We start from the raw sequence: 134784 nt of genomic DNA, 5'->3' as shown, positions 1-134784 counted from the left end.
GAATAGAGGGGTAAGTTACTTGTAATCAAGTGCTGGCTGGCAGGGTCCCAAGCTCTGTTAGGAAGAAATGTTTAACCACGTGCTGTGTAGCTTCTGACTCTGAACATGCTGAAGCTGTCCGCAGCCACGCAGCGAGCCTGGAGCTGGGCAAAATCCCACTGTCTTGTGCCTCTTCCCACTTCTCCCTCTTTGGTCAAGTGCTGAACTATGAAGGCTGTGCTGCTTCTGGCCCAGGGGCCAGAGCCCTGGCTGAGCATTGCTTTTCCCTGGCAGGACCCCACTTTTGAGCAAACCTAGGAATTGCCTATGCTTGGTGCTCCAAAGGTGCAGAACCACCCAGGGAGGGTGTCCATGAGTTATGGGGCAAGAGTTTCATGCTGGGCCCTCTTAGGGAATGGATGGAAATAGGATGGGGAAAGCCCAAGGCAGCAGCATTTTCAGACATTTGATGTTATACTGCTGTTGGAAATGATCTTCTGTGTTATAGCATCAATGAAGTGATTGTGACTGCTGGAGGTCCTCTGCCTGCAACCTTGGTGCTTGTAGTAACTCAGTGTATTGAAGACCACTCATGCCAGCGTAGTTCTTTACTGGGTGTCAGAGTGACTCTTTCTTTCTCTTTCATTTCTAACTCTGACCTATGGCTTTCAGTTTGTCTCGACGAAAGCTCAGTGATTCTTTTTGATTGTGCTGTCTTTACCTACAATCTGTTTCCTAGAAACTACTGTTTCAAATCAGAAGGTCAGCCTGCACAAAAAAAGGAAGGAATTTCTTCAGGACATGTTTCTCTGTGGCCAAACTGATGCATGGAGATATGAAGTGACCCACTTCCTGTCCCTGAAGGAGATCGTAGAAGAGACAGGTCCAGGGGACTCAGGCTTAGTATCTCTGCTGCAAGAGCTCAGGAAAACGCAAGGTTCTCCAGCCTCCCAAGCAAACAGAAGCAGACAACAATGGGTAAAAAGCTGCCTGGGAAATGCTTAAAAATCTCCTTCTGCTCCAAACAATTTGTCATACGGGCTGGGAGGAATCAGTGAGTGACTCAGTGCAGCACAGGGCTGGCTCTGCACGGCCGGATGTGGCTGGAAGGATGCTGATGTTTGTGGCTTGGTGCTGTGAAGGATAAGGCAGAGAGCAGGGCTTGCCCAGTGCCTGCAGGGAGAGCCAGCATCAGGCTCTGGGCAGGCAGTGCTGTCAGCCCCTCTGCCCGGGCACCCGGGACAGCACAGAGTGGCTGGCTCCTATCAGCTGCAGGGAAGGCAGGGAGCAGGGGAAGCCCTTCCTCACCCATGGGTACACGCTCCCATTGTCCCCCCTAACAATGGGGGAGACAAGCGAGTGCTGGAGCTGGTGACACAAACCCAAGTGCGGCGAGCAGCTGGCTGGCTGCTAAAGGGAAGCACTGTGTGTGCTGCAGGGACAGCCCCTGCGCGTCCGGCGCTGCCAGGGTGAAAGCCAGGCCTCCCAACAGCAGAACCGAGCTCTGTTCTGTGCCTGGAAGGGGCAAACCTGCCTGGTTTTATTTAACCTGCCTCTCTCCAGCTTGAGGAGCTTCCCCGCTGGCTGGGAATTATCCACAGGAACCTGGGTGGTGAGAGTTAACCACCCTACCCTGATGGTTTCCTCATAAATAAGGAACACTAATAAAGGGTTTCCATTCCTTAAGGCCCAGCAGGTAGGAGGAGAAAATTCAGGGAAGCTATTTCCATTTTCTGTAGCTTGCATTATTCATGTCTCCTGAGACAGAGAGGAGAAAGCTAGGCTGGTGATGGAGAGCAGAAGCAGGGCTGTGCCCTGTGCCTCTTTCTCTGCCCAGCATCATCCTAGGAGGCCGCTAAGAGCTTCTCCTTTCCCACACGGGTAAATTTCCCCAAAACAGAGGGGTTTAAAGTTGCTCTGCGAACCATCTGTGTGTCTGGGGTTTCTAATGCTGCACAACCTGGCATCAGTGAGGTGCTCCCCTCAATTGCCATCCTAAGGGGGGACAGGGGGTGATGGTGTGTCACAGGGTGAGGTGTTCAGCAGGTGGAGGAGGGGAGTTCCACCATCTCAAGTGGCATCTTTTCCTAGTTCCAGCTCTCTGTTCATGTGAACTCTCAGACGAAGAGCCCATGGGATGTGGCACCCTTGCAAAGAGGTTGAACATGGGCCTTCTAGCCACTCACCCTGCAGGTAAGAGACCCAGATCTCCAGACTCTGAGCTAGGAGCTAAGTTATGTGCCTGGCTCAATTGACAAAGATGTTTCTCCTTCCCCAAGCGACAAGTCTCCCTCTGAGCCCAGCAGAGATCAGGTTTGCAGGGCACGGTGCAGAAAGCAGCTTTCCTGTCCCAGCAGCTTTCCTATCCCACCAGGATGCATTGCTGGTTGCAATGGGAGGCAGCAAGGAGTCTGAGTAGGCAACCAAGCACCATTCCCACTCAGTCTGAGGAGCAGATGGAGCAAGCTGAGAGCCTCAGTCAACCCCTCTTGCAGGCTGAGTTGACTCCTCATGTCCTGGCTGGCTCCCACCAGGATTTCCAGGTCTCTTGCAGGAATATTGTAGTGGCTCTGGGAACAAAGGGCTAGAAGCAGAGATGGTCACCCATCCTCTGGATGGATATCAGACTGCAAGGAATTGCTCTGCTCTGGTTGGGCAGGAAAGCTGCGCTGCTGGGGCCTTGCCTGGGGGCTCCCAGACCCCAATAGCAGTGTCAGGTGAAGCAGGGATTTACTATGGGGGATCCTACACTGCGGTGAATACCCACTGCTGGCAGCTTCCCAGCAGTGCCTGCCTTCAAAACAAGCCACCATGACAAGCAGGAGGGTGCAGCATCCCCACTGGGCTCTCCTGCATGGCTGTGTGCGAGCACAGAGCCAGGACTTTGCTAGCCAGACCCTGCAGGCAAACAGGGAGGAACAGAGGGAAGGGAGGGATGTTCCTGCTGGTGTGTCAGTGCAGGGACTGGAGCTGATCCCTATAATGGCTGATTCCTGTTAGACAGGTCTTCAGTCTCTGGGGCTTCTCTGTACCCAGGATGCAGCCATAAAGCAGGCAGAGGTACCAAGGAGGAGCCCTGCACACTGCAGGCAAGCCACCTTGGCAGAGCTGGGGCATTGTGCCATCCAGCCGTCTCCTTAGCTGGGCTAATGTGGCTGCTTGAAGCACAGCAGAGCCCAGGACAGTGCTGCAGCAGGAGCCCTGCCTGCCCCTGTTTTCCGTGGCTGTGTGCTGCACGCAGGAAGGAGGGGAGCACAGTCTCCTCCACCCCTGCTCTGTGCAGTGGTGCCTCAAAGCCCAAGGGCTTCGTATCTGGGCCGTGCTACATATAGCATCCGTGGGGCCTCGCTGGGCTCCCAAGGGCCTTTCTGTCTCTCCAATCAAGGGCAAAGCTCTTCTGCGGCCTCCCTTTCTTGTCCCCCAAAGATGAGGTGGGAAGGGCTTGGGTTTGGCTTAGTGCAGTGAAAAGCCTGAAGCCTTTGCCACCCTCCTGTTGGCTGGAGCTCTGGGGACAGGCAGAGTGGGGACATACAGGGGCAGGCACTGCACTGTGAGGCTGGCGAGCACGTCCATCAGTCAGGCTTAGAGCTGCAATCTTTGCCAGATCAATAACAGTGATTCTCAGATGCCCTCTCTTACTCCTCCATCCCGTAACTCCCCAGCTCTAATGGCCTTGGAGAGGATGCCAGGGGTTTCTCTCTGGGAGTGCTGCCCCCAGATCCTGTTGGCTGGGACCTCATATCTCTCCTCCCCAGCAATTAGCAGTGGGGGAGCAAATGATTGCTGGTAGGGACCGGCTGCTGCGTGGGCATCCTGCTGTCATGTTTTGAGCAGGACCCAGAGGGTGACGCTGTGCTGTGATTCATGAGAGGGAGGGGGAGACACTCTCTTTCCTCCCGTCTTTGGGGGTAGGCTGAGGGCAGGGGAGAGATGTTCTTCTCGGGAAGGATGTGCACCTCTCTCCTAGAAGGGCACCCCCTGCAGCAGCATGTCCTTGGGACAAGGCCAGCTTTTAATTGCTGCAGCAGCACTAGACACCCGAGTCATGGTCCCCAATCAGTGCCTCGGCTCCTGGCCTGCCTCCTGCAGCTGCTGAGGATGGTCCTTGAGCTGAAAGGAGCAGTGATGCCCCTGACACACTCCAGCAGAGCAGAAGGACTCTCCACATGCCCTGGCTTTCTCTCCAGACAGGAGATAGGGGCAGTTCAGCTGATCTGAGCTCCTAAGAGAGCTGTCTGTGCCTGTTTGACTGTCCTGCCGCATCCACCTGTGCCTGCTGGTACCTGCGCTGTGCCTGGCTCCCTCCTTGCTCCTGTTTATGCCTGGGTGTCTGTCTCTGCCTGTCATCTGCCACTGCAAACACTGCCTGCGCCCTCTCCATTCCTCTGTCATTACTAGATTTTCTCCTCCCCACCCTTTCTTTTCCTTGGACCGCTATCTGGAGGCCTCTGCATTAGGTGTGACTTGGAGACTGATTTTCTCTGGTTTATGGCTAGCAGCCAGCCTGCAATCTGCAGTGAATGGACTATATGTGAGAGAACCTCTGCAAGGAGCCTCTTGCAAGTACCTAGGCAGGACATTTGCTGCCAGCACTGCCCAGAAACTGCACAATCATGCCTGCTTCCAGAGCACCACCAGCCAGAGATCTGAAGGGAGATGAAATCTCTTGCAGTGCAGTGGGGCTTGAGCAACTGCGTGCCTCCAAAAGCCAACCCCTCGAGCTTGAATTCCCTGGTTGCCTGTGCTTGCATAGCTGGGAGTGAGGGTGGGGATGTAGAGAAGACACAGCTTGTGGACATGTGGAGCTAGATATAAAAGGGACTTGTGTGTGCGTGCACGTGTGTATGTGCATGGTTACATGTGCTGCCCCACATCACAGCTGTGTTTGGATGCAGACCTCATGCTTGCATTTCTTTGCACCCTAACAACATGCCTCTTGTGCTTGTCTGCTTGCATTGCATCAATCTGCTTCCAGTCATGTTAGTGGTGGCTTTCTGTGCCGGTTTGCCATGCTGTTAATCCCATCCTTAGCCAGCACCGCCAGTCTTGTATATCCTGGATCACCAGCCTAGCTGTGTTGCTGTGCACGTGTAGCTGTGTATAACTTCACAGCATAGGTCCATTCGGTACCCAGATAGGGTCAGACCTTTGCCCTCCTCATGGGAGCACACTTGGAACCCTGCTGCACACTCCCTGGGAATCACGGGCCTCTGGCTAGCTTGGGTGTCCAGCCCTATTTGGGGCAGCACATCCACAGCCAGAGCCAAGATTCTGTAGAATTAGTAAAACCCCACCGCACAGCCAGCTTGCAAAACCTCTGCACTCGGATGTCACCTGGGATCAGGTTCTGCTGGAGCAGAATATGACTTCTCCTATCAGCTTTCACAGTGCCAGCCTTTTTTTTTGCTGTGGAGGGGGTGAGGACAGGGCAGGCCATCCTGCATGCCTCTGCTCCTTCCTGGGCTGCTTTAAGACAAAGACTCCCAGGGACAGCAGCTCCCTGATGCTGCCATCCTCTTCTGTCATCTCCACTCTGCCCTAGAGCAGAGAAAAGGTCTTTTGCCAGGCTCTTTTCTGGGTCCAAATACATTTTGCCTGTGCAGAAACAGCTATGCTTAGCCCCTTCCCCAACCATGCAGTGGTGGGAGCCAGCCCTTGTTTGCATCCTTGCTGCCACCAGCCCTGTGCCTAAAACTTAAGTCTTGTGGCCATTGGCATCACAGAGCTTCAGGTGTGTCCCCTGTGTTTCCAACCACCATAGTCTGCATGGTGCATGGGTCTTTGGTGACTTGGTGTCTGCTGCCCTCATTGTGCGCCTGAGCTCTACCCGTGTGGGGAGGGGGAATACCTTCCCCCTCCTCAGCACAGCTCAAGCCACGCTTTTCTTCCCGCTTCCAAAGCACCCTCCTTTTCCAGCAAAACAACATCCATATTGCCGGGAAGGACGAGGGCTGGCGGCTCTTCAGCAAAACGTGGTGTTCCCATGGCAATGGGGATGTGCCGCCCTTCCCAGATTGCACAAAGAGGGGAACAGGGAAGGGATGGGTGGGGAAGGGACCGAACGGACCCCCCCTGTGACCCCCTGGGGCCGCCCCGGGGCTTCCTTCCTCCTAGGTCACCCCCGCGTCCCCCGGGGCCGGTTCGGCCGCAGCCCGGGGCGGGGGCTGAGCCGGGGCCGGTCCGCAGAGCAGAGCCCCCCCCTCCCGCACCGCGCCGCAGGGCCGGGGGCCGAGCCTGCGTGACGCCGCCCGGCACTGATTTGCTGGGGCCGCCCGCCCGGCCCGTCCCAAACTGCGGGGAGCGCCGCGCCGCCCATAGCCCCGCCGGGCAGCACCGGACAGCGCCGGCAGCCCCGCGGGCGGCAGCGTGGCCAGCACCGGACAGCGCCGGCAGGTAGGCACCGCTCGGCCCCGCCGCTCCGATGCCCCGCTATGGCAGCCCCGGGGTGGGGAAAGGGGAGCGGCGGCGGCGGCGGGAGGGAGCGGGGAGGGTCGGATCCCCAAAGCGGGAGCCGCTTGCCCCTGCCCGGGTGGCGGCGGGATGCGCTGCCCGACGGGGAGGCTGGATACCGGGATACTGCTGGAGGGCGGCGCTCCCTCTTCCCTTCCCTTCCCTTCTTTTCCCTTCCCTTCTCTTCCTTTCCCTTCCCTCCCTTTCTTTCCTTTCCCTTCCCTTCCCTCCCCTGCAAAGGCTCGGGACTGCGGCATTCCTCCACGGGCACGGCGGCGCGCACGCCCGCTCCCTGCGGGATGAGCAGCTCGCACAGAGCCCTCCTGCCCCTTGCAGGGCCCGGCAGAGGTGTTGACCGCTTCGCTCTTCCTTGAGCATCCACACTGCATAAAGGGAGCCCCCAGGTATCCCCCCTTTTGCTGGCAGCCACCCGCCAGCACAGCCGGGTTCCTGGGGGTTCTCCCAGCCCATCGGTCTGGCTCTCTTCTGCCCCAATGGCTTCACCACTGTCAACACAGCTCGTTTGTCGTGGTGGTGGGCACGGAGGTACCACCATCGTGGCGTGGCCACAAGCGGGTGGTAGACACCACGTTAGAAAGCTTTGCTCTGCAAGAGCTGGAGTCGCTCTTATGCTACCATCCTTGTGGGGTCTGTCCCTGTGCAAAGACCCTGGGATTGTGCAGGAGCGAGAGTTACCTGGCACGACTGTCAGGAGGAGAGGTACAAAGGATCCAAGGGCTCATGAATCCAGAGCCTGGAATAGCTGAGTGCTTTTGCACACAGATGGGAGGAAGCCCCCTTCTCTGGGAGCTTATTTGCACTGATTTTCTGGAAGAAAACCTGGCCGTGACCTAGATAGTGTCCCAGGACATTCAAAGAGGAGTGGGTCAGAGCTGAGAAATAACAAAGGAAAGGACAGGGGCCAGTTTCTAGGAACCCAGAGGAGACTCAGGTAGTCTTCTCCATCATGCCTTTGCCCCCATTTGCATTCTCTTGTTTGTCAAGACCAAAGAGAAGGGAATTTTTCTTCCTGGCCGGGGTTTGGGGTTGCGGATACAGAAATCTTTCACAGCTTCACAGTGAGCAAACGGGTTTGGTATTTCCTCCTAGAATGTTATATGAAAGACTGAAAAAATGCTAAAAAGAAGAATCCAGCTGGCTGCAGTGCAGGCAGTTCCTAGCTCTTCCCTGGATGCTTAGTCAGGCTCAGAGGGAGCAAACTGGTGGCCTGTTGTCCCCTCTGCCAGCCTGGAGTCCTAAAGGGTGGTAATTCACCTCCTCCTCTTGACCTGGCTCCGCATCGCCAGCCTGGAGAAGCGACTGCAGGATGCAGTGTCCTTCAGCCCCAGCGTCTGCTTTGCTGCTCCCCCACCCTCTCCCTCCATTCCGCATGTCTGCGGCTGGATTCCCCATGCGGCTGCTTGGCTGGGCTGCAAACCTTCAATTGATTCCTCTCAGCCAGATTGGATTCTCGGCAGCCCTGCGGTTTTGACAGCACATCCACGGGCCCCTCGCCCGGAAGAGGCACGGTCACCGGGCTGGGCATGCAGAGGGTGGACTCTGCCACCCCAAAACCCTTCCACCCTGTGGCTGGGCGGGCTCAGCTCAGCCCTTGGTGACTTGGTGCCATCCTTTGGCAGCCTTGGCTCCCTGTCCAGCTGCCATGTCCCTCCTTCTCGCTGCTGTTGGCCCCTTTCCCTCGCTGCATCGCAGTGAGTCATCTGTGCTGAGCTCACCCGCTGGAGCCGCAGGAGGGCTGGTGGCCTGGCGCCCGCCGGCACCGAGGGAGGGTCCCTCACCTGGCAGCCCTCTGGACGTGATGTGCAGGCACCGATTCCTCCTGCCTGCTCCCCAGCCTGGGCACGGGGCAGCAGGAGGGGAAGGCAGCGCACATAGGCCATGCTGCAGGTCTGTGCCATGCTTGTTTAATGCCTACTGTGGGGATCCAGACAGGGAAGAGTGTGGCTGGTGTTGCCTGGGGATGTGGGAGGGTGATGCTGGCCAGGCACACAGTGCTTGATTTCCTAGCTCGCTGCAGGGCTGGCCAGTCCCTGTGCAGTGAATCAGCCACCATGATGAGGAGCAGGCTACAGAGCATCACGGAGGAGAGCCAGCCTGCCTGCCTGTGCTGTGTGTGCCCATATCTGTGTGCTGGGTTCAATGGCTAACCTCTTCTCCTTCTCTCTGCCTAGACTTCTCTCTCAGTGACAGCCACTGCTGGGCACCTCAGCAGAGAGATGAACCCCACTGTCGGCATCGCTGTCATCCTGACAGGTACAGCAGGCAGACGCGCATCCCCTCCCTTCTTTCCATTGAGCTCAGCCTCGAGCAGCCAGGCAAGAGCCAGGAGGCTGCGTGAGCATCCCCAGTGCTTGTGCTCCCTGTCCAACCCCTGCTTGCCTCTCCCAGTCCTCCAGGCTGCCCACTGCCAGATGATCAAGGACCTGAGTGCCTGCCTGCTGGGCCAGAGCCTCCGGGTAGACTGCCGCTATGAGAACAAAACCAGCAACCCCCTGACCTACGAGTTCAGCATCACCAAGGACAACAGGAAGCACGTCATCCACAGCACCATCAGCGTCTCTGAGAACATCTACCGGAGCCGAGCCAACGTCACCATGCACAAGAACCTGGTGTGCCTCTACCTGCAGAGCTTCACCACCAGCGATGAGGGTGTCTACATGTGTGAGCTGAAGGCCACCAACGACTACACCGGGAACCAGATAAAGAACATCACTGTCATCAAAGGTGAGACGGGCAGCCTGGCCTCAGTCCCTCTTTCCCACCTGCTCCTTGGCTTGGCAGGGCCAGCAGAGAGAACCACAACCCCTCGTGGTGTCCCCAAACCTTCCTTGAGCCCCATAAATGTTTCCCAGCCCTTATACGCCGGTCATATCGCAGGCAGAGCCTCCGGCCCCACAGATGTCCTGGCTCTGCCTTAGCTGCTTACCCTGCCTCTTTTGGGCCCCATCTTGGGCACATTTCTTGGGTATCCTCCCATAGGTGATGCTTCACAGTCAGTCCCAGCAGAGGGGACAATTCTGCTGGTGAAGGACTGAAGAGGTATGTGGATTTTCCACACTTCGGTTGTGCAGGAGCAGTCCTCCATTTTCAGAGCCCTTCGTCTGACCTGGTGCCCATTCCCTTGTCACCTCATCCAGGCACAAGCAGGGTTATGCTTCCCCAGGTCTCTGTGCCCCCAAAAAGCTTTGAAGGGCGCAAGGTGGGAGGGGAAGCAGGCAAGGGGGCCAGGATGAGGCTTGGTGCATTTCTGTGGCGGAGAAAAGGCGAGAAGCTGAGTCCCAATGCCCTTGTAACACCCGATCCCTGTTCCTGAGGGATTTCATCGTGGCTCTTCTCTCCCTCCCCATCCCCTGTCCTCACAGACAAACTGGAGAAGTGCGCCGGCTTCAGCCTCTTGATCCAGAACACTTCGTGGCTCCTGCTGCTTCTCCTTTCCCTGCCTCTCCTGCAAGCCGTGGACTTCGTGTCCCTGTGAAAGGAAAAGCACATACGCACACACATGCACGCACACACCGAGTACCCCAGCAAACCCGCCTCCCCCGCCAGAACGCAGCCCTTGGAAAGAGAAGCTGAACCATTTGGAACGAGTGAAACCTCTCTCTGTGTTATCTCTGTATAGCCGTATATCTAACGCTAACCACCGTCCGGTGCCAAGACCCACCATCACACGCACACATGCCCTGCTCCGAAGCATGGTGGCTCTGCTAGGCAGCGTTGCTTCTCCCATCGCACCTCCCCGCTCGGTAGGCTGGCTGGTTTGCTCATGCTGGGAGCACTGGAGCCTCAGCCCCACACAGCCCGCTTCTCCCGTCCCTTTGGCTTTTGGGGTTTGCCTGTTCTCAACTGGGGAAAGACAGTTGGATCGGAAGGTAAGAGAGGGAGGTGATGTGAGCATGCAGAGGGGTCCCCGTGCTGGGTGCTGCACCCACAGCCCTGGAGGAAATGGGGTGTCCCCAGCCTGCCCGGGCTGGGAGAAGAGAGGGGAGCAGGTCTAGGAGACACCCATCAACTGACCCTGCCTCCTGAGGGCTCTTTTGGGGCCCTGGGGGAGGGGGCTCACTGCAAACATGCTTTGGCAACAAGCATTTCCTAATCTGTCTTTTACAGCCGAGCTGGAAGCGAGGCCTCCTCCAGACATCATCTGGTACCTTTGGGCTGCCCAAGCCAGAGACACCACTTGCTCTCCCCGGAGACCAGCCCTTAGCTGTGACGAGAGAATTGCTGCCAGCACCAGTGGAGGCAAGCAGAGCCTCTCTGAGCTAGCCACAGCCCCGCATTCACCCCTACTCCCCTCCCTGAGGTACCCAGAGCTGGATCCAGGCAGGCTGGTGGGGAAGCCACATCCCAATGCCTGGCCCTAGCTAGGCTTAGCAGTCTTCCTCCAGCCCCACCATGCCGCTGGGAGGACCCCATGTGCCCTCTCCCTTCTCTCTCGTCCCTTTCAGCGTTTCCCTGTCTCCATTTAAGAACAGAAAAGGGTGTAAGAGCAGCCCAGCTGGCCATGGGAAGAGAGACCGGAGGGCTGGTCCTGCTGTACCCTCACCCAGGACAGGGCACAGGAGCAGGGGAAGATGCAGGCAGGAGCATCTTCATCCATGGGGTGAACCCCAGCCCTGCTGAGCTACCCGTGCAGCCTGCGCTGTGCCACCACAGCTGAGAGCAACCCACAGCACTGCTCCCCACTCCTTGCGAGCTGCCTCCTACCTACCCCCGTGCCCCTTCCCTGCCCATCCCTGCCTGCTTGCTTGCTGTCTAGTGCTGCTGAGGCCGTGCCTAGCTGAGGTCTGGCTGCGCCCGGCTCCCTGGGCTTGCTGGTGAGCGCTGGGGCAGGCGCAGAGCCCAGCCAGCAGAGCGCGGATGCATCTCGAGTCTCATTTTTTTGTGAACATTTGTAGTTGTTTCCACAGCTTGTCGTAAAAGAAATTCTGTCGAGGGGGGGGAAAAAAGAACCCTACGAACAGCAACAACAGAAAAAAAAAACCAAAACCCACCTTATCCTCCAGGAGTGTTCCTCTGTCTGCACAATAAAACCCTAGGTTGTGTGTTGGAGCCGTGGCCACCCGTGTGTGAGGCGATGGGGAGAAGGGCCATGGCAGGGCTGGGCTTCAGCCTGTGCTTTCAGCCTCCCATCTGGGGGGGACACCCTTCCTGGGCAACAACCCGCAACATGCGGGGGAATAGAAGCAGGCAGGGACAAGTCTTGTCTTCCCCGGGGTGACCCTCTCCTATGAACCTGGAGCATGGATCCCTGCACCCAGGCCCTTTGCCCCATCCCATCATCCCACCCCTCTCCCTATGCCCCATCCTTCGTTCCGGAACCCCAGCCCTCCTCACCACACTGTGAGCTCAGGGCCAGGGCATTCCACCGTGCCGGCAGGGAGGCAAAGCAGGGTAGGTACAACTGGGTACCCCGGGATAAGTCCTGGCCCCACCAGCCTCCGGGAAGGGAATTGCCAGGGGCTGGGAATGTGTGTGTGAGCAGGGCTGGGTGTGTATGCATGTCCTAGAGCTCCTGGCCCCGGGGTGCTGTGTCTGTCATGGCAGGGTCCCTCCTGCACATGCTGCCTGTGGGGATGCCAAGGGCCCCCACATCTCCTAGAACAGCCACACACTGCTCCCTGCCCAGGGTCAAGATGCCACCCTGGGACCGTGGGGTGTGTTCACCCTCATGTTTGGGAGCGGGGCCCTGCCACTACCCACTGACACCACTGCTGACCCTGTAGCAGCCTCCCAAAGTGACGCCCAGACGCATCCCTCCCTGTTTAAGGGCTGGAGCCAGGCAGGAGGGACAAAAATGCCGCCTTAATTACACCCCTCCTAATTAGCCTCAGCAGGTGCTCACTGAGTCACAGCCGCTCGGGTGCCGGCACCGTGAGGCCACAGCACCCTGGGTGGGTCAGGCGTCGGGGAGCGGTGCTGGGTGGGTGTCCCGCTGTCCCCATGGAGCTATGAGGAATGGGTGCTCCCATGCATCACCGCCACACCGTCTGCCCCGTGCCTGCCTTTGCTGCGGGCTTAGGGGACTCTTCTCCCTATGGCTTGCCCCAAAAACCCAGACCTCCTTGATGCTCCTTATTGGGAGCCATGGGCACCACCTCTTTCTGCCTTCTTGACCCCCACACCAAGTTGTGTCCCACCCTGCTCCCTCTCTTAACTCTCCATCCACCCTTTCCTGCCCGGACCTCCATCTCCCTCCCTAAATCTCTCCCCTCCCCATACTGTCCCCATCCCCAAGGATGTCCCTCAGACATCCTTCTTCATTCCCACAACAGTCCCCCTTACCTCTGCCGCCTTCCCCCTCCAGCACCCCGTTGCTGTGGGGCACCAGCCCTCTCGGGTTCACGTCCCCTTTAAGCCTCCCCGATGCTGGAATGCAAGAGGAGCATTTCAGCGCCCTGTGAGGTCAGATAAAGACACTATATTTATCTAGCCGGTAACCTGAGCTGTGAATTTCTGCCGTGGTGTTTTTATGTGGCTCCACAGCCCTCTGGCTCGGCCCTCTCCAGCCATTGTGTCCTCTCGGTGCAGGGTGCAGGAGCTGAGCCGCGGGGTGACCGGTCCCCTGCTAAGGGTTGGGGTGCTGCCGGCCCCTCTGCATCACTCACTCTCATCCCGCCCCAAGGGAGATGCCCCGAGGAGGCAGGATCGGGTCCCCTCGCTCAGCCCCATGACCAGCCGCCTGCCTCCCGCCACGCCGGCCTCGTGCCCCTGACCAGCCACCAGCCGCCAGCACCACCGACCCACACGCAGGTGAGTGGAGGGGGTGCCATGGGGACACGGGGGGCACTGGCATCAAAGACTCAGCCTTTTGGCTGTGTAACACCATCTGGGAGAGGTTTGAGGTCTGTACATCTCCATAGAGCCCAGGCGCGAAAACCTGGCAGCTCTCTGCCAGAATGATCCAAAACCATCTCCCCGACACCATCCTTGTCCCTCAGCATGGGCAGAGCCTCCCCGGGGTCCATTCTTTCTTCCCACCCGCAGACCTCAGAGCAAGAACACATGCCCTGGGTCTTTACGTCAAGTTTCCCTGTGAGTTTAGGGTTTTATTGCCTGGGGGATGACCCCGGAGCGGTGAGTAGCAGGTTCCGCAGCCAGGTGGGTATGTGTCAGCAGCACAGAGCGGGTCCAGAGTGATGACTCCTCATCAGCATCGTGGTGCGAGCTTCCAGGGTTCTCAGGCCCGGTGGCCAGGCGGGCTGAAGCTGCACGCGTGACCTTGGGCAGGTCTCGTTGGGTGCTGGTTTTCTATCACCCCTTGGTGCCTTGGGCTCCATGCAGGGAGCAAACACTGCAGCACATTCCCCCCTAGGGCTGCTTGGGGCCACCCTTCCTAGAGGGAAACGCAGATCCCCAGAGGGATCCCTTGCCATATTCCGCTCTGGCTGTCCTACTCTTCCAGCACTCTCAGGTGAACACGGAGCCCCTACATCCCAAACCACAGCCAGGCTGGGGCAGGCAATATGCTTCACACAGGGACCCCCTCTGCCTCCCTTTTGCATAGGGCTGGGAGCTCTCATGTCACCTCCAGGCTGGGACATTGTGTCTCAAGGGATAGGGGACACAGCTCCAAGCCTGCGTAAGCGAGGAGCAGCTGTGCCGTAACACCTTGGATGGAGGCAGTGCTGTGTAAGCTGAGCCTGCCCTGGGGCTCCACGGCCACCGAGGGGGACAGCTACCACCGGGACAGTGGCTGGAGAAGGAGCAGGGTCTCTGCTCCTCTTGCCTCCCGGTTTTGGGCTGAGCTTCCCATTGGAAGCATATCCAGCAGCACAAGGAGCCCCGTGGTACCCTGGGTCCCTGGCGCTGGCCACGTGAAGGCAGACCGGACATTCCTGTGCATCAGCTTCCCCTGACACCCCAGGAGGATGATGAGGGTGCAGGAGGCCTGACTCAGCCATGCCAGCCCCAGGGCTTCACCAAGCAGCAGGAAAGCTCAGCTCTATTATGGGCAGGGAGGGGCCGGGCAGGCCAGGAAGCGATGGGAGGAACCTGTGTGTTCTCACACCCCGTGAGCTCCTCTGGCTCCTGGCATGCTCCTCTGCCCCACAGCCCTGGGGTCTGCTCTGATGTGACGTGGGGACTCCGCAGCGCAGGCAGTCCTAGCAGATGCGGCACTTCTCCATGGTAAGACCTCTCTTCCCTCAATGCCAATGGGTTAGCTGCTGTGTCCGGGGCAGGTTCCCCTTCCCAGGCCCCGCATCCCTCCATCAGCTAGCCCACATCCCCAGGGCACATGCTGCCCTATGGAGACCTGTCCTAATGCCAGAAAGAAGCTGCCTTGATGCCCTCCTGCTCCCAAGCTGGTGGCTCTCCTGGGAGCAGGGAAGAGATGCTGCTGCTGCCAGTGGTGGCATGGGGCAATGGCATGGGGCTGTCCTGGCGCTGATCATCTCTGCTGGCTAGGGGGCAAGGAGCAGGGGCAGCCTAGAGAGGGTCCCTGTGCCAGGCTGCTTTGTGTCCTAGTAAGGAACAGAGCCAAGCGTGTGCTCCCTGGAAGCCGAGGGGCTCTGAAGCTCTGACTCCCATCCATAGGGGGTGCCAGTGCCTTGTCTGGGGTCCCCATTGTGCATCTCAAACCCTGGCTGGCAGAACCACTCCTGGGTCCTCCCAGTGCTGGCGAGGGTGGCCGCAGCCTGGCCTGGAAGAGCTGGGTGTTTGGTGGAGTCCTTGCCTGGAAGGAGATTATTCACCCCTCAGCCTCCATTCCCAAACAGGTCTGTTGGCTCCACCTTGCTCTTGCTCGTAAATAGTTTCCTCTCCGCTGTGGGATGGTTGTTCCCTGGGCAATAACAACAGTAGCCGGGATGCAGCTGACTGGCCAGAAAGCTGGGCTGTTCTCCAGGAGGCGGCTGGATGGTGCTTTTGACACCACCTCCTAAAAGCAGTCCTGGGGCATTTCCACACCAGGGTTTAGATGGGCAAGGGGTGTCTGTGGAGCTGATACCCACCAGCCTAGGGGCTGTGGAGCCAAGGGGGCTCAGGGTGGCTCCCATAGAGGGGTGCTGCTGGCTCCCCTGGGGCAGGGGGTCCCACTGTGGGTGGCATGCCTGGGCTCTGAGCAGGAGCCTGGGTCCCCCCAGGGTCAGGCAGGGAGTGATGCTGCAGTGGCTCCTCTTACTGAGGATCCAGTAAGAGGATCCCACCCCCAAAACTGGATGCGCCCTGTATGCTGCCAGGGCTGTGCGAGGGCTGGGCCAGGCACCGTCTCCATCACCTCCTGGCTTGGAGCCGGGCCAGAGCCCGCCCTTGCTGGGCTGGGAAAAGCCTTTGAATCAGGGTCATCTCCTGGGTGACTGGAGACTCTCGGAGCCACATGAGCCACTGTCCTGCCAGGGAAGGGACGCCAGGCTCCCAGGGAGCTGAGCACCAGCAACACAGGGACCGAGGAGCTCGGCTGGGGTCCTGCGACCCTGGGCAGGTAGGGGACCAGCCATGAACCTGCCAGCATGGGTGCTGAGAGCAAACCTCCCTGCAGATCCAGATAGTGTTTGCAGGCACTGAGGGCTGCTGGCTGCCGCGCTGCCCTGTCCCAGCTCCGGGCTGGCTCCGCGTGTGCTCTGGGTGCTTCTGACTCTGTCCCCTCTATATTCCTGCCCCATGTGGGTGCCATGGGGCAGAAGCCACCAGCTCCCTGTGGGGACTGAGTGCTGGGGTGTCAGCCACCCCTACAAGCTGGCTCTGCCCGGCTGGTGGGGGCACAGTAGCCACCTCATATGGACTTACATCAGCTTGAATTACTGATGGGAGGCCAGCAGGGCAGGGAGACGGGGCAGGCTGCTTGGTTGGCTGGGCACTGCAATGCGGGGATCCCCGGCTGTACCCAAACCATGGTCCATGGGTGGTTGTGGTTGCACCAAGGTCTTCACGCACTGCCTGCGGCTCCTTTCTGTGGTACAAGGTGCCTGAAGGCACATGGGTGGCAGTGCCAGATGGGCCCTGCTGCACCAAGGTCTCTAGAAGTCATGGCCACACTGCACCCCACAGCCCCCCCTGCGCCCTTCATCCGCTGGGATCCCATTGCTGCCTGCCCCATGGTCTCCATGCGAGGCAGGAGCCAGTGAGCTACTGGGTGCTGGGTGCCCCATTGGCTGCCCATGGCCCATGGGAGCTGACCCCTGAGCTCTTCTCTTGCAGTCAATGACACCAGGAGAGCCTGCAGAACGCCAGCCTCCATCATGTCCCAGCTCTCCTCCACCCTGAAGCGGTACGTTGACTCATCCCGCTATGCTGAGACCACCTACAGCAAGGTGCCCAGCGGCTACAGCTCCTACACCTCCTATGGATCCACCTTGTCCACATCCTACGCAGGCAGTGACAAAATCGGCTTCAAAAGCAGCTACCTGCCCTCCCCCCGCTACCACCATATGGGGCTGTCCCCAACCAGCGGCTATGACAGCAACCGGCTGCCCCTGTACCCCGACTCCAGCATCCGTCTGAGCTCCACGTACATCCGCACCCAGCCCCGGCCACCGGGCGCTGGGCTGAACGGGGGTGCCTGCTACGCCTTCACGGGAGCCCCCAGCAGTCCCCCAGGCTACCTGCCCCCCCCAGCATCTCTCAGCCGTCGCAAATCCATCAGCCACTCAGACCTGGCACGGGAGTTCTCTGGGCTGCACGCCTCGGACAGTGCCTATGCAAACACCAGCGCGCAGGGACAGCAAGAACTCAGCGCCCTGCAAGGTCTCTACCAGGCTGCTGCGCGCTCCGACTACGTCCGCAACTACGTGGAGAGCTACGGGAGGAAGAACGGCCCCAGCAGCTTCCCCATGGGCCCCCTCAGCCCCTCACAGACCCTGCCACCCTCAGGCACCCGCGGCACCACTCAGTCCTGCGAGAGGAGTGATGATGGGTACTGCGACGTGTCCCCACGGAACACCGTGGTAAGTGGTTCCTGATGGGGATGTGGTGGGGAATGTCACCCACGCCTGCTTGTGCTGAGACAGGGAGCCCGGGACATCTCATGGGATCTCCCTGGGAGTCTTGGTGCGTTGCTCCGTGCCTCTGTTGCTGCTGCTGCTGCCCCTCAGCGCCGTCCTTGCTGTCACAGCAGTCCTGGGCTAGAGCTGCTGACACAGCCGTGTGCGGGCAGGATGGTGTCCTCTGAGGGGCTGTGCTCATCGCTGCCTGCGCCATGGGTGCCTTGCAGCTAAGGGTGCCCTTGTTAGATATAAGGAAGACGTTCTTCACTGTGAGGGTGCTGAGGCACAGGCACAGGTTGCCCAAAGAAGTGGTGAATGCTCCATCCCTGGCAGTGTTCAAGGCCAGGTTGATGGAGCCTTGGGTGACATGGTCTGGTGTGAGGTGTCCCTGCCCATGGCAGGGGGTTGGAATTGGATGATCTTAAGGTCCCTTCCAGCCCAAACCATCTATGATTCTATGTGCTGTCAGGAGCTGCGCCTTTCTGCATGTGAGTGTGACAGCAGGTGGTGACACATGAAGGCAAAATCACAACCTGTGCATGCAGGGTGTCCCCACAGAGCTGACCTTGCCCACACCCCTTCCTCTTCTCCATCCCAGTCCAAATGGGTTTCGTGCTGCTTCACCCCAGCTAGAGAGGGTGACATGGTGGGGCTGGGCGCTCGCCTTGCTGGAACACCCAGCTGGGAAGGCTGGTTTGGCTGGTGCTTTGGCACAATGACTCGGTGCCCAGCTGCTGGTCAGGTTTTGCACTGATACCCGGTGATGCCTGATCACTGGAATGGCCTCTTGCTGCCATGCTGTGCCTCTGCCCCTAGCATGGGCCGTGGCAGCCAGGGAAGCAGCAGTTTCTCCATGGCAGCGGCTGCTCTGCTCAGCATCACACGCGGTGGCAGGCACTCGGTGCCCCAGGTATCAATTGGTGCTGCACCATCCCCAGGGCCTCAGCCCAGGCCAGGAGCTGGCATCACAGACGCAGCCCGGCTCGGGCGCAGAGGGGAGCAGCCTGGTAATTTTCCACTCAGGTTTGCTTCCAAGATCCTGTCAGGCTCTGCACGCGCTGTCTCCCGCTCTCTTTCCAGTCAGCCTTCATTCACCCATGGAGGAGGCCAGTCTGCCCTGGCGCAGGGTCTGACCTGCAGCTCTGTCCCACCATCACCAGCCAAACCAGGAGGACAAGGGCTGGCAGATTCTATCCTTATTTCATGGGGCTCAGCAGGAAAGGTCTCCCCGCTGTCCCTATGAAGCTGCCTGTCCCTTTCCTGGCAGGGCTGGCCCCTCTCTTCCCTCTCCCTGGCGCTCACCTGGGTTTTAAGCACCCATCTGAGCCCCCAGGGCAGTGGAAGGGGTTCCCCAGTGCCTGCTGCACCACATGCAGGGTGCCATCAGTACCCTGCCCTGCTGCGAGACCCCCCGTGCCCAACCTGCCTGGTCCCTGGTCCCCAACCCCAGGATGCAGGAGCAGGTCGGAGGGATGGGTGAGGGCGGAGGAATGGTGCTGTTGAAGGGAATTCCTGCCTCCCACAACAGGCCCTGGTGGGGGGCACCAAGGGGGGACCCAGAAGCTGCCGCCAGCCATGGCACACACTGAAGCCCTCACCACCACTGCTTGGGCTGGGGCCCCCAGCACCGGGTGCCCACACACTGCTGCAATGTGGGTGCCCCATGGGGCAGCTACTCCCAAACTACACTTTGTGCTCTGTATGCAAACGCAGACAGGGGCTTTCCAGCCAGGGCTGATGGTGGTGAGGGTGAGCAGGGTTCGGCAGCACAGGGCGCTAGGGCAGGCGGGGACGATGGATCAGTGACATTGGCTTAGGTTTCCTTAGTGCTTTGATGGGCTATTTTCCACTCCTGTGGGGTTTTTCCCTCCGTTTCCCAAGCCAGGAAGCAAATGTACCCATCGTAAAACAGAGTTGGGCGCCTGAGGTCGTGCCAGGCGCCGGAAACAAGCGCATGTTGCAGTCCCGGCACTGCCATCGGTTCTGCCCCATTACCCAGCCCTACGGGCAGTGCCAGCAGCACCCGCCAGAGCCAGGGCATGGTGGGGCTGGCTCAGTGCCTCTTCCCATCCCTTCTTCCCCAGCCACCTCCTGCCTCTGCACCACATGAACCACCACCCAGAGCAGGAGGCGAGGGTGCCCACATTGGTCCCTACCCACACCATCGCTCTGTGCCTCAGTTTACCATCCCGCAGGGCAAAGGGAGGTGTGTGCAGCTGCAGTGAGTGGCTGCGCCTGCTGGCTCCATGCCACACTGGCTCCCGGGAAGGGCAGGCTGGTGGGGGGGGGCAGGACCAGAGCTGTGCCGCCCCATTAACCACCCTGGGTGAACATAGGGTCAGAAGGCCAGAGCCACCCACAAAAGTGCCGGCAGCTCTCCGCAGCCCCATCCTGAGCAGCTGACATCTCTGGCCTGCAGCCAGTGCCGGCCCTGCCTGCTTGTGTGGTGCCAACCAGGTCCGTGGCAACCTCTGCCCATGGCAGAAGGTCACCACTGCAGAGGGGACAGATGAGGGCAAGGAGCTGGCTCTGAGGGATGCCAGCCCACCGGGTCCCCCCTTCTCAATCCTGCTCCAGCCTTGCCCTGAGAGCCTGCGTGGAGCTTGGTCTGTGGTCCAGGGTGCCCGATGTCACCAGGGCACAAGGTTCGGTGAGGGATGTGGCTGAAGGCCACCCCTTTAGCCATGGAACCAGCTCTGCCAGCACGGCGCATCCCCAGGGAGAGTGCTGTACCAGCACCCTGCACAGAGCTGGGGGCAGACTGTGCATCAGGACAAATCCTGCGCCCAGGCTACCCACCGGGATGCAGGGCAGGGTGGTGGGATCCCTTGCTGGTGCGGGCAGCCCTGGTACAGCAGTTCACACACTGGGGAGCTGTGCCATGGTCCTGGGGCCCAGGATGTGACATGGAAGGGCAGTGAGAGCCACGCAGCATTCGTGAGGCTGGTGGGGTGCACAGCCCCATATGAACGTCGTGTCCCCGTGTGTGTACGGTGTACACACCGCGGGGTGTATATATATACACATGCGCGCGCACGCAAGCAGGGATTACGACAAGCATCCTGTTGTGATGCAAAAAGCCCTGGCCCTGCAGATGAATAACGCTGCAAGATGCCTCCTCAGATATTTTTGCTGGTGCCAAAAATAGTCCGTCCCCCCCCCCCCACCATCAGCCCCTCCACTGGCTGTGCCGAGCTTGCGCTGCGGACAAGGGGAGGCTGCATCTGCAGCAATTGGGATTCAGGCAGCAGCCACTGGCTCTGGCTGGGGGTGTATTGGGGTGGCATGGGGGGAAAGCAGGTTCTGCTCAGTGCCTCCAGCCCGGACAGTGATGCTGGAGGCTCTGGCTCTGCTGGGAGCAGCAGCAGCGCTCTCCCTGCCTCCGCTGCCCATGGAAATTTCCCTGAGCAGGCGGGTAGGACACCTGGGCACACACAGCGGTCGCAAGCCTCTGTTGCTCACCCTGCTGCGGTCAGAGGGGAGAAGCAGAGGGAGACGCAGGACTGGGACACGGGATAGCTGGGCTCCCTGCCAGCTTCCTCATCTGCTGCAGGAGAAGAGGCTGGGCGCTGCCTGCTCCCTGCCTCAGTTTCCCCAGTGCTCACAGGGGAGGCACCCGATGGGGTCTTTGCTTCACACGGGATCTGGGGGGAGTTTTTCCCCAGCAGAGGAAGCAAGGCTCTGAAATACCCTCTGAGCTCAGTGTCAATGCATCCTCCAAAGAGAGGGGCATGCGCTGCCTGCTGCTGTTCAGCTCCCCCAAAATGGGAGCCCAGCACGGCAGTGCAAGGAAGGCACATGTCTGGGAGCCCCTCTCAGACAGCCCTTAGCCCCTCTGTGGGCACCCCATGCACCCACATGCTGCGCGAGCGTCCCAGTTTGACCGAGTTCTAGCGAGTGACTCCTGGCTAGGGCAGACCCGCTCTGCCAAGTGCCTGCCCAGCTCTCAGGCCAGCACCGTGCCGGCAGCACAGCGTGCCCGGGGCCGGGAAGCCAGCCCCATCAGCGCTGGAAGCACGGGGGAGCCGGAGGCTCTCCTCCCGCTGCCTCCTTGCCCTATTGCCCTTGTGATGCTAGTGTTGGGAGACGGACACTAGTGCGTGGGGAGCAGCGCTGCCGAGAGCTGATTGAGGGGGTACTGGGGATGCAGTGGGGTGCTGACAGCATCCTCCCCAGAGCTTCCCATGGTACCGGGAGCGTGTCCCACGGGCACAGCCGCCCTTCGCGGGCCCCCTTGGCTGTCGGCTCGGCTGTACCACGCGGTGCGGCGGGGGCCGGCCGTCACCGAGCCGCTGCCGCTTCTCCACCCATTTGATGTCAGAGCCGCTCAGGTGCCGTCAGCCCCAGAGCCGGCACCGGCGCCGGCGCTGCACAACCCCAGCACAGCGGCGCTCCGCTGGAGCCGGGCGCCTGACCCTGTGTCCCGGGTGGTAGCTCGGCCACAAGCAAAAGGTGCCCACCCGGCACCCCCCACCCCCGGCATCCCCCTATACCCACCGCTGGCCCTCGCCGTCTTGCCGTGCCCGAGAGGGCCATCATGAGGGACTCGTACACGGTGACGCTGCCCGAGGAGCCCCCCGCGCTCCCCGACCTTCACAAGGACCTGCGGCCCCGCACCTCCATGCCAGGGTCCCTGCTGGTCTCTACCTTCGTCGGGCTCGTCCTCAACAAGACCAAGGTACGAGCTCTGCGGCTGCCTGCCCTCCGGCTTGCGGGGGGGACAGGAGGGGGTATGGGGAGGGGGTGGCCCCTGCCCTCACTGGGGAGCGTGGGGTACCCCATAGCATCCCCTTCGCTGGAGGATGGGGTGCCTGGGGGTGGGTGCCCATCCTGGCTCGCCATGGGGTCAGGGTGCCCCGGTGTCCTGCTGGAGGGGCAAGGAGCAGGGGAACGCACGTGTCAGGACGCCTGGGTCACCCTCCCAGCCCTGCCCTTGTGGTGACCTTGGCCAGGTTCCCGTGCCCCAGCCTGCCCATTGCAAGGAAGGGGCTGCTGGCCACGCTAGCCCCTTGGCAGTGCCACCGTGCTGAGCTTGGCTGTCCCCAGAGCAGCAGCGCCAGGGCAGATCTCCTGCTGCAGGGATGGCAGAGGCAAGGGGCAGGGAGGGCAGATCTGGGCACTTATGTAAGTCTGCCTGCTCTAGCTCTCCTGCTGCCCCAAACAGGCCCTTGGCATGTGGACCCGGCTGGGACAGCACAGTCCAGGTCTTATCCCTTGTCCCCATCCCCTGTCCCTTGTCCCCCTCCTGCAGTGCAGCCTCAGGGACTCCCCAGCCGCCACCGCGTGAGCCAGCTCTCCTTCGCCGCCTCTGAGCACTGCCGTGTCCTAGATAAAGCCCTGGACGGGCGAGGGGGATTAGCTGGAGTTGAGTCACCAGGGGAGGGAAAACCGGGGGGGGAGATAAGACCTCGGTGCACACAGGCTTGTGCCATGGGATGGGGGCACCTGGGCCTGCGGTGCTCCAGGCTCTGGGAGGGCATCCTAGCTCTTGGCCTGGCCAGGCAGTGGGTGAAGGCCATGTCTATGGGGAGGTTTGCACCCGCATTGGTGGGACACTCTGATCCCTTTGGGCACCTGCAGGGAGATGCCCAACCAGGGCAACTGGATGAGCAGTCCTGTTTGGGATGGCCGGTGCACACTGGGGCAGCTCCCAGGAGATGCAGCTACCCCCCTGGCACAGTGACCTTGCCTCCCATAGGCACGGGGATGTGAGCAGCAAGGGTCAGCCCCTTAGAGGGATGCAGGCTGTTAGGACACAGACCCACGTCTCCTGCTGCCTGCAGCTCTGGTGTGACCCACCACAGCCCACTGAGCCTGCCCCATGGCCTGTGGCTCCCTGCACAGGGATAAGCGATGGGTTTGCCTGGCACTTCTGCACAGCCACCCGCCAGCACTGAGCTCTGTATCTGGGGACACCCCCATACACTGGGCACTGGGGGGCACCCGCATGGCACTCGGGGTACCCGGTCGGTCCGGCCATGCCATGTGCACCCACACAGGGTGGCCGAGTCGCCGCTGGTGCTGTGGTGGGTGATGCCTGCGCCGTCGCTAAGGAGCACGTGTAAGTGGATCTGGGTTATTTTGGGCTGCTGTCAGGGCTGGGTGCTCAGCACCTCCCACACACACACCAGATGCTGCTATTTCGGAGCTGCTGGGCCCCCTCCCCTCCTCTCCTCCCGCTCCTCACGCTGGGGGGGTGGTGCCTGAGGATCCTTAAAACCTGGTCATCTGAGGGAGCAGGATCAGCAGTGTGACCCCGCAAGCCTCATTGTCCCATCACCCTGCTCTGGGCACAGTGCCGGGGAGCTCATCCCACCGCTACCCTTTGTGCAGGGCCGGGAGCAGGATCCCTGCTCCATCCCACCAACCCCATGCTAGGACACAGGCAACCCTGTGGCCCCTCTGTGCTCTCGGTCTCTCCAGCAAAGAGTGGTCTTCCTCCCGGCCCCATCACCCAGCTGCCTGTGTCTGTGCCTGTGTGGGCCTCCCCGGCTTAGGGAATACCTGTGGACCTGGAATTGTCCCATAGCACTGGCCAGCGGGTGGTTGGGAGGGCAGTGCTGGGCACACAGCCCCATTCCTGGGCTCACTGCTGCAGGGCTGGGCTTGCACTTTCCCAAGTGGACTTTATCCCATGCCACGGTCTGGGTGTGCTTGTGCAGGGGGGGGGACACCCAGCGTGGACAAGGCAGCAGCAGTGGGGCACTGTGCACCTCTTGCAGCCGTGGTGCTTCCACCCCGCAGCTTCCCAGGGCACAGGGCTGGCAAGGGGAGGCAGGAGCCGTGGTTGGTCTGGCCTGTAGCCCAGGGCATGGGGCAGCAGTGTCACCAGGCAGGGAGAACTTTGAACACTGCACATTGTCCTGGGCCAGGGAGCCAAGCAGCAGCAGCCGGGCAAGCAGGATGGGGCAGGCCAGCCACAGCTTCCCACTGCGTCCTTGGCTATGGTCCTGTGTGCATCCAGAGCAGAGAGCAGCTGTGGTGCTGCTGTGATGCCCATAGGGAGATAGGGCTCTGCTTGCACTCGAGGGTCTGCCCCATGGCACCGTGGCCCCGCTGTGCTGCCCACAGGCATGGGCAGCCTGTGTTGGACACTGTCTCAGCCCCATTCCTTCTCTCTGCAGAGCTCCAAGGTGGTGCAGGGGCTGACTGGCCTGCGAAACCTGGGCAATACGGTGAGTGCTCACCCAGGCATCCAGCCGGGGCCCCCAGCTCATACCATGCTGGCACATCTGTGGGGCAGTGGGGAGCCCTGTCCCTTCACCCTGCCCCCCAGCACCCCCACTCTCGCCCCAGTGGCTCCCTGCGCCCCAGTCCCGATGGAGCTATCTGAGGAAGAGGTTCCCGTGCTCTGCACTGCTTCGTCCCTATCCTCTGCCCACCCGCCCCGCGTGTCCCCCTTCCACCGCCTGCCTCCCTCTGCCTCCCGTTGCCATGGTTTTCTCTTCTGCCTCCCCCAGTGCTTCATGAACTCCATCCTGCAGTGCCTGAGCAACACCAAGGAGCTGCGGGATTACTGCCTGCAGAACCAGTACCTGCGGGACCTCAACAACAACAGCCGCATGCGCACCGCGCTCATGTCAGGTAACCACCAGCCCCTGGTTCCGCACCCTGCACCATGTCCTTGCTCCCCGTGTCCTGGGGAGCCCCCCAGCCAGAGGTTGGTGGGGCCAACCTCTTCTTCTCAGCCTCGCTGGGGCTGGCGCTGAGCTGTGGGTGCCCAGCCAGCGGGAGGATCGGGTCCCATCAGCAAAGCGGGGTGCTGAGCTCCCCCCTGGAGGGCACGGCAATGCCGTGCCACCAGAGCGGGCTGCGCTGAAGACCTGCCTCTCTGCACACAGAGTTTGCAAAGCTGCTTCAGCTGCTCTGGACCTCGTCCCCCAACGAGAGCGTGAGCCCCTCCGAGTTCAAGATCCAGATCCAGAGATATGCCCCCCGCTTTGTCGGCTACAAGTAAGGGGTGTCGGGGTGGCAGCGGCAGGGGGGAGCTGAGCTCCTGCCACTGCTCACTGGCTGTGCCCTGTGTCTTGCAGCCAGCAGGACGCACAGGAGTTCCTGCGGTTCCTCCTTGATGGACTGCACAGCGAGGTGAACCGTGTGCTGGTGCGGCCACGGGCAAGCACGGACACCCTGGACCACCTCCCGTAAGTGCTGGCTGGGGCAGAGGCAGGGTCGACCCGCGGAGGGTGACCACATGGGTCCCTCTGGGCTTGTCACGGGGGCTGGCATCCCCCAGGCTACGCTCAGTACCGCTGTGTCTCCCCATCTCCTGCAGTGATGATGAGAAGAGCCGCCAGATGTGGAGGAGGTACCAGGAGAGGGAGGACAGCCGCATCAGCGGTGAGCAGGGCTGTGGGGAAAGGAGGGCAGGGCTGGGAGAAGGGCTGGAAACGTGGGGTCTCACCCGGCTTTGTCCCATCTTTGTCCCACCAGACCTCTTCGTTGGGCAGCTGAAGAGTTCACTGACGTGCAGCGAGTGCGGCTACTGCTCCACAGCCTTCGATCCCTTCTGGGACCTATCCCTGCCCATCCCCAAGGTCAGGGCTCCTCTCAATCCCTAACCCCCAGCGCCCTGCCCTGCACACCCTATCCCTAACCCACACTATTCTCCCACAGAAAAGCTACGGGGAGGTGACCCTCATGGACTGCCTACGGCTCTTCACCAAAGAGGATGTGCTGGATGGGGATGAGAAACCGGTATGGGGCAGATGGGCTTGCCTTGGTGCAGGCTGGACCCCTTTCTCTCCATGCCTGCGTTGCCAGAGCCCCATGGGGCTGGCCTCTGCCTTCACCCTCCTTCTCATGCTCTTTGTCTCCCACAGACGTGTTGTCGCTGCAAAGCCAGGACAAGGTGCACAAAGAAATTCAGCATCCAGAAGTTCCCCAAGATCCTGGTGCTCCGTATCCTTTAGGCAAAGGGATGGGGCCAGGGGTGCTGGGTGGGGGGCAGGCACTTCCTCACAGGCTCCCCTTTATCTCTTGCCTCCTTGACCTGATCCCCAGACCTGAAGCGCTTCTCAGAGGCCAGAATACGAACCAGCAAGCTCACAACCTTCATCAACTTCCAGCTGAAGGACCTGGACCTCCGGGAGTTCGCCTCGCAGAGCTGCAGTGAGTGCCTCTGTGGCAGAGCTGGGGGGCAGACCCATGGATGCCGGTCCCTCCTGGCCCCAGCTCTGTACTGGCATGCCGGGGGGCAGCAGGGCAGCAGCCGGCACGGCTGAGCATCCCCTTTGCTCCCCACAGACCACGCCGTTTACAACCTCTATGCCGTCTCCAACCACTCGGGCACCACCATGGGGGGACACTACACTGCCTATTGCAAGAGCCCCATCTCCAGCGAGTGGCACAGTTTCAATGACTCACGGTGAGGCTGAGCATGGGACAAGGGGTGGCTGTGGGGTCAGGGCACGCAGGGACCCCCTGCCCAGGGCATCCCGGTGCGTTGTCCCCATCGCTCACAGCGCATCTCCCCGTATCCGCAGTGTTACCCCGATGTCATCCAGCCACATCCGCAGCAGCGATGCCTACCTGCTCTTCTACGAACTGGCCAGCCCGTCCTCCCGCATGTAGCCAGCCCTGCCTCCCTGGGGACCCCCTGCGACACCCCTCACAACCGGCCCCACAAGTGCAGGAGGAGGTGAAGAGGAGGGACCCCGAGGTGGCTGCAGTGGGAGGCTGAAGGCAGGCAAGGAGCAGACCCCGAGCAAGGAACACCCCAGCTCCAACCTGAGGAAGGCAGCGGCGGCAGGGCAGGGCCCAGGCAGCTCAGGCACCTTCTGGTCGCTGGCATTTGTTTTTTACCTTGGGGTACGTTTTAGTTTCTTTCTTCTTTTCTTTTTGGTTGGTGTGTAATAAAGATACTGAGCAAGGGACATTGCGGGCATGGGGCTGCCGGCCCCATTGACTCAGCCAGGACCTCTGCTCCCCTTGGGGGAGCACCCACAGCTGGGGACTCAGGAGAGCCTCCCGCATCCCTCCTGGCCTCTTCGGCACTCCCATTCTGCTTGGCCATCCCAGAGGATTTGTGAACTGCTCCCGGCCTCCTCCCAGCACTTCCGAACCTCTTGGCAAAGGACCCAAGCCCTTCAGTGGCCTCCGTCCCATCTCAGGCAGCATGTCCCCACCAGCTGCCCCATGCACACTCCTCAAAAGCAAGACTCACGGACAGGAAGGAGGAAAACGTTTTGTGGAATTTCTATGTATTTATAGTGGACTTCGCTCAACCTGGAGCACCCCGCTGCTTCCTGGCTCTCCAGGGACTTGTGCCGGGGGATGCTTCAGGTAGGTTTTTACCTGCATCCTCATACGACGGTGCCTTAAACCCTTTGGGGGAGCGGGAGGCCATTGGGGTTGCACAGGAACATCCGTCCTGTGGAGGAGAGGGAGGGAAGGACAGTGGCTTTCCGGGACCATCTGCAATTGGGGCTTTCTTGTCCCTGCAATCAGGAGCCCCCCTGGGTGCCCGGGGATGCGCGTCCCCTCCTGCCCTGCTGCTCTGTCCTCCAGCTAGCAAACGCCAGTGGCCTTTTAAGCCTTTAATTTATTCTCCTCCCCATCCTGCCTTGCCTGAGGTGCAGCTGGAGGAGAGACGGGCCTGACCCAGCACAATCCCAGCCCCAGCCCGCAAGGCAGCTACATCCAACCCAGCAACCCATTCTACTTTGCCCTCACTGGCGCTGCGGGCACACACTGAGCACTCTGGTGCCATGAGCATCCCACCCAGCCCGGGGCATCCCAGTGGGGCTGGGATGGAGGGGAGGGCAGGCAGGATGGAGGGGCTGCCCGCGGCAGGTACCGGACTGGGGCAGCGTTGCTGCTTGGCAGGTGGCTTGTTTACTGTGTAAGCAAGATGGGAGGGAAGTGTCTCATACAAGGGAGACTCGTGCAGGAATAAATTTTAGCTTGAACAGTGCTGTGTACCCGTGCTTGTCTCTGGGCGGGCAGATGAAGGGCTGTGGCTCCAGCAGCCGGAGGGAAACCACCGCCAGAGCCTGCCAGTGCACAGCTCCAAAGGCATCCGTGCCCCACGGCGTGCCTGGAGCAATGGATGCAGGCAGCAGTCCCTCTCCTCCAGCCACCCGCAGGGGCAGAGGGAGCCTTTCCTCCTGCTCCAGCCCTGGGGAGCTCCCCAGTGCCCATGCTTTTCCCCCAAAGCCCCTGAACAATGGTCCCTTTCTCCCCTGCTTAGGGATGGAGACGGGCACCAGGGCATTAAGGGGCAGTGGGAATGCAGGTGGCAGGGATCAGGCATCCAGTGCTGGGGAGGCACAAGGGAAGGAGGGATAAATGGCCCCAACACAGCCCCTTCAGCGCCACCCTGCACTGATGCCCAAACCAACGCTGCCTCCGTGCACCCAAAAGCAGCGTCCCCAGCCGGATGGGCTCCCAGCAGAGTGGGTGCTAGCACACATTCCCCTTTAAGACGCTGGTTCTCTGTGCCAGAGCCTGACCTCGGCATCCTCAGCTGAGCTGGATTAACAGGGCAAGGGGCCTGCCGAGGGGACTGGGGCTGTGCTTCCCACACTCGCTGCACAGTGGGAATGGCTTTTGGGGTTCCAAGGGGTGCGGTGCTGGGGCAGCACATGTAGGCACAGCTGGCACTGCCACCGCCTCTACCTCAGTGGAACGGGGGTCCCACACCACCCCAGGGCCAATGGGGGCAGCTGGGGAGGAGCAGGGGGCTGTGCTGTGGGGCAGAGTGTGCTGGGGAGGCTTTTAGCCAAGCTGCGCTGGGAATCACCTGCTGCCATGAAGGACTTCACCGAAATCGTGCTTTTCCCAGAGGCTCTGGACCACTGCAAGGTAGGGCTGGGGGGGTGGGTGCCATTGGGCGGTCCCTGCAGCGTGCTCCACACGGTGCCATCCGTGCTCACTCTCCTGCAGACCGAGTTCTGCAACCCTGTCTTTGAGGGCGAGGAGCCCCGGCCAGCACCAAGGGCTGAGTGCCCACTGGATGAGGATGGGACCAGCCCCACATCACCGCGGGACGGCCTCGGTACCAGCCTGGGGGTTTGTACACAGGAATAAGTTGGGGAGCAGGGTGGTGGGCAAGCACCAGGGCTTTGGGGATGCTTAGGGACCCATTATCACCCTGGGGATGTGCCCAGCCGTGCAGGAAGGTGGCAGCTTGGGGCTGCTGGCAGCGCTGCTGCTCTGCCCTCCTTCCTTGCCTTCCCACAGGCCAGCAGCTCTGGGGGCAGGCAGGCTGGCGGTTCCGTGCCGACTTCAAGTTCACCTGGCTCTGCGTGGCTCTGATGAGCGCAGTCCTCATCTTCCTCATCGCCCTCCTGCTGGGCATCGTTATCCACCGTGAGTGCCCGAGCCGGGAGGGCTGTGACCGTGGGGTGGGGGGCACCGAACCAGCTCAGAGGGGAAAAGGAGCACGGAGAGGGCATCCATTCTATACAGCCCTCCCATGGGGAGAGTGCCACCACGCAAGCGGGATCTCCACCTCCCTGGGGTGTAGCAAGGTCGCTGTGTGGGACCTGCACACGTGTGGGACCGCAGGACACGGGGTGGGCTTCCTAAACCCCTTCCCTGCACTGCAGCCGCTTCTCCCTGCTGGGGCTGAGCTGTGCCTGCTCTTCCCCGGTCACAGAGCTGACATCCCCGCAGCCACCCAGCGCCACAGCCCTGCCCGCCCATGGAGCCGCCGCCACCACCGCAGCACCCACCCGAAGGGACCCCCAGGCCCCCCAAACTGCTGCCACCCCAACCCAGAGCTGGCTGCGCACCGCCGGCACCGCAGCACCGGGTAAGAGCCATGTGGGGCGGTGTGCCGGGACAGCGGTGCCCCGCAGCGCTGTTTCATACCCACACTGTTGCCCCATGCAGCCTGCGGTGGGACCCTGCGGGGCCCCGAGGGCTCCTTCAGCTCTCCCAACTACCCCAGCCCGTACCCCCCTGATGCACTCTGCATCTGGCGCATCGAGGTGAGCCCCGGCCTCGCCATCCAGCTGAAGATGGAGACATTCAGTGTGGAGGGCACTGCCTCCTGCCTCTTTGACCGTGTGGAGCTCTATGAAGAGCAGGGTGCCGGCAGCACGGACCCTGCCCCAGCTCGGGGGGGTCCGAGCAGGTAGGGCACCTGGCAGCCGGGGAGCACGGCAGCGCAGTGGGGAGGGGGTGAGCAGTGTCACCCCTTGTTGTGCCCCCAGGTTTTGTGGCAACGTGGCGCCCCCGACCTTCAACACCAACTCCAACCAGCTGCGTGTCACCTTCGTCTCCGACAGCAGTGTGGGTGCCCCAGGCTTCAGTGCCCGTTACCGTGCTGTGGCCCCCAATGAGAGTGAGTACCCCCTCCCTGGGCATCACTAGGACTCCTCACTGCAGGCAGTGGGTAGCACTGGGGGGTCTCTCGTGATGCCCATGGCACTGGGGCATGGGAGGGTGCCCAGTGGGACGCCACCACCAGCCTGGCTGTCTCTGCCAGAGACCTGTGCCTGGGATGAGCACTTGTGTGACGAGGGGCTGTGCCTTCACTTGGGGTTCATCTGCGATGGCTTCCACGACTGCACAGACAAGAGCGATGAGGCCAACTGCAGCCTCAGACACAACGGTCAGCGTTTACCCCTGCCCACAGCCCCTGCAGCACCCAGCCAGAGGGCACGGTGATGGGCGGCGGGAGGCAGGGCAGTGAGGACATAGAGTGAAGGGAGACGGGCAGGGGGTAAAGATGCATGTGTGTGTGTCCCTCCAGAGTGCGGGGGGCCACTAACTGCCTTGGAGGGGCACTTCTCCACCCCAAGCCATCCCCAGCCATACCCGCACCAGCAGGTGAGAGAAGGGATGCCGATGGGATGGAGGTGGGAGCAGGGTGAGGGTGGGCAGGGAGGAAGGCAACCTCCCACTGGGGAGAGCTTGGGGTGCCCCTGCCTGGCTTCATGGGTGTCACGGCTGCCCCCTGCCCTGCAGCTGTGCCTCTGGCAGATCTCGGTGCCCGTGGGGCACGTCATCGACCTGCACTTCCACAACTTCAGCCTGGAGACGCATGAGGACTGCAGCTTCGACTTCGTGGAGGTGCACGACAGCGCCGGCACAGGGGCTGCCAGCCTCATGGGCAGGTACAGACCATGGTATCTCCGCCCTGCTGCACCAGCCTGGGTGCACTGGGCTCCTGGGGCTTAGATGGGGCGACTGAAGCACTGGCGAGGAGAAGCAACTGGAGGACACGGTTTGGGAGGTGCTGCCCACCCTGACCCCATCTCTCACCCCACCACCTTGGCAGGTTCTGTGGCCACCAGCTGCCACCCATCCTGACCTCCTCACGCCATGTCATGACCGTCCTCTTTGTGGCAGACGAGGGAGTAGCAGACGATGGGTTCTTCGCCACCTACCAAGCCCGCAATGCCACAGAGAGTAGGTAGCCAAGCAGGGGCACAGGATGCTCAGAGGGGCTATGCAGTCACTGTTCTTTGGGGTCTTCAAACCCAGACTGGCTAAAGCCCTGGAAAAAAGCTGTTCTCATGCCATAGCTGACCCTGCTTGGAGCAGGAATTTGGGCTACAGAACCCTGGGGGTCACTTCACCTGAATTACCTTATTGATCCTAGCCATTGGAATGGGGAAGGGCTCGCCTGCACACATCACGATCCATCACCTGAGGGCTGCCCCCAGATAATGCAGGGAATTTGGGATCCCCCTAAGCTGGGCCAGCAATGATCACCTATTGTCTAGTGATGAAGAAGGGTGAAGGCAGGGGTGGTCAGCATGGGAACAGGTTGAGTCCTAGCCATGGCCAGCCTGCTCTATGCCCATGCTGCTCTTACAGAGACCTGCAGCCCCACAGAGTTCTCCTGTGGGAATGGCGAGTGCCGGGCACTGGAATCTGTATGTGATGGTTGGCACGACTGCCCCGATGGCACCGATGAGCTGAACTGCACTGGGGTCTCCTACCCGGCCTTTGGTGAGTGCCACCCCTAGTCCTATTGCCCCTAGGAGATGTGCTGGCAGCACCATGATGCTTGGTGGGCATCACTGCTGCTCTAAGAAGCGCCCTGTGGCAGGGTCTGTCTGTGAGCCTGTGGAAGTGGAGATGTGCCTGGGGCTGGGTTACAACGCCACCTCCTTTCCCAACATCTGGCTGGCCATCCCAGACCAGCAGGGAGCCGCCGAGGTGCTCCAGGACTATCAGGTGAGCTTCCCAGGGTGTGTGCCCGCACCACGCCGTGGCATGCCGCGCTGACCACTGCTCTCTTGCAGACACTGATGGAGCTCGCCTGCTACCAGCACCTCCGGCTCCTCATCTGCAGCCTCTTCGTGCCCAAGTGCACCCCGGATGGGGGTGTCCTGCAGCCCTGCCGAGCCGTGTGCCTGGCTGCCGAGCTGCGGTGCCAGCAGTCCCTCGGCCTCCTCGGCATCCTCTGGCCCATCAACTGCAACATCCTGCCCGACTCCAATGACCCCATAGAGTGCTTCCAGCCCTGACCCGGCAAGAGAAGGCAAGCAGGGGCTGAAGCAGCCTGCCCAGAGCCGCTGCCCTGCCCCAAATGTCCCTCTCATTCTCCTCCTCCTGCAAATACAATGGGGTGTACTCCATCGCCTGGCTTCTCGCCTGGCCTGGGGTCAGCGCCTTTGCTCAGAGCCAGCTCAGTTCAATGATGCCATAGAGAGCAAGTACCCCTTCCCAGCCTTGCTACAGGGAAAGGCTTGTGCTGGAGGGGCTGTGCCCACAGGCTGGAGCATGGGGGCACCATGCAAAGTTCCCCAGCCGAGCAGCAGGACGGTGGCAAGAGAGTTGGGTGCTGCCTCCCCATCCTCAGCCAACCCCATGTTGGGGTTGTGCACGGTTCCCAGCCCACTTCTCTCTTTCAGCCTCTCCAGGCTATGCACGGCCTCTTTCCCACAGCCTTCAGGCAGCTGCTAGCCTAGCAGGGGAAGGGTTTAATGCTCCCCAAATGGGCTGCAGGCAGAAGAAGAGCCCAGCACTGCCCGCGTCCCGCAGCCCCAAAGCTAGCAGAATAAACAGCGTGAGCAGCTGACAAACCCAATGGAAGAGGTGCCTCATTTGGGAAGGGTCTGCGTGTGGATCCTGCCAGATTCTAGGGGAACCTGAGGCACGGGCCAAGGGAGGGAAGCCAGGGCTGGTGTGGGGGGTCTAAGCCGGAATGGAGTGGCACAGGGGAGACTGCCTGCTTCCTGGCTGTGCCCTCTGATGAATGGGTCTCAGAGGGGGTCAGGCTGGTGGCCCCATGGAGCAGGGAGGGCATCCTGCCCCAGCAAGGGCTGTGTCCCTGCTTGTCTGAGCTGGTTGTACTGGCTTCAGGCCACCCTGATGGCCACAAGCCTGGCAACACCCCGTGGCCACAAACCAGCGCCACGCTGGCCAAAAACAACAGTCCCTTCACACCTCGGGAGGGAGGAGCCATGCGGCTCCCTGCCAGCACCAGCCTGGCGCTGGGCATGCAGGCAGGAAGGCTCTGCCGGCCGCGGCTGCAGGGCATGGGGACTCCCCCCTGCCATAGGACTTCCCCACCGCTGGAGCCGGATGGTGTCCCTTGGACGCACTCAGTGCTGGAACGAGTTAAAGGCAGGCTGGGAATGCCTTCGAAAGCTTCGCCTCGTGCTCCGCGGTCCCCTAGGGCTACTCCTGCTTCCTGGCATGGCCGCGGTGCTGCTGCTGCCTGGCACATCCCTGCCTGCTCAGCCCCACTCACTGCCCCCTTGCTTTATACTGGCACCCCCCGGCTGGCTCCTGCAGCTCCCATAGGTGCTCCCAGTGCTGGCACTGCAGCCTGTGTGCATCCTGACATCCCCCTGCTAAGAGGGACAGCCTGGGGGACCTGCATGCCCCGAAAACTCAGTCTTTCTTCTGCTGCTTCATCCCTGCCTGCCTTTGCTGGGTTTCCCTCCCTTGGCCTTTCTCCTGCTCCACCATCACTCTGCTGCCTGTTTTCTCTCATTTCCCTTCCCTCCGTCCTGCTGCTCGGACGCGTTCAGCTGAGGTGGTTTGCAGCCCATGCCTCCTCTCCCTTTGCCAGGCTGTTTGTCCCACTCTCCCTTCCCCCTGCTTCCAGCACTCCTGACACCATGGGATTATTTTTCTTTTCCCCTTGTCTTGTAGCTTTTGGCTCCCAAGGCCCTTGATTTCCTTTGGAGTTTGGGAGGAGAGACGTGAGGAGGAGGAGGAGGAGGGGGGGTGGAGAGGCTGCCTTTCCTAGGGCCTTCGTCAGAGCGAAGTGGTCAGGAAGAGCCGCAGCCCTTCCACGCCGGAGAGCAGCGAGGCACCGGGGCAGGAGCCGTGGGATCGCAGTGAGTGGGGCTACGCAGCTCTGCCCGCTCCGCGCCAGGGAAGGCCGGGACTCGCCGGGGTCCTGGCTCCAGCGCCGGGGCGGAGGAAAGACACTTTTCTCCTCCTTTTCCTCTTTGTTGCAGCCGTCGCGTCCAGGAGGGGGAAGAGAGCAGCTTTCCCCGGGGAAGGCCACGGGGAGAGGGCCAGCGCCGGCCGTAGGGCTCCGCTCTCGCTGCGCCGCTGTGGGAAGGGCTGGGGGCAGCAGGGTGGTCCCGGCAGCGGGGTGGTCCGGGGATGCTGCAGCCCGAGTCGTGCCCCAGGGAGCCGGGCAGGCGTGCAGCGAGCCGCCGGCAGCAGGGATGCTGCCAAGGGCTGGGCCGGGCGGCAGCCCCGAGCTCCCGGTGGAGAGCTGCCGCCCCACAACACACCGCCCGGATGGAACAACCGCACCCCAGGCACGGCGGCTCACCCGCTGTGCTGCGGATGACACCCCAACAGTGCCCTGCCGGCACCCCCACGTACACCCATAGCTGGGCATGGGGCAGCTCCCACCCCATGGAGCCCCCGGCCACACGCAAGGAGCTGCTGCCTCTTGCACGTGCCTCCTGGCTCAGGCACTCCGATGGTGGGATACACCAGTGTATGGTGCAGGATGATGCGGTGGTGCTGCTGATGGATGGGGATGCTGTGGCAGGTGCAGGCAGCTGTGGAGAGCAGTCAAAAAGGCAAAAGGGAAAGAAGGGAGGAATAAACCCCCATCGATCCCCTGCACCCACTCCCTGCGAGCCTGTTTCGCAGGTCCCCAGAGCCATTACCCTCCTCTGCCCCCTTCCACAGCAGACAAGATGAAGCCGCTCTTCCTCCCCTTCCTCCTGGGGCTCATCTCCAGCTCCTTGCAGATTGAAGACAACAAGATCCCTGGGCTGTGCTCAGGGCAGCCAGGCATCCCGGGGACCCCGGGCCTGCACGGGGGCCAGGGTCTGCCAGGCAGAGACGGACGAGATGGCCGGGACGGGGCGATGGGGATGCCAGGGGAGAAGGGCGAGATGGGCCCTCCTGGTAAGAAAGGAGACTTGATGGCTGCTATGGGGACCTGCTCTGCACTGCCTATGGGGAATGCCTTCATGCCAGGGGTGAGGTGATGCGGGCACAGCCCCGCTTTATCAAACTGAGAGCAAATCCTGCCACCACTGCCCCTCTGGTCCTGCCTGTGGTGCCTGCAACAGGCAGCAGGTCCGTGTCGCTAACAAAGCTGCATTCCTCCCCATCCCTACTGCCATCCCTCTCTTCCACCCTCCACCGTAGGAGGGCCAGCCAAGCTGTCCCCAGAATACAGCTGCATCATCCCTGCCCTGGGCTTTCTCCCATCCCTGGGGTTTCTTCCGGCCTGTGGGGGTTTCTCCAACTCTGTTGTCACTGTGCTAGCTTATCACACACACCTATCCCTCCCCGCTTGTGCTGCTTCCCCAGGCAGAGCCCATGGCGGGTATTCACCACCCGCATCCTATGGGATGCTTGGAACTGTGGTGGGGCTGGGATTGAGCAGAGGGCTGGTGGCTTAGAGGTAACCCTGTCCCCCTCCTGCCCACCCCAGGAGTGCCTGGTCCCCGCGGGGACGTGGGCAGCCCCGGCATGGATGGGATGCACGGCGAGAAGGGGGCGCAGGGCGAATGCGCAGTGGCCCCTCGCTCAGCCTTCAGCGCCAAGCGCTCTGAGTCACGCAGCCCTCCGCTGGCGGACCAGCCCATCCGCTTCGACGTGGTGCTCATCAACGAGCAGGGCCACTACGACCCCGCCACGGGCAAGTTCACCTGCGAGGTGCCCGGACTCTACTACTTCGCCGTCCATGCCACTGTCTACCGCGCCAGCCTCCAGTTTGATATCATGAAGAACGGCCAGTCCATCGCCTCCTTCTTCCAGTACTACGGGAACTGGCCCAAGCCCACCTCACTCTCTGGGGGTGCCTTAGTCCGCCTGGAGCCTGAGGATGAGGTGTGGGTGCAGGTTGGTGTTGGGGACTACATCGGCTTCTACGCCAGCGTCAAGACGGACAGCACCTTCACCGGCTTCCTCGTCTACTCCTATTGGCAAAACTCCGCTGTTTTTGCCTGAGCCTGCCCTCGACTGCGGCCAGGACCTGGGTACCTGCCCCTTCCCAGCCACCGGTGCCCTGGGGAGGGCAATGCCGGGGTCCGGCCGCATGGGAACCGGGACCGCGGGACCCCTGCCCTGCTCCGCTGCAGCTGCCCAGCACAGGGCAGGGATACAGCCCCTCTGCCACCGCGGGTGTTGCGGGGAGCATCCCTTTAGCAGCGCTGTGTAAGAGCTAAGTATTACCGCAGGCACCCGGCTCTGGGGCAGGACACCCGCGCCGGAGAGCCGCAGTAACCTGGCTGTTGTATGTAACTCGCCATAGCCGCCTCGACATGCAGCGCAGCCGTGTCGGCACGGGCACGATGCCCTGGTGCTGCCAGCTTCTCCCCACACGCAGAGCCAGCCCGGGCTGCCCGGGTCCTGGCGTACCCAGGGCTGAAAGCTACCCTGCCCATCACCCCGGCTCCCTGCCCTCCGCCTCCTCTTCCTCCTCCACCTCCAATAAAGGGCTCCTCGATAAAGGGCTCCTTGTCCACGCGTGTGCCGGGTCCTGCCAGCGGGATGCCGCGACGGGAGACCGGAGGGGACGGTGCTGGGCTGCCGCCCGCAGCGGCAGAGCCAGCGGGAGCCGCTAGATGGAGGTACCGGCGCCCCTAAGCGGGGACATGCCGCGGGGACCGGCCGCCCCAGCGCCGCGGGAGGTGCCTGGGACGGGGCCCCCCTTCCTGCCTGCCCCCCTGCCCGCGCCGCGCTCCAGTGTGAACGCGGTGACCCGCCGCTGAGAAAGGTCCCTATTTTTAGCAAGGGAATGAAGAGCTTCCTCATTCCTGCCCAAAATGGGTCCCTGTGGATTCCAGCCAGGGAGGGGGCTTTTGGACAGCGGCCCAAGCCCTTCATGGGCCGTGCTGCCGGAGCAGGCTGGGGACGGCTGCTCTGCCCCGCCGTCGGGTGGCAGCTGGGCTGGGCTCTTCTCCTGCCGTGCCAGCAGGATCCACACAACGGGACAGCCACCTCTCCTCCGGCCCGGCTCCCCTCCTGCCCCCCGAGCTGCACAGAGCCCCCAGGACCATGGCCATGCCCATCCGGGATGAACAAATCTGGCTGGGAGCTGGGGCTCCTGTGCCCCTGTGTGAGAGCCAGCACCACCCCAAAAGGGGCTGCCTATAGCTCCCCTTCCTTGGACTAGGGATCATGCAGGGACCTGGGGCCAAGGGAAGTCACTGCAGTCTGTCAGGCTGTGTGGAACAAAGTGGGGACGCATAGTCCAGCATCCCAAGGGCCACCCCTAACCCATAGGGCCCTGTGGGGGCAGTGGTACCAAGGGTGAAGCTAGCAGAGGGAGTCTCTAGCTACCTTGCAGGCTCCTTTTCCCAGCGCCAGGGTTGGGTTGCAGCGGAAGCGTCTGTTTGGGTTGAGGCTGGCCTGTTCTGTAAGCAGAGCCGCCCAGGGGCACTCAGCGCCGCAGAGCAGATCGATGGCAGGCGCTGTCTATTCTGGGAGGAGGAAAATGACTTTTCTTGAGACCGGGCCAGGGGAAGGTGTGCAGGGGGCTGGGAGCATCCTCTGGTCCCTATGGCAATGTGGGGGAGCAAAGCTAACAGAGGCAGCCATAGGCGCAGCACTTGGCACGGCAGCTTCTGGGCTCTGCTTTCTTTGAGATGCTCCTGTCTTCTGGACACTTTGGGATCATTGGGGGGCTGCTGGGAACCTCTGAGGAACACTGGGGTGCCTGCTGCTGCCTGGGGAGGAAGAGGATAAGGAAAGGATAACAGTAAGGGAAGGAGAGCCACAGGAGACCTTGACTTTTGGCAGTTTCTAGTATGGTTTAGCTGCTTCTGATGAGCTCTAGGAGCTGCACCTGAGGAAGGAGTGCTTGAAGCCCCTGTTCCAGCTGAGCCCAGGTTAGGGAGGGGTCAGCATCCCTCAGCCAGTGCAGGGCTGAAGCCTATATAAGAGCAGGCTCAGCTCCTAAGTGCTGTAATGCAGCTGATGGAGGCAGCAGATCGTGTGGAAAGGTGGGTTGTTTTGTGGTTATTTTTTCCCCTTTTTTGTTTGCTTTGGTTTTGGGGGGGCTTTTAAGTGCCAGCATCTCTTCTTAGAGCAGCACACCGAGATCCTAGTCCCCAGCAGCTATGGGAGCAACTCTTCCTGCAGTGCTGGAGGACACTGAGCTGCTGAGGGTGCTGGGGCTGGTGTGTCCTGCAAGAGGTGCGCAGTTTGCACATCTTGGAGCTGTGCTGATAAGTGGAGAAGCTGCTGAAGAAGACCAGAAGGCTGCCTGGCATCGGAGAGGGCATGAAGGAGATCAGCTGGATCACCTCTCAGACTCTGCAGCTATAAGAGCCCAATCCTTTGAATATGGTGGTGGAGCATCCACCTCTCAGGTTTGAAAGAGGAAATGCCCTCAGTGGTGAAGGTTGACCTGGTGACTCCCGGCAGCAGCAGGATGGATCCTGCTCCACTCAAAAGCTTGCGGTTATGGCATAGATTCAGTGCCCTCATCACTGAGGAGGGGCAGGGACCACTCTCAGTCATCTTTAGGTGACCTCGGCCAGCAGACCTGGTAAGGAGAGCTTTAAGCTGGGACGGCCTCTGTGTTTGGGGTGCTGGGGAGGCTCCCTGTGCTGAGCTGCTAATGAAGGAGCAAAGCTGGTGCCCGGGAGCAGCCCAAAGGCCCCCCATGGTTCGGCTGCTGATCGTCACCTGCTCCCTCCCTGTAGGCCCGGTATCATTAGCTGCGCATCTGCAGCGAGCGCCTGCGGAGCCCGCTCCCTGCTGTCAGCAGGCGATGGCTCTCGTCCCCAGGCTGAGAATAGCGGCTCATTAGAGACGGGCTGCTGCAGCTGGGCTAACAAAGGGATCCCAGGGATCTTCCCAGAGCCTGGGGGGCCCCGCTTTCAGCAAGCTGTCAGCCCCCAGTGCTCCTAAACTGCAGTAACACAGCAGCATCACACTCCTCCCTCCTTGGGGAAGGGTCTTGGCATTGCGATGGGCTGAGGCCAGCCCGCTCAGCTCATGTGTGAGGTTGTCAAGCAAGCTCTGGAGGAGGGAGTACCTCCAGACCTCATGCCCTGGGCTGCTCTGTGAGCTGGATACCCTCCCCGGGCAGCGCAGCTCTACACCAAAAGCCACAGAGCTGGACAAGGCACGGCTGACCATCAGTCTCAGGGACCCTATGCACTGCCCATTAGCCGGGAGGTGATTGCATTTCCTCCTGTAATTGCTTGCTGCTTGGCCAGCGAGTGAGCCAAGTGCACGCAGCACGGCTCCCGGGGGAAAACACTGTCCTTCACATCCTGTTCTTGCTTGGCTGCAGCGGCCGGAGGTGGCTGAATACCCGCTCTGGCCCCCACTGCGGCTGGCTGGGGGGCGGTGATGGGCTGGGGTCACCCTGTTGATGCAGGGGATGGCAGATACTGCCCTGCTGCCTCCATCCTCCTGCCCTGGGGCAGCTCTGCAGCCTCAGCTCACGCAGCCTGGGAGCGGGACAGGGAGGATGAGCAGTGCCTCGGTTTCCCCAGTTAGCAGCTAGACCCTCAGTGGGCTCTTCCCTGTGCCTGGCAGAGCTGTGTTCCTACAGCAGATGTCCATCTCTTTGCGGCCTCTCAGCATCCTCCCTCTCCCCGCTGTGGTTCCCATCCAGGTTAAAATTAGCTGCCTTGTTGGCTTGGCCCTGCCAAGGCAGGTGAGTTCAGGCAGGGCGAGCCAGAGCTCCTGGTGTCTGCCCATCAGGGTCCTCAAATGCTTTTCCAAACAATTTACAAGGATGCTGGAGAAGCAGAGAGCGCTTAAAAGCACGCAGCGACCTGCCAAGAGCTCACATCGTGGCCAAGGAGTAACTCACGCAGCAACTGCATCTGCTCACTGGCAGCACAGTGGCTGAGCCCAAAACAGCCTTTCTGCAAGGCCAGACCGAGCCCTTTGCTGCCTGCACCCCTGGGACAGTCAGGCTTGCATCGCCCTCCATCACAAGCAGCAGGACATCAAGGTGCTGAGGCCATGCAGAAGCAGGGATTATATGTCTATTTTATGTTCCTGCCTGCCTGGGAAATAACAGTCCCTCTGCATTGGGCTGCTCAGGAGCTCCATCCAGCTCTGCCTTTCTGGGTGCAAGCACCCCCAGACAAGTACTGAGCTTGCTGGTGGTGTGATCCCTCCAGCTCTGACCCCTGGGGAGTGATGAGCTTGCTGTGGGGCCCAGGGGCGAGCAGAGAGGAGGTCCCATCCCTTCCCAAGGTTCCCTTCCCAAGAACAAGGCAGCAGGCAGCTTTTGGTAAAGGAGACTTTAATCTGCTCGGTATCTAGTCCATAGTGCAAAGAGTTAAACTTAAGGCAAAGCTTTCTCTTGTCTCTTTATAAACAGCAAACAAACAGGCCCTAAAACAATAAGCGTAAGTCATAGAAAAAGGGGTTGAGGGGGGAGAAACTGCAGTCCCGGGGAGGTGGGTGTCCTTTCCTCCCTCTAGTTCACATAGAAAACATTGCACCATGAGGTGGTCCCTGCCCAAACACCACAGCCTGCAGCAGCCAGAAGCGTGGCCACATTCCTGCTCCTGGGTGTCTCCACGGGCACACCTGAAGGGTGCAGCTCCCTTGGGGTGACCTCTGCCATTGCTGGGGACAAGCTGGACCCTGTGGAACGCAGCCCGTGGGGTTGTACTCGCTGCTCTGGCAAAGCCTTGGCTAACTCAACTGCAAGTGTCGCTGCCTGCAGACACGGGAGGTGGCTGGAGCAAACATTAACATGGGTGCTGTGTGTCTGGGGAGGCGCAGGGCCAAGAGGACAAGCAATAGGGGTTGGGCAGGGAGCTCTTTATCTCCGTCAAGTGAGGTGGAAGCAGCTGATAGCCCTGGGACCAGGCCCTTCTGATACTCTGGAGCCCAGGGGGTGCCTCCAGACCCCATCAGAGTGGGGGCAACCAGCCCCTGAAGTGCCTCCCAGAGCAAAGCTGCTCTCCAACAAGATTAGGATCTTGCTGCAGCTCAGGTTTACAGCCCAGAGGTATCTCCCAGCATGGCCCGGCCTCCCTGCTGCATGTTTTGGCTCCAATCACTAACCAAGAAGAGAGAAGGAAGACCCTGCCAGCCACCCTCAGGCTCTTGGCTTGCAGTCCAGGAGTCAAGACTCTTTCCAGCCTGGCTCCAGCCAAAATTGGCTGCGGTGCGTGGCTGACCTCAGGCAAGCTGCTGGAAAAGGAAAAGCTTTTGAGTGCAAAGCCCTCCTGCAGCCCAGTAATTTCTTGGAATTGACCAAGCTGGGATGAGCCACCTTCGGCTCCCCAGCTGGGATCTGATGCCCTCTTAGACTTCAGGAGACACTTAAATAAAACTAGCTACGTTTTGGACAGACAGGAAGACAGAACAGCAGTATAACAGTGGAACCCTCGTCAAAGGTAGCCATGGTCCTGGTACTGCTCCATGCACACAACTGCACATCCCAGCATGGATATGCAGAACTTCTGCCTGGAGCGGGAATGTCTCAATGGGCTCCTGGGAGCTTTGGGGTGTCCCTTCTCCTCCCAGAACATTACCCCCTCTAACCAGCCCAGCCTGGGAAGCAGTAAGCAAGCACTGGTGTGTACTACCCAGTTCCGTGGCGCTCTGAGCACAAAGAAAACATGTATTATATAGAGAAGATTCTCCAGCATGGGCTCAGACACGTGCTGTCGGGGTCCTGAGGTTTCCCAAGCAGCAGCACCACCCCCCCTGCAGCACAAATACCTCCCTCTGGCCTCCCCACAGAGTAACCTGATGTGTGCTCGCTAGTCTTGCATAGGTGATGCGTGGAAGCAGCAGCAACACTGAGCTGTGCAGCCAGCTGTGGCCTGCGGGGAGCCTGTGTTGGTCACAGCTCCTCGTTGTCCTGGCTGGGGGAATGGGAAGCTCAAAACCCAAAGCCGTGGTGGCTGGGATACTAAACTACCCCAGCAACCCTGCTCCTCTCTAGCTGAAAGCCAGGCTTAGCCCCCTGGTAGCAAAGCTTAAACTTGAGTGTGCTCGTTGCTCTCTTGGGGCTTTGCAAAGGGAGCGCACTTCTCCCTTCTAAGCTCCTGTTAAGTTAGATGGTGGGAGGAGGTAACAGAGACCTGAATGCACTCTGCTGGGTACTTTCCTGGTCAGACCTTTGGAAAGATCCTCCCTTGCCTTGCACCAGCTCCTCTGACTCCCAGGAGGGCACAGCATTTAAACTTGCCATCAGCTTTGGCTAGAAGGAACCAGAGCATCTTTCTGCGCTCTGCTTTGAATCCCAGACTGCTGCAGGCTGGAGGCAACAGGCCCTGGAACAGCAGAAGTTGTCAACGAAAATAAAGATAACTCTCGGGCTGCTGCAGGTATCAGCTACTGTGCTTGCTAGCAAGAGCTACAGTCTAGTTATGTAGCAGACGTGGCTAGCAGACACCCCTAAAAGCCTTTTGCCCTTTCAGCACCATCCTCAGTTCTTTGGAAGAAGCTGCTCAAGGCAGCCCTGGGAAGTTCTGCTTCCTGGCAAGAGGCAGGCAGGGGTGGGGGTGCCCTTGACCGCAAAGTGACCCGAGCCACCCCCCCTCTGGGCTCACAAGTACACATTGAGCGTCTGGAGGATCATCTGGCGGCACAGGGGGCAGTTGCGCTGGTAGATGGCCTGCTGCAGGAGGACCTCGGTGCACTCCTGGCACAGGCAGAGGTGCCTGCAGGGCAGGAGCAGGACTGTCTTAGTTTGGTCTTGGCAGATGACGCATTTCTTGCGTTCCTCTTGTTCTTTCAGGAGCATCCAGGGGTCGTTATCTGCGGTGCCCTCGGCGTCCCTAGCTCCGGCGTTCAGCTGCTGCCTCCTCTGAGCCTTCCCCCAGGAGGGACCCGGTTCCTCCCTGCGCGGCTGCAGGCGCTGTCCCGCCACGCTTCGACCCAGAGCAGGACGTGCTTGTGGTACCTGCTCAGCATCCTCATCGTCCTCACGCTCTGCTGGCAGCTGACTGACCCTCGCCGGCATCGGCCTGCCAGGAGCTCGGGGGAAGGCAGGCACAGCCGCCTCTCGCTGGTTGCTTTCCCGGTTCATCATTCCGCCTCCTTGGCTCCAGTTGGTTACCTGCAGGCTCCAGTCCACCAACCTGCGCCAGGTCTGGGAGGTCATGGCCATACCCAGCGTCAGGACTGCCACCTGATAGAGCCGCCACACGTCCCGCTGCAGGCGGTGGTAGGAAGGCAGCATGTTGAAGTAACCCAGCACGCAGTCAGTCAGCGTCCACAGCAGCCCCGGGTTGAAGACGAAGGCGCCGACAACGATGATGAGGAGCAGCAAGCCCAGGCCGTATATATTCACAAAGAAGACGTTGACGAAGAGCTGGGCGATGGAAGCCAGCAGCTCCAAGGCCATTTGGCAGGGCGACCACAGCAGGATGGACACGGCGATGGCTCCGCTGGAGACGTGCGCAAGGAAAGCAGCCAGCAGGTCGGTGACCCTGAGGAAGGGGCTGGCGAGGGAATCCCACATGGCCACGGCCAAGGTGAAGAGGTTCTGGGTGCCGATGAGGCACACGTTGACCAGGCTGTTAACCAGGTAAGCCAGCAGGCTGGTGCCGATGGCCAGCCCCTCGCACACCTGCCTGGCCAGCGCCTGCCCGCAGCCCAGCAGCCCGCACAGCTCACGGTGCAGCAGCTCCTTGCCCCGCAGCGCCAAGTGCGACACGAGGTGCCCCAGCACCTTCAGCCCCTCCAGGCCGCAGCAGCAGCCCCGCAGCACGCCGGATAGCGCGCCCAGCGCCGCCCGCTCCACCGAAGCCAGCGAGGCCAGCAGCCCGTCCCAGCACGCCGCGGCGGCCGCGGGCAGGCTGGTGACGGCGCCCAGCAGCCAGAGCAGCGCGGACACCAGCGAGGACACCAGGAGGAAGTTCAGGTCCAGCACCAGCAGCAGCAGGTCCAGCGCCAGCCGCAGCCCGCGGAGCAGCGCGAACAGCAGGTCCATGGCGGCGGCCGGGAGCGGGGCCCCCGGGGGCCCCCCGTACGGCGCCGTTACCCGAGCTCCGACCGCGGACCCCCGCCGCTGGGCGCCGCCATCTTCGCTCGCCCTGCCGCACGGCGCCGGGCCAATCGGAGGCGAGGGCTGCGCCTCTCCCCGCTGCTCATTGGTCGGTTTGGAGGACGCGGCGGGGGCGGGGCCGCTTGGCTCCGCCCACCGGCGAGCATTTAAAGGGACAGCGGCCCTCGTTTAAGCGAGCGGTCGCGGCGGAGTTTCGGGCAGTCCGGTCCCGCTGCCGGTCCCGGTCCCAGCGGAGCGGGGAGCTCCAGAGCAGGGGTGTCCGAGCTGCGCGGTGCCCGGGACACGATTGAGGCCGCTGGTTCCAAGCAGCGCGGGTGGGTACCACCACCCATAGGATGCTTGGGGCCACACATGTGATGAGTTTGTGACGGCCTCAGCCCTGGTACGGGGAAGGTTTGAGCTCGCTATCGCGGCCCCAGGGGGCAGGCTCAGCGCTGTTCTCACACCACCAAGCAGTTTCCTGCAGGAGCTCTAAGAATAAACTCACGGCCCTGACCCGGCCCAAGGTTACGGCCTCCGAGCAGCTCCTGCCCTCCCCGCCCGCTCCCGGACTGCCAGCGCTCCGCCGCGCCTCAGGAGACGGTCGAGCCCCGAGGGCGATGACAAGCTCTGGGAAACCCAGCCCTGGAGCCCAAGGCTTTTTAAGGAAGGGGAGAGCGAGCAGAGCGGATGACCCATGGCAAAGATATCCGCAGCCCGGGGAGGCACCGGCAAGCGTTGCCGCGGGCACCAAAGCAGGAGCTCCGAGGGAGCAGGACGCTGGGGTCCCCTTCCTGCAGCCTCCCCCCCCGTAGCACCCAGAGCAGGGGCACCCTGATGCTGCGTGGTGCCATCCATCTCCCCCCGAGCCGCAGCACCGGCTGAGCTGCCGGGAGGGCAGATCCGTGTCCTGCTGGCTGGCTCCCCTCCAGCTCCATCCCCTCCCCGCCTGACCCCCCGCCCCGTCCCGGTCCCCCGGCGGTGTGCGCGCCCGCGTCACCGAGCCAGGATGCTTTCGGCATTTATGGTAATGTTTGGATTTCTCAGCGCTTCACCGAACGGGAGAAGGAAAGCGAAGAGCCGAGGGCTGGGCGCCGGCCGCTCTTTCCCTGCCGCCGGCCGCGCACCTGCCTCCCCCGGGGCACGGAGCCCCGACGGGGTCCCCATTGCGGGGCCGGGGAGGCGCAGGGGCTGCAGGGTTTAGAGGTGGTGGCTCCGTAGCACGGGCTTCTCCGTCATTGCTCCGGGGGGCATTGCTCCCCGGTTGTAGGGTGTGCGGCTCCGCAGCGCCCAGCCCTGCTGGGCAGAGGGACAGGGCTCAGGCACCCCGGCATGGGGCGAGCAGGGGTGCAGAGGGCTGGGATCACCCGGGGGATCGGTTCGGGTTGGAACGCTGGAGCAGAGCAGGGCTCCCCGTGGAGGGGTTGGGGTGCAAGGGATGGAAAACACCTTCCTAGGGCCCTGCTTTGGGCACAGAGGGGCCCTGGAAGGGTGCGTGGATGAGGAGGGTCCCCTCAGCTGTCCCTGCACTTGCTGGAGGTCCGGGCACGATGCCACCAGCTCCCAGTTGTGCCCGTGGCAGCTGCCAGCAGCAGGACAGGCTTGTGAGCCCCCTCTCCTCATCAGCCTCTCGGTGCTCCTACAGTACGAAGGGCTCTACCATAAACTGGGCTGCACTGGTGCGAAGCGGGGCCACCACAGCCCACCCTGAGGATGCAGGGACCCAGGATGTGTGTGTGCACCCCTGCCTGCCCTGCAGGTACCCTGCCTGAGGAACCTGCTGCTGGCTCTGCTGGCACCGAGCCCGGCCACAGAGCTACTGCTGCATCATGCCTCTGAGCTGCCTTCCCGGTGTTGAGCTCACTGCAAGCGGGCAGCTGACCTGCATTTCGGGAAAACAGAGCACCCGGAGGAAGCCAGCTACAGGGCTTTTAGCTGGAAGCATGGGAAGCAGGGAGCAGCCCCAGGGATGGGTGTCACAGTGCTTGAGGAGCTCTCTGGAGCCTCAGGGACATGCTGGAGTGGGGATCAGGACCCTGTGCTCTGGTGTCCAGGCTGTGTGGAGCCTGGGACCGTGCTAGCAGTGCTGGGGCTGCCTTGCCTCCTGGGAACAGGCTGCGGGTGGCAGAGGAATGGGAAAAATGAGGCAGACAAAGGGCCTGCAGCCACAGCGTTGGGAGACGGTGCTGGGGACCACAGTGGCTCCCTCCAGGCCTGCCTCCATAGTGGGATGTGCAGCTTCCCCAGCATCTTAACCCTGCCTTCCTAGGCCCTTGGTGCATGGGCACTTGCTGCCCTGAGGCAGGAAGGGTGTTTCTGGGATGTGGGTCCTGTTGGCATCACACCAGTGCTCCCAGCATGCTCATGGCTGAGCAGGCAGCTGGGATCGTCCGCAGGGTGCCCTCACTTGCCGTCCCCTGGCCACGCAGCAGCCCCAGTGCCTGGGAGAAAGCAGCCAGCATGGTCCTCCTGCCAGCATCCTTACCTCAGGTCCCCTCAAGATGCCCTTGCCAAGGGCTGGGCAGATGCCTCAGCAGGCGCCTGCAGCCCCATGCTCGCAGGCCAGGCTGGAACAATAGCTCATTCCGGCGCATCCGCTCCAGGAAAGTCCCCGTCCCCACTCTGGCTCAGCTCCAGGATTGCGTGGCTCACTCTTCCTCTAGCCTTCGCCTAGCCTTGGAGGCGCAGGTGATGGTATCCCACACCGCACGCATCCCTGCTGGCAGGGAACGGCAGCCAGGATCCATCCTGCGTGCTGCATGGATGAGGCTGCCAGGGAGAGCCCATAGGAAGGCTTGGGAGCTGCAGGGTGCCCATCTCCCCCCGTGTTCCCAGCAGCAGACACCTTCCCCGCCTTTGTTTGCCCTGCAGAGTGGAAGAAGAGTGGTAGCACGAGGGCTGCCCGCCGTGTTCCTGGAGGGCTGTGTGGATCCCCACAGAGGGAGCTGGGATATCTCTCTCCTCCTGGAGCCCGGCCAGACAGCCCTGGGAAAAGCAAGTCGTGTTCCATGGGAAAGTCCTGCAAGGAGAAGTCCCTCCTCGGCCCGGCCAGCCACACAGTTCCCCAGGGCCCTGGTGCTCTGGCATGTCCCCAGTGCTGTGGGGCTGAGCAGGGCGCAACGCCGGTGGCACAGGGAGGTGGCATGGGGACTGCGCCCAGCTTGCTGCCTTCTCCCATCTGCTCTTGCCTCTATACTCCATGTGTCCTCAGCAGCAGGGAGCCTTCCCCAAAGCCCTCCACAGGGATCCTCCACAGCCCACGGGTATGAAAGGGGCTCCCCAAAGCTGGGGTTGGCCTCGCCACCTGCCTGGGGCTAATTTCGCATTATGCTTTCTTGTAGTGACTCCTAATGAGCTGTCCTGGGGGAGCGCCAAACCTTGCAGACAAAGCCAGGATGAAGACGTCAGTGCCCGGGAGCTGCAGGGTAAGCACAGGGGCTGATGCTGGTCCCTCATGCTGGCTTCTCCTCCCTTCCTTGGTAGCGGGAAGCACACCACTCACTGACTAACACTGCAGTGAGCCTGGAAAGCTGGGTGACATGGGTGCTTCTTCTCCCTGTTCCTTCAAGGAGCTGTGGCGCAGGAGCTGTGGCATTAGCAGGGTGAGGAATGACGTGGCCGGGACCCCTGCCTGCCCAGCAGCCCATGCCATGGGGTTCCTGCACGGGTGTTGATGGCAGCTGCTCCGCCCGGGCATCCCGCTGCCGGACTCCCACCATCCGGGTGCATAATCCGCCCCATTGTGCGGGCGAGTGCCCGGCCCCGGCCCATCTGGCGCCAAGACAATGGGGCCTTTTTCCGGCCAGGGCTGGGGGGAGATGAACTCGGAAGTCTTCCGAAGGAAAAAGCCGGTTTATAAATAGCTGTCCCTGCGCTCCCAGCTTCCCCCTGCTGCCCCGGCAGCCCCCATCCCACCTAGCCCCAGCCCCAAAGCCTGCCCAGCAATGCACAGGGGCTGGGAGAGGAGCCTGGGGCACATACGTGACACACGTGCGAGCGAGAGGGCAGTGTGTGGATGTTTGCGTGCTGTCCCAGGGCTGCACCTGCTCCAGGCCATGGGGAGCCTGTACCCCTGGGATGTCGAGTGAAAGGGCAGCCCTGGGTGGAGGGCTCCTTCCCCCTGTGCCTTGGCAGTGGCCATCAGCTAAGGTTTCCCTAGGAGTGCACGTTCCCCAGCTGTCTTTGTCCATCCACAGCGAGGTTCGGCTCCCCAAGGCAGGGCATGAGAGGCTGTACAGCTCCACACCCTTCCTCACACCCCTGTGATATGGCCAAGCCCATGTCACTTGCATGCCACAAGCCAGCCTTTGCAGGGGAGATGGAGCAGTGGGGCTTATGGGTCCATCCTCTGACCGCAGCACCATCACCAGGGGGCTGCGCTTGGGATGGTGTGGGGGGCAGCCTGGCTCTTCTTTGGGGCTTTGCAAAGAAGCCTGTACCCACCAAGATACAGCTCTGTATCCACCAAGCCCCCAGCTGTGCCTGCACAGCTGCCCTGGGAGATTGTGCTCCTCCGGCACAGAAATCCAGATGTCACCTTCCTTCCCCCCTTCCGCTCACGTCCTTCCTTCCTCTGCCCGCCCAGCCCCTCGCCCGGCTCCTGCTCCTGGCCCCTCCTAAACAAAGGCCCCGTATCCATGGTTAATAATCCCCACATAAAGGCCCTGCAGAAGAGGAGAGGAAGGAGAGGGGAGACACAAAGAAGCTGCTGGGAGCGCAGCCGAGGAAGGGGGGTGGAAGAAGGCGTTTTCCTGAGCTGTAGGACAGGGGCGTCAAACACGGCGCCCAGAGGTGGACGGAGACAAGGGTGGAAGCACCCTAAGGCAGCTTCGCCCTCATGGCACATCTCATACCCTATCCTTCGTGGTTTTCCAGGGAATGCAGAGCCGAATGGGGCACTAGGGGCTGGAGGAAAGGTGCCCCAATGTAATGAGCCTCAGCACTGCCATGCCCCGTCAGCGAGGCTGTTCCCGGGTGGTGTGGGAAAGCACAGCGCTGGCCCATATCCCATCCCTTCCCTAGGGAATGGGGCCCCTCTCGGCCCTGCCGGTGTTGTGTGAAGAGGTGCAGGCCTGGGCGGACACGGCAGCCGGCTTCCGCCCGGCACATCTGCCCTTCATCCAGCCCGGAGCAGCGCAGGGAGCCAGCGCCAGTCAGCACCTCACTGGCACTGGCAGGAGCTTGCTGGCACACGGAGCACCCACAGACCTCTCCGGAGACACCCAGGCTGCTCTGGGCACCATGGGCATGATCAGAGGCTGTAGAGGCTGGGGAAGGCATGGGGCCCCCTATATCCCTACCTGATGAGCAGCATGTAAGGACATGCAGAAGGGGAAGCGCAGTGTGGTGTCTGCCAGCACAGCCTGCACTGGGGCCAGCTCCCTTTGGCAGCATGGGCAGGATGCAGCCGAGCCCCAGGGATCTCGCAGGGAAAGGCAGAAGGGGCTGAGGTGTGTGCTGGGACACAGCCTATGCTCAGACCCTGCCTCTCACCCGAGGCACGAGGGTTGGAGGAGAGAGCCAAGGGGCCTGGGCACCTGTATTCCCTTGTATTCCCTATGCTGCCGGAGAGCTCAGCTGGGGATGGACCCATGCGCCCTGACCTTCCCACCCAGGCTGCGTGCGTGGGACTGCGACACGGGAGCCTAATCCACACTGTTTATTTGCACAACAGCGAACGGGAGCCGAAGCCAAATCCATTCGGCAAGCAAACAAATAAGAAGGCATGCGGCAAGGCGACAGGGAGGGAAGCTGAAGGTGGCCAGCCTGCTGCGCGCCCCACGCAGAGACCCTGAGCCCACCGCGTGCCACACACAGCGTGGTGGGGAGATTTCACACCCGATGTGAGGGTGGCAGGGCCTTGCTTTCAAATCCTGCCCTTCTGCCCCAGAACCATTACTCCGGTAGGGATAAAACAAGTTTTCTTCAAAGTGAAACAGTCTGAAAGGCAGAAGCCCAACCAACTGGAGGCACGGCCATTGCAGTAACAGCGGGAGGCTGTTTTAGGGTGGCACGCTTCCTGCCGCAGCGGTTGGCCAGCCTGTTTTCCCCAGAGAGGGGCATTGTCCTTTCCAAATGCTGGGAATTTTCTGCAGAGGTTTTATTAGCAACATTTCACTTTATTTTTAACGCAGAAGCACCAGAACGAAATGAACCGAACCAAACCAATGCATTCTCCCACTTGTTTGTTTGACTTGGTGGATGCTTTCCCGCAGGAAAGTGGGACCCCTCAGGTTCTCTTCCCTTGCAGGGTGGCATCTGAGGGGCTTAAAGTGTGGTATTTTGTGCCAAATGGAACATCTGTTTCCCTCCTCCAAGGGGAGCAGAGCCTGAGGCTCCTCTGGTGCTGCATCCTGCCCTTTGGAGCGACAGGAAAGTGTGAGCACGTTGTCAGGTGGTCCCCAAGGCCTGGGCATCCTCTCGGGGGGTGGCTGTACCCACTGCAGACAGGGAGCATCCCCACACCACAGTCATGGGGCTGGCGAGCATCTCGTGAGGAGCTCGCACATGATGGCACAGCTCCGTTGCACTTGTTCCTTCCAGAGAAGGCACTGCCTGAGAGGAAGCATCCCCTTTGCGCTGGCAACACGAGGGCTCGCAGCCTTATCGCTGCCCAGCGTTGCCATTTTAAGCGACTTAATCTCGTAGGGAAAAATGTAATCATTTCTGATGAATCATCTATTTGGCTGGCACAGCGTGTGGGGGGCTGGCCAGGCATGCAGAGGAGGGCATGGGAAGGGCCGCTGCATAGCACCGGTGGGGAGCGGGGCTGGGGGCCAGCACAGGGTATGGAGGTAGGAGAGGTGCTTGGGCATGCCTGGGAGGAATGCTGTAGCCCAGGGGAACCTGCAGCCTGGCCCCAGCGTGGCTCAGGGTGGTCAGAGAGATGCAGCCCATGCTGCCCAGGGTCTGGAGCACAGATCAGGCAGCAAGTGGAGGAGAGAAGAGGATATGCTAAGGTTCAGAGACCCTGGGCTGAAAGCTGGAGGGAGAACGCTCTTGCTGCTCCCGGGAGGTGCTGGGGCAGCCCTTGGCCTGTCCTTAGGGTGTGAACACAAGTCAGGGAGCTTCAGGAGTCCTTTGTGAATGGGGAGCAAGAGTGGGGGAGGCAGAAGGAGGGTGTCGAAGGAGAAGAAACCCCCAGTGCTTTGTCTTCCAGTACATCTCCTCTGGCTGTGATTGAGCCAGGCTGTGATGGGGCAGAGCACTGGCCCGGGGTGCCCTGCATGGTTGGCTGCAGACAACTCGCAGCAGTACCTGGGGAGGTTTGTTGTGTTCCTGCAGGCCTGCCTCGGGGCTGTGTTTGGGCTGGGTGACTACCCCTGGATAATAGCGGCCTTGTGCAGCGCTGAGCGCCCCCGGGCTGGCCCCCGTCCAGGCGTGCTGCCCCACAACCAACAGCTTCTGCACAGCCGCCCAGTTCAACAGCTGCGTGGGGCTTGTGCCATGGCTGTGTGCTCCATGGAGTGGGGCCCTGGGCCCTGCTGCAGGGAGACCGAGGAGGAGCAGGGAATGGGGCACAAATCCTGCAGACCTCGTAGCATGGCACCATCCTTGTGTCCCTGCTGGCTGCTGCACAAGGACCCTGCCGTCCTCAGGTGTCTCTTAGAGGCCGGGCAAATGATGAAGAGTGGTTTGGTCCCCCTGTTTTTGAGGTTTCTGTTGGTTTGAAGGCAACCCTGGAGCTGTGGCTTTGGGGCAGAGCAGGGGAGCAGGTAGGGACGGACTCTCCGGGACTGCCCCCCTTTGCAGCATTCCCCAAAAACTGCAAAGGGAAAACAACCCGACCCTACACCTCTGCCCCCGCCGCAGGGTCTGCCAGTGATTTACACCCCCAGCGCCCGGCAGTCTGCTGCGATCAGCCTCTGCAAGCCTGGACAGGCAGGACCTGGCAGACGGCGTGTCTGCAAGCAAAGCTGGAACGAGCCCCTCCAGCCGAGCTAGGAATGCCTGAAAACGGCCCGCACCGACACCAGGGACGGGGTGGATTTGCTCAGGGCTCCGAATTAGAGCCCGCCTGGGGCCGGGGGTCCGCCGTACCGGGCGGTGCAGGGCTCGGTGTGGCGGCGCCCGGGCGGCTGCCGCTGGGGGGTGGTAAGCGGCCGCGGGCGGTGGGCAGGCTCCGCGCCTTCCACCTCCTCCTCCTCCTCCTCCTCCTCCTCCTCTGCCTGACGTCAGGCCGTGGTCCCGCTCAGTCGCGGGCGGCCGGCGGTGGCGGCGGGCATGGCTGGGGGGCGACGGGCGGCCGGGCTCGCCCTGCGATGGGGCTGCTGCCTCCTGCTCTGCTGCGGTGAGTGGTACCGGGCGCGAACGGAACGGAACGGGACGGGACGGGCGGACGCACCTGCGGGGCGGGCGGCGGCTGCGCTGCGGGGCCGTCGGTCGGTGCAGCCGCTTGCGGGGCGCGGCCGCTTCGCTCCGTGCTGCCGCCGGCCCCGCTGCCCCGGGGGGCTCCGGGCTGCAGTGGGGCAGCGGTGTTGGGGTCTGCCCGCGGACCGGCCCCAGGGGCGGCAGGCGGCGGGGTCTCCCCGCAGATCCCGCTCCGGGGCCAGCCCAAGCAGCCAGCAGAGCTGACGCCCTTCGGAAGCAGCCTGGCTTGGGGCCAGGAATGCTGAAACTGTGGTGCCGGGAGAGCCCAGGTGGGAGCAGCTCCTTCGGGCGCATGTCCTCGCCTGCACGGCCCCGGGGCGGGTTCGGGAGCGCTCATTCTGCTCTCGGGACCCCTTTGCAGCACCTCTCTAATGCAGGGCAGGCTGCTCTGCCTTCCCGGGGGGGGCTGGCCCGGTGGAAAGGTGGCCGGAGCAAGGCAGGCTCCAGGGTCCGTGCTTCGTGGGGCAGAGGAGAGGACTTAAGGGACAAGGTGCCCCCACGTGTGTTCGGTGGCTTGAATTAGTCGAGTTACTAGGAAACATCCACCCCATTCCTTCTAAGGAGTTTTTCCCCGAGCTCTCTGTTTCTCTTGGCCTTTTTTACGCTTGCTTTTTTTATCCTCTTTCCAGTCCATTTTCACCCTCGGGGGGGGGGAGGGGGAAGGTTGCGTTTCCTGCCCTGCCCTGCTCCCTGCAGCATGCCCTCTCCTCCAACGGGGGCCAGGGAGCGGTCCCGGTGCGCTGGCTACTCCCTGCCGCCTTCTCGCCTTGTCCCTGCCCAGCCGTGCAGCGGAGGTGGCCCCAGGCGCTGGGGAAGCTGCTGTGGCCAAGGCGTTGGCTCCGCAGGAGCGCAGAACCCCCAGGCCGAAGCAGGCTGCTTCCACCCCCGGCCCGTGCTCGCAGCCAGCGATCCCCTTCCTCACAGCACATGTGCCGAGAGAGGAGGTTATTGGTTGGCGGCATTAGTGTGTTTGCAAGCCCAGCCGCTGCGAAAGGCTTGATGCTTCCCAGAAGCTTTGAGGGGCCGCAGCCAAGCCGTTCCCAGGCAGGCTGGGGGTCTCGCTGTGCTGCCGGAGCAGGGGGCTGAACCCACACTGGGGCTGCCGCTGGCACCCCGGCCCCTTTTGCGCTGTAATCCCTGGCTGTCAGATCTCTGTGCGTGTTGTCACCTCGCTGTTATGAGCCTTTCCTCTCCTGGTGCACATGGCAGGTCCTGGTGGGGTGCTGGGGTTGGTTTGGGGGTGCGTAGTGCTGATCCCCGCTGCAGCAGAGCCTGGGCTCCATCGCCAGCACCCAGAGGGCTGGGCTGGGTGGAGGCTGTTGGGTGCTGGTGGGGGTGCTGCTTGCTCTACACCCTCCTCTCTATGAGGAGAAGAAGGGGTGCAGGTGATGCTGCTCCGTGTGAGCTGGGCACCAGGATGTGTGCAGGGAGGGCAGCCTTGCCAAGGCACAGAGGGGAGCAGCATGTGTGCATGTGCCGGGAGCAGGCAGGATCTGGCCGCAGCTGGTTTCCTTGAGCAGGGAACAGAATCCCGCGGAAACCTCAAGCATCCCATGTGCTGCTCCAGACCCCTGTGGCGCCCCTCCTCTTGTGCTCATGCCGGGGGCTCTGCGCTGGGGGCTCTGCTCCTCGCCGGCTCCCCACACACCTCGTTCCGCAGGAGGCTGTGCTATCCCCACCCCCTTCCCCGGCTCTAAAAGCAAATCTTTGTTCTTGCGGAGCTCTGGCTGCTGGCCGGCTGTCCGCCAGCCAGATGGAAAGGCACGGGGGCTCTCCTCCCTTCCCTGCTTGCTTGCTTGCTTGCTTGCTGCAGACGGTCCTCTCCACATCTCTAGGTCTCCCGCTGGAGCTGTGCCAGGCGCTTGGGGTGAACGGTGAAGGATGGAGCTCAGCTCTACAAGCGTGGCCCGTGGGGCTCCAGCCCTGCCCATGTCCCTGCACCAAAACTGAGCCTGCAGCCACGCTGGGCGCAAGGGAGGTTTGCCGTGTCCTCAGAGCCTGTGCTCTCTAGCCTGCCCCATGCATATAGCCAGCTGTGGGGCCTTGGAGCTGCAGGAGGAAGCCTTGTGTCCCCCCAGCTAGCCACACTTGTGTTGCTGGGCAAGGTTGGTATCCAGCCTGCCCTGGAGGAGGTGGGGAGCAATGAGCCCTTGTTCCAGGCAGGCGGGGGCTGCAGTGGCCATGTCCACCTCCTCAAGGGCAGCGGGTGGCTGGGAGGGCTGTGTGCCTCATGCCAGCCCTGGATGCCAGTCATTCTCCAGTTCTGAGCTCATGTTTCGGCTGCCTCGCTGCCTGGGTGAGGGCTCTCATGCTGAGCAGGTCAGTGGGGCGGGACACCAGCTCTCCCCTTCCCAGGGGCTGGCTCTGCTTTGGGCCCATGGAGAAGGTCTAGAGATGCTGGGGGGGCAAAGCCTGCCTCCACCTCAGAAGTGTCCAGGCTCATTGGAGGGCGCAGGGGGGGCACTGGGCGGCCAAATCTGGCCATAGAGGTGCAGGTGCTTCCAGTGCAAAGTTATCTTTTCCTATCTATGCTTCCTGACCCCACTGCACGCTTATCTCTGGGGTTTTCACCTGTTTTTCTAGCACCTCCTTTCCTGTTTAGTGCTTCTCCCTCTTTGCTTAGCGCCAGTGGGATGGGTCAGGGATAAAAGCTGGCTGTTGGGATGCCCTGAGGTGGTTAATCCTGTGAGCCGGGGCCTTTGCTGTGGCAGAAGGGCTCCTGGCTGCGTATTGGCATTGAGCCACCGCATACCCTCTCCAGACAAAGAGTGTTTTGTGAGCACGGCATCGCCCCTTTGAAGTCGCCTGGCTCGCAGGGCCCTGTGGCTGTCACCGAGCGGCACTATCAAGGGAAGCTGTTGACACAGCTGCCTTCCTTCAGTACTCTTGTCCCAGGTTCCCATACCTGCGCTGGGCTGCGGGTGCTGAGCCAGCTGGCTCTTTGTGCTGGGGGAGAGACCCTCTGCAGGGCTGTGTGCCAGCCAGGGGCGTGCAGACCCCCCCTTGTTCTGGCACCCGCAGTGCCAGTGGCAGCTCCCAGCCTTGTGACGCAGCCCTTTCCTCTGCCCCCAGCCCCTTGGGAAGCTGCTCCGTTCCCTGTCCTGGATCGATAGCCATTACCTTCCCTGCTGCTCTGGAGCGTGGCCAGCAGCTCCATTACTGGTGCGGGCAAGCAGGGAATGCAGGGATGGGCAGGCTCTGCTTGCCAGGGTTTGGGTCTCGGGTGCCACCCCTGTGCTATGGACGGGCAGGCTCTGGGTTTGCTGTATGGGCAGGGAGCAGAGGAGCAGCAAGGGACTCACCTTTGGTTGCAGCTTCCTGGAACACCCCTCCGGAGCTGCTGCCCTGTGCGCCCCATCGCGCTGCAGAGGAACACAGCACCTCATTGATGCCCCAGCTCTGGGGTTGCTATGGGGGCCGTGCAGGCTGACGTCAGGGCTGTGATCCCAGGCCATGGGAAGGTGCAGCCTTTGTGCTGCCAGCTTCAGCCTCCAGCTCCCAGCCCCTTCCCCTGCCCTGCTCACCTCCTCGTGCTTTCTTGCCTGGGAACAGGGTTGGTGGCCTGAGCCCGGGTCTCTCTGTGGGCACAGAAGGCAGCGTGGCAGCAGGAGTGGTGCCGTGCTCCTGGCTGGCACTGCCGCTGTGCTGGGACATGGTGCCTGGGGAACGCTGGCACAGGACACAGCTCTGCCCCATGCCCTTTGTGGGATGGAGATGGGGATAGGCTCGGCTTCCTCGCTGGCTCAGACACGAGGGTTTCCATGGGCTTCCCTGATGGACTCTGTCCCACAGCCGCAGCCAGCAGCCTGGAGGTCTCCATGCCGGCGGTGGTTGAAGCGGAGATTGGGGGCACAGCCAGGATCGAGTGCAACTTCTACACCCCTGGGAATGGTTCCTACACCTCTATCAGCTGGTTCTATGTGAGTGCTGGCCTGGAAGAGGAGCGCTGGGCTGGGGCGGCAGCTAGCCGCGGGTTCCCATCAGCAAAGCCTTGGTCGCTCGCCTTGCAGATGGACCGCAACAACCGGGTGAGGCTGTGCCGCATCGCGGGCAGCGAGATCCTGGAGGAGAACGTGGATTACAAGGGGCGGCTGTCCCTGGGGGAGGACCAAGCCCTGTCCATCAGCAAGGTGACGGTGCAGGACGCCAGGACCTTCGTGTGCCAGGTTGGGGAAGGCAGCCACATCATGGGCGAGAACCAGACCAGGCTCCATGTCTACAGTGAGTGATGGGGCAGCGTGGCCGTGCTGGTGGGGGATCCCATTCTGCGCATTCTAACACACACGGGGTGGGTTCTCTTTCCAGAGGTTCCTGAGGCCCCTGAGATCGTGCCCAGCTCAGGAGGTGCCTCCGTGCAGAGCAGTGAAATCCCAGAGGTGAGGAGATGCCCTGCACAGGGAAGGGGGAGGCTCCAAGCTGTGCCAGGCTCCCTGCTCCCCATGGGGGCACTCCGTGTGCTCAGGGCTGTCTGTGCCGCTGCAGATTGCCCGCTGTGTGAGCAGGAACAGCTTCCCACCCCCCAATATTACATGGCACAAGAACGGGGAGCAGCTGCAGCCGGAGGACAACAGTGAGTTGGATGGGGATGAGGGAACACGTCTGCCTGCCCAGGAGAAGGGCTGGGGCTCTGGTGCTGTCCAGGCCATCCAAAGGAGCCTTGTGCTCCCAAGGGAACCCTCCTTTCTCCTGTGGCCTGGGCCTCTTTCCGCACAGCATCTGTGTCCCCCGTAGTGGTGAAGATGCCGTTCACGCTGACGCGCGAGTCGAGCGGGCTGTACACGGTGAGCAGCACCCTCTTCGCCCACGTCACCCGCGAGGACCGCAACTCCCTGTTCCACTGCTCCGTGCACTACTGGCTGCGGGGCCAGCGGCGCACCGCGGACTCGCGGCGGGTCAACATCACCGTGTTCTGTGAGTCGGGGGCTGCGGCCGTGCCCGCGGGCGCTGCGGTGGCCGGGGTGCGCAGCGAGCCTGCCCGCTCCCTCCTCCCGCAGACCCTGCGGAGCACGTGAAGCTGCAGGTGGTGCCGTCCTCGGCGCTGGTGAAGGAAGGGGATGACGTGCAGCTGGTCTGTGAGGCAGACGGGAACCCAGCGCCTGTCTTCAGTTTCTTTAAGAGAGGGGTAAGGCCAGAGAGGATCTGGACACCTCTTTGTGTTCTGGCTTCTTGTCCCCTTGCGGAGGGCCCTGGGGAGTGGGATGCGGTGATTGGGATGGAGGATGCCTTCATGGTGCTAAGGGCTCTGCTTGCTTCCCGCTGCCTGCAGCTGGATGACATCTGGCACGACCTATCATCGCTGGCAGACACCAACAGTGGGGTGCTGAACCTACACGATGTGAATAAGAGCAGCAGTGGCCTGTACAGATGCCAGACCCTGGACTTGGACGATATGAGACAGCTAGAGAAGGATGTGGAGCTTGTGGTGAACTGTAAGGCGGGGGGACGGGACCCGGTGGACCTCCTGCTGGGTGTCTCATCCCTCCTGCTCACCCTCCCCTGGTCTCCATCCCTCTCTTAGACATTGAAGGGGTCCGTGTGAAGATGGAGCCACCCTCACCCCTTCAGGAAGGGGATAGCGTGAGGCTGAGCTGCAATGCCCACAGCCCTTTGTCCCTGGACTACCAGTGGAGGGATGAGAAGGTGAGCAGGCATTCAGGTACTGCTACCGAGCTCGGGCTTGGCAAGCCTGGGCTATTCAGAGCCAGCAGCTTGTTCCTGAAGCTGTAAAGGTCTGGTGCTCGGGCTCATCATCAGGGACATCCCTTCCCAACAGGGCAGGAAGGTCGCGGAGGGGAACCAGCTCTTCCTGAGCAACCTCACCTTCGAAACCTCCAGCAACTTCAGCTGCAAGGTGATGGCACCAAGCGTGCCGGGGCTGGAGCAGAGCAAGCAGGTGGCTGTGGCTGTTCAGGGTAAGAACCAGCACGTGTGCGGGCATGGCACTGCCAGAGCGAGCCCCGTCCTGCCCCACATCAGCCCTGTTCCCCCAAAGCCGCTGGTGCTCATGTGCCCTCCCCACAGGGAAGCCGCGGATCGTCGCCATCAGCTCCCCGCTGTACGTGCGGCAGGACGAGGTGGTGAACCTGACGTGCAAGGCCATCGCTTTCCCCAGGCCCTCTGTGCACTGGAACGTCAATGGGACGGTGAGAGCTGGGTCTCTCAAACCGTGGTCTCTCGCAGGGGTTATGCATTGCCCTGGGCGCTGAATCCTTTGCTGTTCCCCCCTCACAGGCTCATGAGTATGTGGAAAACCAGCACATCGCCAGCAACCTGACAGTGCGTGTGAACCACGACCTGCTGCGGGCAGGAGCCATGTGCAGGGTGTCCAACGCGCTGGGTGTCAGCGAGAAGCACATCCAGCTGCTGGGTGAGTCTCAGGTGCTGCTCTCTAAGGGAACCCAAAGCAGCGTTAGTCCCTCTCGCGTAGGCACCGCGTGTGCTGCGCTGCCGTGGCGCGGCTGAGCTCTGTCTCTTTCCCTTTCTGCTCTGCCAGTGGAGTCCATCAGAAAAGGTGAGTCTCTGGGCGGCGCTGGGTGCATGTGTCCGTCAGCGCAGGCTCTGGTGGGAGCGTGCCATCCATGGGAGTCGTGCTCCCCTCGGGGCTGAGGAGGGGACCTTGGCTGCTGGCTCTTGCACTGCATCTCGCTGCTCCTCTCTCCCTGCCAAGCCAAGAGGGAAGCGGAGGCTCTGTCTCCATCTCTTTCTGCAGTGGTGTGAAAGCCGCCTGCTTGTCCTCAGCTTGTAGCCTGGCGAGGCCATCGAGTGCTGCTTCCTGCAGCCCAGGCCTGCTGGAAGCAAAGGGATGGCTTGATGGTTCACAGGGAACCCTGTAAGCCATCCTCTCATGGCATAGAGACGCATGGCAGCCAGCAGCAGAATGCGAAGTGTGTTTATACAGAAACTGCCCTGTTTCTGTATAAATACAGAATATAATAATAGAACAGAATATAATAGAATAACAAAACCTGCGTTTTGGTACTGACATCTGCATCCTGCAGGGAGCTGGAGAAGCACCAGGACCTGGGCTCCCCATGATGCTTTCTTAGGGGAAGAGGTCCTCTCCTTGCCCCCAAGGGAGTGCAGTAATGCAGAAGGTGGAGAGCTTCAGGCTGGGACAGGCATTAACTTCTTCCTCTCCCATTGTGTTTAGATCAAAAGATACCACAGAGCAAAGGGGTGATCATTGTGGCGATCATCGTCTGCATCCTCGTGGTGGCTGTGCTGGGGGCCGTCATCTACTTCCTGCACAAGAAAGGCAAGATCCCGTGTGGCCGCGCTGGGAAACAGGACATGTAAGCACTGCCGCCTGCCCAACCAGGGAGCCCTTGGGGACAGAGGTGCTTGCCATCACTCATGCTTCCCATCTCATTGCACCAGCCGCTCCCTGCCCAACGCAGAGAGGGGCAATAAGTGCAGCCTCGGGGGGCACCGTGCTGGGGTCTCAGCAGCGCTTCCAGCTTCCCACAGCCTGGGGACCGCACTGCTTGCCCCATCCTTGCAGGCAGGCAATGAGGAGGACAGCAGAGTGGTAGAGCAGCCAAGGGACCCCTCTTGAGGGAGGGGATGGGCAGCCCAAAGCTTTCTGTGAGCCGGAGCCTCTTTCACCCCTGTGCCCCGGCCCTGCTCCAGAGCATCCCCTGAGATGGAGCCCCATCTCAGCCACGTGAGAGCCACGTGCCCTCTTTGGTATCGCAAACCTGTCTCAGAGTTGTCACCTCCCTCCCGTAGCACAAGGCCAGAGGCACATAAAGACAAGATTGTAGTAGAAGTTAAGTCAGATAAACTATCCGAAGAGGCGGGGCTCCTGCAGGGCGCCAACGGCGAGAAGAGATCTGCCGCTGACCAGGTAGGACAGAGCGTCGTGCGCTGCCCTTCCCCAGGGCCAGGGCTGCTCCCAGGGCTGGGCGCAGAGGTGAGGAGTGTATGGGGAGGGCATCGAGGTCGTGCTTCTCTCCTCTCTGTCCCGGCACTCCCCACCCTGCATGGGCCTCCATCATCCATCATCCGCGCTCCAGAGGGGCTGTGGGAGGGAGGGGAGGTGATTGATAACCCCGTGGCTTTCTGCTCTGAGGATGTACCATCAACCCTTCCCCGCGCACGTGCAGCTCTGCTCTGTGCCAGCCCCTGGCCCAGCCTGCTTGGCTCTGCCTCCTCCTGTGCTCCCTGGAGCAGGGCTCCCTAAGGAGCTCTGGGAGAAGGAACTACTTAAACATCCCTGGCCAAGAGTCAGAGGCTGCAGGAATGGGCTGTGCTCTGGCATCTTCAAGCCAAAGCTCTCAGTGCAGGATGAGATGAGTCTCCTGGGGCTGCGTGCTTGACTCTCACCGGGGCTGGCCTCAACCCCATCACGTTGCTGTCTGTCACACAGACGCCTGCAGTAAAGGACCTGGTTTTGTGTTTACCCCTAATTGCGGTTTTTTTCCTCCCCCCTCTTCTTTCTGGTTTGGCGGACTGAAGAGCGAGAAATACATCGATCTGAGAAACTAGAGAGGGATTGAATCTACTAAGTGCTTTCTTCCTTCAAACCTTTCCTGCTCTTGGATTGCCTTGTCCCACCCCTGCTCCAGTACCTGGGGAGCACGGCCAGAGACAATGACTGCGTCACGGTGCTGAGCCCTGGTGCGCAGGGGACACCTCCCTGCCTTACCCGTCTTGTTACCTCAACTGTGGGCTTGCAGGTTGTCGACTTAGCAGCAGCAAAGCTGCACTTGCTTACTACTACAGAGAAGCCAACAGCAATATTAGAAAGAAATACCCCATTTAAGCTACCTGATGGAAGGATTTGAGGCGTTTCCAGGAAATCTCTCCCGTGGGAAGGTTTTGATGTGTTTTACCCCAAACTTTGCTCAGCAAAGCTGGTGGAATTGTGCTTTTACTTGTGGGATGTCCCAGGCACCTTAGATGTAGCGGTGTGCAGGTTAGACGAGCGAGGGCTGGAAGTGGTGCGTTAGAGCGGTGTTTGTGAGCGGCTGGGGAGGTGTTAGTGCTTTGCTTTTCCTTTGACCTGTTCTTGGCTCGGTTTAGCTCGGTGTCCTGGTGGTGCTGTGCGGGGAGGGAGCTCCACGACGGGTAGCTGTGATCCTGTGGGAGACGAGTGCCGGGTGGACATGGGTGCCCATCTCTCAGGCACATGCCAGACCAAGGGCTTAGGTTCTCTGGTTTGTAGTGTGGCCTCTCCCCGTTCCCCGGGAATTGGATTGCTTTCAGAGGGGCTGCACAGCTGCTGGCAACAGCGGGTCCCAGAGTGCCCCCCCCCCCCAAATTTAAAGCTTAAGGAATATTAGGCCAGAGCCAGTTGGCGACGTCTCAGGGTTTGTGTTTTTCGTGCTGAACAGTTACCAGCCCCAGGTTAAACTGGTTTATTTCTGTGCTTTGGGGGCACCTCTGGCCCCAGCAGCCAGGCGGGTGCTACAGCAGCTTGAGTGGTGGAGAGGGGAGATGGGCAAGCAGCCTGCCTTTAGTTTCTGCTGCTGTGGCCCTTCCCGGCCCTCTGCCTGCAGACACGACTCTCATCCTGCCGCCTTCTTCTAGAGAGCTCAGCCCCCTGCAGCCCCCTTCCTCTAAGCAGTGTACTCTCAGTGCTATGCTGTCTGCCCCCAGCCCTTGGGCAAGGGGCTGGGGCTAACCCTGGGCGACAGGAGCGATGTCCCCTCGTGCACCCCTCGCGTCCTGGGCAGGTAGTGGGGAGCCGTGCAGCAGCCCGGCAGCCAGCACCCTAACAAAGCGGTGAGCTATACTCGTGAGCTACAAGTGTTGTCGAAGCAAAAGCTTTGGTTTATATATATTTTTGTTGGACCGTGTGTACATTTCCAGAAGTTTTGTCTTGATACTTGCAAGGGTTTTTTTTATATATGTGAAAATAAAGTACCAAGTTCAAAGCCAGGTTCTGAGTTTGTTCCTGCTAGCAGCGGCGCCACGGGAAGGGTAAGGACTGCATGTCTGCCCCGTCCCTGCTCGGTTTGAAGGCTCCCTACCCCAGGAGCGGGCTACCAAGGGTGGGTGGCACTGTGCACACGAGTGACAGAACACTCTTGGCTTAACCTGCCTTTGCACCGTGGCAGGAAAATGGGTTGTGGTCACTGGCAATGGGTGATGCTATTTACAGGTGGTGACGAGTCTGACACCAGCAGCAGAATAGGGCTCATGAGATACAGAGAGCACATGACGTGTAGATCCCCTGTACCTGGTAACAGATACAGATTCTAATAGGTAATTGCTTTGACATCTAATAGAGGCACTACTAACTACCAATACTAATACTTCTATAGCTATTCTAATAGATAATCTTGGTATTCTAATACATAATTGTAGTACTAGATTGTAATACTTAATAAGTAGTGATGGGAGATACTGAAAGATAATACTGTCAATAGAACTTAATAGAATCTGTTAGTTGCATTTATGGATAATAGAGATATTGATAACTATTCCTAAGTCTAGCACTAGATTCTAACAGATAAGATTGTAGTAGAGAATTGGTTTGATACCTACTATAGGTACTAGTTGATAGTAATGCATTTTTTCCCTTAAGGAACTCTAATAAAGTATAGTTTATTCACATACCAGCTACTCTAGATCCTAATAGATAATTCTTTTTTATGTATTCTAATACATTTTAATTTGTAATTGTATTACTAGCTATTATAGAGGCTAAATACAACTAGGTAGTTAGTTTGTTAGATGGCAAAAGTAATAGCTTTTAACAGATAGTTGCAATAATACTAATACAGGTAAGAACAGGTAATTCTGTTAAAGGATTCTCATAGTTTATGAGACAAAATTGTAAGGGTAGCTATTACAATTCCATTCAGGAATTAAAGTAATTCTGATAGGTAATTGCATTAATAACTACTATAGCTATGTGCAAGTTGATTCTGTTATAGATTCTAGTAGACTATTGTATTTGTAGCTATTAGAGATGCTAATAACTCTAATATGAATAACAGTATTAGTAGATACTGGTACATCATACCAGAAAATCTTATTACCAGCTATTGTAGGCACTAATAAAGCCACAAATACATTCGTATAAATTCTGATGAGTAATTTTGGGATAAGCCAGATATGATTTAGGACCAACTCCTAGTAATAGATAACTGTTGGTATATTCTAGTAGATACTTTATAGGTTGAAATAGTTACTCCCTACTGCAGGTACTAATACGTAGCTCTGTGATTAGTATCTATAAAAGAACCTTCGCTACTCGCTGCTGTAGATGTTAATAACTACAACTAGAGCATGGGCTTTAACAGAATGAATTCAAAACTGGAATTAGTGTTACTAATGGGCAGTATCTACAGTAGCTCTCAGCTGATAGCTGGAATGTTCTGGCCTAATACAATGCACAGAGAGAGGACTTAGTGTTCAAACCCTGCTCTCCTCCTTTCACCCCCATGTCCTCGTCTGAGCCCACTTGGCCCTGTATGACCCGAGTTAACCTCTAGAGAGGTGAATTTGGCCTAAGGTGACCCCTCTGTGTCCTCGTTTGACCCATTTGACCTGTAGTAACCCCTCTGTGACCTCGTTTGACCTCAGATGACCCCAAGTTGACCTTTCAAGAGGTGAATTTGACCTAAGGTAACCTTTTCTGTGACCCAAAGTAACCCCAGGAGAAGTTGTGTGGTGCCATTCAACCTGAAGTAACCCCTGTGACCTCACTTGACCCCTGTGACCTCATTTGACCCCAAATTAACCTCCCATGACCCCAAGTTGACCTTTCGAGAGGTGAATTTGACCTAAAGTAACCTTTTCTGTGACCCAAAGTAACCCCAGGAGAAGTTGTGTGGTGCCATTCGACCTGAAGTAACCCCTGTGACCTCATTTGACCCCAAATTAACCTCCCATGACCCCAAGTTGACCTTTCGAGAGGTGAATTTGACCTAAGGTAACCTTTTCTGTGACCCAAAGTAACCCCAGGAGAAGTTGTGTGGTGCCATTCGACCTGAAGTAACCCGTGTGACCTCACTTGACCCCTGTGACCTCATTTGACCCCAAATCAACCTCAGATGACCCCAAGTTGACCTTTTGAGAGGTGAATTTGACCTAAGGTAACCTTTTCTGTGACCCAAAGTAACCCCAGGAGAAGTTGTGTGGTGCCATTCGACCTGAAGTAACCCCTGTGACCTCATTTGACCCCTGTGACCTCATTTGACCCCAAATTAACCTCCCACGACCCCAAGTTGACCTTTTGAGAAGCTAGTTTGACCTGGATGACCCCTTTGTGTCCTCATTTAACCCCCCCCACAGTGCAATTTAGGGGTTTCATTTGACCCGAGGTAACCCCCATGGCTTCATTTGACCCCAGTGTGACTTGGCTTGGGGGTTTGTGTGTCCTTATTTGGCCCCAAGTCCTCTCAGATGCCCCCCAAAAATGTCCTGGGGGCCAGTTTGTCCTCATTCGACTCTATTTCCTTACTGGACTCTCAGGGTTTGGGGTGGTTTGGAGCCTCACCAGGCTCCCCCAGCTCCAACGTGTGGGTCAAGGCTGGCAGCGTCCATCAGTGTCCTCTGTACCACACTCACACAGCCCTCCCCAGCCTCTCGGCGGCTCCAGCACCATATGCTGAGCTCCAAAAGTGTCTTAACAGAGTGTGGAGCATCCACTAGTGTTAGAAGTGTGTAATATTACCTACGTATATATCATTTTGGAGTCATTATATCTCCTTTATGCTTCACACATAGTCTAATTGTGTAATATATGGAGTTAGAGAGATGCTATGCAATAATTAGAGTCTATAGTGATGCACTGACCGTGAGGCAAATGGAGCCCAACAGACTCCAGCAGGATGGGACTGAAGCTTTGGGATCTACTAGAGCAGCAGACACTGCATTAGACTCTACCAAATTCCATGGATGCTCTTAGGCTCTCTTCAGGGGAGGTAACAAATCTGTTAATGTCATTCTCAGATTCCCAAGTCCTGATGGATTACAGACTATTAATCGATTTTATTACAATATATTAAGTCTTATCAACAGAATTATTAGGATCAACTTGGTATGAATCTCTCCTGCCCTCTGTTAGCATCCATGACATGGATTTGAATTTAGCAGGTAACTGTGGCAATAGTTGAAATATAGCCACAAAGTGAGTCGTGCTCTGCAAGAGAGGCTCAGTGAACACCCCAGACGTGGGTATCCTGAAGGAGATGACTGGAGGCAGGCTTGGGCAGGATATTCCTCCTCCAGGACTCGGCCTCGAGGACAGAACGCACACAACGCAGCCAGTATGCTACAACAAAGGAAATTTTATTGAAAAATAAAACTTTGTCTTGTTTTCTTTTTCCTGACAACGGGTGAAGGAAACCCCAAACAAAGAAGCTCTTAGTGGGCAGCAGACGAGAATGGACACAATTAATAAATAACATTAGTATAACCTCTAAACATTAACAAGGCATTTGCAAACAAAATGAGGACTTTAAACCGAGTGAACCTTAAAGCTCAGCTACTCTCTGTAAGAATATTTACCTTCTGTTTTTCCTTATTCTTTACAGATCCGAAAGGATTAAATACTGCTATTATAGTTTTATATTAATGACACTATTATACCTTTCTTTAAAATAGTTTGTGAAAATCTCAACATTTTTAACACTGATATTATACAAATTGGTATTTGTCATTCAAGGGGAAGAACAACTGCTCCTCCCCCCCCCCCGAGAATTCCAAAAAAACCCATTTCTAGTAGGAACTTTAAAAACAAGTGTCCTTATTCCCCACTAATTTTCTAAGTGGCACCTTTATGAAAGTGCCCTGGGAGTTGCATTTTTTCTTGCTCAACTGAAAAAACCCACTTACAGTAATGAGCCTGCCTCAGGATTTAGCTCCAGGAATGCCATCAGCCTAGTGCAGGAAGCAACATGCAGTGCTCCCCCGAAGGAAGGGCTCAGGGGAGGGCATGCAGAAAAGCTGTTCCTGGTGAAAGCAAGTCCCACTGGTTCCCAGCAGAGAACCCCCAAAGCCTCAAGCTGCAGCACTCACAGAGCCAGGCACACAGGGGCAGTGCTGCAGGCACGATCTATCACAGCCCTGGTGGGATGTGGCTCGTTTCACATTCCCATTCAGCTACAGTGGCACTGAAACCCTGTTCAGAGCAGATGAGACTTGCCTGCTTTCCACAGCTACCTGCTGCTCGCTCATACTGGTGCCACAGGGTTTGTGCCCAGCTCTTCCTGTACTGTTTCCTGCTTGCTTTGTGTCCATGATAACAGGCAGGGGGAAACCCAGCATCTTCTAGAAGCAGAACTCGTGTTACAAGCAAAACCAATCCTGTCCTAAGATTCTATTGTCTTTACACCAAGCTTAGTACAGCACCAGGCCAGACAAGTCACTGTTAGTAAAAGGTAAAGTAAGAAACCTCCCCAGCTGAAATGCTACAGAGCAGTGTCAGAGTTGAAGTGACAGCTGCCCATCTTCCTCGCCCCTTCTTTTCACCCCTTTCAAAGCAGTCTCATGCTCAAAGGTGTCTTTACAGCTTGTCTACTTTGGGCTCTTCATTTCCACAGAGGGGTGGATACTCCGGTCCAGCCTAGAGATGCAGCATTCCCTTAAGAAAGGCACTAGACATGGGGGGGGGGGGTTATTTCTTTTTAAAGTAGCGTCATAAAGTTGACTTCTGAAGAATAAAGATCAAGAAGGTGAAGGGCAGAAAGAGAAATCAACCTTAGGCTTACCTTTCTGAAAGCACAACAAGAAAAATACACTGTGCAGTGCCTGGACTGACTTCACAGAGCACAGCCATAAGCCATGGGCAGGACTCTGCTGCACTGCAGTGGTACAAGCAAATGCTAACACGTCTAAGGACAAAAAGCCAAGACTTAAGTTTCTTTAATCACTTTGGGACACAAACAGTGCACAGAAAGGACACATGCAGAAAAATTAGTGACACATGCCACAAAGATTGCTCTCTCTAATCTCTAATACCTGCAACAATATCCATAGGAACATCTCTCAGCACATAAACCCCAAAGACAGGCCTGGAAGAGCTCTGCTAAGCATGATTTCATTTAACATTACGACAACAAGCCTGTAAGAAATGGCTTGTACGGGACAGAGCATCACTAGTCTGATCACACACACTGTGCAAGACAAGAATTAAGGCTTTCTAGCTGGCTGGACTTGGCTCTTACGCAGCCTTGGCAGTGGCAAGAGTCACACACCACGCTTGAACACACTTGCGCTGAGTTTACACAGCAAGTTGGGAACAAAGTGGCTCCAAACCTAACAGGGACCTAGTGGCAGCACTGGAGAGGATACAAAAAAGAGGGATATAAAACCGTAGTGCTCCCTCACAAAAGGGTTTTTACCTGGTTCTCCAGTACAAAGCCAGGAAGTAACTCTCATACTAGGATTAAGTTGCTCACAGATGTGACATGCAGATATACAGAGAGAAGACCCAGAGCTGCAGCATGTTCCTTCCTCAGCAGCAGCAGTGCTGGGCTTGTTCCTCTAGAAGCTCCCACTTGCACTGACCAAGGCTGCTGTGCATAACTGGCAGGGCACTTCACACAGAAGGAGCAGGATGGGTTCACAATGCTGCTGTCGCACGTGTGGGCAAAGGAAAAAGAACAGCTCTTCCTCCCCGAGTGCCACCTGCACTGACATCGCCTCTGCAGCTCAGCTCAGCACTTGGGGAAGTGCTCACCACTCAGCCAGGCCAGACCCTGCTCTCGGCTGCGCCTGACCTCTCTCTGCCCCACAGCAAGCACCATGCCCACTGACATGAACCTCACCAGCGTGCTGCGTTTCCAAGCTCCAGCCCTGACCCCGAAATAGCAACGGTGGTGATAGCCTGGAAGTGTTGCAGGAGATCTCCTTACAGTATGGGAGAAAACTGCCTTTACTATGGAATGGAGGGGAGTAAAGAGAGACAGTTCATGTTTGGAACTGCCTGGAACCCACTGCATCAGTTTATAAAGCTGTAGATCTAGAGACAAACCTATACTCTACATAAAACAAGCATTTGATGCTTCGTTCCCTTTGCCAATAGTCGTTCAGTCCTCTCTGCCAAATGCAAGCCATTTCTCTGATATCTGGGCCATGAGGTTCTTTAAAAGGCTAATCTGCACCCCACAATCACCCCAACAGCATTTCAAGTTGCAACGCTTTGCCTAGTGACTACTGCTGCCTTTCCAGAGATGCCAATAACGCTAGCCATGCTTTGAAAGGCTCTCAGCCTCTCGGTGTACACAGAGCACTGGTTCATCTGCCAGGCTGTGATCCGTGTATGCCTTCTTGATTTAAATCTTCTGAGAAGGAACCACACACTCCTCACACGTCAAGCACATATGAACAGAGTTAAGTAGCTGAGTATGCAAGTCAGGTTCTCCCAAAGCAACAGCTGAGTACTGACTCTTAAAGCTGTGTGATCATTTTACAAATACAGAAGATGCCCAGATCTGTTTTACCACAGGCTCTGGCAATACCTTAAGAGTAATGGAAATGGAAAGAAGAGCCCCCACGTGGTTTTGATAGCCATGCAGAGAACTGCTGCGCTGCTTATACCGCAAAGCAGGTAAGATACCAACACATACACCAGCTGCACCTACCAATTCCACAGAAGAGCCAGGCACGAAGACAGCTGGCTCCTGCAAAAGCTCTCTGAAGGAGATGATGGAATGTGCATGAAGGCCACGACTCTGCCACAGTCACCATGCAATTAAGATAAATAAAACATCATATTTACCAGGCGCACCATTCCTAGAGAAAGAGCGTGTGGGAGCGTCCAGTGACGGCTGCTCAGGCCCAGCAGGGCCACAATGAAGTTTGAGCATCGAAGCTCAAAATGCTCAAGGCTAAAGAAGGAGAAGCAGCCAGTTCTTTGCTCTCGCTCAAATCCTGCCCACCCTCTCCCACCCCTCAAAAACATGCAAACCTTTTCAGCACGTCGAGCTGCCTGGGATCTGATAGTGCTGCCGGCAAGAGGACACATAGGAGAGAAATCCAACTCCCAGCCCTGTCGAGATCAAGATGCCTGACAGAAGCTCGTCACGCTGTGTCCAGGCAAAAAGGGAGGAGCTGAATCATGAGCAATAAATGCTATTATTACAGGCAAGAGGGAAACGCCATGGCAAACAGGAAGCAATCTAAAGATTCTTCCGAGGTCTCCTATTTATTCCCAGCAGAAAGTGACCTCCCAGCTGGCCTAAAAAGCCTGAGCCAGACACGCAGCAGCGAACAGATCCAAACCTAGTACCATGAACCACAGGACACACCACGCCGACCTCAAGACTTGGTTTCTCAGAGCATTCACCTAGAATTCACAGCACAAAACACTCCCCCCAGCCTCCAGGGCATCAGCATGGGGATCCCTTGTTGCGATACCTTTCTCTACCAACACCCTGGAAATAAATCTGTTCTCTCAAACAAGAGGTAGGGGTAAAGGACTCCAAAACGTACACTGTATAAAACACCATTCTGCTCCATTTCATTCCACTGCTTTGAAATCTGGAACCACAAAAACCTGATAACTGATTCTCTTAAGAGGCAGGACCGACCTCAGCACGAAGTCTCTAAAGGAACCCCCTTCCCCTTTGGTGCGTAGCTGGGCTACAGCTGCCCAGGCAGTTGGTCCACAGAAGTTGTAGGTGTGGAGGTAATGTGCTATGTGGCCACATGAGCAGGGGAGGAAATGGAAACAAACTCCCGGAGGATATTCTTGGCCATTTCAATATTGTTATGTGCAATGACCAGTGCTTTCTGAATGTCCTGATATGAATAGCCTTGGCTCATTAGGTTCTCGATCTCACTGGAGAGCTGCAGTGACGCACTGGTCCCACTGCTGGCTCCGCCTGGCTGGCAGCTCCCTGCTTTCCGCTCCGAGTTGATTCGCCGTGGCAGAGGCTTTGGAGGCCTTTCTGGAACTTGAGAGCCATCGGAGAAACCTGGAAGGAGAAACAAATGAATCGCTTCGAGAAAGGATACATAATCCTTGTTGGAACAAAGCAGGAATGACATGAGGCTGATGAATGGCACTGCGAAACATGCCACTAAGAGCTACGCTGCTTCCTGCAACCAACCTGTCCTGTAAGAAGATGCAACTTTACCAAACATCCCATTTCCTTCTGGAATCAGACAACAACCCCCAGTTTAACTGCCCAGATGCTGATCTTGCCTCACACTGAAGCATGCTGAGGGAGTGTACATGCAAAATCAGGTCTATCAGCTCCAACTCGTCCACCACAACTGCTCCAGCAACTGACTTATGTTCTCTGAAGGGTCTGCTCCTCTTCCTCTGCAGGCCAGGGCCACCTACAAGAGCTCCTGCTGAAGCTCACCCTACCTAATGGCTGGCAGCTATGACACATCAGTAAGCTCAGCCTGTTCTGCCTTTTCTCTTAGTCATCCAGATGTGTTCCTTGCCAGTAGCCACATCATGCACTACTCCTGGGAAGGAAAAGAGAATAGCCAAGAAACCAAACAAGACACCAAACACTCCAAGGATTTAACTAATGCCTTAGGGAAAAGCCATGTTTCTTACTGTGTTAATCCAACATCTGATACATTTCTGAGTTCTAACCTCATTTAGCATCGCAGAGAGCATTTTTTCCTACTTTGCAAATCACAGGAAACTTCTCTGCGTGAATATTTGACATCACCTTAAAGAAAGATTCATTTGTCTCCTGGAAAATCTCCTGAAGGCAATTGAGACAGAGTTTTCTAGCAGCAGAACTGGTGTGTAAGAGATGAATCTGTAAGACTAAGAATATCCAAACAATCCCTTTTTAAGAGCGGGCACTCGCAGCACTGGTCAGAAAAGGAGGAGTCATTGCAGAGCCTTCCTGCAAAACTTGCCCTCAAAGCACCAAGATAGAGAAGGCTCTTCAGGAAACCAATTCACTGAAGCTTCCTCAGCAACCACAGTGCAGTTCAACTCCCTGATCTTCAAACTCCAAGCTGCTTACGCATAAAAAGCTTTTTGTATAGCTGAGAAAAAGGGCTACCCACTTCTCTCCCCTAAAGTGCCTTTTGAATTAGCTGTTTCTGCTAGAACTGGATCAAATTCCAGAGACCATGGGTCAATCTGAAAGGACAACTACTCGCACAGCTTTTTTGGTAAATGATTAAGAGACTAAACTGTAGGGCACAATGCATGAGAACATAAATCTGCCCAAATGCATCCCAGACTCAGCACGTTTGCTTAACACCAGGCTACAGCAGTAGCCAGTATCCAGGGTTTCAGAAAACCACATATGCTTCCCAGAGCAGTAACAATCAGCATTTCCAGAGCATTCTTCATTAGCAGATCTCCTACCCCTACATATCAGGACAATAGCATTGTTATTTCAGGGCTGTAAAAACAAAGAGGAGTCAATGTTTAAGCTGAGTACTTCGTGTGGGAGGAGGATGTGAGCTCTCTCTGCCCCTTCTTAGCCCTCTCAGCAACATTCTACAGCACAGTGACAGGCTTAAAAACGAGGCAGGGAGGAATGGAAAAAGCTGATAAACTTCTCTGCACTAGTAAAACCTTCTCTGTGCTGAAGAAGGGCAAGCTCAGGGAAGGGGGAATGGTGAAGAAGGTGAATAAAACACTCACTGGGGTAAGTGGTCCTGGCTCTACCTCCATAAGGAAAAAGAAACTCGCTCCTTTAGCTTGGCACATCACCAGGGTGTTCAGACATGCTGAAAGCCCCCCAACGGGACACGTTTCAGAGCTTCCTTTAAAGCTGCTGGGCAGTTGTAGGGAATAAGTCAAGCATTATTCAGAAAGGCTTTTGGAGAGACGAGGCTTTAGTTTTCCCTTCGGAGAATGTGCCTTAGAGCCAAAAGGACAAGATGTCCTCTGCTCCCCAGGGACAAAAAGCTGACCTTGCTGAGCCTCTAGGTCCCTGCTCCGGGGAACTGAGAGCCTCAACCAGTTCACTTGTGCCATCTGCTGGCTGCAGCCGCAGGCGAGACCCAGCCAGACGAGCTGTGCAGGCCCAGCTGCCTCATCTTTTACTTGCAACAGCGATAAGCAGTAATGTTCTGACGTTCTGCTCATGCCATGGAACACCCTGGCACAAAAGGCATGCCATGCCCTGGAGCAAACAGCGGCTGGAAGCTAAGGAAAGGTTTTCCTAACTGTGATTTCAATGTTCTTTGCTAGCTCAGTGATCAAATGACCAAGGCAGTGCATTCAACTGAACACCTATGAAATCAGTGTAATTCTGCCTTATAAACCTTCCCAGCTCACACACAAAACCTCGAGGGAGTGACAGGATGCACACAAACCATCAGCACCCACTACAACACAAAGAATACCCGTGTTCTCTAACCTGTCACAGGGTCATTTTCCAAAGACATTCGGCTGAAGGCAGGTGTGGCATTGGAGATATCAGACAGTGTGCGACGAGCAATGGCCACTGGTAGTGGTGGTTTGGGGATATCATAGCCATCCTCTTCATTTTCTGACTCTTCAGGGCCATTGCTGGCAGTGGCTGCTGCCAGATCCCCTTCATCTGGAATAAGAGGCACATTCTGATGAGCTCTGGGGCTGAACAGAGCCTCTGTCTCTCAAGGCAGCCTGTTCCCCTGTAGTCCACAAACATTGACAGGACACAGAACAAAGGTTTTGCTGCCAAAACTCCACATTCAATGGCAGCTCTTTCCAGAAGGTGATGTTTCCCCATACATCCTAGCTATTTTAACAGCTAAAGCACATAACATTTAGCCTGAAACGCCTTTCCAGCTGGGAGTGGGACCAAGCCATTGTACTCCAGTTTCTCAGGGGTTTTTATTTAGCACATCCACTCACCAGAAGTGTTGACAGTCTCGAAAGCTGAGGATGCTGCTTGGGAGTGAATGTTGTACATTGCTTCATACATGCAGCCATCCGTCTGCTGGTCGCAGTCTAAAACTCTGAGGGAGAGAACAAGTATTTCCCTTAGACAAGTGGCAGCAGTAAACCACCAACACATCGTCTCTGTGACTCTTTGTTCCAGCAAATGCTCTAATAATGACCACTGCAATACAGCGTATCAGGTTAAAAGAGTGTAATACCACCAGAACACCACCTTTTAACAGGATTTTGAATTTCACTTGTTGCTGCTCTCAAAAGGTTACCAGCAGAAAGACAGGGGAGGGGTTATCTGACTCCTTTAATACTGTATAAGGATTCTGCTAAGGAGCAGACTGTATATGCTGTCTTAGTCTAGATCTGGTGAGCATCACCAGGGGAATTCAGCAAACCCAGCAAGCAAAAGCTCCACCCTAGTAAAGCAATAAACAAAAGCCTTCCCAGAGCTGTGAGGACAAAGCACAGAACACACAAGCAGAATCTCACCGTAAACTCTGAGTCATTTCCAAAGGCATTTTGATCTCTGGTTTCTGTACAGCAGGACCTGGAGGCACTACAGGCAGAGAGGATGGTGACATGTATTCAGTGTCCTCATCGCTTTCAGACTGTTCCCCAGGAGGCAGTTTTGGTACAGGCAGTGGTCTGGAGGCAGAAGAAACAAGATGGAAACATCAGAAATACATTTACACCAAATCTAATTCATACCAAAGTGGCCTTTAAAATCCACAGTGGATGGGACAAGCAGCCACAGTGATTCTGTCTACACAAATAATCTGGCCTTCGGTATTCTTAGCAGCCCAGGTCCACGGTCACACTGACACAAGAGCATAATGCAAAAGCAAGCTGACAATATCATACCCATTATCCATCACCTATTTCACATACAGACCAACTCAGAAGTGAATTCATACAAGAGCTAATAGCAGCTGTAGCCTGTTTCCTATTGCCACAGCCAAGGGTAACTACCACCACTATCCACAGATCTTTGGCGTTCGGGTTTAATCTGCTTCCTCTTGATTCTGTATCTTGAATCTGTCAGAGGTTGAAATTAAGGCTGACAGAGTTGTGTCAAATCCTGTCCCTGGCACCAGCATGGAGAGAGCCCTGTAGTTACCATTCTCTAAGTTATAAAAGAGCACTTTTGCTAGAAAACAACAGACCTGGCAGCTAAGGAGTAGATCGCGTTGGCAGATGAGGAGGGTTTAATTTTGGGGTGTTCACACTCTGAGGTTGTTGGCGGACCACTGCTCAAGCTCTGAAAGAGAAAATCCCAAACCAGGAATCAGAAACACCACATACACCCACAATGGAGCTGCAAAGCTGTCAGCCAGTCATTCGAAACATCCTGGGTGGGAATGAAGCACCTTCGTTTATGCCAAAGCATTTACTAATGCCTTAGAAACCTTGGAGTTGGGGGACAGTTTTCCCTCAGGGAGGGTATAAGGGGTATATTTCTTCCTGTATCCCACTGCTTGTTCACACAAAAACTGCAGGAACTTTGTATCTTTTGAGATTCCAATGGCTTTGGCAAATTCAGCTGAAATAGGCTAGAAGGCCAAAACGGGGGACAAGAGGAAAAGGATGCAGACAAGCACACGCATACCAAGACAGAATGACAAATGTCCAAGTGTTATTTTCTTAGACAATCTGGCTAAAAATGTGCTGCCTTTCAATTGTAGAGAGTTGGAAGTTTTAAAAGGAAAAATCTGGGGAATGGAATGAAAAAAAAAGGCAAATCTGCCTCGGATTTCTTTTAGAGAACAATATGTTGGTCTATTAAGCTACACATCATGACATTGGTAATAGTAACAGATCCAAATTTAACTCAGTTTTTACCGTGTTCAACTAACCATAGCTATTGTGTGTCAGTTCTTCAGGACTGAGAACTGAGAAGAGCAAACTACACTTCCCAGCACACACACAAGATTCTCAGGTTTTCCAAACTGAAAGGTGAACCACGATCACGAAATTGTGGCTCGTGATTGTTCAAACCGGGATTTCAGCCTCGCTGCCAAGAGGCACAAAAGCACTTCCCTAAGAAGTCCTCCCATTATTCTCCCTTGCCCAGCATTCACCAGTTCCTTTCCATCTCTCCCTTGGCACAAGATCACCCTATTCGGATGAATATGCTATTCATTACGAGGAGAGGACACCTTGGATGATTTAACTCCTCACAGATTACCTTCAGCTCTAATGAGCCTACTCACCACCGGGTTGTCCAGGCTGAGCGTGCTCCCAAGCCGATGGCTGTCAGCCCTGGATTCCATCTGGGAGGGCAAGGAAAAGGGAAGGGAGTGCCTGTTTGACAGTTCTCTCCCAGTCCAAGGGTCGCCAGGGCCGAGAGCTACAGATGGGGCTTTTGGAATGGGCCTGGCTGGCCACAGCTCTGCCTGGCGGTTGGAGGGCACAGGGGGGGGTTTGTCTCTCGAGGGACAGTCTCCTGGCGTGCAGGGCAGGGGACGTCTCTGAGGTCGGCCTTCATTCCCGATGGAATGTGGCCTGTCCGGAGGCGGTGGCGGCGGGAGATCTCGGAGCGTGGGAGGGATTGGCAAAGGTTTATCCTTGTGAAGAGCACCAGGAGCAGCCTGCGAGGCAGAAGAATGTAAAATATTGCTTAACAAAGGTGGTTTAGCCATAAAACATAAAAAAAGAGGGAGGCAGGGGGCAGAAAGGTGAGTTTTGGCTTTCGTTTTATCTGTATTTTTACAAGGAATTCTCTCAAAGGGTGTGGAGATAACCCTCCACAAGTTAACCCTCCAGAGATACCTTCGCTACAGGCTCCAAGAGATAACACGGTAACTACGTGCAGCTACAGCGAGGCACTAAATACCCCACATTATTTTCCTTGAAGGAAAAAAACCCCCTTACATCAGCACTAGATTGGATTCCAAACAAAGGTCACCCATCGCTTACAAAAATGATTCAATCGTGGGTTATTTATACAAGTTGATATTCATCAGGCAGCCATGAATATTCATAGAAATGGATATTTTCTTCTGCCTGAATTTTCAAGCTTAATTTCATGACTTCATCCAAACTAGCTGAAGAACCACTACTGCATCTCAAGAGCCAGTGATCAGATGCCACCAAGATCAGACCACTGCCTTCTGATAGTCGATCAGAACGCCGGTTAATCTCTCCCGGTCACACACATTTCATTCCTTCCTTTGTTTTCTAGCTGAAAAACTGCTCAATGGAAAAAATAGTGAAGAAAAATTGGGTCAGGAATATGACAGCTTCCCTGCTAGCTGGAACAGAACACAAGCCCACAAATGCAGCTCCAAAGAGCTGAAAACCAGGGAAGATATTGGTAATAACCATAACTTAGTAGTTCAACAGGAGGACACCAGTCGCCCTACGTGAGCAAGTATTTCACCTTAGGACTGCCTTCCTTCTAGCAACTGCATGGGCAAATGTGCAGACAGGCCCTTTAAGCAGCAAAAAGGGATTCTCCCACTAGAAGGAAGCATTTGCTTTCAGGACAGACTGGACTCTCATGGGGAATGGAAGGAAAATGGCCTATGAGGTCTACCGAAAAGCGAGAAGTCTTGTGTGAAAGCACTTGGGGATGTCACAGAGAACGAGCAGGATTCACCAGAATGCTCTTCTTCCTGCCTGCCCCCCCAAAATCCCAGCAGAAAGGGCAAACAGTGTGTTTGACCTTTGAAGTGGTCCCAGGACTGGAAGCCCCAGGCGGATTGGCCACTCGCTGCTGCAGAAGATCCAGCCGCGGCGGCACGGGAGGAAGCGTGGCCTGTGGAGCTACCGAGAACGGAGAAGGAGGACGCTCGACCTGAAAAGGAAAAGAGTGGGCAAATCAACAAATGACAAGCCCCAGCAGAACTCCTTTCCTCTAGAGAGGCTTTCAAGCTCTGTGGCTTGTACTGGCTTCAATATTGCTATGGAATTAACAATAATTACTGTATCAGTAACCACCACACACCGGTAAATGAGGGCAATTTCCCAGCGCAACAGCATTTGACTTTCAGCAAGCCTCGAAGATCACCAATGGCTTTAGCTGTGGCACACAACTGAAAACGCACATGTAGGAGTGGCACAGTAAAAGAAAAGCTGTTTTGCTGGAGCAACAAACCTGCCTTACTGGGCCCTGAGCAGGAGCAAGCTTCTTTTCAACACAAGAGGGCATGATCTGCTGCAAAACCCACTGCAGGCGCCACTGTGCTAACTGCCTCGACTACAGTGTCATAGCTGTTGCAGCAGTCACTAGTGTGCCCCAAAACCCCCATTTTTGTCCCATTTTTGTCCCTGGAAAGCTGGTTTTGCACCTAGCAAATCGGAACAGTGCCTATTCTTCTCTTCTTCAGAAAGTTTATTTTACAAGCAAGGCTGGTGCTTTCTAACTTTGAAAAGCTGCGCACAGGTTTGAACTCACTAATGCCAACAGAGTACTAGCCTGTAAACCATGACAGGATGTCACACTGAGGAAATTGCTTTGCTTTCTCAAGTTATGGATACAAAAACTACCTCCAGGAATAGGTTTTACTGGTTAGTACACTATTTCACATGGTGGAAGCTAAAGAGAACTATGACCACAGTGGAGAGGATTCTTTCTGACCAGGAAAGGCATCTTATTTTAGTGCATTCAACTACTACAAATTAGCCACAATCAAACCCACTTCCCTATGCAATAAAACAATGCAAAGTGCAGGTGTGCAAGAGCAGCAACAAGCTTTTAGAAACAAACCATTCAGGGATCCCTAAAGAATGCCTGTCTTGTGCCCGCCTCCTGGAAGGAAGCAGCAGTAATGGCAGAGAGTTATCACACCTTGATTATACAAATGTATCAGGCACCAGATAAAAAATGATAGTCCAATTGACCTGCTGAGCAATATAACCTGCCCTTTACCCCATTAGTCAGGAGGATCTTGGTAAGACTCTATGTGGTTGCCTGTATTAATCGCTGGGGAAAATGGATGAATTTTTGCTGATATGAGTGAATTATGGCTAATAAATCAAAAGCAGCATAGCTAAGCATACAGAGAAATGTTATAAACCTAGATCTTACATTCCAATAGGTCAAGCCAGTCTTTTTATCCTTCCAAGGGTTCTTTCAAGACAAGCCACAAAAGATCAAAGATTTCCAGGTGTGATCACCATTGCTTAATAGAACTGACAGTGTGAACTGAACCAAAAAAGTGATCCTAAATCCATGTTTTCCATACTGGGTAAAATCTTTCTGTTACAAGGTCTGCCAAGCCTCACATGCACAAATCAGTAAGACCACAGAAAACTGATGGAGAACACGCAGTCTTTGTACATCCTGCCACATCTACAAGGGTGACCTTACTTTGGTACCAGCGAGTTCTTTCATCATGAAGAGGGAATCATCAGCTCTGTCGTCGTCATCATCCTCATAATTGGGCGAGGGAGTTCCTTCTGCCCCTTGTCGTGATAACCCTCCTCCTCCTCGGGGGTCAAACGGGTCTACGACGATTGGCTCCGTGCCTTTGATTTCACAGCGGCAAAAAGGACAACCCTGGCCTTCTGATTCCTTCATGGAAGAGAAGAGACCTGTTACACACCGCTCCTGTAAAACAGCAACCAGCTTCACTCACAGAGATTAACATCGCCTCACCTGCCACGCAGTGAGACAGGACGTGCACATCAGATGGCCGCACGGTTCAATCTTCACATCCTTGTCGTTTTCAGCACATATTTTACACAGCTGGAACGTGGAGCCCATCTCGCAGTACAACTCGTATTGTTCCTTGGGGAAAGACAGACATACACGGTTAATCCTGTAAACCCAAGGCAAGAACACAAGGCAAAGGAGAACAGAGGTCTGCAAAGATTCCACTATAATTTTATGTACTAGATACCTATGTCAAGGTCTGACAAGAATGGACTTCAAGCTAGCCCAGATTTGGTGTCCCAAAAGCAAGGCTCAAGACATGCTGAATGGCACAAAAGCATGGTTCTAAAACCAACTAAATCTTAAACTGTCAGCCCTGCTTAAAGCTTTACCTAACCTCTGCAATCTCCTCTGCTCATCCCCACCATTCAGAGATTCCTGCATCTCCTGTAAAACACCTCCGCCTTAAAAACAAGCCTTGGGGACACCAAGTAAGACAAACAGCTAAGGAGGCTAGAAAACAAGAAGAAAGTTAGCAAGTTTGATGGGACAGAATACTTTGCTCACCTGTGTAACTTTAATGTGGTCCTGAGGTGTGGGCTCACACAAGCCAGTCAAGTCAGGATTCTGATTCCGGCCATCGGGAAATAAATAACTGGGGGAAGAAACAGATCTCTTTCTCTGTGTGTGCATATACACAGGTGCATACACACATACACACACACGCACACACAGGCACATATAAGGTTTCTTTTGGGGATGGTGGGGAAAACCAAGCATGAGGGTGGGAAAGAAGCGAGGGCTGGGAATTCAAGGGATTCTGAATTCAAAAGAAGATTTGGAAGAATTTTACTATGGGACAAACCCCAGATATGTCATTCTTAAAAATAAAAGCTTGTTTTCCTTCCCGACAATACTCTGTCTTTTAAACAGGATGTTATGGTCCCAGACTACTCTTGTTAAATCATCCTGTAGTGAAACTGTAATATCCAGAGTAATAAAACCAACACCATAATATAAGTTGCAGTGGCTCAAATTAGGGACTTGACTGGGAAAGAATCTCTGACAAGGGAAACACTGATGCAACACTTATCATCTGTCACTGCAAAAAGGCAGTACAGCTCTCCAGTGAAAGATACCCACCTGAGTATTCCGAAGTGCCAAAGCAGTTCAGTGTATGAATTACTCCAGTGACACCAGTGGGACTATTCACCATTGAAATGCTTTGCTGAATCAACAACTAAATAAAAAGGAAGAGCGCAGAGATGTCCAAAAGGGGCTCAGAGATTTCAAGAGTGATTGTTTGTTTGACCTCTGCAACGTGCTGCCTCTCCTGTGATAACGTGTGATAAACCCAGGAGGTATATTTTACCATTCAACTGACTTTAAGACCTCACCGGAGGATTTAGATTTATAGAACAAAGAGTGAAAAGAGGCAAAAAACTTCATTTTGATGAAGTTACTCACAAGCCTTCCCTGAAGCCATCGATCAGTGCTTGAAAAAGAGGTTTGTTGTGGGGGATTGTCTGAAGAATGTTCCCATCTGCAGTGACATAGCCAATGGCCCACTGACCGAGCCGTGTACAACTGAGTCGGAAAATGTAACTGAAAACAAAGGAAAAGAAACTTCAGTTTGGACTGGAACAGGCAGGAAAGATTAAATGTCAAGTAGGCAGCCTTTGTCTGCCTATCTCAAGATAGTAAATGAAAAACTAGTAGGAATAACCTACTAGTGATGATTTATACCAGCTTTCCTTAACTGACCCCCAGGCAGACCAAAGGAGGAACTTGCAATCTGATACGAAATGAGAAAAGCATCCAAGCAGTGGCCTCCAGGTGAAATTAAACCCAGAATCCTGAGCAAGAAAAGTCAGCATCCTTAAAATCATTTGTTTCAAATTAACTTTAAAAAAACCCCAACAAACAACAAAACCAACCAACAGACTACACGAGGTTTCCATGTCTAAAACCAGCGCAGAATTAACCACATAGTAACAACCTCCAGAAATTAACACTTGGCTCTTCCTGCATAAAGGAAAAGCTCTTAGCTCTGTTGCGTCGGGCCAAGTTCTATTCAGGACATTGGGTAGCCCAAAACTATTTAGATCCACAGCCACCCCAGAAGCATGTGTTGCCCCTAGAGCCTCTGAAGCGTGCCCAGCCTGCAGCATTACCTTGCAGCCTCCTCTGCCCACCACGCTGCTTTCTACCAGAGCAAATACTGTCTGAAATTGGCTTCAAATGCTGCTCTGAGAGCTGCACTCTGCTCAGCTCCCCTGGTTTTATGCGTATACACCAGAAAGTTACCGGGCCTATAGATACATGCCCTTATTTATGCTCCTAAAGGGCGCATTGTTTAGGCTCACTCCGGCAGTGTCTGCCTCTGTGTCCTGCTCCTGCCTGAGGGAGCTGTGGTGACAAGTTGGGGAGTGAGCAGGAGGTAAGTCACCACGTGGAGGATCAGCTCTGAACACAGGCCAAGCTGGGGTTTGTCACAGCTCAGGTTTCTGAGCAAGGAGGACAAAGACAAACCAACCCCAACCTCCTCAGCCGGCGCAGTAATCGGTGATGCGAGCAAGAACGATCAAAGCAGCCACTGCTGCCAAGCACTAACCTGCCAGGTTTGTGAATGAATTTCTGAAGCCGGGCTTTCACCTCATCATACGTTAGGAATGCCATATAGCCAGGATGAGTCACTGCCAGACTGTTCCAGTTCCTGAGCAAAGAGGACCATGGCTATGGAAACAACAAAGAGGTGTATTAACCACGCACTGCTAAAAGGTATCGACACACACAATATTCCTTAATCAAAGGGATCAGTTCAAGAAGCAGGTTTCTCATGCACCATAAATCCAGTAGAGGAACTAAAACCTACGTTCCCAAGCAGCAGCCTTAGCACTTGAGTTTCTTGTCGGTGATAAAAACGCCACTTAAGATGGACCTTAATCAAAACTCCTTTAGCAAATGCTAAAGGAGAAGCCACTGAGGTCACAAAAAGACAGCTCAATTTGTACTGCTTCTGCAGAGAAAATGACTCATTCCTGAGACAGGGATAAAGATAGGAGTTTAATAAGATTATGCACAGGACCAGAAACCATGACTAGTGCAATCTCTAACAACAACTTCCTATATGGCCTCCGGAAAGTGACCTCCCCTCTCTGTCTCAGTTTCACTGTGTGTAAGATGCTTGTGACTGTTCCTTAACCACCTAACCTCGCTCGGGTGTGGCAAGGATTACTGCCTAGGCTAAGATCTGAATAAATAAACCAGCACATACATGTTAAATATCCCTTAGAATGATGCAGAAAAAGCTGTAACAACCGGCTGAAAGCTTCCAATCCTCAGAAGGGTTTGGGTGTCTAAATCTCCCCCAAGTTTTCCAAATTTCTCATCTAAAAGAAGATATTAGCTCTCCCTAAAAACTTTGCATCTCTGAGAAACTGCAGTAACTCTTAACTTGCTTTTTATGTACTATAGCTGGAAAAAGTACTCAATGAGATCAGCTACATTGCAACACGGAACATGGGAATTTTTCATCTAGACATATCTTAATTACAACCCACCCTATCACATGGGAAAAGGCAAGTCAGAGCCAAAGAAGTAAGTGTTTGTTCTTGTAAATACCCAATTGTGCCATCAGAAGCTGCATTTTTGAGTTTAGCACTACTAAAGACTGTGGGTTAGAATTTTAGCTACTAGTGATAAAAGAGATTTCTCCTGCACAGAACACAGACATGTCCACAACATCCTGGCTGTGTCCGTTCAAAAGCTAGGAAGCTCTAACTACCATGGCTGTGCTCCATCCTGAACAACCCCCCCGGAAAATAAATCCGACAAGAAAGCAAAGGACAAGGAAAGACAAAGTGATAAACTAAGCTTCACATTTCCTGGCGTACAGAAGTTGTGTCAGAACTTGAGTCTAAAAGTGACCTTTGAAAGGGAAAAACTGATTCATGGGAGGATAATGAATGTGCCTTACGGTTGCAGTATATATATTTAGCCAACTTCTTCTGCTCCAACCAAAAGTATCACACGCTTTTACTGCAATACAGGGTCCTAAATATTACTCCAGCTATTTAGGGGATGAAAGAGACGACCAAATCCCTTCCAGCATGTATCATTTTAGTGTGTAAAATAGAGTTTGTCCTGGGAAAAGGGTCTGAAGCACCGAGACACATTTCTTACCTGAAAAAGCCGGGTGAAGATATCAAATTCAAATACTGAAATGTAGTCATTGCACGTCAGGTCGATCGTTGACTTCAGGGCCATGGCTTCCAGCCCGGAACTGATTGGATGCACTTCATGCAAGGCCTGGCGGAAGCTTTTCCAAGGAACAATAGTCCTGGGGAAAACCAAGCCATGTGTAAATGTGATGTATCTGAAGACCACCACCATGTACCTTACACGCTTTAACTGTGAGTATGCACCTCATAATGAAAGAGAGGAAAATCAGAATTAGCCACTAGAGATCCATTCATGTTGTGCAAGCACAGATTTCTTCGTACTGCAGTAAATTAGCAGCCAAATGAACAATATTCTCTGCACATGCAGCATTTCTGAAGCCCAGTTCTGCTTTCTCCTTTCCCTTTTTCTGCACTCCCATCATGTCAATGCCTGTATGTACCCTGGGCTGTGTAACACGCTGTCACTTGATAAGAGTGTCACAATGGTGCAGAAGGGAAGGAGTTCACATTCAGTCTATTAGTAGAGGTCTATGCAGTTGAGAAGGAGAGAAAAAAAGCTGTGAGCAAATCTGTAAAGAGGGATTAACTGGAGACACAAGATAATCAGAAGCCGATACCGAGGCTCCTGTTTAAAGGAGTATTTTCCTTCTTTCAAAATATCAAGTGGAACACAAACATAGAAAGAACATGCCCAGCTTCAGGCATGTTCTTCGTGAGTAAATATATTATTGCTTTTTGTTCTGACAGCTACTAATTAAACTCTTTACGTGAAGTACCTTTAGTTACTTTGGTTAGAAAGCAGTACCCAAACCCATTAATTTTAATCCTCAGACATTGCTTTGGACACGTTTACAGTTAATTCAGTCACCTTTCAATAGATAGAAAAATTAAACCTGAGGTTTCAACCGTTTGCACTTCACTTCCTCCTTCATTCTACCTTAACAAAACCATTAGGCAAACGGAGAGAAGTCCAGAGAAGCCAGAAGAAAGGTGACTAAGTGATTAGCAAAACTAATTGGAGGGAAGATGAAACGAATTTAATATAATGGCTTAGCTAAAGGACAACTAATATTGCGGGACTGGTAACCTTTGGAAGAAGAAAGCAGATTATTTTGCATCGTTCCTGAAGCTTACACACAAGTGAAGAAATTAAATTAAGGAGGGGAAAATTCAAACTGAATAATCGAGGGAAATTCTGTGACAGTACAAGAGTCCCCACAAAGTGGGGAAAGACCCATCACCAGACACATTTAACAAAGAACTAGGAAACAGAACGTAGGAACTATCCTGTACCTCACCCCAGAGAGTGGACCAAATGACTAGTAGGTCTCTCCCATTGGTCATTTTAACCTTACAAAGACTTTTGTGAACAGCTTTTCAAAATACACCCTGCTGTGTGCAATCTGCTCCCACAACTCTCTTGTTAATCACAGTTAGAAACTTACTTTTCGCCAAAAGCCTTTCTCCAAAATTCTGCAGCATCTGCCTTGGTGATCCGGAACGTGTCTCCCTGGAAAAGGCCGCTTGGGAAAATCCCTTTGAGTTCTGCCAGCATATGGCTGAATATGAGGGATAACTTTGTCAGGTTACGCCTACAAAGGAACACAAAAACCCAAATGTTTCTTGCCGAAAAGACAGATGTGGTTTAGCACTCTGAATAAAACAGGAATGGTGCCTACTGTAATGCAAGAAGTATCCCAGCCTAGAAAACTCCTCTTGCTCAGGACCGTGTTTACCCAGCATTCAGAACACATCCACCACAACGTACTTACAGCAAGGTCTGTGATCGTGAAGACATTTCCCACAAAGACTAATTTTGCAGAGTCTCTTTGAGGTGGAGGGGTTATTTCCACAGCAAACCCACCCAAGAAAACACATGCACAGAAAATGTCCAAAACCAGCATTCAGACCTTACCTATTAATGTAACAACAGCATCATCAGAGCCAAAACCTCATCAGCCTCCTTTGCTCTTGGGTCTGAAAATTCCCTATGAGAGCACATAAAACTACTACTGCCTTGGACCATGTAAGCTGAATGTCCTTCCAAAGGGTCCCAACACAGTAGATTTGCTCAGATAACTTCTAAGGGATAATTACAGGTCCAGCGCCCAAGGGAAGATCGAAACACCTGCAGTTTTTATCTAAAATGGTAATAACCTACATACAAAAGCTTGATGGTCCTTCTTCAAAAGCTTGAGAGTCCTTCTCAACTGTATTATACTGAGTAATTATTCAATTTGAATCATGAATTGGTACGGATCCCTTCCCTGCCTCATCACACTCATGTGTCTGAAGTGCTCTAGTCCATCAGGTTATGTCCTTTTCTAAACTGAAGAGGGAAAACTGGAGGAGAAGATATATTCTCTGCTTCAGATTTAGCCAACATGCAAACGATTTCCAGAAGTAGAAGCCAGGAGGACTACTGCCTAGCAGAGAGGTCATAGCAGCATTGGGAGCAACTACATAAGGAGGTAAGCTCTATGCTGTAACTGTGCTATGCAGAAATAGAGCTAGCTTGGGTACCTCAAAGCATCAGTGCCTGTAGCAGTAGAGGAATACCAAACTAACAGTCTTCCTATTTAGGAGTCAAACAATGGCGTTATTACACACTAGAGAGGTAGTCTTCTATTCATAGATGGGGAAAAAAAACAAATAGGCACTAGTGGCATCTATTTGTATCACTCCTTTATCCAAATAAAGGATGATTCTCTTCTTTTCCACTCCATTACATTAGCCAGATGCTAGGAAAATGTAGTTCCTGAAAAGAGACAGGGATATTTCTAGGCCAGAGATTTTTTTTCACCCCCATGTCACATGCCTGAAGGTAAAAGAAGGAACTAGTGTCATGTGGGAAAGGACAACTTCTGAGTTATACCCAACAGACCGGAGCTGGTCAGAAGCACCAAGGCATTGCAGGGGGTCAGCTATGACACCGCACAACAAGTTCTTTTGCAGACTGCAAACTACTGAACCATTCAGAGAGGGGTCAGAAGCATCCCCAGCCGCACAGCATTTTCCTAATGCCTTGTTTTCCAGATGCTCTCACTGCATATGTTACTACTGTAGTGTGCCACCACCCCTAAGACAGCCACGCTCGGCAGCAAACTATGCTCCCCCCAGGTTCCAGCCTTTCACCAACCTCTAGTTGCATTGGTTCCAGTTTACTTCATCTTGGACATTTTTTGGATACCTCTTACTCCAGATATGCTATTCCTACTTGAAGTACTTATTCTGTTAATCCATCTGGCTGCAGAACTGACCCCCAGCTATTGACAGGGAACTGCCTCCAGACTTTCTGCCAGAAGTCTCTGGACATTTGGGCTTTGGTCTTCTAGCTCCATATCACACTTTGATACAGTCTAAACTCAACTGGAAGTGGCCTGCTTTGCTTGACGTATATTCTGCTGTTTACTCAGCTCCACGTGAGTTCTTTCTCCATGCTGTGATAGAGCCTGGGAAGACCAGAAGGTACACATGGCTCAAAATGGTAAGTCTTCTTTGACAGCAGCTCTCGTTCCTTACCCTCATGTATTCAACTGCATTTTGTGTCTCAGCAACGAAGGCTGCTCGAAGTGTTTATAGAAGGTGTCAGCTACACAGCAAGGGGCTCTGCTTTTTGTCATTTCATACATGTGCAATAACAACAGGTGCTCAAGATTAACAAAGTAAAACCATGCAGATGCTCTTCTGTCAGCTGCTCCCTTCAGCACCTCTATGCTGGATGCGTTACACATTCAAACTGCGCGTGTTTTAAAGCAGCTGGATGATTTGGTTGGTTGATTCTGTCAACACAGGCCAAAAGCTGGGCTGTTTACCCCTCTTCCTTAGGTAACTGCCCTGCACAGAGAGAGGCTGGCAGAAAGTCCCCTTGCCCTACCAGTGTATCTCAGTTTCAAGTCATCTGCTTTTGCAGTTTGCTATACCTTTGGAACGCTACACTAATTCCTCACTTTCTGTTTTCAGGAAGGTTTATACAGCATGTCTTAAAACAAACTACACAGGATCTGCGTGTAGGAAAAACTAAGCTGTATCAGAACAGCAAAGTAATGGCTTCCTACGTGATCCCAATTGCATTGATGAAGATCACTGGCTCAGGACCTAGAACAGATACGCAAAGAAGCTACAGCAGTACAAACCCAGGCTGTTACCTGTTCGTGCATCTCCCCAGCCTGGTGTAATGTTAAGTAGTGCAAAGCTGTGCATTCCTCTTCTCAGGAGCAGATAAGCAACTGTGCATTTAGCAGGGAAGGCTGGGATTCCTAGGCACAGCCACCGGCTAATGCTACAGAGAAGGTGACTTACTGCAAACTCAGAGCCCAGCTCCCTCCCTCCCTCTAGAGGGAAGGTTCCTACCATGTCCCTGCAATGCCTCTGGCTGGCAACCACTATTAGAACTGCACATCAGAGGTTCTAGCTGCAGAGCTTGCTCCCCAAGCTGTCTTCTGAAAGTCCTCACTTCCATAAAATAGCAGAAAAGGTGATAGTTTATAGCAGTGCAAAGAAAAAAAAGCAAACACCATGAATCATTTACAACCCAGGCAAAAAAGAGATTTTTTTGTTTCTAAGTCTATACAAATGGAGGCTTGAACAAAACCTGCTGATTATTTTATTGCATTAACATGGAAGTAATCGGTAAGAATTCAGTTCTGAATACTGAACCATTTGGAGAGGGGCAGGTAACGTGGCAGCTCACAGCAATGCATGACTACAAAGCCAGCAATCCTAACGCTGTTTAGTTAATGGCAAGGGCAGCAGTGACTTGCTAGGACTCAACACTTGCAAAAATCACGTCCTATTTGTGAAAGATTTCTAAGCGTGCTTGAAACTAACGGATGCAATATTTGGTAGGCGGAAGTGAAGTCATTTCAGACATAGACTCTTCCTATTGCTGCCCAGAGGACTGTGAAAAACAAGCACCCTCACGCATTTCTGCCCCCCAAACAAGCAGCTAAGTGGACAAGTGCATAGTTTAAAGCAGCAGTTAACACTGTAAGACAACAACAAGGCATCTTCCTGTGTCCTTGCTTATGGCTTCTGTGTTAGAGCCTTCTCCCTTAGCCGAGTTTCAGGAAGTGCTTGCACTCAGCTGAGCGTATCATTTCAGCAAGAGAAGAATGAACTTGCACAGGCTTGAAGGGGATAAACAAATATCTTACACAGACGCACAATGAGGGACTCTGTTTCCAAAAAAAGTTGCTAATAACTGAACATTTTGCAATTCAATTACAAATATTCAGCTGTATCTTCAACCAACAACAAGAAAAACACAGAAGGTGAACATAAAGAGCAGCAAAGTGCAGAGTGTTTAATGTCAGTAACTAGCTTTTACATACAGCAACTAGTTACCAATCCTGTGCTAAAAGGACAAACGTTTTCTTTCAGGAGTGCACTCTTTTATTTTAATAAGTTACACATTTGTAAATTATTACAGATCAAATAAGTGCTTGCAATTGCAGTGAACTTTTTTTTATTGGCATATCGAAGTTTATAGTGATTGTGTTTTATTTTTAGCAACATCAGCAATTGTCCTCGTCTCCATTGCTTCAACTAAACAGAAGGAAGTATTCTCCCAGACAAAAAAGGGTACTATTTTCAATGAACACTTAAGTGACCTAGACCAGAGATTCCCAAACACTTCTGGCCACAGGCCTCCAGCAATCTACCATGTTTCTTATAGCCTGTGATGACCCTCCTTCAAACTTTAGCTGAACCCAGTAATGAACACGGATATTGTTACCAAGAGTTGCATCAGAGGTATGATAATCGCGGTTTGGGAATCACTGACTTAGGCACCTAAATCCCACTGAATTTAAACACGTGTCATACAAGCACGTGTGAAAACATCACCCAGGGACCACAGGCCCTATCAGTTGGCTCTCCTCGCTGTTTGCAGCTGAGCTGAAGGCAACACCTGCACCAGCTTCAAACACAGAACTACAGCACATTTCTGGGCAGTGGTTAATGTCTAACTGCTACAGTTCAGGTAGGATTTCACATTCTTGCAAGTGCTTTCACACATCCACGCAGAGTATTCAGCTCATTATTGTCAGATAGCGAAACGAGGGCGGAAGGAAAAAGTGAAAGCTCACAAAGCCAAATATTTTTTCCACTCCATACAGTAGCCAAATATTTCACTAAGAAACATCTGCAGTTCTAGCATGGAGGCATTATTCCTTCCATATACAGTGTTAACAGAACAGTTTAACAACCCAGAAACATCACCAGAGCCTTTAGAGCTGCAATTACAGTCACCTGTGAAAATGCACTGCCTTGACACTGACAGGACTCTAAAAAGCAACCATTTTGGGGAACCAAAACCAGCATGAAGCAAGACTGTTTCTTTGGTTACCCAGTGGTTATTAAGCTGGCTCCCCAAGGCCAGGTCTGCCGGTGGCTCTGCAGGCTGAGCAGGCATGTTCCTCCATGCTCCCTCCTCAGTGCCCCCTTCGCTGTGGTTGTGCTACTTCCTTCCTGTTTCATGACTGCGTTTGCTCCACGCATCTTAGAGGAAGCCAAAAGGTCGAGCAGGCACTTCCATTTGCACCACAGTTCTTCGGTGCAGCCCCTCCGCAGGCTGGGTGTCCTGGTGCTGCTGCCTCCCTCAGACCCAGAGCACGCTTTGCTTTTCCAGTCTCCTGTTTGCCAGACAAAAGCCTTTTTCCAGCGCACAGGCTCAGCCTTGCAAAGCCATTAACAGCAGAGGACAGCTTTAATCAGAGCGTTGCCTCTTTCAGCTGTGTTGACACGATTAGTTCAATTAATTCATGTTACAAAGTCATACAGCACCTAATGCGCCTCATGACTAAAGCGCCTTCCTTACCTCAAGGCAATGCTAATGTAGTGCTACCAATTCTGTCATTTTCTTCCAATATTTCTCAACTACTTCACAGCTAACGCTGTGACAGTGTAATTTTGTTCCTCACACACATAGGGAGAGTGCTCCACTGGAGGATTCAGTCACAATATTGTGCTCACATGCCAGAATTTGACACGCACATACTGTCATGTCTGTAAAGCTCGTTCTGTGGAAAGCATGCTACAAACACTGTTGTGCAGAGGAATGAAGAGCTGTAACAAAATGCTTCGTTTCTCTGAAGTTATTGTCCATATTTCTTATAGATGACCAGATTTTCGAAGGGATTTTTGTAGCTGCATTACCACTGACTTCAGTTAACACTTGTGAACACTGGATTTACACAAGAGATGTTCAGCTAAGCGTAGGCTGCACAGCCACACCTTCACCGTGGCTCCAAAATAAAATCAAGCAGAACACGACTCGACTGACTTCACTTCAACACACTTTTGAGACAATGCTTTATTTCATAAAATCAGTGCCAAACCAGCTACGATTTCCCTCTTGAATCTTCACTGCTGGTGTGCAAAAAGAATTAAAATCAGAGGACCTAAATTACTGTAAAACCATTATACTCAAAACTCAAGAGAAGCCTCTCTCTACGTGTCAACTTGGCTGTTTAAAGGGCATGACCCGTACGTGCAGCTCACAAATAAGTAATGCAATGTCTGTGCATCCTATGATCCCATGAACTGCAGCTAGGGAATTTCTAATTCCTTATCACATGCTTATGATTGCAGAATATTATCCCCTTACAAAGTACTACTGCAAGAAATCATAACCAAGAGCCACAGGTCCTGCAAACAGCTAAACATTATTTTTTCCTCTAACTACTTTATATCTTACAATTTGATATTTTGAAGATTTAAGAGCTAAAAAACCACAACCAACCCCCCCAGAACTAGCTCTTTTAACAAGTCTCCAACAAGTAAAATGGAGCTTTCGGAAACCACAAAGGTGTGAGGTGATCACATAACACATGCTTTTCAGAAGTTACCAAACATGCACCAGACGTGAGCAGTAAGCCCCAATTTCAGCAGATAAGTGGCTGAGCCTGGTTCCAGAAAGAACTGCACCTTATACCCTACTACCACACCAGCAAGAAGCTTTCTGCTCTTCATGTTAACAGAAAACTCCAGCCTATGCACATAAGCAGCAAGGGGAAATGCTTGAAGTGATCCCAAGATGTCTTTTATAACCCTGAGACAGCTTCAGTCCTCTACACGCAGTAATCAGTTGTAAAAATAGAAACGGCGGAACTACTTTCAACAAAACTTGCAACACAGGAAGTGAATGAAATTCCATTTAACTATTACTAGCTCAAGAGAAGCCACCTTCCAAAGTTATGCTGGGCCACTGCTCTAACACTTCCAGTATTTCCACTGGATAACTAATATAGCAGAGTGACAGCAAACCAGACGGTTTAGAATAGGCAAATGAATTGCTTGTACTGTACAACTTCACAGCTAATGCTGCACTGATTTTGTAGACTAGCTCATCTCAGCACCCTTTGAAAGAAAGGAAACTAATGCATAACACCTCTTGTTAATACAAGGTTCAGCTCCCAAAACACTTTTCCATTTCAAGAACGATGGGCTTCACCGTTTCATTCTTTGTAGAGCTATAAAACCAGTTGCTAATTCTGCAACTTCAAGACTTCACGTACTGAAACAGCAAAATGGGAACACATAAACCACAGGAGTAGATATTTCTGACTTTTCCAGGTCTAATCCCAGTTCCATTACACCGCCTTAACAGCAGGCTTGAATAACCTGAATGCACTATTTATTGCCTCCTGTGCAATGGAGCTGGTCTGCGTTAGGGGATGCTGTGGGTGCCAGTGTGCCTGGCAAAGGATGCCAGCTCATGCACAGAACACACACCTAACTGCACGTGGAAGCTAAACTTCATAAGATGTTGTACCTGAGCTGGCCCCCATGAGTTGCAATAGGTAACTCGTGAAAGGCATTTTCTACATGAAGTATTTCTTTCCATTCTAAGTGTTTTACTGGTACCAGTTGAAGCTTTAAAGAGGCAAGAAATACCACGGGCTAATTCCTTTATCAGTGCTTTAGATACTACAAGACAGAGATATCACACAAAACTATGTTTCCTTACAGTCTTCCGAATCCTGGCACTTTCCAGCTAACATATAGATGTACTTAAATACCTCGAGTCCTGCAAGTAGAGAATATCAACCAGTTTAAAGTGTCACGCAAAATACACCAGAAGAGTTTGGTATACCTGTATCATCATGCAAATGGATTTGACTGACCTGAAGCAGAAAGGACAACAGACCAGTGTGCTGACCAGAAGCACCAAACCCACTGCCCCTTAGAGGATCTGGATTTATTATTCTAGGCACAAATGCTGGTGGTGTATTTTTAACAAGCTAGATCTCTTTCAAAGTTAAGAGGCTAAAAATCCCCTTATTTTTCTGGATTTAAATAGTATAGAAATACAACACATGGCATCTCAGCCCTTAAGACACAAGGCAAGCACCCAAGAAACACGACACAGTTGCCAAGTAGCAGCAACACGTTTTTGCCAGCATCCAGAAACCTAACCACGTTTCAAATGATAATTACTACAAACTAAATAACATGCTTGCACTCCCATCCACATCATCGAGCCCTCAGAGTTAGCCTTCCATAAAACTCTTATGATGTTACAGGCTCTGAGAGCAAAGAATAAACCAATCGTAATTCCTGATTATACAACAGTTTGAAAAGTTTACATTTGTCCCTAATTTGATTTTCAAGACTGTGGTCAATTTTTGGCTGAAAGAAAACTAAACTAAATGCAAGCTTATGCCAGCTATGCTAAGTGTTACTTAAGCTCCACAACTATCACCTAAACTGGCAATTTAAAGCCAAATTAAAAAGAAATAACACTTTTCTCCCTCCAACAACATTTAAATGATAATGAATTTCTTCTCGGGTAATAAGCAGTTAGTTAGTGTTCATATGCTGAAGCCTGGCAAGGAAACCTTTCTTGTGGGCTGCTTTGGAGCCTGTTCTTTTCTTTAAGATGTTCTAATTTAAATGCAGATGTAGGCTTCTTCACACTAGTGGGTTTTGTTAAAAAAAAAGTCTGAGCTGTATTAGAAGGAAGTGACAGAAAGAGGACTCACACACCATGCACCGCTCGAGTTCCACATTTTATACTATCTCTTTTTCACTGCACAGGAATATGTGCAAGCACTCTCAAATGTGAGATTAGAGCACTAATGCCCTCGCCCCAAAGGGCTTTACTGGTTCATGGCTTAGCACAAAGTGTTTTCCAACTTTTTCCTCTTGAAAATCCAACTTCTCCCCTCAAGTCATTCTTCATGCGTTTCCTCTTCCTTTAGAGATCTGCATGCTCATTTCCAGGAGACATTAAATATCGGGAGCTTTTTCCTGTGTAAATTAGTAACTCTTCACTTTGGAGCTAGAGAAGAATATGAAATCCTGCTGAGCCAGCATCCCATAAGGCTCCTGTCACGAAGACAACAGGTAACTATGCACTAGCTTCCCAAAGCTTTTTTTGCAACTTCACGTCCTATGGAGAGGGTTTATGATATTCCCCACCTAATCCCATTCTCCTCTACAGATATCTTAGTTTTGTTGACTGGGTTTGTTAACAGCTTGTTTTCCAAAGCATTCAAGCTGAACTAGTAAAATGACTTGTGCTATTAAACACCCAATCCACATCCTGAGTAATTACTTCTTCTCAGCCTTTCACCTAACCCCTACCCTCCAGCTTCCATAACTGCATTCCGGTGTGGAAACGTCCGTGATGGTCTGATTTTATTTAGAAAATCATTTTCCCTCATAATAGACTGGTTTCACATAATCAGTAAATTTGATTCATTGGAGAAAAATGGACTCTTCAGCCTAATTCATCCTTTTCTACGTGACGGACAATTCCTATCCCTGTTTACTGATCAGCAAGCTATTCTTCTGTCTTGCCATGTGAAGAATATTTACACGACTGCCAAAAAGCTGCTGCAATAAGTAATTTATGAAGTGGGGAAAGCTGACAAATGAAAGCTCCTCTGTGCAACTAAGAGGTCTGGAGGAGTAAAAGCTTTCTGCAATAGAAACAAAAACTATTCCAGCATAACCACTGTGCCTCTAAATTAAACTGCAATCAAGAGCTTCGGCAAGTTCAGCACGCTCAGAGCAGTTGCGGCATTAGCATTAATGGCACTTGATGCTTCAATGGAAGCATCGCATTGAAGGCAAAACAATACCTATGTTTAACCAGGTTTTGTTACCTCCAGTTAAAAAGTAAACTCGAGAAATTTACAATATTTACAGGGTGAGAGAAGTCACACATTTACCACTGTAGCAGCACACCAAGCTACTCAGTGCTAAACAGGTCTTTTTGGCTCTGCATAGAGACCTGCTAAGGATCCTATAGAGAATTTCTTTTATTGCATTATTTCACCTATATAGGCTACAAACTTCAGCTTTGGGTGCTTTTTTGTTGTGTTTTAAACCTTAAGGTGATGAGTCTTGAAATACCTTTTGCATTAGAAAGCACTGGTGATCTGTTAAAGAACAGGAAACAACAGCTTTGGATAAGTGTATAGCCTCAATACCTGCTAATTACTGCAGCAAAGCCAACTAATTATTGAATGACTTACATTTACCTTACTGCAAACATAGGACAATATCCAGAATTATTAACTCGTCAAATATTATTCGATTCCAACATCAAAGCCTAAAGATGTTACCATTGTATTTTACCAGATCCTCAAATATATGATTTGGTTTTATAGACCTACCTACCCATTAGCAAGGACAACCCAAATAAGCTCCTAAGCTGCCAAAACTCAGGAAAGCAATATAGTATCTCCACTAAAAACCCATCTTACGCAGAAGTCACCAAGTCGGAGCTGATGTACTTGCTAAAACTCAGCCTGTAAACAGTAACTAGAAGTTACTGTGTGTACTTATTAGTCAGGAAGTGCACACATAGCTTTGAAAGCACACTCGACAGCATTCATTTTTAAACGGATATGGAAGTGACCTAAAGGAGAATTTAAACAGCATCTCTAAAGCTCTCCTAATAAGATAAGTGAGTTCTCCTGACAAAAATCACAGTATGAGTTTAGGTAAGAGTAACAATTGCAGCTGAAGGACGCTACATCACAACCACAGCGCTACAGAGACAAAACAGCCGTTACAGCCCTAAGAAGAGGAAGCTGTTGAGTGTTTGAGGGCTCATAGCATTGGATATCACCTAACTGTGGAGTTAGCCACAACAGAAGGATGCTCTCAGCACGCTGATGGTTCAGGTATGACGCAGGGGACCTACATTCACTTTTAACAGCTCTATGGCTGCAACTAGTTAAAAACTGAAGGAACAAACACTCACCCACATCCGTAAGCATAGCGAATGCTCGCACAAGCCTTTTCTCACCCTGTTCACAGCACCTAGTTTGAAAGTCAGAGAATAAACTGCCTGCCTTACAGCTAACACCAAACAGCATCCGTATTATACTCCTACACGTTCTACTCTAAACGCACAGCTAACACTAGACCAAAGTGCTCAGCGCTAGATGACACACATCTTGCGGCTATCAGAACTCTCAAAACAGGACAAGCAGCTACAAGACACGGTGCTCTCCACAGCTGTGCTCCAGTTCTGCCCCAGTCCACCCTGGGTAAGCACACTGGAGAACCTCTAAAAAGTTTGAGAGGAAACAGGCAAAGAGCTATTTAGAAGTAACAAATATAGAAGGCTGATGCTCAAGGGATCAAGACAGTTCTGATCCTACACTCTAAAAGAGAGTTCGGTCATTTCTAATTACTGGTCTGTTTGACATTTGCATAGCTAGTGTGAAAGCAGGTGGTTGCTACTAGCAAAGTAATGCATTCGCTCTCCATCAGCAGCCATTTGGGGGAGGAAAAGAAGAGCATACACAACAGGAAACAAAATGAATGCTAAATCTGGAAGACAGGAAGAAAGAAGCTTCAAGGACAAGCAAAAAAAGTCAGGAAAAGTCAAGACAAAACGATTCTTCAGTACACCAGATGAGATTTTTAAAGGCATGTCTTCCAAACACTGCAGGCTAACATTGGCCACACCTTGCATGAGACTAAGAGCAAAGCAGATTTTCTTTTATATATATATATATATATATATATATATATATACACACATACACTCCCATGAGTACATTTTCAGTGAATACCAGATTCAGGTTACATTTGTTTGCTTTACAGGGTCCTGACAATATTCGAGAAAGACTGTCTCCACACTTTGAATATCTGAAGTCATTGATTCTTACAAAAGGAAAAAAAATAGTATTTTTCTTCAGCTCCTAACAAGGTCAGACATTTTCTTAAATGTATTCACCTTAAATTCTTATACACATTTTAAACCTCAAGGTGCCTTTAGAGCAACAATGAATTTCACTAGATTTCAGATGAAACAAATAGCACATAAAGCCATCAGGCTCCAAAAGCCTACACAGCCACAGAGTCTGACCCTGGAAGTGTGGTATCTAACAGAATCCCCAGCTGAATCCAAAGTGCTATTCTTTGTGCAGGTATCTCTTGAACTGGAATTGGAATCATATGCACTGACTACTCCAACTGCTTCCTTTTCTATGACAAATTAGGGAATTGAGAAAGTTAAGATGCTCATTATCAGCGTCAGGAACAGGCTGTCTGGTATTTCCCCTTTATGACAAAACAGTAACTGCTGCTTCCTGGGCTGAGTGGAAAGCAAATGAACATCTAATGAGACTAGCTGGATGTGATTCTGCTTTTACTCTTATGTTTACAAGCCTCACCACAGTTGCTTCCCCGCTAAGCTGTTTATTCATAAATGGTACAATCAGCAAGTCCCCAAAGGCTCCCATCGCTGCGGCGAGAAAGCAAGCCTCTATTGGAATTCTGTTTCTGAAGTTCATATCTATTGATTTGGATTTCACCCACCCCCACTTATCAATTAGTTTGACTACAAAGTGACTAGGATGATTAACTCTTTTGAATTCTTTCTCTTTGCTTCTCTCTGAACAAAAACCAAGGGACTGGAGGCAAGATGCTGGATTTATGATTGACATAGCTATCATTTACCCCTCAGATGCTCATGACACACACACAGTTAATCAGAACAAATATCACAGATAAATTCTAAAGGGTTTTATATACCATTTCAGCCTCCTTCTGGAGGTAACAGTAAGTGTTCTAGAAAGTAACACCAATTCTATTAGTTGGGAGCAACACACAAAACCATTTGCAAGATAAATGTTACTTAAAATATTTTAGGAGCGACGTGCTGCACTACAAAAATCATAAATATTGGAGCATATTTCTCCCCATTACCTAGGCTGAGAGTTCTCCTCATACATCCGCTCTTTCCCTTCCTTGAAAAGGCTGATGGTCTGCTTGGTTTTCTTCATCAAGTTCTCCATGAACACGCGGAAATACTCATTTTCTCCCAGGGTCTCCATCTTGCCCTCGTAGCGCGACAGGATGGTTCGTAGATGCTGGTAGGTGTCGGGCAGCAGATCTAGGATATAGGGTGGGCTGTTCTTCAGCGCCAGTTTTGGGTTCTGGCACAAACGCACCACCTATGGTTAACAAAGAAAATCCCAATTTGAATCTTACAAACAGCAAGTAGTGATGAGTTACTTCAACACAACTCAGTGGTACTTGCAAACACAATACACTGAAAAGCTCACTCTCAACAAACTGTACTTGTTGTGGATAAGAACCACCATCAAGAAAGAACGAATGCAAAGGAATTTTTCCTGTGCAAGAAGGAGAAATAAGCTGTAGCATAATTGATATGGCAAGAAAAGTCTGGGTAAAAGTTTAGCTCGCAAGAACTTGTGTCCCCAGTTATGCACCAACTTCGCTTCTAACTTCTGTTACATGAATTTCAGAGCAAATCCAGATTCTTCCCAGTAATTTCTGTGGGTTTGGTTTTATTCTCTTAATAACACATCCACAGTGATACTAGTAATTAGTTTAAAGGGTTATTAGATGACCTCAACCTGTCTTCCGCTTGGCATACACCTAAACATCTCATTTTTCTTCCTTCCAAGCCACATGTGCTCTATTTATATGTTAGCAGCAAGAACACATATTCTCAAGGCTAAGAGCTTGAATCTATTAACCCAAATTTTTTGCAATCTACAGCGAATTTACGGGATTGTTGACAAAATAACTTTAGGCACTTACTTCTGCATTACTTAGGCCCAAGTAACAAGTAGCATCTTCCTGTTCAGAACTCACAGCAATACCTGTTATACCTCTACGCTACCAAATTCGGATGCAAGCTGAATTTAATATAAGTCTTTAAGATACAGGAATGTAGAGCTTAAATGCCAAAAGCTTTTGATTGATAGTAAATTTCTGTCATAGGGGAGGATAAAGGAAGCCACCATGGGCCATAGCCAAAATTTTCCATTATCTAGACTGAATGATAGAGAGAGATAACAGCAAAGTGGCAACTTGACAAGTTAGTGGTGAACTTTCCATGATAAAAAGGGCTGCAACTCTAGAGCTGCAAGGCCAGTTTCAGCTGGTAAATGAAGTTCACAAGCAGAGAACCAGCAGCTGGTATAGTGTTACTGCTGTCTTCCTGACTAACAGCTTCTATCTCCTGCAATTCACACCAAACTTGAGAGGAAGGCCACTACAAATTGTAGATAGAGTTTCCTAGAGTTCCTCACTACACTGAATGTTATCTGACTGCTTAATACCAAGCACATGAATGAAGTCTACACTAATGACACTGCAAGGTACAAGGGCATTACAGGTATCAAACAACGTGGTGCTGCAGAATGCAAAGCTTAAGGGAAGGGGATAGGAAAAAGGGAAAGAACAATGTAACGTCCTTTTGCAGTAACTCGTTTCCACAACCTCTTGTGAAACCTTCAAGAGGAATTGACTAGTTCCCTACAATGCATACGTAAATATCTACTTCCCTTAAACACTTACATGCTGATGGTAAACGAAGTCATTTATTCTGAAACCCGTGCTTTAGCATTTAACTTTGCCATTTGGGGTGTATGCAAAAAGCAACCTTGCCAAGTTGGGTGACATCTCCAATGCTATCCGGCTCACAGTAGTGCTTCTAAGAAGAGCTCAAGGAGAAAGGTTCAAATTCAGTGAAGAGAAAGTGGATCAAAAGTCAAACAGAAAAATCTGACTGCCATTAAAAGAATGAGATGCCTAAAAAAGCCTCTGCAAGAACACATGGAAAACTACTGCCAAAATTTTCCTTCCATTTTGAAGAGGCTGCCAAGGTCTAGATAAGGAGATGGATGGTCAGAGAACTGACTTATCCAGTTCAATCTGATGCCTGAACTTCTGTGAACGTTGTACAATGAACAACATCAACAAATCGAGTCAACACCCTTGTCCCCTGCATAAAACTTGTTGCACTATGTAGCACGAATAAGTTCTAAATATGCTCCTCAGACACAGCTGAGTTGTGCTGGGGAGAGCAAAATATAGAAGTGTTAAAAATATATACATATTATATAGAAGTTATCCCCAAGGCTAAAACTGCTGTGATTTTATTATCAAATGAGCTGCTTTATTTACCAAATAGACCAAAATTTGCTAAGATAAGCATTTAAATCAAGCTACGTAACTAGAAACGGCTGCTTTGGAAGCAGACTTGGTAAGTTTATACCACAGCAGCACCAAAACCAGTTGCCTTTTGCTTGTTTCTCCAAGTGTGCACTTGCAGCATCGTGACAACGTCCAAAGGAATGTTCCCAGCCCTGGGAAGAGCTGCCCCTCAGCGAGCTACCCTGCCTGACACAGGGCCCAGCAACGGGGAAGGGAATTGGGCAAAAAGCAGCAAGTATTTTCAATGAGGTGTGATGGCAACACACACGAGCAATCCGTGCTTTTAAAACACCATCCAAACTCATCCAAGCCTGCCTGGCTTTTGCTCTATTCTCTCAGGAACAAACCTTTTATGGAGATAGTTTTGGGGTTTTAGAACCACCGATAAAGCAGTTCAAACTCAGCACGAAGATTGTAAGAGGTCGGCCTGTGAAGAACCCTAAAATTGGTGGGTTTTCATTTTCCAACCTCAAGAGAAGAAACTAATAATAACAAACAGTTTCCTCCCTCGGTTTTAAGTAAAGAATCTGTTATCTGCTCATTCGAGGAAAAAAAACCTCATGCAGATTTTCTAGGCCTGGAAACTGAGTCTTTTCCCTCAAGAAAAGACTTTTCCCTCCAGTCTTTTCCCTCTTCAGCTTGCCTGACTGCTCTCTGGAGTTAAAATACTTCTCGTCAGCACTGCTTCACTAGACTTGCACAAATAAAGGAACTGGGTAACCAGTGGAGGAAAGCAGTGACACTAGATAGAAAGTGCTGTCACAGGCACAACAGATACATAACCTGAGAAAACACAGCAAGAACCCCGAGCTTATCTAAACACTGCAGTCTAGTGATGTAGGTGGATTAGGTAAATGTTAGTAGAAGCAAGGAAGAAGCATTCAGGGAAAAACAAGATACCGAAGCAAATGCACTCATTTAACAATACACGGTATTTGTTAGGAAGGGCAGAGAAGGCTGGTTAACAAACCTATACAAACTGGCCCCCCAAGGCATGCTCAGCAGCTCTCACACTAGCAGGTTGTGTCCTCCAACACACCCTGAACCCTCCTCTCTCAGATTCCTGTCTATCCATCCCATCTCTTTCCCCATTTTGCTCATCCCCAGCCTCACACATGAAAAAGCCAGTGCCAGGCTGTTTGCTGCAGCCATTGGTACAGCACCCACTTCTTGTTCTGGTAGAAAGTCCCCAGCACAGACAGCACCTACCTGCTTGCCTCACACAGGGGACAGTGTTTAACAGGCCCCCAAGGTGCTACTGTGCCAGATTACAGCTTTCCCCTTCCGACTCAGACCCCTTCTTCAGCACACTTCTGCAAAGCCATAGTTCTTTCCTTCCTTTAAGAACTAAATAGATAACTTCGTCACTGCAATCACATCCCATTTCACCTTAAGCCAGCAGCAAAAAAGAAAACCTACTCAAACTTCTCTTATCTCCTGCTGAATTTGTGTTTGGCCTCTCCTCCACTTACAATGAAGGTGACCCGCAGTGGCATTTCTTCCTATCAGTTTTAGAAACTGAATGGTATCAGTACACTGTTTAGAGAAGCTTTATCTCAAAGCTTGTCTTCCTCCTCCATGACTTGCTACATGTACTCTTACCACTTTCCTGCTACATCCCTTATACCTCATCCTGAGTGGCTCACAACTACACCGCCAATTCTTCAAACACAATCCTCAGCAATGAACTCAAGAGGTCAGCGTTATCTAAATGATAATCCCATAAACCCAGATCCCATTCATAAGAACTGATTTGTCATCTCATCCTTTGGTGTCAAAAACACAAATTGTTTTCACCAGCCGATACGTTGTACATTTCTTATACTGAGCACTGTTCTGTTTGCTAAACGCAATGAGAAGATGAGTTTATTATGAGCATAAGAAAACCAAACTAACAGCAGTTCCTCCCACCTGAACTCATCTGTACACTTGACTAGGCTCAGGACACCGCAAGGAAATCGCTGCTGTTCGTCACTGCAGGCTCACAAGACATCTGACAGCAATCAGCTTCCAAAGACACATCTAACCCCTATGACATAGATAAAACCATCCCCAAATTCAACTGAAGGTGAACAACGTGCTGCACAGTGATGAAAAGGGCTATTTTATATCCATGCTCTATGTGACCACGTACAACTGTGGGAGGAACAGTCAGGACTGACAAAGATGAGAACTTCAAGCGAAAGAATGTGGAATACATGTCAGGCAGCTTATGGAGAACATTATGGGGAAAATATTTGGACAAGAATCAACTTGCATAGGAAATTCATCCGTCACATCCGAAAACAGGGATGCACGAATGCTTTGACAGCACCAGCTGATTATGCAGACTAACGAATCAGGTCATGAATGTAGTGTACGCACACAGACACAGCTCTGAAAGGCAAACACATCATCTATTAAACATGCTCACAAGTACTTCTTTTATCTGCACCTGTAATTTCAATTATTCGGCCCAGAAAACTAACCCATTTTCAACACTTCCCATTCGTTTAGCCTTTCTCACTCCTGCGTTCACAAGCACTCTGTTTGCCTGGCAACTTGCTACACTACTAAAAGCAGGTTTAATTCAGATGTGTGCACAAGTACAACTGAAGTCTAATTGAAATCTGACAGGCCAAATCTTCCCTGCTGTACAAATCAGACTGAACAACTAACTCTTTAAGCCTTTAAACATTAAGCCTACACATAAGTGTTTTCAGATGGTGCCTACAAGCAAAACTGTGAAGTCAGTGCACGTTTGAAAGAGTTTTCTTTAACTTGTGACAAATACAACAGTCGCCTTGGCTTTTCTGTCAGTGAGATACCACGGTGGAGAGACCATACAGCCACAGACTGGCTATGCACACCTAAAGCTGTCAAAGTATCCTCCCCACACTAAACCATCCCACTGCAATTCAAAATGCCAAGGTAATAAAAGGTAGTTTTCAGGCCAATCTTTTCCTTTGAACAGACCTGGTTAGGAGGTCAAACGCAGGCTGACATTCACTTCTATATCACATGCACAAGAATGAAGATGTGCATTCTTACAAGTTGTACCTGCAAGTTACACTTATTTCATCGAGGATCACGTTTCCATGCTCAAACTACCTCTCCCACATTAGCAGTTATGGTTGTCCTCAATGTTTGCAACAGAGCCACTGGCACTTCTCAAATGACTTTCTTCTTTATCCCAACCTCTCCCTGTAGAAGGTGATCAAAGCTCATCATAAGCACAGCAAGGCACAACTATAAACCATGTCTTTTGTTGAGCCAGCCAGCACAAAGTGATTTCTTGGCATGAAGATAATTTAGGATGTCCTTAAAAACGTCATCTACTCTGCCTGCATTTACTGCAGGAGATTCAGACCCTGCATGGATAAACAACGCAGGGAAAAGAGGAAGAAAAGTTGAAATGCATAAGCCTGCAGGGCAACTGGATGAAGCGTGCCCGTCAGCCCTGCCTGCTCTGCTCCCAGAGGGAAGAAGGCAGCAAGGTGACAGCGCCCAAGGACTGGAGGCAACTTGGCCGATGCTTTTACTCTACACTACTTTTAGGGCCCTGAACCCAGCGTTATAAAATGCACTGCATGTTTTAGCCTCAATTCTCAGGGCTGAACAGTAGCAACATCAGAGGAGCGATCAAAATCCCAGGAAAAACATTAGAGGATTTTTATTTTATGGCCAATTTCGGATGCCTTTGCTCAGTTACTTTGTCTCCTGTAAGTCACACCAGCATTCACTAACATCTCAGCATTGTTGAAACAATGCATTTACCAACACACCCAGCCAGGCTAGCACATCAACTGCCATGCTCCACCACACCATCGGACCAAAAGGTCTGGTGTCCTGCCCCGTCAATAGCCATTTCCTGGCATTTTAAGAGGTGGAGAAGGGGAGGGTCTTAATGACCCCAGAATGTTGTGCCCTGCATAAAGGTGTCGGACTGTAAATGGCCTTTCCAATTCCTGCACCACAGGTTCTCACTGTTTAATGTGAGATTTCATACTCATTCATCTTTGTGTAACTACAAGCATTTACTGCAAAGGGTTTTATTCAGGCTTTCATGGGGCTTTTTACCAGGACCCCAGTTTTAAGGAAAAGGTTCTGTGCTGAGCTCGGTAACACGTCCCCATCGATTCACAAAAGAATAATCTGAACCGCCCCAAAGCAGATGTTCAGCCTTACCATCCAGTCCCCACACAGCAGGCTCTATCACAGGCCAAAGCTCACCTTCAGACAAACAAATCCTAGATTCCTCCCTCGTGTGGTTATACACAGGTGGGACCTACCGCTGACACCGCTGCTGCACCTGCAGCTCCCCACCATACCCCACCAGCGCCCACCCCAGCATCCACAAGAACACAGTGGCACAATTCCTTGATCCTCTTGCGCAGGTCTGCATCCTCCATCCCAAATCTTCCCCTCTTTTTCCAACCTGTTCCCTCCACAGCCCCGCACGCAGCTCACCCCTTGCAGAGCTGCTATTCCCTCTCCACACCTCCCCATCTCCACATCCCGCTCCCATCCTGCTTCCGGCCTCTCTTCCACCGCATACCTGTCCACCGGCTCCCACATCCTCCCCTCCCCAAAGCACTGCGCCCATACACCTCTCACCCCACACAAACGTTGCACCCCAGCCCTACAGCTCTCTACCCCACACTCAACCCTGCACTTCCAGCCTTATCTTAGCCCCCTCTGCCCCCAGAGCCAGCCCAAACCTCTCCGGGACAGCCCTGCCCCCATCCCCACCCCGCCTGCCCGCCCGCTTCAGCCCAGCCCCAGCCCAAAGCCCTTCGGCCCAACCGACGGTCCCACTTCCGCCCCAGCCCGACCCCCCGGGAGCCGCCCCACCGCCCTCCCCTCCTGCCCGGGGCTGCCCCACACCCCCCGCCGGGCCCACCTTGTCCATGAGCTTCCAACACTTCTCCACCATCTTCTTATCCACGGCGCCGGGCTGGTGCGGGCCGAGGTGGTGGTGGTGCGGCTGGAAGGCGTCCTTCATGAGCCCGATCAGCCCCCCGGGGCCCTTCTTCAGCGGCGCCGACATGAGGACGGCGCGGGGGCGGCCGCGACCGTACCCGGCCCGTCGCCCCCGTCCGGCCACCGGGCCGCGGCCCTGCAGGACAACCGGGCGTGGGGGCGCTCCCGCGGGCCGGGGCCGGGCAAGGCGGCGGCAGCGGGAGCCGCGGGCGGTGGCGGCGGCGGCGGCGGCGGCGGCAGCAGCAGCAGCGGGGGCGCCCGGCTCCAGCGTAGCTCCGCCCCTCCGCCCCGGACACGCTGCGCGCTGATTGGTTAGCCGCACCCCCGCGAGCCCGGGACCGCCCCCTCCGCTGGGGAGGAACCGGCGCTGATTGGTTGGTACCCGAAAGGGAGGGGGTGAGCGGCGGCCCGTCGGGGAGGCGCAGGCGCATGTCTGCGGCGAGGGCGGTGCGGCCGCCATGTTTGATGAGGGCGGGCGGGGTCGCCATGGGAACGGCGGGGCCCGGCCGAGGGGGCTCGGTCCCGGTGCCCGGCCGGGGGGTGCGGAGCGGGATCGGTTCCGCTTTCCGGCAGCGGCTTCCCTTTAGTTCGAAAGGTCGGCGCCCAGCTCGAAAAGGGGAAGGGCAAACCGGTGTGCGGTTACGGCATCCCGGCTGCCCGCCCGCAGGGTGAGAGCGGGCAGAGAAACGGAACCTGTTAGAGCTGACAACGCCAAACCTGCAAAGATCGTGACATGGGGCTCAATAATAAGTTCAGTTCTGGCTCTTCGATGCCTTCAGATCCTCTTTTCAGCCGCCTTTCCCTAGACCAGGGCTCCCTGTGGGCTCCTGATGAGTTCTTGCATAGCACACAGCCGAGGCATGGATGAGCAGGACAGTGAGAAGCAGCACACACTAGATATACCAAAGATTGGTTATTAAACGCTCTGTCTTGATTTTACTGCCTTTGGTAAATATATTTCTGGGACAGGCAACTCCTTGTCTGGCTTTAATTACCTGGGCAAATTTCCCTCAGGGTTATATCGACCTCAAATATGCCCATGTTTATTGAGGCCGTATTCCTGAGGCTTATTCCCATTAGATGCTAATGGATTCTGGCTAATAGTCAAGCCGGACTGACCACCGGCGGGTGCCCTGGCCAGCTCCGGAATACCACAAGTACCTGGCGAGAGGGCTGTGGAGGGTAACACCAGCTTTTGTGGAGCAAAACGTAAAAATCACCATGGCCCCAATCCAAAGAGATCAGGGAACGCGCTTGAGCAATTGCATTCCTAACTATCTGCTTCTCTGGGCATGATTCACACCACGTTACAGCTGTATTTATGTGTGAGGCTTCAAGCAAAGGTTGCTTTTGCTCGGGACTATGCCCTCCTTGCAGGAAAGAGGAGCCCAGCTTTGCTTCTGTCCCTCAGACCCATGATGGGGATGGGGCTGCTCTCAGCACAGTGATCCCTTGCCACTGCTGCACCGCAAAGCCACGTTACGCTGGTCGAGTGTGTCCGGGTGCTTGTGGCTGCACCTCATGCATGGCTGTGGGCACAAGCAGTGTCTAGGTGCCTTTGTGGATGTGCCGCACAAGCTGGGCATAAGTGTGTGCTCCCCTTCCTTTCCGTGAGCCCACACTGCCTGCCAAGCCAGCTTCCAGGCCCCACACACACACTGATGCCCCTCCGATCGCTCAGCTCTGCGTGGATGAGCAGTGTTTTCAGGTGCATGTGCATGGGGTAAGCACATGGGTGTGCGCAAAGTACACACCAGGTTCTGGTCCTGCATGTCCGCACAGGGAAACAGCTCCCACCATCACCCCTGACCCAGCCGAGCTCCCCTGGTTCTCCACACTCAGTCCCTCTCCTCCTTCCTGAGCAGAAAGAGCGGTTTGAAATCCTCTCCCCAACCCTCTATGCACCGTGGCTACTGCCCCTCTTCACTGCAAAATCCCAGCCCTCGGTCCCAAATAAGTGTGCATCTCCCCGGGGCAGCCACTTCAAGTAAAACCGGCTGCACCTTGCCTCTGTGTCTGACTGATGTTTGCACTAACACTGCCCTGGTGCCACAGTTTGAGCTGGAGATGTGTCCCAGCCAAGTTTTCCTGGGGCAAACACCCCAAGGCAGGCTGCCCCTGGGCTAAGCCCCTTTTAAAGAGCTGCTCTTGGCTCTGCCCCTTCCTTCTTCCCTCTGGCTGCAGAAAGAGCAGCACAGGGAAATGGCACTGGAGGTTAACATCTGAAAGAGCACCTGGGTAAGGTCAGAAGGAGCCAGGGGTTGGGGAAAGCAAGGGATGCTTCCTGCCCTACACGTAGTTCCTAGGGACTAGCCTTTCCCAGTGCCAAGTCGTGCCAGAGGATGGCATGAACCCCCTTTCTGTGGGCTCCAGCCCTGGGGGTGCCTGTGCTGCCCCAAGAGTCCCTGGTGTGAGCCAGCAACTGCTTACAGATGTCAGTAATGGTGCAGAGGTGGCAGAGAAAGAGAGGAGCTACGATGAAAGCAGATGGGAGGTGCTAGGGGTGCTGCGGTGGGGCACCCCTTTGGAAGTGCTTCCTTAGCACAGCGCTGGGCTGAAACAAAGGGGAGGTTTCGTGCTATGAGACTGACTCTCGTTCAGACAAGGCTTGGCGCCAGGTATGGGCTGAGGAGGTGTCCACATCCCTTTGGCTTTGGGAGTAGAGAAAGGCTAGGAACAGATCACTGCTCGTCCAACGTGCCGAGAAGGCATTGGGCATGGAATAGCCATCCAGCGTGGCTGGATGGTGCCCTTCGACTGCCTGTGCTCAGGCCAAGCTGTGGTGTGGGTCAGCTGGCAGGAAGCACATTGCCCCCATGGCAGAGCACTGCGGCTCTGGCTTGCAGTGCCCTGGAGGGACGCGACCTCGCAGGCAAAAGCTGACAATGAAGGGCTCAGGTGGAGGCTGTGGGACCTGGAGAAGGCACCGGAGCAGGCTCAGAAAGACAAGCGAGACATTCCTGAAGGTGAGGGCAGAAGAGGGAGCGGGCAATGGGACACATGCAGGGACCCCAGACCTTGGTGCTGCTGGGAGAAGCCAGACAAGTTTATCCCATCTTTCCCTTTGGCCTTGACTGCTCAGCCCCAAACCAGCCTGCTGTTGGCTTAGCCCTTCTGCCTCCCATGCTGTCAGCATGCAAAGGCTCTGCATACGAACTCATCGCACCCCATACGCCTGTACTCAGCACAGGCAGAGACTTCCCTGCCTCCAAAAGTCATTTCCATCAGTGCTCAAGAAGGGGCTGATTTTAGCAGAGGTAAAACCTCAGCCAGAGGTTTGCGGTCTTTGCCACATGCAAAACTCACTGCTCATTTTCACTCTCCCACGCTCAACAGAGAGGTAAAAGTTTCCCTCCAGGGCTTCCCCCTGCCCCCGGCACTGTCACAGCCCTGCCAGGCAGGCAGAGGATGCACCGACAGCTGCTTCTGATGTGTCACCCTGCAAGGGGAGCCCCTGCCTCGTCAGAGGTGCTGGGATCAGAGCACAGCAACCGCCTGCTTGTCCCTCCTGTCGTCACCACGTTTGTCCCCTTTCCCTGGCTCCCAGAAATGACCCTGGAGCTGCAGGAGCAGACAGCAGCCCCCAGCCAGTGCTTGAAGGCCAAGGTGAAGAGCCTACAGGAGCAGCTCGATGTGCCTGCCCTGTGCCAGTGCCCTTGGTGGGGAGCCAGGGGAGATGGGAGTAATTTGCCTTGTACTGTCAGCATGGCAGCAGCTAAGACAAAGCCCAGCCCTGTTCCCGGTGCATCCCCAACCTTGGGAGATGCTGACTGCAAAGGGGATACTGTGACCCTGCCCCAAAGCTCTCTGCCACCCCAGGGGATGAGGGCCATGGGGCAGGGGCTATGCTGCACACTGCCCCTGTCCTCCTGTGCACTGGAAAGAAGTAGGAATGACCATTGCCATGGAGCACAAGGAGCACCTACGGGAGTTTGGCCTCAACCCCTTGGGGATACAGCACTCTGGGGCTCCTGGGATGGGACAAGCTCTCAGTCCCTATGTCCCTATCAGCACGCTTGGAGAGCTTTCCACATCCAGTGTCCCACAGTCCAGCAGCCCCGGGCTAGGCAGGAGCAGACACAGTCCTCTCCATAACACTATTCACATGAACAGCAGTGTGGGTTTGTCCTTTAATCACACCCCAGATGAGTGATGCAGGAACAGTGCTGTGATGGGTGGTGGGCACTCACTGCACACAGGTTCCCAGGAGGGATGAGAGGAGGAGCGCAAGAGACGTCCATGCCAACAGGCTGAGAGGTGGGGGGTTCCTCCAGCACCCCATTGGCCTTTGCTGCTCCCTTTCTCCTTCAAACAGTGGCCTGAAGGCCAGCCCTGGGCTGAGTCAAGCCTCAGGATCCCCAAACCGCTGGCGCATGGAGGGTAGTGCCTTGGCTTTCCTCGGAGCTCCCAGAGCCTGGAGCTGGGCAAGACCTTCAGTGCGATGTCCCTACATATCCCTGGAAGCAGCTAGGCAGGCAAAACCTGTCTTCAGGCTACAAGAAGCCACTGCCACAGTCAATAAAAGCTTGGAGCCAGCCTCAGTCCGTGGAGATGAGTTTCTGGAGGTGTGATGCTGCAAGCCCCATTGCAGGCATGGAGACGCAGCAGCTCTATGTGCACGACCCGAGCTATGTCCACGACAGCAATGGCCATGCTGTGCTCTCCAGGGAGCCAGGATGGGGCCACCGATGGGCTGGACGAGGTGCTGTGCAGGGGAGCCAGAATCAGGGTGCTCCTGGGTCACTAGAATGCCTGCTGCAGCCTCCTCTGTTGCTCGGGGGACGGGCTCTGTGGGGACATGGGGGGCACATTGTGAGCAGCACATCCATCCATCCGTCCACCACACCACATCCCAATGGGCAGGTTGGAGGGGTCTTTCTGCTCCTGCCAGTGCCATAGGTGCCAGGGAAACATTAGGACAGGCAGAGCAGGAGAGTACCAGGGCTAAGAGCAGCACTGCCATGAGGGCCTGGCAGGAGGGGTTACCTGTGTGAGCCCTATACTGTTGGCAGCAGCCACCAGCCAGGAGCCAGGTCCCTTTGGTCCCACCTCAACGTGGCAGAGTCCAGGAGAGGCATTGGGAGAGGGCAGGGAGGGCGTACGGGAGCCTGAGGCAGGGTCTCTGTGCTCAAAGGACAGCAGAGGGGACAGCCCGATCTGGAAGAGCAGAAGAGGGACAGCGTACAGCCCTTGGTGCTCCATAGCAAGCCAGTCCCCTGGAGAGGACCTCACTGTGCAGGCCCTGGGGCGAGGCATCCATCCCATCATTCAGCCTCGCAGCGCCCCAGGGCTCCCCAAAACCTACCGAGTGGTAGAACTCATCACCAGCAGGGTCGATGACCAGCAGTGTCACCCGGTCACCACGGGCGCGGATCCTGAGCACCGTCTGCTGGTGGTCCAGCCCCTCGATGCTCTCCCCATTCACAGCCAGGAGACGGTCCCCTTCCTTCATCCCTGCCTGGTCAGCCGGCAGCCCTGCATCCACATCCCACAGGAACTGGCCTGCAGGACAGAGGCAGGGTGAGGAAACGCTCACAGAGACATTCAGCCAGAGGGGAGCTGGCACTGCTGACCCCCAGCGCAGGCGGGGATGAGGTCCTGCTTTGGGCACAGGGCTTGCAGCTATTCCTGACCCTCACACATGCCTTGTTCACGCTCACACTGACCCCCACAGCCCCCTTACCTGTGGCCCCTGAGCTGCAGTCATCCTCCTTGAGCAGAAACCCGTAGCCAGCCGGCCCCTTCACCATGTGCAGCTCCCGGGCCTTGAAGGGGAGCCAGGAGGTGTCTGCCAAGGCAGCCGTGACCCGCAGGCCGCGCAGGCGGTAAAACTCCTCCACGGCGCTGGATGCCACCAGCAGCGTCACCTTGCTCCCGCTCTGCTTCAGCTGGATGGGAAACGCAAGGTGCTCGGTGTCAGTGGTGGCCCTGGTCCCCCACCACCCGCACTGGGTGCACGCACCTTTCTGTTGAGCTGCGTGTGCGAGTAGTTGCTCACGCTGGCCCCGTTCAGCTCCAGGAGCCAGGAGCCCGGTGGCACCCCTGCTCTCTCCGCCGGCCCATCCTGCTGCACCGACAGCTGGAAGGTGCCCTTCACGCCTGCGGGGAAGAGAAGGGGCAGCCTGGGGCGAGCGGGATGCTGTGGCAGGGAGGCTCCTGGCACTGCCGTCCTGCTGCTTTACCTTCCGGACATGACACGCTGAAGCCAAAACCGCTTTTGTCCCGTGTGATGTGGCAGAGGCGCGGGCGAATGTCAGTCGGCAGCATCTGGGACAGGTCCCTGCCTAAAGCCTTGGCTGCTTCATAGGAGTCACCGTCCAACACTGCCAGGAGGACCTGGTTCCCGCTGGCCTTGATCTTCTGCACCACCTGGAAGGAGCCAGGCTATGAACCCCGGGCAGGGCACCCCTCCAACCGCAGCCTGTGGGATCAGGACCCTGGGGGGCATCCCTGTGCCCCTGGCCAGGGGGGACCAATGAGTTCCCGCAGCCCTGGGGTGCCCCCAGCTTACCCTGTGGTGGTCCATGTGGTCCACGAAGTGCCCATTGACCTGGAGGAGCCGGTCCCCATCCTGCAGCCCCCTGCGCTGGGCCAGCCCCCCCAGCTCGACCTGGCGGATGATATGGCCCTGGCAATCCAGCTCCTCGTTGAGGTGGAAGCCAAAGGTCTCCGTGCTGCCCTTGCTCAGGAGGTAGAAGCGGGGCTCCCCCATAGCCTTGCCATCTGCATGGGGGCACAGCCTGTGAGCAGGGATCCTCGCACAGGTTTTCTCCCCTATTCTTCGCTGGGGTCTCCCCATGTGTTCACCTCCCCACAGCTCCCTGGCACGTGGGAGCTCAGGACCCCAGCAATGCCCCGCTGCTGTAAAGAACCCCATTGCTGACACAGGCACACCATGGGGAGATGAGGGTATTTACCCGTGTCCTCAGTCAGCAACAAGGCAGGGTTGTCTATCCCATCTTTGGGGTTAAATTCAAATTTTCTGTAATGATAAAGGGCAGGAGAGGCCACATTAGTCCAGCAGCACAGCCTTCCCCTTTCCCTCTCCAGCCCTGCTGTGGGGAGCCCCATTGCTCCCACAAAGGGCCAGCTGGGGACACAGCTCCTGTGCCTCCTCCACCCTGGGGAAAGATCTCCCTCTCGGACGGCCCTCTGCATCCCTCCTGAGCTAACAACTCAGGGAAGCCCCTCAGCTGAGGATGTGCCCCAGCACAGCCCGGTTGTGGGGCCATGAGCCCCAGGAAGCCCATGGCCAGGGGGAGCTCAGCACTTACATGATGGACTTCTTGTCACCCTCGAGCCCTGCAGAGGGAGAAGAGAGGTCAGTGCAGGAGGCAGCGGGCTGGGAGCACTCAGGGCTCGTCCATGCCCAAGCTGAACATGCCACACTGCATGAGGTGGGTTTGTTGAGGCCATGCAGCCCCCCAAGCCCTCTTCCTCCTGGCTACAGCCTGTGCCTGAGCATAGCTTGGCCCTTGGCTCTGCCACCAGCGTCCTCTTGCATTTCAAAGCAGTAGGACACCTCCTGCTTGGCTCCAATGGGCACTTGGTGCCCAGCACCAGGGGCAAAGTAGGGCCAGGCAGTGGATGCAGATGGAAGTCAGTCCTGAGGGCTTACAGGGGTTTTGAGTGAGGGATGAGAAGGGTCACTGGGGCCCCAGAGCACTGGCTGAAGTCAGGAGACGGAGACAGAGACCTTCCCGCTGTGCATCTCCCCATAGAACCCCTCCCCACCTCTTCTAGCACAAGGATCCCTAAACCCAGGGGGAGGGAATTCCAGCCAAGCACCCCCACAATGTCCATCTGCGTTTTCTGGATGCCTCGAACTCCTTTCCAGGGCCTGCCTGGGCTCTGACATTGCCTTGCTCCATGTGGAAACAGGCCCTGGAGATGTGTGCGTGAGGAAGCGCCTCTGCAGGATGAAGCCCTGCTGCCCCAGTACATACCTTTTGTTTGCTTCATGGCTGCAGGGAATGCAAGAGGGAGCAAGGTACAGGGTGAAGTGGCAGCGAAGCCAGCGTCCCCGCCTCTTACAAGACGCCCCAGGTTTAATGGTTAAACAACCCCAGTGTCTTCCCTGCCCTCCCAGCCCCAGGGCACTGCCAGCCCTCGCCCAGCAGAGCTGGGAGCAGGGACCAGCATCCTGGGACACCAGCTTCCAGCTGCCCCCAAGGGCAACCCACAGTGGGGAAGGCCAACTGGTGTGACATGGGCTGGAGCAGAAGAGGGCTGCCCCATCCTAGCCCTGTGAGATGGGGTAAAGCCAGAGTCCTCCACTCCAGCTGCTGGAGGGACAAGTGCACCAGTGGCTCTGCATTAGTCCCACAGGAACGGCCCAGAGAGGAGGTCGAGTCTTGGCACTAATGTGCTTCAGTGGAAACAAAGAGGTGCACTTTAATGCTCCCAAAGGTTTCACAAGCTAAGCCTGAGCCCCTCTGCTGTGGCTCACGGCCGAGCCAGCATTGACCAGGCTGCAGGGGCTGGATGTCTACAAGCCCAGAAGAACATGTCCCATTTGCTCCTGGCCTGCTGTCTGTACATACAGATAAGGGCTGAGCTCCACGTACCCAGCACCTTTGACAGCCTTGGTAGCACCCAACCACTAGGCATCTCCACGTGGATAAGGGCGCAGCGTTTCCTCCCCAGCAGCACTGCTCCCTGCCCGGCTGGGGGGATGGAGAGCAGGTTTAGAGCGTCCCGTGCTGCAGCTTCCCCAGCATCTTCTTGACCTCGCTCTCAACTCGTAGGAACTTTGCTTTCCTCCAGGGGTTGGCAGTCTGCCTCCGGCTGCTCTCCAGGTCCTGCAGGATGAGGGAAAGGTGCTGCCGGACCCGCTCGCGGTCCCAGAAAGGCAGGTTCTTCTGCACCACGTTCAGGATATTGGACCAGTAGTCAGAGACATCAGTGCCTGCCGTAAGGAAGACCAGTGCCCTGACGCCGTCCCGGTCCATACGCAGGCTGTCAAGCGCCCGCTTGCCATCCTCACTGATGTCATTGAAGTACAGACTGCGGGTTGAGAGAGAAGGAGTGGGACACACTGTGAGGGCAGGGGGGCAAGACACAGAAGCACACAGGCTCAGCGCCACGGGGACGGACACTGGGCCAGAGGGAAGAGACGGGGCAGAGCAAACTCACTGCACTTTGTCCAGCGTTGCGTGCTTTTTGGCCACCTCCACCACTCGCAGCGCGGCTGTGTCTGTCAGGGAGTTGTAGCCCAGGTTGAGCTCCTGGAGGTGCTGGTTCTTGGCCAGGTGCTGAGCAAGGACCTCAGCGCCCCGGTCCCCCAGCGCAGTGTGCAGCAGGGACAACCGGGTCAGCGAGCGGTTGCCTGCCAGCGCCTCGGCCAGGTACTGTGCCCCCTGCTCACCCACGGGGTTGTTTGTCAGCCTGCGGACACAGGAGCTGAGGGCAATGCCAAGGCTGGGCACACGGTGGGCAGCAGAGACGGTTTCATGCAGGGACAGAGGCAGTACTCACCGCAGGTTGCTCACCATACACTTGTCATGCAGGAGCAGGTCGCGGATTTCCTTGCAGGCATCAGAGCCCAGGTTGTTGAGCTGTAGACTGATGCAGAGCGAGACACAGGGGTGGCAGGATCGAAACGGCTGTTACCTGTGAGGCTGGCAGCCCTTCTCTCTCCATTTTCCCTGCCTCTCCCCACCACCATCCCCACACAGGGACACGCAAGGCTTCCTCTCCAAAAGGGAAACTGCACCAGAGCTTGGCTGGCATCAGCCAGCAGAGCCAGTGCCAGCAGCAGCAACGGAGGGGAAGGGGGTGCAGGGTCGGCAGGGGGTGAGGGAAGGTCTGAGGAGGGATCAGGACCCCTCCGAGCCCTCCCGAGCACCCGGAGGAAGGAAGTGCTGCAGATCCCCGCCGCACAGCGTGAGCCCATCTCTGCCGAGCGCAGCTCGCCACCCCCTGGGCGACAGGAAGGCTGCAGCTCCCCAAACGGACTGCCATGGAACGCACCCCTTTGGGGCCGCCCATCTCCTGCCCAAAATTAGCACTGGCAGAGATAGCTACGCGGGGATGCTAAGCAATGGGAGGGAGCTGGGTCTGCCAGGGGAGCTGCCATCCCAGCCTGGATGCAGGGCTGCCTAAAAACTCCTACCAAAGGGTGTGTTGGGACTGCAAATCCCAGCATGCAGTGTCCCAGCAAGGCTGCTCAAGGGAGTGTTGCATGTTGGAAGCTGTAGTCCCCTAGGTCTGCACTGGGAATAAACAAGGGCATGCATGCCCTTCCCTGCCTTCGCCATGCTCGGGCTCTTAGTGCATCCCTGGGATGGGCAGAAGTGAAGGAGAGCCCGGGTTTTGAGCACTGCCCAAGGGCAGAAGAAGGTGGTACTCACTAAAGAGTTTTGCATCGCAGCAGGACAGCAAAGAGGATCCTCAGGCTGCTTGTGTCCAGGTTGCAGGAGCTCAGGTTCAGCTCCTCCACCTCGTGGCTTGTGGTGCCCATGACAGACGCCAGGACAGAGCACTTGAGAGGGGTCATCTTCACGGATGAGAGGTTGACAGTCCGGAGGGAGCGGATGGCCTCAGCTGTGAAGCGCTCGTTCTGGAACTCGTGCAGGAAGAAGAGGTAGTCCATCAGCTCGGAAGGGGGCAGCCCCTTGCGGCTCTTCCTGATGACTGTCTTCTTCATGGCCTTGGCAATCTCAAAGGCTGCCAGGTTCTTAATGGAGCAGCCCAGCTGCTCAAGGATGGCGCGGTTACGGCGGGACAGGATCCCACCCATGAAGATGGGGAAGAGCTCGAAGACCTCATCATCAGGGGCCTCATCAGGGTGGCGCATGGGGCCCTCCACACCCAGGATGCTAGAATTGATCTGGTCCAAGACATCATCGTTGTAGTAGTCCTCCTCCTTGAACAGCTCCTCTGCCATGGTGTGGGCAATAGCATCCTGGTCCTTACCGCTCAGCCGGGAGAAGTAGCGAGGGAAGATTTTGAGCAGGTTGAAGAGCACTGGCAGGAAGCGCAAGGGCAGCACCTTGGAGATAGTATTCACGATGACAGCCATGTCTTCACTCACCTTCCCAAAGACCTCCGACAGCTCCTTCCCCACTCTCTGTGCCAGCGTCTTCTTCTCACCCAGCACCACATACAGGGCTGCCAGGTACTCCTGCATAGCAGGGATGGTGAACACAAAGGTGTGCTCTTTGCCTGGCTGCACGCATGGGCTGAGGAAGAAGCGGAAGACATCGCTGCGGAAGACCTCCAGGAGGTTAAGCTCACTCTCAGTCTTCATTTCCACCTCAAAGCACCGCTGCAGGTCATCCTCTGAGAAACAGGTCTTGCGGGACATCACCCCCTCATAGGCCAACTTGCCCACCGTCTTGGCCGCGTACTTCATCATGGAGACGTTGGTGGGGTCGGTGCTGTCCAGCACCTCCCCGCTGAAGTTGAGCCTCAAGAAGCTGGTGTAGATACCCGTCAGGGTCTGGCTGGGAGGTACCATCTTGGTGAAGTAGAGGAAGTGCAGTGTGGTGCACACCAGCCAGCAGTAAGAGGGCAAGAAGCAGGCAGCGGTTATTTGGTTGTGGTGCTCCAGGTTCCTCGACAACATCTCCACTAAGTTCTCCTGCTCACCTGAGCTGCTACCCACAGCGTGCTGTCCTCTGCAGCTGGGCTGGCTGAGGCGCATCTGGAAGTACAGCTTCTGCAGGTTGGTGTCAGAGAAGCCACAGATTTCGGCATAGCGGCCCACATACTTGCTGGGGATCCGGCGCACTGCCGATGGGCGTGTGGTGACGATGATGCTGGCCTGGAAGCAGAGGGCTGGGTGAGAGTGGAGCTGCTCTTTCTCTGCCTTTAATATAAGCTCAGTAGGGTCCCAAGTGTGTAACCCATATCTAGGTGTGCAAGGATTGTACCACACAGGGGCTGGGGTTCAAGAAGCTGCCGGCCAAAGGGCACTGGTTCAAATCTAGCCCAGGCAGAAGGGACAGAAGAGATTTTGCCATCCCCTCCTAGACATATATTGAGTCTGGAAGATCATAGCCCAGCAGACTCCTTTCTTTGCCTTACCAGACCTCCCCTAAAATCCCACAGAGACAAACCATGAGTGACACGAAGTGAGCACCTTCAAACAGAGGCTACCTCCGAACAGCCGTGAGCTGTGTTCGCTCACAGCCAAGCTGGACCATGAGCAATGAGCACTCAGGCCATGCCTGCAGTGCCCCAGGGCTCACCCCAGCCCGTCTCCAGCATGAAGGAGCTAGAGAGAGACACTGACCTCTGGCAGGAGGTATTTGCGCAGCAGGTTGACCACGATGGCAGAAGGAGGCACAGGCTCGCTGGGGTCACAGCACAGCTCTGTGCCAGCCAGCCGAAAGTCCAAGTTGAGCCTCTCCAGGCCATTGAGGATGAAAAGTACATTGAGGTTGGAAGCGCCCAGGATTGGCACCACGTCCCGGAGGTGCTGATACTTCTTGGTTATGAGGCGCCGCAGGGAGATGGGAGCACGACTATGGGACAGGTCCTCACAGGAGAAGGGGATGAGCAGCTCGAAACGGGGTAGGCGACCATGGCACCAGTCCACCACCATCTTCTTGATGAGGGTGCTCTTCCCCGTGCCCACAGTGCCATACAGCACCACGTTCTTCACCTGCCACCCACAGGCATCCACATCAAAAAGGTTCTGGAGGCTGATAACCTGCCTGCAGGACTGCTGGAGCTGGGTCTGGATGGTTAGGTCAGGCGAAGGCTTCAGGATCTCCTCCAGTGAGCTCTCCCGGATCACTGGGTCCACGTGGACTGCATCCACGGAGAAGGAAGGGCCGAACTGCCTCTCTTCATTGGGCTGGTGGCTGAACCACGCAGACAGGCTCTTCTGGTGTTTCTTGATGGCATCTGGGAAGAGGAAGGTGCTTGACAAGATGAGGGCTTCTCACTGGGGGGACGCTGGGGAAGCTGCCTGCCCCAAGCCACTGCAGTGATGTGGCTGTAGAAAGGACAGAACCTAACTCTTGCTAACCCTCACACTGCCCCCAACCTGTCGTATAGGACCCTCCACTCCCTTCGCTGCGGGGCTTTGAGCTCACCAGAAGAGGCCACATTCCTCAGGTGGGACAGACCATGGCGAGCGGAGCTGGGCCAGACCAAGCGCTCCTGCGACCCTCCCTGGTAGTGAACACAGCCCCTGCAAGAGGAAGGAGAGTGCCATAAGGAACACAGGGGCCAGCAGCTCACAAGTGGGCAGATCACAAGTGAGTGCCATGTGAAGTGCTGAGCAGAGCCAGCTCACCCCTTCCTTCCCCTGCACCAACAGAGAGCACAGGGCCAGGGCAAGGGCACAGCCGGGAGCTGAAGGCAGGCCAGCAAGTGTGCTATGTGCTATGTGTCCCCACCAAACCCGTGGTGATGCAGAGAAGTTGGGCTGAATTCAGAGCAGGCAGCAGTAGGGTCTGGCTTGTTTGCTAGGTGGAGGCAAAGCAGCATCTCTGCCCACAGAGCGCCATGGTCCCAGGACAGCCAGCTCAGCCATGCAGGTTCCACAGGGCAGAATGGGCCATGCCAAGTTGTGTGGCACTGTACCTGGTGAAGGAAATGCTGCTTGTACGAAGGATCTTCCTGGAGAAGTAGCTGCTTGCAGTGCCTGGGGTGGGAAGAAGAATGAACTTAGTCAGGGATGGCCTTTTCCAACCCAGCAGAGCTAACACCACCAAGCTCACTGGCTTCACATCTTGCTTCACTGCAGGGTGACCCACAGCGCTCCACTGTGCAGCTGGGGTGGGATGCCCACCAGGGATCCGGATTCCCTGGGGGCAGGACAGAGTCAGGGTCAGCCCCACAGGCACAGAGCCCAGCTCACCTGGCACCGAAGCAGCACACAGATACACACTTCGGGTCCCCCTGCTCCCCGGCAGGGACCGATGCAGCTGCATCCAGCCGCCCCAGGGCAGGCAGCTCTGGCATTGCACGGCCCACAACATCCTCTGCCTGAAAGAGAAGGGACAGCCCATGGGGCAGGTTGGGCTTATTGAATCCTTGGCAGGTGCTGAACCTTCTCCCCTGCCAGGCTGAGGTGGCTGCAGCACACAGGGATGCTGAGCACAGCCTCTTCCCATTTAAAGCATCCGGGGCAGAAGCTGGCAGCGGGCTGCAGGGGCTCAGCTGGTCCCTCAGCGCTGCACCAGGTCCAGCTCAGCACAGGGTGGTTTTCCCAAGCAAAACACCCATCTCCAGAGGTGGATGAGGGGCTCTGGAGCGCTCGAGCTGCTCTCCCACATGGGACCGGCTCTGTGGGGCAGAGCAGGATGGGGTGAGCAGCTCTGCTCCGCAGGGATGTGGCACAGCAGTGCCCTGCCCGGTCTTACCTGCTCCAGTACAGTGCAGTCCGGCAGAACCGGCTGTGCCGGTGCTGGCTCAGGCTCCCGCCCCAGCTCAGCAGGGCAATCCTTCTGGATCACAGGTTGCACGCTCAGCCCCCAACATCCAGAGAAATGAGGCATGGCAGGAAGGATATAAGCAAACCCCAGCAGGCTTTTTGCACTCCCTCATCATGTTATCCAGACGGAGAAACTGAGGCATGGGGTGGGAGCAGCGGAGCTGACCTTGAACCCAAGTGTCCTGCCCTTGAGGGCTTCGCAGCCAGCAAACCCTAATGCATCCCATCAGGTCCCTTCCAGCACCCTCTGCTATGGAGGGCATGCAGAGGGCCCTGTGCCGCCCGCCTGCTGCGGTACCCCTTCAGGGACCCCCGGTACGAGCAGCCTCCCGCCTCCCTGCTTCCGTATCCGGAGGGACACAGTGGCTGAGGCCCTGGCGGTGCGGGGAGCTGGGGCTCAGGGCAGTGGTGAGGCTGGTGCTGCGCAAGGCGAGAGCAATGGCTGTGCCGCAAGCAGCAGGGTTACCTCCAGTGGGACTCCGCGCCAGGAAGACTTGACCCCACCGCTCCCCCGAGCTTGTGGTGCCAGGCGCTGAGGCCGGTGCTGCTCAGCCACGTCCTTCCATCCCGGTCCCGGGAAGAGGTTCTCCTCTGGAGGCGGCTGTTCTTCAGCTGTAACTTCCGCATCGCCGTCCGGTCCCATCCCGCCCTGCGCACAGCAGCCGCCAAGCAGGGAGGGGACAGTAACCATGGTCCTGCTTTGGGGACACGGCGGAGGGGCCAGCAGGAACAACAGTGAGGAGAACCACTTGTACCCCCAGACACAGGGATGCAGTATGGGGGGAGTGCTGGGGTCTTACCAGCGGTGCTGCTAGGGGATGTTCCTCTGGACACATCTGGCGGCTCTCCATCCCCAGCTGTGAAACAGGAGCCCACAAAGCCAAGTTCTGCTCCAGAGTGAAACGTGCCCGTGCTCACACAGAGCACGGTGCAGGGAGCAGGACAACAGCAGCCCCGCAGGATGAAGAGCCTGGAGGAAGCTGTGCTGGCACAGCAGCATCGCCTGGTTTTTCCTGGCTCTGTAACACAAGTGCATGTGTAACATGCACACAGACATACATGCCTACCCTCTCGCTGCTTGCAGATGTGCTCTGGCAGTGCTGAGACCAGAGCCAGCGGTGTTTTTAGGGCTGCACACACACTGCTCCCCCACTGGGTGCTGTCCTGGGAAGCGCTGGCCCACCCAACCATAGCAAGTGGTGAACCAGGAGTGCTGGGACCCCCTGTAACCCCAAAGGTCTGCACATAGACACATGGACACGCATGCCCTGCACACCTCTGCACCCACTCTGTGCCCATCCCCATCAACGTGTGCTGCCCCCCAGAACCCCCCTCCACACCCCAGTGCAGGGACCCCCATTGGTGTACCCGGGCATGCACATCTCCCCTCGCATGCATGTCCTCTGGCCGCTCAGGGAGGGGAGGCACCCAAGCAGTACACTATAAATATAGGTTTTATTGATGTGTGAAACCCAACAAGTACAGCTGGCATCTCAGGAACACTGAAACAAGCCGCGACATCTCCGCCTGCTCAACAGCTCCTGGGGACCCCTGGATGCTGGTGAGCACCAGCAGCAAGCTGGGACCTGGGCACCCTGTGGGGCACTTACCTGCACGTATGGCACAGCCCAGAGAGCCAGCAGGGCCCTGCCAGCAGCCCCATGCTTCCCCCTGAGCCCAAGAGCTCGCCTCCACCCTGCCTGGTTCCTGCTATAGGCAGCAGCATCCTGGCCCTGCTTCGCAGCCTCCTCCCAGCAAGGCAGAAGAACCCAAGCAGATGCCTCACGGGGCTGCCACAGCAGAGCTAGAGCTGCGAGAGCAGGATCCCTCCACCTTTGATGTGTTATTTGCATCATGTTTTGGCAAACGGTGCCAGGAAAAAAGCAGCTCACTCCTGGTTGTGTGGAAACATGGATTTCAACAGCCGCACCTCTCTGCGTGGTCCACCCCTGCTCTGTATCACGCATATACCCACAGTACAACCTCCTCTGCACGTGTGGAAACAGTGAAGGCTGGAAAACCTCAGGATCCAGTGTGGCAGGAATGCACTTGGAGATCCCGGGCAGCCCCAGGAGCTCCCGTGGTAGAGGGACAAGACAAATGGTGTGTGCACACACAGTGGGAAGGAAACACTGTTTTATTGCCTGATTTGAGAGAGGGGTGAATCCCTGGGAGAAGCCCCATCCCCTCCTTGTTCTATCCCAGTCTCTGCTCCAGCAAACCCTCACACCAGCCAGGTAGCGATGCGTTTGCTCTTCTTGTACGTGTGACAAAGGTGGCCTGGACATGCATGGTGGTGGAAGGCCATAGCCCTGCTTGCCTGCCTGCGTTCACAGCACACATGAGGGAGAGGCAGTACCCGACACAACCGTGCCTGTGGGCTGAAGGAGCCAGGCTAAGGGGCTGAAGCAGTTTTGGATGGGTTACGGTTCAACCGGTGCTCCCAGGGAGCTGGAGCCACAGCCTGAACCACATCTTCATCTATTCAAAGTGCATTGCAAGGGAAGGCAAGGGGCAGGGGGGGAGAGGAGGTGTGGGGGAAGAAGCCTGCTCTCCTCCATCACGCTCCTCATGATTATCCAGACGCGTTCCCTGGTGGGATTCCCGCAGCCAGAAGCACCCACAGCCCTGCTCCCCTGCTCCAATAAAGTGCATCCTCGCTGCTGCGTGCCAGCCCAGCACATGGGTGCTCCCCACCCTGTCAGGACAAGGCAAGACCCAAGCTCCACACCACAAAATGACCAGTGTTATTGCCAAGGGGTCTCTTTGCATTTCTCTGTGCCTTCCACCATCTCTGGGATTGCCCTCGTTGGGAGAGAAGGAGCAATGGATGTCCCTGTTCATGACACCTTGGCTCAATTCACTCCTCCAACACCATTTGCCCTCAGGCACCACCAAGGCTGCCTTCACCTGGGGCAGGGTCTGCCAGACCCAGGCGCTCTCTGCCACTGCGTGCCCAGATCCCTCACCCATTGCAGCCCCTGGGTACCAACACATTCACTTGCCAGCTCGGCTGGGAGCACCAGTGCCCTTCTCTAATGTGCCTCAGGCTTCCTGCTGCCACGGCCCTGTGGATGAGCACCCTTGCTCAGCTTGGAGACGCAGCCATCATCCACCTCCAGGCTTGCCCTGGTCCTCTGCCCCACAGTGGCCCCATGGCTAGTCAGCAACCCGTGCACTCACCGGCACAGGAGGCCTGGGCTGTGCTGAACTGTCCTGGAGGTCCTGGTGGTGCTGCCAACCGCCCCATCCTGGACAGGTTGGTCCAACAAGCCACATATGGAGGTACCTGCTCTGGCTGCCTTCCTCTGGCCATGCCTGCCCCATAGGGCTTCTCTGCAAGCAGCGGAGGCTGGCCAGCAAAGGCTTCTGTTGCAGCATCCCTGTGCGTTGGGGAACACAGGCAGTGGCAATCACAGGTGCCTTCTGGTAGCCCCCTCTGTTCCACACTAGTCCATCTCATCCTGGTCCTTCTGGCAGTGGCGCTGGCACAGGAGGCACCATGTCCCAGCAGGACTCAGTGCTGGGAATGGCAGCGCCTCCGGTGTGGAGGAAGCAGGACCCACCACCAAGCCCCACAGCCAGGAGGCAGGAGCTGTGCAAAACCGCATCACTGGCACCTCCTGCCACCTTGGTATCCACCAGGGAAAACCCTCAGGCCAGCAGCGCACACTGCACTGGGCAAGGCTGAAGCAGCCACAGCCCAAGAGCAGGACACAAGCCCTGCATCAGTCCCATCAGCCCCAAGGACAGTGAGATGGAGAAGGGTGACAGCCCACAGCTCCCCCTGGCTCCCTGCCCATCCATCCACCTCGTAACAGAGCACACATGGGGACCGTTCCCCACTCGACCCTGTGGCTGCAGCTGGCAGCATCATGCCAAGGAGATATCAGCCCCCAAGCTGGCACGACCCCATTGCAGAGCATGGCGCAGAGCTGGCAGTGAAGGAAGATCCAGGAGCGGAGGGGAATTCTGTGAGAGACAGTACTAAGTCAGACAAAAGCCCCTGGGGAAAACCCCAGTGCTCAGCATGAAAAGGGCATCAGGGCACGTCCTGCTTCCAGACCCTCTGTGCAGGATTGCCCCATGGATACAAGCTCCTCGCAGCGATTCTGTCCAGGCAGGGAAAACACGACCTTGCCGAGTGCCCAGCATCATCTGCCGTGTGTCTGCCATCCCCCTGCAGGCCAGCCAGCCCCTGCTGTGTGGAGCAGTCCCAACATGAGACAGTTAAAGCAAAGAACAGTCTCAAGGATGTTGCTGAAATCTGGCATTTGCCCTGCGATTCCCTGCTGCTCAGAGAGCGCCAGCAGCAGCGTCTCACAGACTGCGCTTGAATCAGAGCCCAGCATGCCAGGATGAGGCAGAGCTGCCCTCCCCATGTCCATGCTCACAGCGGGATCCTCCGTGCATGGGTGACCAGTGCAGCCTTGTGACACCAGCGCCAGCGACACTAGTTCCAGAACACCCATAGAGACAGGCCATGTAGTTAAGCAGCGCGCTGTGTTCCCAGCACAGCAGCGTGTGCAGATGCCCCACCAGCTCCAGTCTCAGCTCTGTTCCTTTGGAGAGCCAGCGAGGTGCCAAAACGCCTTCCATCCGCAAGGAGTGTGGAGAAGCAGGTCACTATGGAAGAGCCACCAGAGACACTTGCCAAAAGGGACCTTTTCCTGATACAGTCCCAAAGTGCAAAGCCCTTCCCACCGTCAGGGTCACCCAGTGCAAAAAACCGCTGTGAGATCTCACCTGCTTTCCAGTTGTGGCGCTGCAGGGACCCCCCTTCTGCACAGCGTTACCTTGGGGGGTTTGCACTGTGATGAGGCCGGGTGTCCCTGGGGACGGCATCCCCTCCTGCACAGCCGTGCTGGGTGAGGCTCATCCTCCTTGCTCTGCTGAGACAGCCACAGTCGTGCCGGGGAAGAGGGGTGAGGAATGAGATGGCGCAAGGGAAGGGCTCGGGGCCAGCTCTTCTCCTTCAGTAGAGGCTCCAGCGATGGCACGGCTGAGCCCAGCCCTGCTTTCCAGCCACCTTGCACTGGCAGGGTGTGGGAACCTCAATCTTCCCTGCTTCATGCAAGCACTTGGAGGGACCAGTCACTTCTCTCCTCGTTGGTTGATTCTATCCTCTTGGCTGAGACCCCAAAGACAACACGGAATGAACGTGAGACTCCCAAAGGAATGAGAATACTGTTCCGTTCCCACAGACCCTGCCATATCCCCAGGTTTGAAGATCCTATCTCTGAGGATAGCATCCAAGCAGAAGTCTGAGCAGAGTCCCGGGTCCTTCCTTTGCCTGCTGGCTCCCTTTCCCCTTTCCCATGCAGAATGGGAAGCAGTTGGTTTATAAAAAAAATTAAAGGAAAGAAAAGAAAAAAACCCAAAATATAACAAACAAACAAAAACCAGGGAGGATTTATGCAGAAAGGAAAAGAGGATGCAGCAATTTCTGTGGCTGTGGTGACAGGAAACACTAAAGCCTTGTGCAACTTGGCCTATTGCATCTTTGGGCTCTTCTTAGCGTTGACACGCATGCTGCTGCCCACGGCAAGCAACAGGGCTGTGGGCTGCACTGTGGATCCATGCTCTGCGGGTGTCTCCTCCTGCTTTCAGCCCTAGGACCTCACTCTCCTCCTGCCTGGAGCAGCTGGCTCCTCTTGGCCTTGCTCCGCAGCCAGCCACCTCCACGGCACCATCCCCAGAGTCCCGGTGTGTTTGGTGGAGAAGGGCAGTGCCGGGCAGGGGTGACAAGAGGGGCCCCAAGCTCCGTGGGGTTCGGCAGTCCTTGGGGGACGGGGTGGCGTGTGCCAGGGTGGTACAAAACGTTTGCAATGAAGAGTGCATGGAAAGGTTAAAACAGTTCCGAGACGTCTCAAAACCCTTCTCGACTGAGCCAGGCCTGGCTGGCACCTACCAATGCCTCCGCCGTGGTCCATGACCTGCTAGGAGTGCTGTGTCCATCTGCGGAATGTCTCTTAGAGCAGGCCAGGCCCGGGAACAGCACTGGGGCCCCACGGCCCCTTTATCTCTCTGATTTGACTTTGTACCTGAGGACCAGGTAAGCCAGGAGCCGCAGGATGACAAAGAAGATGCCCAGGATGAGGAAGTCCAGGTAGAGCTTGGCCTCCTCCACATCCAGCTCCTGCAGGATCTTGATGGGTTTTTGGAAAGGACAGAAGTCCTCGAGGCATTCCAGGTCCTCGCGCTCCATGGCATAGATGGTGAGAATGACGCCCTCAAAGCCGTACCTAAGGCAGAGCACACCACAAGCATCACTGCATGTCCCAGGCACCTCCGTTCTCTCTCCAGCCCATGGGAGCCCAGAGCACAGTGTCCCACCTGACATAGGAGACATAGGAGCTCCACTGCAGGTAGGTGGGGATGGTCTTGAAGCTGACAAAGAAGCCCGAGAAGAGCAGGACAGGGATGGCAGTGACGGGTCCCACAAAGGTGGCCACCTGGGGAGCAGAGACCACTGAGTGTCACGTCAGGCACTCATGCCTATGGGCAACAGTTCTCTCCATCCCTCCTCATCATGGGACCACTGCAACTTTCCTCCCATCTCCACATAATAGGCAAAGCCAGTGCCCCATCTAACCTGTAAAGAAGTAGAAGCAGCTCCGATGAGAAGCCCAAGGGACTGGGCCACCAGGGCCGTGGCGGTGGCCAGGGCAGAGAAGAGGAGGAAGCGCGTGGCTTCGGGTGGCTGACCGGTCATCCAGTACACGATGCTGCAGTATGCAATGGGGCAGATCACCTGGAGAGGGGCAAGCAAAGAGACCGCTGTGCTGGCCCCATGGCCATCTTCACCCCACAGACCCTTCCTGGGGGATGGAGGGATGCGGGGACCCCTCAAAGGCCAGCCCAAGGTATTGTGTAGCTGGGCAATTGGCTGTGCCAAGGCAGGCGCATCAGCATTGGGGTCACACTTTAGCCCAGCTGAAAGCTCACCTGGAAGGGCACATCTGCCATGGTCTTTGCCAGGTAATAGGCCTTCAGGCTGTACCAGTAGTTCAAGTGCTCTCGCAGGAATACAGTCATCTCCTGGGGGACTGCATGGAAAGAGTTAGCAGCCAGCAATGCCCTGGCCTGGGCTGCTCCAGCCCCTGCTCCCACTTGCTCTGGTGCAGGCAGATGTGATGCTGTCCCAGCACAGAGCACCAGGCAGCCTCCTGCCTGCGCCATCAGCGGGTGGTCAAGCGGAACAAATTCAGTGACCAATGTGGGAACTTTCTGCACAGAAAAGCCAGCTTAGCTGGGGGTTTTTAGGCAAACCTTTTGAGGAAGTGGAAGAGGGTGAAGCAGCTGAAAATGCAGCTCTACAGACATTTTCTCAGAAAAACACTGAAAATTCCAGCACTCTGCTTCGAGCCAGCAAGTCCCTTATAGCCAAGCATCAAACACAGAGCAAAACTGCAATACACCCAAACAGAAGTTGAAGGTTTTTCCTCTTGACTCCCATTTCCCCCTTTTTCCCCAGTTCATCTGGCTCCACCACACACCACCCAGCAGGCACACAGCTGGAGCACCCCCTCTGACACTGGGCTGGGAGCAGGGAACGGGTGCTGGGGGAAGGAATTCCTTACAGGTGAGGATGGTGGGCATCAGTGCGGCAAACATGAGGAAGAGCATGGAGAAGAAGAGAAAGCCGGTGTTGTTGAAGACTTTGCCCGCGTCGTTGCCGATGTGCAGGTAGAGCAGCCCAATGAGCACCCCGATGCAGATGTGGGACATGAACCGCAGGTGGGTCAGCACCTGCGGGCACAGAGGGTACAGGGGCTCAGCGAGGCAGTGCTGCATCTCATGAGCATCCCAGGGCAGCAGAGGACAGCCTGCCTGCTCCTCAAGGGTGAGCCCCACTCCAGTCCCCATTCAACTCCTGTCTCTGCCTGTCCACAGCGACTGAGAGGCCCCATCGCCTCAGCCCAGCCTCCCCTGTCCTCACCGTGTCCCTCAGGATGCAGATAAAGGTTCTCTTGAAGAGGATGCAGAACTGAGTTGAGGTGCTGGTGGCAAACGTGTGGCTCTCGATGTGGTCCACGTCCTGCAAGACAACGGCCAAGTCAGGGACGTGGGTCAAGCTCACAACACGTGCTCCCTACGAGGATGGAACCCAATCACTTCCACAACCACCCTGGTCAGTCACCGTGGGGAGAAGAGGCACAGCAGCAAGCACAGAGCTGTTGCTCAAGACAAGTGAATGCCGGTTGAACATCTCTGTGCTGTGGGCAGAGGAGACTGAGGTGTCCCTGGGTGGGCACCCTGTTTTCTGCTGCTCCCTATCACCAGAGGAGGCTCCTCTCATCCCCACTCACCGTCACACAGTGGGCTGGGCAGGACGGATCTGCTCTGTCGGGGCTGCTCTTCTTCTCAGCCATGGTGCACATGCCATTCTGGACAGCTCGGAAGAGGACAGGGTTGAGGTCTCCATATTCTCCTGAGGCCACCTCAATAACTGGGGAGGAGGACAAGATCCATGAGAGGTGCTGAGCCAGCCCTTGCCATCACTAACCCCATGGGGCAGGGGTTGGGGGCCCAGCACAAACCCCATCCTGGGATGCTGCACCACAAGGCAGCGCTGCCCAGTGCGTAACAGGAAGGGTACAGGCAGCCCTGCTCCATCGGCACTGCATTTGGACCTTGCCACCCTCTTCTCCCCACAACAGCCCCAGCTGGGGTAGGGGCACTCACTGAAGTCAGCAGGGTTGTGGTATGTGGGGCAGTGAAGGCCAAGACCCTTCAGGTAGGGGATGAGGTTGGTCACGATGCCTTTGAAGATGCACTGGCCCTGGCTCAGGATGTAGAGCTGGAACAAAAAGCCAGGATATGGCAGATGCAGAGCAGACAGGGGCACCATTGCCTGCTCCTACCCACCTCCCTGTCCTAGGTGGCACAGGGCACCCTTGCCAGACCCCGGCCAGCAAGGCTGTGTGCCACACCAGCCCCATGTCAAATGCCTGCAGCCCATCCCTCCCATGGCCTCTCTGCTGGGTTTGGAGCCAGAGGGACCCTGCGGCCCTGAAGACTCCTGTGTCCTAGCCCAGCCCAAACCTTGTCGAACATCTCAAAGAGCTTGGCGCTGGGCTGGTGGATGGTGCAGATGATGGTGCGCCCACCCTGAGCCAGGGACCGCATCAGGGAAACCACCTGGAAGCAGGAGGCACTGTCCAGACCGCTGTGGCCACGCAGGATAGGGTGGAGGAGAAAGAGACAGCAGAGAGAAAGAACAGAGTTGAGAGGGAGAGAAACACATTCTAAAGATGCCCTTACTTGTGGGCATCGTCTTTTCAGACTGATGGAAAAGAGCATCCCTTTGCAGCCCTGGCTCTGCCATGTCCCAAACCCTCTTGGGGCTCTGGTGGGCACAGTCACATCCCACCCTCAGGTCTTGCAGCCCTGCTGTGCTGAGAGCGCGGCCACCCCGGTGTCCCCAGCAGGGGAAGCCCAGCTTGGGCAGGCAGTGCTGGGCAGCCCCGGCCCCTCACCTCGTGGGCTCATCGAAGAACATGACCGGAGGGTTGTTCACCAGCTCCAGGGCGATGGCCAGGCGCTTGCGCTGCCCTCCCGACAGCGAGATGGTGCGGGTGTACGAGCACTCCAGCAGCCCCAGGGCCGTCAGGATCTCATTCACCTGCGAGACAGCCTCATTCACCATCGGGTCCCATGGACCCTCACCCCATCCCTGCCACCTCCCTTCAAACTCCATCGTTGGGAGCCACTCAGCATCCCCTGGGGTCCCTTCAGGGTCCTCCCTCCCTCACTGTCCTCATCTTGGGACTTCATCTTGGACCTCCCTTCCCCTGCACTTACCAGCTCCTTCTTCACCTCCTGCTTCTCACTCAGCTTCAGGTTAGCAGAGACCTGCAGGGAGAGGATGGGCAGGGACACACGACTGTCAGATGTAGGGAACAGAACTGGCTGTACCATGGCCCAAGGGCTGGGAGCAGTGGCTCGGGATGAAGGGAGCAACAACAGCAGCATTTTGTCCCCGTGTCCCAGAGCCCTTGGAAATGCCTTATGTCAGCGTGGGCTCAATGCCTGAGGACACAGGACACCCCACAGAGCCCAGCAGGCTGCCTGGCTCCCGCAGCACTCACCATCATAGCCTCCAGAACAGTGAGGTGAGGCAGGAGCATGTCATCCTGCATGATGTAGCAGGACATCTTGCGGAAGGTGCGCAGGTCCCGCGGCCGGCCGTTCACCAGGATCTGGCCCTTCATCCCGGTCTCCCTGCAGGAAGGAGGAGTTGGGGGAGCATAGCACAAGGACCCCCAGCCCTGCACTCCCAGACCCATGGGCTTCCCCCAGCCTCACCTGTACCCAGCCAGGATGTTCATGAGTGTGGACTTCCCAGCACCCGAGGGCCCCATGATCCCAATGAGCTCCCGCTGGCAGAACTTCCCTGACAGGCATTTGAGGAGAGTCTTGTACCCTGCAGGGAGAGAGCAGCGTGGGTTTGGCTTTCCAGAGCAGCAGTGCTATGGGGACTGCACTGCTATCCCAGCACCTCAGGACTTCCATGTGTCATGCCAAGGGCTGCATGTGCCGGATGACTGTGTCCATCACCATCCTCAGGGCTTACAGCCATAGCAGCTGTTATGTCCAGCATGATCCCTGACCCTGGTCCTTGATTTCCAGCTGATTTCCAGCACCAAATGGACACATGCCCTGGATGCCAGCAAAGACGAGGGAAATCCTTGGGTCAGGGCATGTAGATGCTGAGGACAGGCTGTGACATTGATCCTGGGCATGTTTTCAGATCCTTGTCCTTAGGTGCAGCGGAGATGGGCAATGAGAAACAGGGTAGGATGGGGCAGGCAGAGTCCCCAAGCCTGCTGGATGCCTGGCTCTTGCCTTCATTGGCATTCATGCTGTGACACCCGGCAGCAGCCACCGCTAATCAGACCTGGAATTATCTCTGCTTTAAATGCAGCTGATTAGCATTTTCTGGCAGAAGGAACATGATGTGTTGGGAGCAAGGAACAGGCACAGCCTCAGGCTCTCAGGAGCTGCCCCCAAAACACAGCCCTGGCAGGAGAGCAATGGTATTGCAGGGTGCTAGGACCATGCTGAAACATGGACCGGGTCTGAGCATCTCCCTGCTCAAAATACACCCCCCCTGCATCCCGGGGTGGCAGCTGGTGTCAGGAGAGGGCAGCACATCCATCCCTAACCCACCGGCTGAGGAAAGCCCATACAGGTACAGGTCATAGCCCCAGCACCACACTAGGGGGGGAGCCCTTCTGGCTTGTCCCTAGGACAGGGGGTCCAGCACCACAAACTCCCAGTTCCTTCTCTGCACAACTTGGAGTCAGAGGGGCAGCACGGGTCAGGATGGGGGGCCAGGGGGCTGTGCAGGACCACAGCAGAGCGAGCGCGGCCGGCAGCCCCCCCATCGCATGCCGGCACCACGCACACAGCTCCGGCACCGCGCATGCTGCTCACGTCGGCGCCACTGCAGCTTGCGCAGCGGTTACTTGCGTTCATTGACTGCCAGTAACCTCCTGCTTCAGCAGAGCGGGAGCCTCCACGGATCCTGGGGGCTATGGACAAAGGCACCAGGAGCTTCCCCCATCACCTCCTCCTCCTGGCCTGGGGGAGAGTCCCTCCCGTTGCCACCCCAGGATCCCAGCACCCATTGGGATGCTCCTATCTGGTCCAGCTGCCCGAGCCTTTCCCTCTCCGTCCCTGCAGGGCACTGGCTCCCTGGCAAGCAGCCGGTCCCCAGGACTCCTGGGTGCTACAGCACACTCTGCCCTAGGGAACCCAAGGTTATGCCGTGGCTCCCCTTGGGATGTTTCCCTCAGCATCCCAGACAAACAGGCAGGCCTCATCCTGGGGATGTTGAGAGTGGTCCCACTGTCCTTCAGTGCCTCAGTTTCCCTAGCTGCAGAGCCTAGGGAACAGGACAGGGGTTGAAGCCTTAATGCAATGCTCCTGGCACCCTGCTGAGCAGCCCTGTGCCCTGGGTGTGCTCACCCCAGACCCCAGCTCATCCCTGCCTGCCTTCAGCTTCTGCGGATCAGCTCCCCCTCCATCCCATGGGGCTGCCTGATTGGCATCCCATTAACTGAGAAAGCTAATTAAAGCCGACTACCACCCACCAGCCGCCATCTGCCTCCCCTCTCCCCTCCCTGAGCTCTCGGCCAGAGCTGTACACAGGAAAGAGGACCATGGTCTCAGCTGGAGAGGAAATCCCCTGCAAACCACACAGATTCTCCTTGCCAAGCTCTAAGCTGTGACACCCTTTGGGGTCTCCTGCTATTGGCACGTCACACACAGCAATCATACCCCAACCAGTGCTGGGGAAACTCATCCATCCTGGCTGCCCCTGAGCCAGGAAACCTGCCCCATGTCCCCCACGCAGCCCCGGGCAGAGGATTCCCTGGTGAGAGACCTCCTTGGGATGTGATCTGCTTTCCCTGGGCATCGCACAGCAGAAGTGCACGGCAACTGCTGCGGGACGCAAGCCTGCCCTCCACCCATGGGTGCCCAGCAAGGACAGCCAGCCACAGGGCTGGACAGCCCAACCACCCATCCAGCCCCCACTGCTGCAGGGGACAGCAAGGGCAGCACCGAGCTCCTACCTCTCTTCCTCCACCAGGAGCCTTCCCGCACAGAGTAGGACAGGTCAATGAATTCGATGTTGACGGCTGAGCGCTTCGGGAGGTGAGAAAACCTCTGGGCCTCCGTGATGTGGTTCTCGACCTTCTTCAAGTGGGTGGTGAGGAGCGGGGCATCCGGAGGGCTGGCGTGGCACACCGTGTCCTCCAGGGCGATGGAGACACACGCGGGATCCATACCCTTCTCTGCCATCCTGCTGTTGGAAATGCAGAGGGATTGGCTCACCGTGAGTCCCTAAGCCAGCCTACAGCAAGTCCTTCCGCATCCTTTCCTGCTGCCCCCCTCTGCCCTGTGATACACTGCCCAGCTACAGCTTGGCACCCACAGCTAGATAGAAGGATGGACGTGGCCACAGAGCTGAGCCTGTGCATAGGGGCTCACAGCGAGGTGATCAGTCAATAATTCATGCACCTCCTGTGGCTGGTCCAGCTCTGGCAGCAGAGCTAGCAGGCTGTTCAGCCCCACTGCTGCTGGGCTCCCTGCCCCATCCCCTCCACCAGGATGGGAGATGGGAGAACTGATGTTCTACCCCCAATGGGAGATGCCCAGCTGTGCCTGGGTGTCCCTAAGGGCTCCCTAGGAACTGCCCCTGCCTGGCCCATCCAGGGCTCAGGGGATGCAGGTATGGAGTCCCAGGCAAGCAGGCTGTTCCAGCCAGCTTTTTGGACAAAGCACGCCATGCCTCTCCCAGGTTCCTGAGGCGGGGCAGACCTGCCTAAATTAGACACTCAGCTGGTGCCCAGGGTCCCCATGGGCTTCCTTGGACAGCCTTAATAGAACATGGAGGGGACCCTGCTAGTGCCAGACCTTCATTGCTTCCCTTGGCTCATGTCACCTTCCTGGCTCTCACCAGCACAGCCTCAGAGATCAGGCCAGTACTTCACAGGGGCCACTGCATGATGCTAATACATACACCTGCCCAAACGCTCTCTTGCTGGGCAGTGTTGTCTGCCCGCAGTCCTCCCCACAGCCGGCTGCAGCACGGCCAAGCTCCTCGCGTCTCCGCTTGGCTTGCGGATTCTGCGGTGCTGGGGGGGATATTAAGCCAAGCAGGGTGGAGAACCCTCTAACCCCAGATCCCACTGCGGCACCCAAGACTGAGAGGAGATTGGGGATGCCCACAGCACTGGGAAAAGGAACCTGGGCAGGCTGGGCCCGGCGCCCATCTCACCCCCAAGGCTGGGGTCTTAACTGCTTCGCTAACCTACATTGTGCTGAGGCTCAGGCTGCAGGCAGCTCCCCGCTACAGCTGCAATGCACACACACAATTCCCTAGAAGGGGAAGCCGGCCTCGCGAGGAGCTGCGCCCAGATATTCCCAACCCTCTCCCCGCTGCAGATAGATCTCTTTCAGGGCTGGAGGGAAACCCGCCCCAGCCCCGGGGAAGAAGAGGTAGGAGCGAAGATCCCAGCGCTCAGGTCCTCCGCTTGGCACAGCCGTGTCGCTCAGCCCCGGGGTGCGGGCCCGCAGCAACGGGGGGCTCGGAAGGGAGGACGACACAGCAGGCACAAAGCGCCCTCGGGCTCACCTTGACTCCTTCGGCCGGGCGAACAAGGAGCGCTAAATCCCGCAAGCCGCTCTCCGCGGCTTAGCCCATCCCCGGCAGAGGATGTTCTTCCTTCCCCGCCGCTCCCCGCCGCCCCGGGCAGCGGAGGGGTCCCCCCGCAGGCTCACCTGCGGGCTCGGGGCTCCTCTCCCCGGGGTCCGGCCGTGCCTCCCTCCGCCGCAGCGCCCTCCGCCTCTCCCTTCTCCGCAGACAAAGGGGCGATGCCCGCGGCGGGGTCTGGGAGCGGCTCGGCGGCGGCTCCGCCGGTCCTCAGCGCCCGGAGCCGGGCTGGGCGCTGTCCCCGCGGGTCTCCAGCCGGGGTCTCCTCCTCATCCCTCCGCAGGGCTGGGCTGGGCTGGGCGGCGGCCGGGCGGGCAGGAAGGGATGGAGGGAAGGAAGGGGTCCCTCCGACCCCAGCACAGCAGCCGCTATCAGCACCCCCCGGGCACGGCTGCTCGGCGGTGCCCCTCTGCTCCAGCTTTGTCCCTGCCGCTGCCTGTCGGGGTGGCAGGATGGGCTGCCCAGGCAAGCAGCACTGCCAGGCAGCGAAAAATCCTCTTAAAGGGACCGGCCCTATTTCCTCTCCCCGCAAGCTACAAGGCCCTGAGCATCCCTAGCGCACAAGCCTGGGGTTCGCCAGCCCTGTCTCCGCATCCTCCCAGCACCCCTCCGCGCTGCCTGCTCCTGTTTGCATACGGGACTGAACCCACCGCAGCTCCCTCCATTGCCACCTCAGCCCAAAACCCCCTGAGACCAACACCCCCTACGTCCGGTCCTGCCCACGACTCTTCTGACACCGCTTAGCCACTGTAGATCCACCCCAAGAGGGGCACAAGCACATTGCATTGTCTGGGAAGCCCACACCAGGCATCAAGAGGCAGAGCTGGTGGTGGCACGGCTGGCCAAAAAGGGCCTTGATGGGGGAATGCCCTTCTCCAGGGCTTTACCCCCAGCACACACTCCCCTCTGCAGCTCTTCAAGCTGGACCTGCCATCCCCCTGCACCTCCATGCTCGGCAGCACCAGGCCTGGCTCCACCCTCGCTGTTACTCACACCTCTCACCCACCACAGCACTTAAACATGAAAGACATATGGAAATGAGCGGCACTAACGAGAGTATTAATTAAAAAACCATCTGTTGAGCCAAGGAAAGCTTCCCCCCTCCCACAGCCAGCCTTGGGCTGGGACAGAGCTTAGGGCAGAGAAGATTCA

The 134784-nt window shown here is 55.7% G+C and overlaps 11 protein-coding genes across 21 annotated transcripts; 6 read left to right on the top strand and 5 right to left on the bottom strand.

The window, feature by feature from the left end:
* The first annotated feature begins 5981 nt into the window (after positions 1 to 5981).
* On the top strand, positions 5982 to 11499 carry THY1 (Thy-1 cell surface antigen). Of its 2 annotated transcripts, XR_003994257.1 has the most exons (5): positions 5982 to 6372; positions 8622 to 8703; positions 8839 to 9174; positions 9813 to 10319; positions 10558 to 11499. XR_003994257.1 is itself a non-coding variant. In XM_030505310.1 (4 exons), exons 2-4 carry the CDS (start codon positions 8667 to 8669, stop codon positions 9923 to 9925), a joined length of 486 nt encoding a protein of 161 aa, XP_030361170.1. In that variant the 5' UTR covers positions 5982 to 6372; positions 8622 to 8666; the 3' UTR covers positions 9926 to 11499. The 2 variants fall into 2 exon arrangements, 1 of the variants encoding a protein (XP_030361170.1); XM_030505310.1 differs by having other exon boundaries at positions 9813 to 11499.
* Positions 11500 to 12302: 803 nt separating this feature from the next.
* On the top strand, positions 12303 to 28284 carry USP2 (ubiquitin specific peptidase 2). Of its 2 annotated transcripts, XM_030505307.1 has the most exons (13): positions 12303 to 13200; positions 16588 to 17333; positions 24497 to 24547; positions 24833 to 24956; positions 25214 to 25325; positions 25406 to 25516; positions 25648 to 25712; positions 25806 to 25909; positions 25989 to 26069; positions 26195 to 26273; positions 26376 to 26483; positions 26619 to 26739; positions 26858 to 28284. In XM_030505307.1, the coding sequence occupies exons 2-13, from the start codon at positions 16629 to 16631 to the stop codon at positions 26943 to 26945; spliced, it is 1749 nt and encodes a 582-aa protein (XP_030361167.1). In that variant the 5' UTR covers positions 12303 to 13200; positions 16588 to 16628; the 3' UTR covers positions 26946 to 28284. The 2 variants fall into 2 exon arrangements, with proteins under 2 accessions (XP_030361167.1, XP_030361168.1); XM_030505308.1 differs by lacking the exons at positions 12303 to 13200; positions 16588 to 17333 and adding an exon at positions 21664 to 22050.
* An 839-nt stretch (positions 28285 to 29123) lies between these two features.
* On the top strand, positions 29124 to 33361 carry MFRP (membrane frizzled-related protein). The gene is made up of 13 exons (XM_030505306.2): positions 29124 to 29177; positions 29259 to 29370; positions 29556 to 29684; positions 29974 to 30129; positions 30210 to 30453; positions 30533 to 30663; positions 30808 to 30933; positions 31075 to 31151; positions 31290 to 31438; positions 31603 to 31733; positions 32145 to 32279; positions 32380 to 32507; positions 32576 to 33361. The coding sequence occupies exons 1-13, from the start codon at positions 29124 to 29126 to the stop codon at positions 32798 to 32800; spliced, it is 1797 nt and encodes a 598-aa protein (XP_030361166.1). The 3' UTR covers positions 32801 to 33361.
* A 1183-nt stretch (positions 33362 to 34544) lies between these two features.
* On the top strand, positions 34545 to 37222 carry C1QTNF5 (C1q and TNF related 5). Of its 2 annotated transcripts, none has more exons than XM_030505304.1 (3): positions 34545 to 34624; positions 35442 to 35663; positions 36199 to 37222. In XM_030505304.1, the coding sequence occupies exons 2-3, from the start codon at positions 35450 to 35452 to the stop codon at positions 36714 to 36716; spliced, it is 732 nt and encodes a 243-aa protein (XP_030361164.1). In that variant the 5' UTR covers positions 34545 to 34624; positions 35442 to 35449; the 3' UTR covers positions 36717 to 37222. The 2 variants fall into 2 exon arrangements, with proteins under 2 accessions (XP_030361164.1, XP_030361165.1); XM_030505305.1 differs by having other exon boundaries at positions 34554 to 34624; positions 35445 to 35663.
* A 3744-nt stretch (positions 37223 to 40966) lies between these two features.
* Positions 40967 to 44723, bottom strand: RNF26 (ring finger protein 26). Its single transcript, XM_030505303.1, has one exon. The coding sequence runs from the start codon at positions 44638 to 44640 to the stop codon at positions 43252 to 43254; it is 1389 nt and encodes a 462-aa protein (XP_030361163.1). The 5' UTR covers positions 44641 to 44723; the 3' UTR covers positions 40967 to 43251.
* Positions 44724 to 52866: 8143 nt separating this feature from the next.
* On the top strand, positions 52867 to 62947 carry MCAM (melanoma cell adhesion molecule). 4 transcript variants are annotated; one of them, XM_030505297.1, is made up of 16 exons: positions 52884 to 52984; positions 56857 to 56984; positions 57075 to 57285; positions 57370 to 57440; positions 57547 to 57634; positions 57796 to 57975; positions 58059 to 58186; positions 58331 to 58493; positions 58583 to 58704; positions 58838 to 58976; positions 59086 to 59207; positions 59296 to 59431; positions 59558 to 59575; positions 60215 to 60356; positions 60793 to 60910; positions 61522 to 62947. In XM_030505297.1, the coding sequence occupies exons 1-16, from the start codon at positions 52918 to 52920 to the stop codon at positions 61549 to 61551; spliced, it is 1863 nt and encodes a 620-aa protein (XP_030361157.1). In that variant the 5' UTR covers positions 52884 to 52917; the 3' UTR covers positions 61552 to 62947. The 4 variants fall into 4 exon arrangements, with proteins under 4 accessions (XP_030361158.1, XP_030361157.1, XP_030361159.1 ...); XM_030505298.1 differs by lacking the exon at positions 59558 to 59575 and having other exon boundaries at positions 52867 to 52984; XM_030505299.1 differs by lacking the exon at positions 60793 to 60910.
* A 3341-nt stretch (positions 62948 to 66288) lies between these two features.
* Positions 66289 to 105317, bottom strand: CBL (Cbl proto-oncogene). Its single transcript, XM_030505337.1, has 16 exons — positions 104934 to 105317; positions 97790 to 98037; positions 85057 to 85203; positions 83613 to 83769; positions 82042 to 82163; positions 80895 to 81032; positions 79995 to 80082; positions 79431 to 79562; positions 79143 to 79346; positions 77496 to 77627; positions 76042 to 76419; positions 74995 to 75089; positions 74321 to 74476; positions 73793 to 73896; positions 73314 to 73496; positions 66289 to 70940 (listed from the first exon to the last, which is right to left on the bottom strand). Exons 1-16 carry the CDS (start codon positions 105078 to 105080, stop codon positions 70660 to 70662), a joined length of 2712 nt encoding a protein of 903 aa, XP_030361197.1. The 5' UTR covers positions 105081 to 105317; the 3' UTR covers positions 66289 to 70659.
* Positions 105318 to 107756: 2439 nt separating this feature from the next.
* On the top strand, positions 107757 to 109166 carry LOC115616233. Its single transcript, XM_030505236.1, has 3 exons — positions 107757 to 107979; positions 108561 to 108672; positions 108854 to 109166. Exons 1-3 carry the CDS (start codon positions 107757 to 107759, stop codon positions 109164 to 109166), a joined length of 648 nt encoding a protein of 215 aa, XP_030361096.1.
* PDZD3 (PDZ domain containing 3) lies at positions 109130 to 112975 on the bottom strand. Its single transcript, XM_030505235.1, has 10 exons — positions 112960 to 112975; positions 112288 to 112387; positions 111931 to 111995; positions 111525 to 111736; positions 111196 to 111382; positions 110976 to 111112; positions 110697 to 110901; positions 110319 to 110515; positions 110000 to 110170; positions 109130 to 109801 (listed from the first exon to the last, which is right to left on the bottom strand). Exons 1-10 carry the CDS (start codon positions 112973 to 112975, stop codon positions 109757 to 109759), a joined length of 1335 nt encoding a protein of 444 aa, XP_030361095.1. The 3' UTR covers positions 109130 to 109756.
* A 407-nt stretch (positions 112976 to 113382) lies between these two features.
* On the bottom strand, positions 113383 to 120007 carry NLRX1 (NLR family member X1). 2 transcript variants are annotated; one of them, XM_030505569.1, is made up of 9 exons: positions 119872 to 120007; positions 118830 to 118957; positions 118553 to 118613; positions 118060 to 118157; positions 117252 to 117868; positions 115366 to 116780; positions 114491 to 114577; positions 114149 to 114400; positions 113383 to 114019 (listed from the first exon to the last, which is right to left on the bottom strand). In XM_030505569.1, the coding sequence occupies exons 2-9, from the start codon at positions 118948 to 118950 to the stop codon at positions 113701 to 113703; spliced, it is 2970 nt and encodes a 989-aa protein (XP_030361429.1). In that variant the 5' UTR covers positions 118951 to 118957; positions 119872 to 120007; the 3' UTR covers positions 113383 to 113700. The 2 variants fall into 2 exon arrangements, with proteins under 2 accessions (XP_030361429.1, XP_030361428.1); XM_030505568.2 differs by lacking the exon at positions 119872 to 120007 and adding an exon at positions 119335 to 119685.
* Positions 120008 to 121524: 1517 nt separating this feature from the next.
* On the bottom strand, positions 121525 to 134507 carry ABCG4 (ATP binding cassette subfamily G member 4). 4 transcript variants are annotated; one of them, XR_003994278.1, is made up of 15 exons: positions 131990 to 132218; positions 129717 to 129834; positions 129500 to 129632; positions 129213 to 129263; positions 128888 to 129033; positions 128454 to 128577; positions 128094 to 128208; positions 127718 to 127857; positions 127348 to 127446; positions 126989 to 127157; positions 126354 to 126454; positions 126001 to 126159; positions 125742 to 125860; positions 124152 to 125650; positions 121525 to 124031 (listed from the first exon to the last, which is right to left on the bottom strand). XR_003994278.1 is itself a non-coding variant. In XM_030505507.1 (15 exons), the coding sequence occupies exons 2-15, from the start codon at positions 132216 to 132218 to the stop codon at positions 125425 to 125427; spliced, it is 1929 nt and encodes a 642-aa protein (XP_030361367.1). In that variant the 5' UTR covers positions 132219 to 132222; positions 133555 to 133670; the 3' UTR covers positions 121525 to 125424. The 4 variants fall into 4 exon arrangements, 3 of the variants coding, with proteins under 3 accessions (XP_030361367.1, XP_030361366.1, XP_030361368.1); XM_030505507.1 differs by adding an exon at positions 133555 to 133670 and having other exon boundaries at positions 121525 to 125650; positions 131990 to 132222; XM_030505506.1 differs by adding an exon at positions 133701 to 134507 and having other exon boundaries at positions 123661 to 125650; positions 131990 to 132222.
* Between the last annotated feature and the right edge of the window lie 277 nt (positions 134508 to 134784).

The sequence above is a fragment of the Strigops habroptila genome, chromosome 17, assembly GCF_004027225.2.
Source record: "Strigops habroptila isolate Jane chromosome 17, bStrHab1.2.pri, whole genome shotgun sequence".
In the NCBI taxonomy this organism is placed as follows: Eukaryota; Metazoa; Chordata; class Aves; order Psittaciformes; family Psittacidae; genus Strigops; species Strigops habroptila.
This window is presented reverse-complemented; position numbering and strand designations above follow the sequence as displayed.

Bases quoted from the DNA above. Each gene is read 5' to 3' on its own strand.
- MCAM (XM_030505297.1), top strand. From the start codon at position 52,918: ATGGCTGGGGGGCGACGGGCGGCCGGGCTCGCCCTGCGATGGGGCTGC. The intron at 59,208-59,295 runs GTGAGAGCTGGG...CCCCCCTCACAG, and splicing joins ACTGGAACGTCAATGGGACG to GCTCATGAGTATGTGGAAAA. The intron at 60,357-60,792 runs GTAAGCACTGCC...TCCCTCCCGTAG, and splicing joins CGCGCTGGGAAACAGGACAT to CACAAGGCCAGAGGCACATA.
- RNF26 (XM_030505303.1), bottom strand. From the start codon at position 44,640: ATGGACCTGCTGTTCGCGCTGCTCCGCGGGCTGCGGCTGGCGCTGGAC.
- MFRP (XM_030505306.2), top strand. From the start codon at position 29,124: ATGAAGGACTTCACCGAAATCGTGCTTTTCCCAGAGGCTCTGGACCAC. The intron at 29,178-29,258 runs GTAGGGCTGGGG...ACTCTCCTGCAG, and splicing joins AGGCTCTGGACCACTGCAAG to ACCGAGTTCTGCAACCCTGT. The intron at 30,454-30,532 runs GTAGGGCACCTG...TTGTGCCCCCAG, and splicing joins GCTCGGGGGGGTCCGAGCAG to GTTTTGTGGCAACGTGGCGC.
- PDZD3 (XM_030505235.1), bottom strand. The intron at 111,737-111,930 runs GTAAATACCCTC...GCCCCCATGCAG, and splicing joins GTTGCTGACTGAGGACACGG to ATGGCAAGGCTATGGGGGAG. The intron at 111,383-111,524 runs GTAAGCTGGGGG...GGCTCCTTCCAG, and splicing joins ACCACATGGACCACCACAGG to GTGGTGCAGAAGATCAAGGC.
- LOC115616233 (XM_030505236.1), top strand. From the start codon at position 107,757: ATGGTGCCCTTCGACTGCCTGTGCTCAGGCCAAGCTGTGGTGTGGGTC. The intron at 107,980-108,560 runs GTGAGGGCAGAA...CCTGGCTCCCAG, and splicing joins CAAGCGAGACATTCCTGAAG to AAATGACCCTGGAGCTGCAG. The intron at 108,673-108,853 runs GTGGGGAGCCAG...GCCATGGGGCAG, and splicing joins GCCCTGTGCCAGTGCCCTTG to GGGCTATGCTGCACACTGCC.
- NLRX1 (XM_030505569.1), bottom strand. From the start codon at position 118,950: ATGTTGTGGGCCGTGCAATGCCAGAGCTGCCTGCCCTGGGGCGGCTGG. The intron at 114,578-115,365 runs GTGAGTACCACC...GCTCTGCATCAG, and splicing joins CTGCGATGCAAAACTCTTTA to TCTACAGCTCAACAACCTGG. The intron at 114,020-114,148 runs GTGAGTTTGCTC...CTCAACCCGCAG, and splicing joins GCAACGCTGGACAAAGTGCA to TCTGTACTTCAATGACATCA.
- THY1 (XM_030505310.1), top strand. From the start codon at position 8,667: ATGAACCCCACTGTCGGCATCGCTGTCATCCTGACAG. The intron at 8,704-8,838 runs GTACAGCAGGCA...TGCCTCTCCCAG, and splicing joins CATCGCTGTCATCCTGACAG to TCCTCCAGGCTGCCCACTGC. The intron at 9,175-9,812 runs GTGAGACGGGCA...CTGTCCTCACAG, and splicing joins GAACATCACTGTCATCAAAG to ACAAACTGGAGAAGTGCGCC.
- CBL (XM_030505337.1), bottom strand. From the start codon at position 105,080: ATGTCGGCGCCGCTGAAGAAGGGCCCCGGGGGGCTGATCGGGCTCATG. The intron at 82,164-83,612 runs GTAAGAAATGTG...TTGTTTCCATAG, and splicing joins TCTTCACCCGGCTTTTTCAG to CCATGGTCCTCTTTGCTCAG. The intron at 80,083-80,894 runs GTGAGTAACTTC...TTCTTCCCCCAG, and splicing joins GATGGCTTCAGGGAAGGCTT to TTATTTATTTCCCGATGGCC.
- C1QTNF5 (XM_030505304.1), top strand. From the start codon at position 35,450: ATGAAGCCGCTCTTCCTCCCCTTCCTCCTGGGGCTCATCTCCAGCTCC. The intron at 35,664-36,198 runs GTAAGAAAGGAG...TGCCCACCCCAG, and splicing joins GGGCGAGATGGGCCCTCCTG to GAGTGCCTGGTCCCCGCGGG.
- ABCG4 (XM_030505506.1), bottom strand. From the start codon at position 132,218: ATGGCAGAGAAGGGTATGGATCCCGCGTGTGTCTCCATCGCCCTGGAG. The intron at 127,447-127,717 runs GTGAGTGGGGAT...GTTGTCTTGCAG, and splicing joins GCCCAGCCCACTGTGTGACG to GACGTGGACCACATCGAGAG. The intron at 125,651-125,741 runs GTGGGACACTGT...GCTCTGCCTTAG, and splicing joins TCCTATGTCTCCTATGTCAG to GTACGGCTTTGAGGGCGTCA.
- USP2 (XM_030505307.1), top strand. From the start codon at position 16,629: ATGTCCCAGCTCTCCTCCACCCTGAAGCGGTACGTTGACTCATCCCGC. The intron at 25,910-25,988 runs GTCAGGGCTCCT...ATTCTCCCACAG, and splicing joins TATCCCTGCCCATCCCCAAG to AAAAGCTACGGGGAGGTGAC. The intron at 26,740-26,857 runs GTGAGGCTGAGC...CCGTATCCGCAG, and splicing joins CACAGTTTCAATGACTCACG to TGTTACCCCGATGTCATCCA.